Source organism: Aptenodytes patagonicus, chromosome 1, assembly GCF_965638725.1.
Source record: "Aptenodytes patagonicus chromosome 1, bAptPat1.pri.cur, whole genome shotgun sequence".
In the NCBI taxonomy this organism is placed as follows: domain Eukaryota; kingdom Metazoa; phylum Chordata; class Aves; order Sphenisciformes; family Spheniscidae; genus Aptenodytes; species Aptenodytes patagonicus.
Genome location: NC_134949.1, coordinates 88,371,572 through 88,486,564, shown reverse-complemented (window position 1 = coordinate 88,486,564; position 114,993 = coordinate 88,371,572). Strand labels below are relative to the sequence as shown.

Sequence of the window (114,993 nt, the reverse complement as noted above, 5' to 3'; positions counted from 1 at the left end):
CACCCAGCACTTTCTCACTGATGACTTTATCTCATATCCCAACGCATTCAATGCTCCTCTCCATCTCTGTCTCCCTTCCTGGTCCCAACCTTCCTAAGCACATAAGAACAGCCTTCACTATAAAGGACCACTTAAGAAGGTAGCATACCACCTCTTTAGGCCAGTGGCAAATGCTGAGGGAAGGAGTATAAGAACAGTGCAAATGTGGTTCAATTCTCTCCCAGGTTCTAGAAATCCACCAGTTCAAGTCCTCCCAACAAGCCAGAACAGTCCTGGATGGAGCTTTCTTTCATGAGATTGTCAAATCCCATTTTGAACCCATTCATACGTTTGGCCTCAATGACATCCCTTGTCCCTGAACTCCACAGTCTGTGTGGAAAAGACGTTCCATCCTTTTGTTTGTTCAATGCTTCTCCATATCATTTCACTTGCCTCCCAATCCACTTCTTGTATTATGAGAAATGGCAAATTCCTTTTTTGCTTTTTCCAGACCATTCATGATTTTGCAGACCTCTATCATAACATACCTCAGCTGCCTCATCTCCAAACTGAACAGCCTATGTAATCTCTCCCTGTACATAAACCATTCCTGTCCACTGATTATTCTTACTCCTTTACTTTGTGACTCTTCTAGTTCCAGTATATCCTTTTTTCAGTGGGAAAGACCAGAGCTGAGGACAGCATTCCAGATGTGGACATGTCAGGATTTTAGTCTTCCCATGACATCTCCAAGTCTACTGAATTCAACAAGAAGCTGAAAGACAAACAGCTGGTAGCTGAACTGCAACCAGTTGTAATCAGTGTAAGTCCTGTTGTACTATACAAGTACTTCTAAAAAACAAAGAAGGAAGTAAACAAAATTAGTAACCACCAAAAAAAAGAAGAAAAAAGTCTAATCACTGCAAAATAACAAAATTTTTGCCATCACCCAAAACAATCTGGCAGCAGAAAAATAAATTTGAAAAATGTTACTAACACCAAGCTACAGTGCCAAATGTTGCCTTCTGCCTTACAAGATGATGCATAATGATTTTATTTCAAACTCCAAGCAAAATAAATTGGATTCTGGGAAAGTTAAAAAATTAATAACTACAATACTTTCTGAGGGTGGCAAGTGCTACTTAAAAAAGCAAACAATGCATAGCAAGTGTAATGACTAAAAGAGAAGGCAAATGGTGAAAGCAGTAAGTATGACAACTACTGATGGAGGACTATGGAATGATAAACATAAAGTAAAAGGTAGTATACTAATATTAAGACTCTGGAATACTACGTGAGATATCATCTCTGACTACTGTCATTCAGTCATCCTAGATTGGAAAACTGTGAAGTGATGATACTGATTGTTGAACCTTTGTTATAACAAATAAGTTATGTTTAAAGTGCTTCCTGTAGTTTCAGAGTTGAAAATGTGTAATGAGTTGAGTAACCAGATTCTAATTGTACTTATATCAATCTTTCCCCAAATTCCTAGAAATTTGAGGTGAGCATTGAGAGGCAAAAACTTGAATTAATGTCTGATTGAAACTTGGTTATACTAAGAGTAGGGGCCTTTCAACCTGAGGAGTGACTTTAGCTTACAAAAGCATTTTGAGAACTCCTAAGCAAGGGCTAGCCACTTGGAAGAATCATCCTCGGACTAATGAATGTTTTCTGGGTTATTTCTCAGAATAGTTTCAGGAACCTTCAAGGAATAGAGGCATTCTTTTGGGCCACTTTTTATAGCTATTTCTCCTGATTCAGACAGGGCCACTTTCTGTTCACATCTAGCCTCCTTAGCTGTGATGATACCCATGATTGTGGGGCATTACAGGGAACAGGACCAAATTAAAAACATATGTATTTTTAATTTTGATTCTTTAATCAGATCAATTCCCCAATTTCCTGTCCATCTCCACAGTCAACCACACACAACAAAGAGGGGTAAATGACTGTTTGGGGCCAAGGGAGGCAAGTAGGAACTTTTTAACTTTGTGGCTCTCCTTGGAGGATTTTTTTGGAGCCATAGCCTCAGATACCAACAGGGGATATATGTTATTCATCTGTGTATCTTGTTAGGCCCTTCCTTTCTGCTAAAAATCCAGAACTATCAGTGTCATGATAATAGGTCCATTTGTTTTATTTCAATAGTGACCTAGTTGTTGAATCAGCTACCAGGCAGAGGAGTGGATGTGGCCATGGAATCAGTTAGTTAAACTGGCCAGTCACTGACAGATAATGAGGTGAACAAGATTGTACCAAGATTTGTTACAGACAAACAGACCAAGTCACAACTGGTAAGGTGAAAAAATGATTTTCAAATACCCAGCACTAAAGGCCTATGTAATAAATCACTGCCTGTTTGTTTGCAGAGTTACTCATTCTTGTAACTATCTGAAACTAATCTCTGCAATACTGAAGACGGATATTAATTCAAGTGAGTTGATTCCTATTTGCAAAGGAGAGGCAATACTTAGCCAAGTGTGTCTTTGGAGCAAAGAACTTTCCAAGAAGCAAAATACTTCCTGAATTGAGACATTTTGTCATAGAAACTATTAAGACTGATAGAAAAAGAATGACTGACTGTAGAAAAAGAATGTAGTAGGATATATAGCTAAACATGATAACACGTCTTCTTCCCTTGCCCTTCAAACGCGATGTCAATATTGACCAATAACTGAGTATTTAAAAGCCACCCAGAAAATTTTCATTGTCTATAAAAGCCTGAAGACTCACTCTGCCCAAGAAGCATGTTCTAAGGCATGATAAGTGTGGAAAAGTATATGACAAAAAGTAGGTGCAATACAATAGCAACATTTTAAATTACTTTTTATGTTTTTAAAAGGAAACAGAATGTACTTTCTGATGTACATTATAGATATTATATCATCCCATTAGCAGCTGTGACACAGAAAACAAGAGGAGAGTAATTATTTCCTTTATTTAATGACTAGATTTATTCAGTAATGGCTGAACAGTACATGTGACTATTTCACAGGAAAGCAGAGGTGGTTAATGAGAGCTTCATTAAGACTGATGATCAAACAATACTGTAATAAAGGCATAAATTCAGAGCCTGGGATGTTATAAAGACAGGAGAAAGCATTGTGAACGTGTAGTCCGACCTCTTCTGTAACAGAGACTGTTGGATTTGGAATTAATGTCCTGACTATTAAAAAAAACAGTTTTGAATTGAAAAGATTTCCATTGCAGGAGATTGTACCAGAAATTGTGGTAATTGTTCTGACAGCTATTTGTCAGCAATATTACAAAATTTACTTGATTTCAAGTCTGAATTTGCTTAAATTCAAATTCCAATAAATGTCTCTTGCCCTGCTAGGTGTCTCGGTGTAAACGCAGGCAAATGGGTGTCTGTCCATTTCTGAGGAGTTGAGGGCTTACCCATCTCTTTTTGCCTAGCTTGGAACACCAAAAAGGTAAGGTTATCTACTTTTTGCTTTACTACCATAAAACTGTCTTTGGCTTTGAAACTGAAGAGCTCTCTATTACCACTTTCCCCCCCGCCACGTTGATACTTGATGGCTGTGATAAACTCACACCTTCACCTTCCTTTTCATAAACTAAACAAATCTGTCTCTTTCAGATTTTCACTGAGGCATTTTTTCCAAACCTTTAATAATTCTTATGTCCTTTTTCTTGCTTATCTCCAGTTTTAAGGCCATCTGTCTTAAAGTGAGAACACTTGCACTTGATACACCATTCCATCTGTTGCCACAGCAGTGCAAATCAGAGACAGAAGATCTCCAGTTTATAAATTAACACTTTTCTGTGCAACGTTGTTCGGGTGAACCTGATGTTCATCTACATGTTCATTGAGATGTCCAACTGCTTTCATAGCAGTTGAGGACTAAGCCGTAGTGAATACATGCACAAGTGTCAATGTGTGTGGATTTCTCATCATGAATAACCCAACAACAGCTGAAGAGGTTAGATTGTTGTGAATGACTGACTAAGTGCTGAGGTAAGACTGATGGCATTTTGTGTGGATCTAAAAAGGTACTGAGAACTACATTCATCCTGGTTTTAAGATTTTTTTTTTCATCCAAATTTTAAGGTCCCGACTGAAGTGTCTTGGTTAGGAGCAAAAATTGCCCCGTGCTGTCTCTCTACTCCATAGACACAGACACCTGCAGGGGGCTGTTCAGATCTTTTGATGGGGCCTTATGCTTTCACTCACCTTCTGTTGTTATGTGTTATATAGTAAGTATCCTAGAGGATCTGCATTACAGATTACCGCTTGTGCTGCCAGTTCTCCATCTGTCTATTTTTATTAGAGATCAACAGGAGACAGCAACTAATTTGTAGAAAGGCAGATCTCTGTGATTTATATGGAGGAGTGCATTAGCATTCAGCCTTTACTACAGTAAAAACTTTCACTTACAAAGATTGTAGGGGAAAGTAGCTATTAACCTTCATCATCATGAACAATTAACCATGACAGCAGCTGAACTTAAGATTCATCTCTCAGTTAATGTTTGTCCAGACAGATAATACCTGAACTGACCAAAACCAAACACAAAACCCACACCACATCCACTCAGTCTGTCAAAATCTGCTCACGCCTGCAACCGCATGAAATAAAATTGACTCTTTAAATAAATCACATTTTAAAATTATTTTTAGTGTGTGAGCTAATTAAGATCCTTCTGTTTTTAGAAGGCTGTTTATTATTCAAAGTGTAAATTCTCTGGGAATGCTACAATTTTGGGACAGATCGTATGTGCAACTCAAAAGTGGAACAGAAATTACAAGAGAAAGGAGTTGGGAGAAGAACCCAGAAAAGCAAGTTTATGTGCATGTGGCTAGAAATCTGGCTAAAATGCATCTCTTCTGTGACATGCTCTCTTAAAAGAAGTGCAGCAGGAGATCGGGAAGGACAGGAGCTAAGGAGCTGTGGGAAACATGAGGGAAGACCAAGAGGCTTCCCAAGAGTAAATGAGCACTTAAGGTTCAGTTTTGACCTTGAAATTTTTGAATACGTACATATAGGTCCTCCAAAAGCACTTCTAAATATGGGGGGGAGAAACATTCTTAAGCTATCCAGCTGTAACTTCAAAGTCTTCTGATTTCAATGTAGTTCTGTGTTTGTTTTTAATCCTATGGTGTAACTTTTGCTTGGGTTGTCAGTGCTGAAGGGATGTTTGGAAGCCTCCTTTGAGGTCAGATTTGATGGTCCTCCATCCCAACACTTCACTTGCAGTAACTGCAGACTAACACAAAGGGAATAACATTCACAGACCTGCAGACTTAATAATCACTATTGCCTCAGACAGATATGCTGCCTTTGTGCTTCAGTCTGAGGAAAAAAGACAGGGCAGTGTGCACAAGGTTTTCTGTAGCTCTCCTGAACCAAACTTTGGAAACATAGAGAAGAAATAAAGGTGTGAAAATGAAGGAAGACAGCGAGAGGACTAATATCAGAAGAAAATATTAAAAAAAACCCCAAAACAGACTGAGGAAGGAAGATCAGAGAATACAGGAGGAGCCTGACTGGAAAAAGCAGACAGCCAGACACTAGTGAATTTTGCCTTCAGTTCAGTTATTGTGCTAACGCTGGAAAGATTCATCCTTAGTGGCCTGTTTTTTCACCCTAGTTGTCTCCTTTCATTTATGAGCAGAGATACTGTTCACCACACTGATTTTTAATAGTTGTTAACAGGCTCTGGAGCTGAAATGTGGAAACCAAGTCCTACCTCTCAGAATTATTGTTTGAAGCTGGCAGCCTTCTGGTGCAGATGTCACTACATCCATTTTGACTGGCTCACATCTGGGAAGTTTTCTTTGCAATCATAAAATGTGGACATGAAACTGTTATTTTATCCATGGCTAGCTCCTGAAGCACAAGATGACTCTGTCATGAGGGAAAACAGCCAGCTCACTAAGCTGCCCCAAGTAGGCCAAATGTGACCTATTGATCAAACAAATGCAGAGACTGAATAATAAATAAAGGAGCTACAATAGTTATAAATAACATTTTTAACAGAAAATTCGTTGCTGAAAAGTTATAGCAAAATAGGATTTTAAGAAGAGTATGCTTAGCTGTGATTAATAGAGGGACAATGTTCTCTGTGTGCTTCTGCTTTGGTATTCAGCAAATACCTTGGAGCTTTTGTTTTGGTTTTTCATACTCCCCAGGGCAGGATATTCCAGGGTTGCTCAACAAATAACTGCTCAAATTATATTGCTTAGGCTGCTTGTATCTGCCAGAGTAGCCCTGCCCAGCTGCGCAGATCCTTTTAAAAAAGCTAAGGAGGGAGAAGAAACACTTAAGGATAATCAAATAAGAAGTGCCTGTGCAAGTGCCCGTGCCTGAAAAAGGAATACGAGAACAAAGAAGATGAAGAGGGAAAGGAGTAAAGAAAAGGTGAGAATGGACATCACCAGCTATTTCCAGATCTGTACATGAGGAACACAGACCCTCACCAAGAAAGTAGAACATTTCAAAATGAGTTTGGAGGTGGTCCTGGAAAATGTACATGCAGAACAATTCTGCAATGGCAGCAGGGGGGATGGACTGGATGTGAACTTACTGGGTCTCTTCGATCTCCAGTTTCTATGAAAACAGTCACCATTCTTTAGCAATATGATAAATATTTTAAAAATCATAGATACAAACTAAATAAAACATATTAAATAACAAGTTCAGCCAATTTAATCATGACTTTTCAACTTTTTAAACCAAGACAGCAGGGAGGAAGAAGGAACAGGCTTGAGAGTTTTAGTCCTCTTTGTTTAAGGCTAATTCACATAGGACACACCTTCATGAGACTTGTTCAATAACATTTGTGGAGCTGGGCTGGAGTTGTTGTTGGATTGTCCTCAGTCCACAGGGCTGCTGGTTTTATCCAATGCACACTGGGTGCTGTCTCTCTAGCAGCCTTTAATTCAGATTTTGCCTTGTTTATGTTTCACTCCTAGCTGGACCAGTAGATTTCATTTTGGGTAGTGTAATACCAGTCTAGTCCTTTCAGCATTTAGTCACCAAAAGCTGATTCCTTTCTTCATTCCTGCACTGACCAAAACAACATCAATTGCCCTCCAAAAGCAAATCTGCTCCTCTGTAAGGGATCCATGTGTTGCAGATGCACAGACTTCATGGTCCTCCTCAGCAGGGGAAGAAGAATTTTTGGCTTGAAAAACATGAAACTCATTATTTGAGCACGTGGCATATCCATAAAGTCTAGCTGCAGCGAGGGGACCTGTGTTCCATGGGACAGCCACTAGACAGTGATATAGCCACATCTACGCAGCCAAAGTATGTCAGCTTCACACCCCTGTAATAGCCCCAGCCTCACTCGAGCATTTCCTTCACAGCCTAACAGCTCAGAATTTCCCTGAATCCCAGTCAAAACTCAGCTTGTATATATTCCTTCTGAGTACCCATCATTCAGTCTTGGTAGAGAGGAAGGCTTGAATAAAGCCTTTTCTCCTATACAAGCCAAAGATGAGGAACATTCTGGAGTAGAGGGAGCCAGGGATATGCCTTGCCTGTGGTGTTCAGCTTGTCCAATGGAAAGAAGACCTCAGCCTTCTGGGTTGTCAGTCTTCAAACTACTATCTACTACTGGTAGTAGTAGATAGCAGTAGATATTGCTTCTTTTATTAGCAATAAAAGTAGTTTAAGAAGTTGAGGCAGATATAGTCATTCTCCCTGTCACATACTTCCCTGAACTTATGTCACAGAACAAAACAATGGAGAGCCTGGTTTAGACTTTATCAGTATAATTCTCTTCAGCACATCAGGCCTTGGGAACAAGACTCAGCCATTAGTAACCTGGCTCAAATTTGGCCTTCAGCCTCCCAGGCAACTGGGTCAAGCCACTTACATCCACACCCGTTGTATTAAGCATACCTCTGGCAAGCACCAGCTGCATCCTCAGAAAGCTCTGTCAGAATGAACATCAGACTCTCCAGTTATCCCACCTGACTTTGCACCTTGCCATCCAGCCTTTACACCTTCTTCCTGACCCTTTCTTCTTCCCCAGCCACATGCACACCCTGGATAAGGGACACAGATAAGCTGGAAGAGGCTAACTTACAGGAGCAGCAAGCCTGTCCTAGCACCAATCCACCCTCTTGACTAGGGCCAGGTGAATCAGGCAGCTTTCCAAGCCCTTTTGGAGAGCTGCCTGACTGCTGCACTTGAGAGCTGCAAGAGTTCTGCTTGGGAGGTCACCTACATCTTTGTCCAGATGATGGACAGAGTTGTCCCTCTGCAGAGTTTCTGCAGGAAAATGCTTCTGTGGGATTATTTTGTCCTTCACACCTAGAGGGGACCAGCAATGGGTGAACAAAATGCCTGTATGCAAAGAGCAACCTTCAGTGCTCTGCCTTATAAGCTGACACCTGCCCTGTTCACATCAACACATGACCTCACCACTCCCCATGCCTTTGTGAGACTCCATCACCTCATGGCATCTGCACATTCCCTACTCTGGCTGCTCACTAGGAAATTAACTTGGAGTGTATAAAGTCATCCACACAGCCAGTGTAAGATGCCATCCAACAGAGCCATTATTCCCGACCAGGGATCATCAGAGGCATCATCAAAAGAATCAGCAGCCCAACATAACTTGTCCAGCTGTGCCCTAAAGGACAGTCCATGGGACCCTATTTGCCTTAATTCTGCACAGTAAGATGCGTTACATACATAGAACCTCAGTAGGTCCAACAGACTACAGATGCCACTCCAATCAATGGTCTCCTCTAGGAGTCCTTCCTAGCAGTTGCCCACCTCTCTCCCAACCCACTTTTGCCTCTGAGTTGCTAACAAGCCTGGGCATCTGATGATATACAGTTGGAAGCCATACCAGCCCTGCCATCAAACAAAGCCCTTGCAAGAGGAAAGTAGCTGTTTCTGAGGGTCCTTCTGAACTCTCTCCTTGTTCTGTGAGACACACCTCGTTGCTCCCTGAATCTCCCCACTGACACCACAGGTGTCTTTCCATCACAAGGGACCTGCTGCAACTTGACAGACTTGCTTGACAATACAGCCTTTGATCCTTTGAGATCAAACCCTGAAGGCCACAGTGCGGTAGAGGTGACCACACTACCCTGGAAACCACAGAAGTCTCTTGCCACCTCAGCTTTTCTCTTCTTTACCCTTAGGTCTGGTGTTCCAGCTCAGCCCTTCCTGGCTTTTCCTTGTTTAACTGCTTGTGGTATTTCCAGGAAATATTCAAGGGTGGTTTTGACTTGTAGTTTTAAAGGAACAAACAGCTGCATGTTCTCTGTAGTTCTGTGTATTCCTTTTCTTTTTACTCTCACATGTGCCTTTGAAGTAGAAGTGATCCTCAGTATTTGTTGGTTTGCCTCTTTCACAGGCACTACCGTATCACTGAGCTACTAATGCTGTTTAGTATTACAATAAATAGGGAATTAAATAATAAAAATAAAATATTTGGCTTTTACTTGTTGTTTTTATGCTGTATTTTAAGCATATGTTGCATATGGCAAAAGCAGAGAGAAGCTGGGATATAAGGACTAGCTCCCAAAGCAAGTCACTACTGAAGCTGGCTTGGATCCAGAGTCTCTACTAAAAATGGCAGCTTCATCTGCAAAGAGAGTGACAGAGTCAAAACCGCAATCAGCTGTCATTAGCACAGGACTCAAAATGTTAGTGTTCCCCTGGTGTAAGGAACTTACTCTTTCTTTTTCCTCCCACCTAATTCAAAATAAAATGAGGCCATGTGAAAAAAACCGAAGGATAGCATGGGTTTCAAAAGGACAGCATGGGTAATTCTTCCTCTGGAATGCTCTGTGGCCAGCTGTTTAGGCTATTTCCTTGCTAAGTGAGAGATGTGGGTTCAAATCTGCTTAGACACAGGAGGAGCTGAGCCTTCTACATCCTGGCTGAGCTCTCCAAACATTGGGATTTGAGGGTTCCGTAGGTGAGATAGAGGAAGAATGCCTGTCGTGTTGCTCAGGCTTAGATACAAGGGCCGTGAATGGATGTAACTTTACTACCTTGGCTTGTGTAGCTAAGCTCTAGGAAGCCACGAGTTCTCCAGCAAGAGTACAGAAGGCCCCTTTGGGCTTGTCCTGCTGCCTCTCCATTGTCCCATTTTTATCGGTGGAAACAGTTTTTGCTCTGTTGCTACTATCATGGTGAAAGAAGCAATCACAAGGTGATGAAATGACAGATAATGGGGAACTACAATTAATATCAAGAGAAATCAAAAAAATAAAATGTTCTGTTACATTGTTTCCTATTTGATACAACCATGCCTTAAATACTGAGCCACACAAAACCTATGGCATAAATTCCACCTTTGGCTAAGTGGGGGTAGTGCAGCAATGAATACAGCAATATCTGACTTACAGATTTTGTGGAAGAAGTTTGGAAAGGTACCCCAATCTGACATCTGACCTGGATCATTTCCCATTTTAAAGGCTTCGTGTTCTTCCACCTTTTCTGTCTCTGCCCCATACCTATAGCTAGATGATTACTTAAAATAACCAACTTCCTTTTCTCCTCCAGTTTCTGCACAACCAGAGAATAACCTTAAAAAAGTTTAGTTTAATTGCCATGCTATGGCGTAGTCCTGAAAAACCTGACTCCAAGTACTTGGTGTACAAAGAAATCTCTACTGTTTCTTCAAACAAGAGTTTATTTTGATTTGGGATTCGAAACATTAACACTTTTGACTGCTGCAGGGAAGTGTTAGGTTTGCCTGGGTCCCTAAATGAACGTTTAGTTTAACCTTAATGGGGAGTTCTCTGAATTTGTAGACCTTTTATCTAGAAGCATCTCCAATTAAGCATGATTAAGAATAAGGAAGCTATTCATTCACCTTTGCAATTAGTAATTTTTTTTTTTTAATCTGGAAAGTATTTGCAATCATTTCATTATGATTGTGCAATTATACTGTAATAACTATCGTAAGGATGACGATCTATTTCTTAAAAAGTTAGTGTACTGCAGTAGAATCGGGGAAATAAATACAATTATTTATCAAAATTAACTGCATCCTACTACATGAAACACTATTTGAGGACCTAGATGACTTTAAGTCCGTCGGTAATTCTGCTAATACGTGGACTAGTCATTTACTAAAGTTAGGCCTCATGGATCTCCTTCAGAAGTGAAGGTCTCTGTTGTGTCTTTAGGGTGAGAACTACAATACACTTTTAATATATTCTAAGTGTCACTCGCACCAGTACATTGCAACTCTAACGACATTTTTGTTGTTATTATTTGGGAAAATGAAAACTGGACTCTCAGGACAGATCCAGACCACTAGGGTTGGGCTGTAGAATGGCACCAGAATCTGAGTATCGCGCTACGTGCTACTTTTCCTAAAAAAAGCATTTTATGAGGTTAAGAGATTTCAGATGTAAACTGTATAATGATCCCAAAAGAGAGTGTTGCTCTCAACCAACGTTGACAGATCTTCGGACGTGAAAAGCAGTGTAATAATGTAAGTGCTAGCAAATAATGATGAAAGCATTTCATTCTCTGCATTTCAATTCTTACGATCCAAATAAACTGGTGAGTATAGCAAATCTGGAGCTGTACGTATCCGCACAGCCACACAACAGTTTAACTGTACAGAGCGAGCTGAGGATTTTCTCTTCAGGAGATAGGGGTGTCTGGTATCTTTACTGCATGGGGTTCAGGTAGCAGGGAACAGCACAAAACAGGCGGCCAGACTTTTTCGGTGTGAACTGGAAGAAGACCCCGGTCTTGAAAAGAAAACTGAGCGAGCAATGCTTTTTTTCCCCACAGTAGTGTCCTGCTGCAGGGTTAAGAACTCGGGTGCCAACCTGTCGAGTGCCGCTGCACGGGGAACCACAAGAGCCAGAGCCAGGCAGCAGCACTCGCACCGCGGCCGTACCCCCGTGCCGTGCAGGGGAGCTCGCACGTCGGTCAGCGCAGCGTAGCCCGGCTGCAGGAAGGGTCATGAAGAAGCATCCGACTTTCCTGCACCCCCTGGGCGGTATGCGCGATGCCCTGGCCGGGGACGCCGTGCTCGGGAGCAGCGGGCCGCGGGCGGCGCGGGCCGCTCCCTGTGGGCGCAGCGCGGGGCGGCGCGGAGCGGAGCGGCGCGGCGCGGAGCGGGGCGCGCCCGGGCGGGTCCCCGCGGTCGCCGCCGCCGCCCGCCCCGCCTTGCGTGGCCCGTGGGAGCGGGCCCGGGTGCCGGAGGCGGCGGGGAGGGCTGGGACGGGGCCCTGGCCAGGGGTTTCTCTCTCCCCCACCCCCTCCTCCCCTCGCCGCCGGTTCCCGTGAGGCTGCAAGTGCCGCCGCGGCAGCTGGGGGGCCGGCGGGGGATGCTGCCGCCGCCCTGCCCAGTGCCGGAGTAAGGGCAGGAGCTGGTGGCGGCAGGAGCAGCCCCGGCGGCGGGACGAGGTGTGCGGGGCGCGGGCCCGCGGGGCAGGTGGGTGCGCGCCCGGGAGCGGGGCCGGGGCCGGGGCCGGGAGCGGGGCCGGGGCGGGCAATGCTCCCGCCGGGGCCAGCCCGCCCGCGCTGGGGGCTGGGGGCGCACGGGGAAGGGACGGGGCGCAGCCTGCGGGGTTCGCACGGGCGGCGAGGCGGGAGGGGAGAGAGCCCGCAGTGCAGCGCCGGGGTCTGGCTTTGGGGGTGCAGAAACCCAGAGGAGCAGAGCCCCCGGCGAGGCGGGCTGGGGGGGCAAGCCGAAGGCGACGGGGAGCCAGGGGCATTTCAGGCTGAGCCCGGCCGGCCATGCCGGATGCAGACGTAATTCCACGGAGGGACCCCTCCGCCTCCCCTCCCCAAATCTTGGGCAGGGTGGCTTCTGATACATGTAGGATCAGGCAGAAGGAGAAATTTCCGTAGAGCTCTGAGGTGTTTTCTCTGGCTGAAGTTATCTAGAAATAATATTGAGGGTAATTCATAACAAAACTTTAAAGAGCAACAGGTTGTTTTAGTGAAATCACACATGCTGGGAAAAAAATCACCTCAAGAGGTCCTGATAAAAAACGGCTAATAGCAGTATTGTGCAAACCGATTTATAACACAATTAGAAGTTTTGGGAGCTCCTAACACTACTCAAAACAAATTTCACCATATGTCTGAAGAGAGATTCTAAAAACTAATGAATCTGTCCTTAAAATCTGCATTCTGATTTCTGTGGATACAGGATATGATCCTTAGAATTTCTTTGATATGTTTAATTGTTTGAAGTGTTTCCCTTTTTACTGATGTTTTTCCTACTTGAAACGGGTGGTCTATTATGCACAGCCCTCCTGCTCACTGTCAGGCTCTGCCCCCCAAAACCATCTCTGCGTGCCTTGCTGTGCAGTCCTGGTACAAACTACAGTTAACCCTGCTGGACGCCCCAGGTTGGACTCAGAGGAGTAGGCGAGGAAATGGGTCAGTAGCCCTACATCTCCCAGCAATGCCCGGTGCAGTGCTCCTGTTCGGTCATGTGCATGCTGGAGAGTGGCTTTGCAGGCTTTTCCTGATTTCCCCTTTTGAGTAGTGTCTCTATCACAGTCATGACTTTTTTGCCTCCTACTCGAGTTTCACCACCTGGTGTAAATGCAAAGAGGATGTGCTGGGAGGGGCAAGGTCAGGGCAGTATTAGTGAGGCGTTACTAAGGCTATTTCCCAGGCAGTGTAGTGTCCCTGAAAGTGTTTATGCTAATTGTGGAAATTAGAGCCCTTAACTCCTGTTCTTGATTTAGGCTGGGGCTGGGCAACTGTGGACTCTTTTCACTTTCTGTCCTACCCTTCTCGCCTCACCGCACTGCAGGACTAAGCTCTCCTTTCAATGAGAAATGCAAGTTCCAGCCCCAGGGACAGGATCCAGTTCTGTTCCCTGTACGTTCACTGGGGTCTGGTCATCGATCCCAGTGTTGTGAAGTCTGGATCCATACATCTCTTCTAGTTGTGAGAGTGGAAAAAATTAGTAGGGTGATTATTAGGAATATTTTTGCTGAGGTTTACTGAGCGGTGGTGAAGCGATCTGATGGCTGTTCAGATGAAACACTGTTTTAATAACTAGCTTGCATTTAATTAATGTAATTGAAGTTGTTGAAAAGTAGATAGTTTTAAACCAGATTGATTATGGCAGGTTGGTGATGAGAAGGCATACAGAGCATCCCAAAGTCATTTCTTTTATTCTAGGACATGACATGGCTGATGTTTGGGGTCATCTATAAAATTGTTAGGGTGATCCCAATTCTGTGCCCAAGTGTGTGTCAAATCTCACCACAGTATTTGACACCAAACTGTCCTATTTGTAACCTCTCAAAGAGGCTAGTGATGGAGTGGATGGCATGCAGGCAAAATTTTGACATCATTCTCAAAGTAGCAATAGAGCGATATTGACAGAGAAGGTTGTACAGTTGTCCCCTGTGCTAAACTTTATGGCTCAATGAAAGAATTCAGATCCCAGATCTGTCAGTCTGACACACTTTGCGCCATTCTCAGACCTCAATACTTTCTTGATATTTGATAAGCTTGTTAGAATTATCTTCGAAAATATAAGCAAAAATGCCAAGTGAGACAGTAGGAGCTTTTCAGTCAGCTCCCATTCCATCTGCATGTCGGTGGCAAACTGTTGCATCTACTGTTGGTTGCAAACAACCTCTTCTGCATAAGTTGATAGGCTTTCTCAGTCACTTATTAACTGCAAGAGTGAGGAATGCTTTACCTGCACTAATTTGTGCCAACGATTGTAAGAACATTATTGACACTCAAGTAGACTGAGGGGGGCATTGACAGAGTTGTAGCCTTAGTACCGAAATCTTCTCTTCTGATGTATCAGGGCTAATTCTGTATGACCACATTTTTTCTTCAGCTGAGAAAGTTAGGATAGCTGAACTGCTCAGCTCACAAAATATGAGAGATTGTAGTCTCTTCATGTGTATGTGAAATGCTAGTGAATGCAACATGATGTAGTGACAATTGTAAAGACAATCCCAGAACGTGTTCTGGGCTTGGACAGTGATCTTGGGCAAAACATTTCCTTTCAGTTTTCCTGTTTCGAAAGTGGGGAAAAGAACCATGCCTCACAGGGTCTTGTTAGAAAGGTCTTGTTTAGAAACGGGGGTTTCTAAAGCACACTGGAATTTCCAAGCAAAAAGCTCTGTATTGTTGTATGGTTACCATACGGGAACAGGCAAAGCAGAGGAGTTCAGAAGTTTCTGATCCTTTTTCCCACCATTTTTAGGAGGGTTCAACTGTTGTGGTGCATAGGGTCAGATGACTGCTTCTCTGTTCCTCAGTCTTCAGGTGGACCTTATAACTAGATCCCCTGTGCCTGAAACTAACTTTACTGATCTAAATCCATTTTGGAGTTGGAGGGAAAACTTCATGCTACTGAACTCAATAATTTCTATTTATTAATAGTTAATTTGGGGCACTTGGGGCTGGCATATTAACCTGTCTCTGCCTACAGTGCCTGGCACTGGGACAGAGACTACTTACTCCTGAATACTTTGGTGGACAAGATACTGAACACCTGGGTGAGTGTCTGATATGAGTATGGCAGTTAGTAAGTGCCTGGGTTCTGCTTTTTGCCTCTTGAAAAATGTGGTGTATGTGGGCGGGGTGGGGTTAAACAGAGCTGTGACATTGCAGATATAGGTATCTGCAATATTCTCTTGTGCAGAAAGTGAGGGCCATTGTGCTGTGTCCTAAGTCTGGAGGTAGATTTGAACCATTGCTCCTCAGGATTTGCCGGAGTGCAAGTACTCATGGTTAATAGTGGCACTTTGCATGCTAACAACAGTGGCCATTCCAACACATTGCACAGGGCATGGGAATTTGTGATGACACATACAGACGAAAAAGAAGGCAGAGAAAAGAAAAAAGGATGGGGAAGGAAAAAGAGACAGGAGCAAGGGTGGCAATAATGCTAGCAAAGGGAACATTTTCCAGTAAGCAGTTCTGAATGTGATGTAAAAAATAACAACTGAAAGTTTTATTTTACTACACAGAGCCCAAATTCTTCCTTTGATCTCTGTACAAGCTTCCTTTTGGCATCTGTGGGAGATCGGTGGAGAGAGGGGAGTGTGTAGTCTTGAATTTATGATGCAGCCCGTGGACAGTCATGAAATGGAATTCAGACCTCTTCCAAAAATGAACACATAGCCATGAGTCAACCAGAACGGTACACTCATGGTCCTGAAATAAATGGTAAAAATCAGTCTGTTATCTCACAACCAAAACAGTAGGTAAGTTATCTGAATACTCTGTTCATTGCAGCTAAACTGTTGGCATCTATTTCAAAAAATTAGCTCAGTGTCTGTGCTACTGTCTACAGGAATTCCTTAATACACTCGATTTGTCTAACAGTTTACACGACGACACTATTTTTGAGACTTTTACCAGTATTCAGCATCTAAAAACAGTTATTTCAGCTTAATAAGTTAGGAACACATTAAATGACTTCCATTGAGTAACAATAAATTCTCTACAACACTTTCTTAAATTATGCGATCAGTTTAGTAAATTTTGCTAATTGTACTTATTACTTGAAAATAGCAATATGTGATCTTTAAAAGATAGATAACAGATGCACCAACCTCTCTGAGCAAACCAAATCTACAAGAATTCATAGAACTTAGGATGGTTGATTTCAGGATTTTTTTCAGGTGTTTGTCATGAATAATCAACATAGAGGTGTATTCATCTACAGAAAGCTCACTTTAACTTGAAAGAGTTCGACATCTGATGCTTCTGTTTGCCTATTGTGCCGCTGCTGTACTTGGACACTTGATATCTTGAATTCAAACATTGGGAAACCAGGGGCTTTGGGTTCCTTTACATACATCTTATGAGAAACAGAACATTTAGGAGCAACCCAAAGCAAAGTCTAACATTAAAGTGTCACTATAAATCATCTCTGCTGTAAGAAGCTCTGCCTGCTCTCTGCCTTCAGTTAGCAAGTCCTTCCAGCAGCACAACACTGCTCAGAGCTGTCAACACTGCTCAGAGCTGTCTGCTGGGTTTTGCAAGCAGTAGGGCTGCTGACCTGTTAGTGTTACCATTACTTGTCTCCACTTAGGAGGATATCTCATAAACCAGAATAGCGGTCTCCGCTATGCTCTGCAAACAGAAAAGAGAGCTGGTCCCCGCCATAAAGTGCTGAAGTTGTCTCAGGCAGATTAGGTTAAGGAGATGAAAGACGTTTTGTCTTTCCATTTCTTGTCATCATCTCCTCAAGGCAGAGCTTAACAGGTGTAGTCCTCCAAGAAGTACCATATATTTTACCACCTGTATTTTCTGCTGTCTGTTCTCTGTGCTTTCTTTTTACCTTGTAACCTTAATCTTACTGAAAGGGGGACATTCGTTCCCCGTTCCTGTTTTTCCACCCTCTGGCTCACCAGTGGCCTGGCACCATTAATTAAGCATTTGCTTCTGAAGTTTCTTTGAGAACTGCCTGTGCTAAAGGAGCACCATTGAAGACAAGCTGTTGGAGGAGTCTAATATTATGGGGAGATTTCCTCCAGCCCCATTACTCCTGGCACCTCTAGTACCAATTGGAAGCATCGGGAGGGGATGGGGATGGGAGCAGACTGACTGTTTCAGTGAATGTGCAACAGATCTGTGTCTCTTATACTGTCTGTTAGTGTCAAAGTGTTCAGCAAACTCAGGAGCTCTTCAAGAGCATCCACTCATGGCTGTGTTCACATGGTCCATTGCACAAAACTCTCCACAGAGGCGAGGCAGAAAGGGAAGTTGAGGTCTGCTGGTGATGGGATTCATCAGTGAAGTTACAGATTAGGGACTGAGGTAGCGGATGGGTTCTTCATCCAGTCTTCCACTTAAATTCTTCTTTGAGAAGCCTGAGCATCAGCTCTAGATCAACTAGAGCTTGCAGACAGTTTTGCTGGCACCCTTCCCTCTTCCCAGAAAGGTTCAGGTACTTTTGAAATACACAGTGAGTGCCATTTCACGTGCACAGCAGTATGTTGCCTAGCTCACAGCTGCTGTGCCCCAGAAGGGCAAGGATCTTTTGTAGGTCCTATGTCAGGTCTGCCAGACCGGTGCAGTTAACTCTGATATTCTAGGAAGGCGCGGTGTAGGCAGGTTTAAATGTCTAGACTAGTGCCTCAATAGTTGGTGCTTGCGGCAGGGTTTGCCTTCTTATTCCCCTCTCCTTCCACCTTTCACCTCATTGCTGTCTTTGGCACACACAATGCACGTTTCTGCTCAGTTCTTTGGCACCACTTGAAACCCCCTTGTGGGAAGCCATGACTGAATGGGTCCACATGTACCACACTCAGTCTGCTATGGTAGCTGCTTTCAAGATGACCTATTTAGCTGTATCTGTTTTAAAATATTTTGAACATGTCATAATTGGTACTCGTTAGGAACTTTGACTAACCCTGGGCAAGCCAGCTGTCCAAGCCCTGCAAACAGCAATCCAGTTTTCAGATCTCTTTGTTTACATTTTAGAACATGTTTTACATTTAGCCTTTGAGAAGGAATTTAACTAAGCTGTACCCAGTCTACGCCACGCAGTGTTGCAGCTGTTCAGATGTCATGCTTTCTACACAAGTGTTTTGAAAGTATTTTGAATTGTGGAGGTAGTTCCTTCCAGAAGACTTTGTATTGGAAAGACAGCAGTCTGCTCAAAGAACAACTAATCTACGCCACATTTAAGTCCCACAGATATTTTATGTCTTCTGCATAGCCATACATTTTGCAAGACTGTCATATTCTTGCACAAATGATAAAATGTCAAACCCCGCTGATGAGTTTCCTCCGTTCAGTGGCCTTCAGTCTAGGGAAAATGCACAGATTTATAAACCAAGCTGTAATCCTAAATCTTCTGCTGCCTGTATTTATTATTTCAGGGAACCTGCCTACAGTCCTTATCTTACCTTAGGGAGGCAACTGTAATTCTCCTGTTTTATGTATTAGAGATTGAAGGGGCTGAATCCAGTTAGTGAATGACAAACTGGGTATAAAAGTCTGGTTTCTAAACAACAGAAATAGGTTCCACCTGTTGTGCCACAATGTTCTTTAAATACATTACTCCATACGATCCTTGTCTAAAGCAATGTAACGAGGATACAAACATTAATATCAATATCAAGTGGTGTGTGAATGTATATATGACTGTGTAAGCATGAATTCTTGATATGATTTAGACTTCTGTCTTTAACAAACATACCGATAGCAGATTATGCTTCTTTTACTTCCCAGGATAGTCTTAGGTTGAGTAATTGTAGCAGCTAGCTAAGGTACAATTACTGCTGCTTCCGTTTCTCAGGAAGCAGTGTTTGCACAGTTAATGGTCTCTGATGTGTCATGTCCATTTTCATGGGTATTTGCATACCTAAGCCTTTGAAAGCAGCCCTCAATCAGAAAGCTCTGCTTAATCTTAAGGAGAAGCTTCACCCTCCCTCCTTCTCAATTAGGTCAGAGCACATACTTTGAATATGCTGCCTGGGAGCTTTCAGTTGAGAGCTTTGAGCAGCGTCTCTCTATGAAGTGGTGCAGGAGGCACAGTGTCAATGTGCTGGCTTGCAGAGATGAGATCTCAACTCTCCAGGCTTAAGCAGCGGCTGGATGACACTTTCGAGGGTGGAAAAATCTCTGTGCCTAAAGTGGGTGATGAGTATCTCAAGAACCTTCAAGGACCTGAGCTTTAGTTCCTCAGTGTTAATAACTGCAATCCCTTCCTCTTCTGGAGTGTCTGCAAAGTTTACTGTATTTGTTTCACTCTACATTGAAATTTTGGTTCACAGCCATGAGAGCTAGAAGTGTTTAGTTTTAATTGAAAACTGAGGTTCAAATGAAAACACATGGTCCCTGATCACCACAGTCAGAGGTACAGTCCTGCTGAGTTTGTGCTCTGACCACGGATTCATCAGTAACTCTGTGGCTGGAATCTCACACAGGCAGGATCTGTCGCCATATATTGGAAATAGCCAGAATGGAGCAGATTAAGTTTTTGGGAGTTGCTTTGCTGTAGTTATTTTCATTTCTTTCATAGAGTTTATTTCAGTTTTCAGCTGGGGCAATGAAGTATTTTATGAAGGAAAAGCAACAAAAATTGGACACAACGCACTCTTAATGGGAAGGAGTTCACTACAATCAGAAATATCCATACATACTGGTCAGTGTCATAGGTGAACAATATGGAGAGAAGTGCAGTGGTTCTCCTTGTTGTTGGACTTCTTGTGTGCAGTGATAGAGCTGAAGGTGCTCAGGTAGGGGCCTGGTTCTAGCCATTTTTCAGTACTTGTCAAACTGGAATTGCTCTAGCTGAAGTAGGACATGTCTGACGTTGTATCATCAGCACCGGACGAGGTAGCTGGCAGCACAGTGCGATGAGAGATGCTGCAGTGTAAGCACTGAAACCAGCAGTAGTGAGAGGGTCTGGAGCAGATGTGGAGACCTGGCAAGAGGCAGTGGTGGGGTGGGAGTTGAAGTAGGCACAACACTGGCACTGTCCACTCTCTTACAGACCTGCCTAAGTGAAATGTGGGAAGAACATCATCCCTTGCATGGCTGTGGGAGTGAACAGGGTCAACGAGGTGAAACAAGGGACTGCGAGGCTGAGTGCGCCCCATTTGTTATTTGTATGAGGATGACATGCTTTTCCTATATAATGCTTGGTTCCTTTCTCCCCTAATAAGCTATTCCTTGCTTTGTATATCAACATGTTATTTGTAGAAATAGACTTATTGCCTGTTAATGACACTGAGGCATAGCACTTAATTTCCATGATTCTAGGTGGGGACTATTGCTGGCGACAGCTGCATTTGATTATATTTTTTAAGAACCTTTAAGTTGGCGACAGTGCCTGGCAAACGACACTAAAGATCCTAAGACAGAATGTACACAGCCATAGTTTGGGTGTTGACATACTGTCCTCTGAATGACATCCTGCGAGAAGAGACTATCGACAAAGATTATTATTGAGGAACAGATTATTTTGATGCCACTATATTAAAATAATTTAAATAATTTATTCTGAAATTACTTCTTTTTCCTGAAAGTTTTATAGTTTTGCCAAACTATCTTTCCTATAAGCTATGCCATGATACTGTTAGTGTTTGTAATTTTTAAAGTGAATTCTTATTCCGGGAGGTGATTTGTAGTAGTCCCATTTTCTTACTCAATACGTCTATTGCCATATTTATCAAGGTGATAGCTGCAGTTACTAAAGACTAAAACAAATCTTGGGCACTATGGTTTCTATTAACACTGCAAAACCTGCAAAGCTGACACAACGATTTGTATCCTCTCTCTTCGTGTGCATTGTCTAGAGAATTACTGACTTGTAATTGAGAATTGTTGACAGTTGTGCCAACAGACTGGAGGATACAGAAGAGTGTAGGTGACACTGAGGGCGCAGTTTGTTCTGATGAGTTTTTGTTGCTGTTAGCAATTTGCAAACTGGCAGGTAAGTTTGGAGGGATGGCCATTAAAAACAATAACATCTTGTAAATTATAAAGAATATACTTGCACGCAACATGTGGAGTATTAAGATTTTGTTTTTATAGGCACTTTTTGAAACAGCCCTACATTATATGGCCTCGTTTGAAAGCTTTGCTTGTAGTAAATCACAGCACATTGCAATAGCTGTCTCAGAAATAAGAAAGGTTGGCTTGATTGAGCCAGGATTTGAACATACAATTCCAGACAGTACAAACAGTTGACAACAGCTTGGCATCCAGATACTGTCTTTCATCCAAAGATCTAAAAGACCTTTTAAAAATGTCTAATTACAGCATAATGGGTTCCCATTTTGTATCAAGGATTATCAAAGTAGAAAAAATACACAACTATCATTTTCTGGTTCAGATTTCTGTTGTTGGGTACTTAAATTCATATTATACTTCATGTATTGATCTAAATACGGGTTTAGATGGCAACTTGCATTCAAGTTTGAAAATGATCTGATTTCCAGGCCCAAAGATGAAAAGGGGGAATTTTTGATGAGCATATAAAACATTTAAAAGCCTACATTATTTTGTTTCTCAGTGGGATTTGTGCTCTTAAATTTGTTTTTTGCTTTTGATAATTTGTCTCTGACTTCAGCCTGTAGTTGCCAGCTAACATCTCTGTGATGCTTACACTAATGTTATGCAACCTTCTTCAGAAGCAAAGCATCTACAAAAATTATTCAGGGAACATTACAGGAACAATAACTAGGAAGGAAAAAGAAGTCATAATTCTTAGTTAAGCATGTAACACGGCAGTGCTGGTGTGTACCTAACAATGCACATTTCCTCCTAAATGAAGTATTTTAGGTGAGCAAGAGTTCACATCCTGTTGGGGAAAGGGATTATGAGGTGTATACCTCTTAATTAAGGGAACACAGTTTCACTAATACAGCTGGCAGTGGGGTTAGATAACTTACGGCTCTAATCTTTTCCTTTCGATACTGTGGACTGATAGAAATTGAAGATGAACACAGTGACCTATGGGATCTCTCTTGTCTTGCCTATATACTTTGTTCAGTTTAAAATTAAGTGCTCTCCTGTTAATTTTATGTCAATTTTCATCCAAAAAAGTCACGGAGTACAGTTTTTAAATTAAGATGTTTCTAAAATTCAGAGACCTTCCTTAGTACCCGCTAGCTCCCTTAATGTTTCCTGTACCTGGGAAAAATACCTGTGGAAATTAAAGTTCACTTTTTCCCAATGGTCCTCAGTTACCAAAAACCCTGTTAGAACCACAGGCAAGCGGGTGATACGCAGAGCGGTCCCGTAGCTACACGGTGGCATGTGGGGCTGGGGCTGGCCTCCCTGTTTGTTACGGGATTTGGGCAACTGCAAAGATGGCATAAAGCTATTTTTGTTTCACCTTCTCTGGTCTTATGCCAAGAACAGCTTGGAGAATCTGGGCATGACTTGTACAGCAACATTTACTTATGTGTAATTGTTCCTTGCAGCACATAGCCCCTTCTCAGTTAAATGCTTAAGCTATGGGTTGTAACAGATGCCTAGATTCATTGCTTTCTGCTCTCTTTCTTTTTTTATTAATAAAGTAATAAAATCCTTGTCTGCATGGATTGTGTAAATCTTAAAGAAGCAAAAAATAAATCCCTCTTCAACTGCTTATTTAGTTTGTAAAGCCCACTGCAGTCCTGACATCTGTTTAACACAGTACATGTTTACAGTGCGACTTAAATGGTTTAGAGTAATAATTACACATAAGAATACACAGATGTCCTCACTCTAAACAAAATCCATAACTGTATCAAATGGCAAACCTTATCCCAGCTCTTACTCACTATACCTCTATTTTTCCTAAATGCCTGAAGAAACAGAAAGATCTTGTGGTTCCTCTGCTGATTGTTAAATGAACTATCCTACATACACTATCTTCTTGGACCATTTCTTCAGAAATATTCTGCATGCTCCAAGAATCGACATTGATAAATATAAAATTACAATAACAGCTGCCTGACATGATATTACTCTAGGAATACTGCATGACAGTGTAAATAAAGATTGCATGATAATGCAAATCTCAGCTAGCTGAAAAATCAAAAGGTCATTCTCATTCATTCTGTACTGAGATGACAAGTGAAAAAATGGACGAATAGAGCAGTACAAATTTGAGCTCATCTTGTGGAGCTGAGCTGGTTAATTCTTCAGCTCAGTTCTAGTTCACGTGCTGCCATGACTGAAGTTATTTCAGCTCATTTAAACAAAATAGCAAAATAATCATTCATGTTCAGCTGTGATTTGAGGAAAAGCTCCTGCTCCCTGGTTACAGGATGATTTAATCATGCATAAGTAATCAGATAATTACCAATTGAATGTAGGTAAAATGGATATCAGGTTCTGAAATTTTAATTAACTTTACACAGATTTTAATATTTGTTCAGAAATTTGTACCAGGAATGAATTTCCTTTGCGGTTCTTCGCTATTTCATAGTCTTAAATTATTATTAGTTTAGAAATTAGAAAGCACGTACACAACTATTGGATCCTTTTAAGGTCACATGATATCAAGAGAAAGGAACTTTGTCAAATGTTATTTGTCTGAACAACTCTTCTGCACTCACAAATTAGAACAGACTTTGGTTCAAACTTTGTCCCTACCTGCCTTTTGAGCATTTCAGGTATTATGAATGTTGTAGTTACCCGATATTAAAAAAAAAGGGCATTTAAAATATTTGTACATATAATAATCAAATGAACACATTCATCTGAGCTTGTCTCATAATTTAGAGGTTATGCTAATTGGCACTGCAAAACTTAATCCCGTAACAGGGTTTGAATCCTGTTTTCAAAAGTGACTTCAGGTCAGGCTTTTCAAGTCATTGGTGAATTTATGCTCTTGAGTAAGCAAAGCAACACTTAATTTTGGCTGGCTAACTGCCTGTCAGATTCTCAATCCTGAATTACAGATTTCCTACAGAGTATATTAAAGACCTGGCAAAAGATTTGCAGAAAAGATAAATGGGGAGCCACATAGATTACCATGGAGTAAGATGGTAAGAAAAGGGGCTGGGACACTCCTCCTCTCCCCCAAAATTCATGCTGTGTCCTCTTTTAATCTACCTCCTGGCTTCTGGTACTGTGCATTTTTCTCACACTGCCCCTAAATTTCCTATTGTCACACCTTTCCCGCATTGGTAAGTTTGATTCAGTCCTCTTGCTGTGTAGTCTGACCAGTGGCAGAGTATGTTTGAGCTCTGCAGGTGAGAGATGTGTTCTTCAGCCTAAGTTAAAACCCCTGCTTCTGAGACCTGAGCCAGGGGTCTGAGCAGTCTGCCAGCCTGTGCGGGTGTGTTCATGAACAAACCGGCGGGTTCTTGTGGTTCTGTGTGAATAGGGAAGAGGGACACTGGGGATGTTTTGGATGATCCTGCTCTGAAGGAGAAAGGAGGGTAGGATTTGGCAGAGAAAGTGAGATTATTTAAATCAAATCATGGAAGCATATAAAAGTTGTATTGGGAAATGATTTTTTTCAAATATACAGTACAGTCAAAAAGAGGAAGACCCATTTCATAATTGAATGACCGTAACCTAATGTGTAGGTGTCTCACCTGGTATGTAGGATGGCCCAGTTCTAGTCTTTCAGCCAGATCGGGGCCAAGTAGACCTGGTTGGACTCCAGAAGTTGTGTGCAAGTGCCCACTTTACCAGTGGCACTGGTAGTCCTGAATAACCTTTCTGACATTTTTGGCTTAAAACTGGGAAAAGTCTTGTAGTTCTTCTGATGTGAAATGGAAAATATAAATTCTGACAGCATTCACTACATGGGGAAACTTTTTCGACGTAGCTTCATTATAGGGGTGGCTGACGTGTGGCTTTGAAACTGACACCTACATGGTAAAGAAATACTTCTTGGACAGGCGTAAGCCAAATTTCAGCAAGACTTAGGTTGTCAAGAGTCAGATTTTTAGACTTAAATCAATACTTACACATTTGATTAGGAGCCTACTGGGCTTTTCCAGTGTGCCTAATCACCTAGCTCTTACTGGCTTCAGTTCCCAAGTCTGAGGACCCAAGTCCGGAGCATCCATTGAAATGGCAAGTGACTGCGCTGTGTCATAAACTATTAGTATTTCTTTGATTAAACTGTAGTCCAATATGTTCTCTCTCACTGAATCTCCAATTCTTAGTTTCAGTTGACAATTTCTTCATTTCCTACTGTTGCCAATCATTGTAGCTGTCGTTATTCAGCATTGTGTTTTGCTGGAGGTGTATTAGAAATAGGTCTATGTTTTATAGAAGACACTCTGGCTTAGGGAAAGCCATACTAATTACAATGATTGATCCTTTTCAATGTGTGTCAAATACATTAACAGTAAATGGTGCTTAAACAGATGCCCGTCTCAAGGCCTTCTTAAGGTGATGGACCTGTGTAACCATACTGGTTTGGAACCCGTGTCCTTGCAAATGAGACATCAGTTTTTTCCCTAAAAATTGTGTTGTTTTAAAGCTGCAGGTAAAGACTATTTTGGTTATTTTTGTTGGGCTGTCATGATGCAAACTGCATTCAACATTTCTTGATCTGAGAAGACATAGCATAGGTGATAGTTTTACTAGCAAGGCCAAAGCCAGGAACAGCAGATTGACAGACAGACAAAGACACGGTGCTGGTTTTATGAGATTCTAAATACATACATACATTAAATACCTGAATATAAATATATGTTTATAAGCTATAAATTCAGAAATATTAATAACACAAATATATAAATAAGAACAGTGATGGTGTATGATTCATAGTTCATGACAGAAGATATGATGACAAACACATGGTAAGGACAATTGAATTAAAAATGGCTCACCTTTGAAATAGGAAAAAGAAGAGTTGAACTTGGGTTTCTGGATTTCAGCAGAGCATGTCCCATTTTTTGTCTCCTAAGTACAGTTTGAACATTGTCTCTTCCTGATGGTCTTAACATGTGCACAGTAATATGTTTGGGGACACTTACCCAACGCCATCCTTCAGTCAGGATAGACAGAAAACAGTATGAGTTTTTAAAAACACCCTGGATATGTATGTCGATTGGTGGAAAATTTAAGCAGCAGAGAAAATTTACCAGCCCAAGAGCATAGCAGGCTTACAAAAATGATTTTGTAAAAAAGTAATGATGAATAGTCATAACAGGAAGAGTATTCATTGCTAACAATGACACTTACTAGTAGAAATATGAAGTCCTTTTGCCTCAGTGCTTAAACAAGTTATAACTGTTGGAGATGAAGGTGGGACCTGAGGTGGGAGGTTAATTATCCCAGCTCAGTATATCTTGTTCTGAAACGACCAGAGATGATTTCTGCTGGAGAGAGAATCCACGCAATTTATGTAGAGGTGTGGATCCTGTGCACTTAAATTTTGGTGCTCTTACTGAGATGCTGATAATGAAAGTAACATGCTTTTACAATATTCCCCTCTTCCTAATCTCTCACTAAAATAAGTAATAGAAATCTTTTCTGTCTCTCCAGAAAGCCCTTTGCTGGCTTCCTCTAAACTCTGAAGACACTTTCTCTCCCTTGATACTGATGTTCCAGACAGAGCTATTAGTGCTGAACCTCCAGACACAGAAATTGAATTTACAGGCTTGATGTTTTAAGGCTTCAAAGAACTGAAGGGATGGAGAGAGGCTGGCATGAAACAGTATACTTTTCCTGATTTCACTTTTGGGAAATTAAATAAACATTTACAAATAAAATCATGAAAGCATTTTTTTAAATTAGGTGTGTAAGCATTAGCTGTTCATTATATTCTCCCATTTGCAAATTGTAGTGAAGAACCATTTGTCTTCCAAGAGTGTGCTGGCAAGGCTTAATTTAATGTTTGTTAGGAAGTCTTGGATCCTTGGAGAGAAGCTATGAGAGGAGTATGCAGTATCATTACCGTAATTTTATATATAATAATATTCAGTTCTTTTATTTTACTGAGGAACAATGATTCAGTCTCAACATCCTCTATCCTCCACAGAAGAGGTCAAAGCTAATTGTAATCTCTCTATTTACTGGCTAGGGAAGCAGAGATTTCTTTCGCTGCATTCAACATTGCACAAGAAGTAAATGACAGAGCAAGAAATGAAGCTGGCAAGAAATAAGGTGAGCACTCGAAATCTTACTGATGTAGTTGTTTATTGGAGTACCTACTACTACTGTTTTCTTAGCGATGTTTTTGTTGCTAATGGGTTGAGCTCAGAAAGAGGTTACAAATGCTAATGTTAGTTTTGTGCTCTCCTTGATTCCTTGCAGAAGGACCAATAGGGGGTGCTTTGTTTTGTTTGAAATTGTTTCCTTCAGCTTTGCAAATAGTAAGAGAGACGAATATGCTGTCTTCTGAAGGTTTAGGAGCGGTCTGCCTTGACATTTTATAATTTGAAAAGGTGATTGCACTGAGTCTTTAGCAAGGCTCTTTGACAATCAGACATAATCGAGTAAAACAAACAAAAAAAACCCGGGTTGAACAATTTGATTAAAATTTGCTGCTCCCAGTCACTTTCTAAACGTTTGTTGCCTTGACTGTTGGTGGTGGCACTTTTTCACTGCCTGTGTGGTATTTTCATAGAGTCTTCTAGTTTACAGAAATCCGGATTTGCTCAAGTGCATTTCTGTGGTACACCTTAGGTCTGTCTTCAATAGTGGGAAGGGAGATAATATGACCATTTTTTCCATTGATAGGTTAATTTTAAGAGTATTCCCTTTCACTTTGTGTCATATTAGTTCTTTTAGCTGGCTACAGATCTGGTAGACTTGGGCTTAGCAAGGGTGCATTCTGAGTATTGAATCTGTACAGTCAAAAAGAGGAGAAAATAGGACATCACTTTAGTGAGAAGCCTCAGGAGGGTTTGAGAACGAATTTTGAGGTGCAGCATTTGCACTTCCCATTGTAAGTGCCGGTAGCTCTCATAAAAGTGAACTATCAATGAAATGACCTCTTGCTCATCTATATTTATTCTCCTTTTGAGGCTTTGTCTTTGCTCTATTCAGTTTGTAAGTCAAAACAAAGTATCACACCATTGCTAACACTGCAGGTTTAGCCTGCTATCTGAACATCAAGCCAGGCTTGTTCTGCTTCACTACAGTAGCACCCACAGGAAAAGGACTCTGGATCTGGAACTTATCAGGGTTTTTTGTTTATGCTCAAGACAAGTATACATGTGACCTAGACTTCAACTTTTACTGTGCTGACACTATAGGAAACACTTCCCTTGTCAGTAAGTCAATATGTCAACACCAGAAGTAGTTACAACAGTTATAACTGGTGGCAATGTTTTTAGCTGTTTTTCTGGTAATTTTTTTAGATACTCTTAAGAGGACTGCCTAAACAGCTGCAACATGACAGCTCTGCTGAGAAGTGAGTTAATTCCTCAACAACCAAAGTTGAGGAATTTTTTGTTCTGCAAAAATCTGCAGCAGAATTCAGTGTCACGTTGTTCTCATTTTGTGACAGTGACACGTGTGTAGCACACTCTATACACATGTTGGCTTTCAAAAATGAAGCATGAAGCTTGTGTTATGCCCCAAGGAGCTTGCAATAAAACTGTCATGAGACATACAACATCACATATACCATTCCTTTACCCAAATACTATGCATGTCTTTTGCCCCACATTTACTCAGAAGAAACAAGCCTCTTCGAGTCATGCAGTGATTGCATCCCCTGAAGAAATATGTCTTATTTTCTAAAGACCTTGTAAATCTATTAAATCTCTGGGTTTAAGTTTGTTATTTGCATCTCCCTGTGCAAGTCTACAGAGATAAGAAGAGAAAACAGTGAGTTAGCTGCACTTGGGATTCTCGCCAGTCTTTGTGGGATGGAAAATTCCTTCCTAATTCCATATCTGACTTTAAATTTGACCCTCAGCGTGTGAGCAAGATAGACCAACACACGCACTTCAGAAAAAAAAAGATCCTTTGTGTCCTAGCAGGACACTGGTGCAACTTTTCCAGGGTCCCAGTCTAGCTGCTGCCAATCAGTGAAGCTTTGTCTTCCTTCAAGCATCCTAGAGCGTGCGGGTAAATTGGGCATCAGAAAAAAGAACTGTCCTCTCCCTCCTGCAGGCTTTCAACAGAAGCCTTGAAACATGAGATTTGGTTATAGAGTTCATCTCAATGCAGAGCTACCAGAAAGACAAGTATGTTGAGCACAATACAGAAAACCACTGGTCCCCAGGGGAGAGTTGTAGTTTTGTATATTCCAACATTAGTGATCATTTATACATTAAAACTGTCTTCTTCACTGCTAGCTTTTGTGTTCTTCTCAGTTTTTAACAAACACAGTTTCATTTTACTATCTAGAGGACTGATTCAAAAATACTGACTAGGTTCAGAATGAGATTGATCTCCGAGTGATGTCTTTGGAAATGACTCCACTTGTTGATATCATCCCTTTAACAAAACCTTTGAGATCTCTCCATAAACCAGTTTTTAATCTCTCTATTAATTGCGATTTTTAAATTTGTACGGTCATATGCCTTGGAGAAGTCCATGTTGTACTCTACACAGTTGCCTTTATCAAGTCAGCGTCTCATAAAAAGAACAGTGGGTTTTTTTTGACAAGATGGTTCACATTAATTGTATTTTATCCCCGTTGATTTTTAGAAAGAATGCTGACTTAACTCATTTCATTATTGTATCCAAATTGATATTGGGGTATGGTGCCTATAATTTCCTGGGCCTTCCTTCTGTAGTAGTTATTTAATACCTAGATACACTTGCAGTTCTCTGACCCTTTGGAATTTTCCCAGTTTTCCATGAGTTGTTCAGTATCAACACTAGTGGTTCGGAGAACTCCTCATTGAGTTTATGTAAGACTCCAGGCCTGTTGATTTGAAAACATTTAATTTTAGCAGATCTCGTCTCACATCTCCTTTTATTACCTACAGTGAATTTTGTTGTGCTGACGTAATATGGGATGATACATTCTCCAGCTTCATTCCAAGGACAAAACAATGTGCGAAGGACAAAATGTTTATTGGGTATTTCCGCCTTTTTTTGATTGCCATTTACAGTTTTATCACCTGCATCTAGCAATGGGTTCATGGTCAGTTTCAAGCTTTTTCTAATATTTATAAAAATACCTTTTTTGCCTCTTTACCTCTGTTAACTATTAGTACTTCCTTGATTTTATTAACTTCCCTCATAAGTTCCCTGCATATTGTATCTTAGAAATTGTTACTAACTTTTACTTTCCCCTTTCTTCTATGCTGCGAATAGGTGATTTTTAGTATGTTTTATTGCCATCTTTTATCCCAGACAGTTTCTGGTTTAGTATAAATATTTATGTGCTTAGAAGTGCATTTTTGGCCTGTGATTGGATAGGCTTAACACTTTATTTTACATTTCCTGTTTGATTTTACTCTACTAGTCAATTGGACTGACAGTTGTTCTGAACTTTCAAAGTTTTTCCTGTTTAAAGCTCCAAGCCTACATTTTGGAACCAGTCCTCTATTACTGATGGATGCCACATTCTGCTTGCATATTGTAATTGTAACCACATCACCGGTATTGGTATCTACGCAATTGCCAGTTTGAGGCAAGGCACTTAAAACTTCTAGTCCATCAGAAACAAGTCTGTGGCTAGGCTGTTCGAGCTTCCACAGGGAAACTTTTATGTTATCATTAGAGCCTCAGGAAACTTAACCATCCTTTTGTTACTGGCCACTTGACAGGTACAGCACATAATCATCACAAGAGCACATCCCCCATGACACAGTTTATTTCAAGTTAGGAAGGAAATTGTAATAAGAAGCAGGCAGGAAATGTGAGTAAAAAGTCATTAGGAACAATTCCAGTGAGATTCCCAAAGGAAGCATGAGGGGTTGCCTGGAAATCCCTGGGTTTTTTTCCCTCCTTCTGGCTGCTTGTTCTTGCTCCATGCTGTTTGCCACCCCTGCTACTGTGCTAGTGGAAATGTAGGGCTGTGCTGTAAATAAAAGCAACAAAAATCAATCAGATTTTTAAAATGTCACCAATGAAGATGTGTTCTGATTTACAGCAGGGTTCCCTGGAAGTAGTATCAGCCAAATATCTATTCTTGGAAGTTGTAATACTAGGCTGAACAAAGCACAGGATAGTATATTTTGTACCAGTCCCCAAGGCAGAGAGGTAAAATGAATATAGGTTGTCCTTTACACAGTGGCAAGTATAGCTTTCATGCTCACTTTTGTCACTTCAGTGCTGTATGAGCAGTCTTGGGTCCAGCTTAAGAAGGCTCCACTCTGAGATATTATGGGGCTCCCTGGGAGAAAAGTCAGTCAGTTAAATACCTGGGGTCTTGTTGGGTATAATGAAAGCCCCTGTAAAAAGGACTATCAGAAGGGAAGGCTGTCCTTTCCACTATAAAGTACAATTTGGGTTTATCTTTTGGTGAAGGGGAGTCTGGTTCATCCCCTGGTCTTGCAGTCGTGTTGTTGCTGGAGAACAGATCCCTAAATGAAGAGGCTCCTCACCTTTTGAAACTTAAAAATGGTCTGTCTTGCCTTCCTCCAGTTCTTTTTCTGAGATTTCCCGAGGGCAGAGGTAGCATTTCCTTCTTTGGGGGCTTTATAGGCTGCCAGGAAAAATTACAGGAGTAGCTCAAGAGCTGGCAGGATGGTTTTCCTTTGGTAGGGAGCAAAATTCCTCCCAGGAGAGGGGAAAATATGGCTAAGAAATGGTGAACAAACATTTGGTTAATGGCACGAGCTGGCGAAGGGCTCCTGTGCCTGGAATAGTGACCCTCGTCACTCGCTTTTCCTTGTTTCCCCTCCCACGTGGCTAACAAAAGCACCCATTAACTCTGCCCCTACCGAGAACCATGTGGGGATGGAGTGAAGCCCTGTGAACGGGGGGCTGACTCCCGTGGAAAACGTTACTGGAAGTGAAACGCGCATCCACGTCTGGCCCTCCCCTGACACTTGTTCATTTGCCACATTAATCCTGACAGCAGCACAACCAGTCAGCATAATGCCCTCTTATAAACAAAGATACACATGTAAATATCTAGTCAAGGTAGAAAATGTGGCGTTTTTTTTTTTTCTTTTCTATTCTTTTCTTTTCTTTTTCCACTTGCTTAAGTAAGCACAGCAGAGCTGTTTTTTATCACGCTCCTGCTCCTGCATTTTTCCGACCCAATTAGGCCATTACCAGGGCTAAATGAGGCATGGAGCCTCCAAAAGTCACACCGTCGTCCCGGAGATGAAGCGCGTATAGCTGCAGAGTTGGCAGGCAGGCGAGGTGGCTGGGGCTCACTGGAGTGTGACCCCAGGTGTTTTTCTGTTCCAGAAAGATCACCTTCAGAAAGGAGCGGGAGGGAAGTAAATTAAAAAATATTCTTTAAAAAAGCGCTGTGTTAACAAGGGGTTGCCACGTTGTGGTCAAATAACGCGGCTGTGTTTCTTAGGGATGCACGGAGGAAGTGGGAGGCCACAGCCTCTTCTGATTTCTGGACAGCATGGCAAAAAGGGCCGTGAAGACCATGAAAGCCTTCATGTATCTTCCAGTGGTTCTGATATTAGTTTTTTCCTCACTGGTCAAGACCTCCCTGCCTGCTGCAGCCTGCCCCCAGGTCTGTAGTGCTCCTGGGCGATCCCGCTCCGCTGGGGGACAACTGGTACTCCAGCGGCCAGGCTCCCTTTCCAGTTGAGGGCCTTCAAGTCATTCATACCATGCCAGTTTGTGCAATAAAGCAGGGCGCTCTTCAACTCTTTCCATGACACAAACCCCGTATTTGCCTCTATTCCCAAGCTGCTGGGAACTCTTTGTGCTGGATACAGAAATGTTGCAGAGGAAGGGGTCGTCTGTCCTGCCCTGAAGCTCTGGTAGCTCTCACTAATGGTTCTTAAATTATGAACTGGAAAAAATTATGTCTTAAGTGTCTAAAACAAGGGGGGAAAAAAGGCTCCATTTAGAAAGACAAAGAGTACAAAGCCTAGCAACTAGGCTCATCAAAGACAAGCCTGGGATATCCTGCTTTATTTCAGAGAGGAGCTTCGCCAAAAAGGATGATAATTTTCTGTCATACACTGTTTTAAGCACATAAGTTTTTCTGTGCTGAAAGAAAATTAACACGTGCACTTTTATGACTTTTATTTTTGTACAATGAAAAGAATGAAGTCCTTTGCTCTGAATACAGCTTATTTTAGAAGCTGAATAGCTTTCCTTGTCCCTACCTTCACCTGAGTTCTGCTGCCTTTACTCACACTGAGCAATACCTTAGTTACCAGCTAAATCATACGAAACTTCTTGCAGAATACAGTAGTAGAATCAGATGCAATACTGAATTCACCAGCTAAATAAATCTGGAAGTGAGAAAGATACAATTCCTAGCCTTTTTCTGGTTTAAAATAGATCTGTTGAGATAAATGTAGTCAAAAGAAGCCCACACTTGAGCATTATTGGATATCTTCTTCTGGATCTAGCTGCAGCAGTTTGAGGTGTTATTCTTACATTAGCATGCTCTTCACCTGGGCAGTCTCCCCAGCAAGAACCATGCTCCTGATATGCTTCAGTGCCAAATCTAGCCAGTTTGGTTAATCTCAACAGCAGTTTGAGCTAAACTGCCAGAATTTGCAGGAAAAAGCTAAGGTGAAGGCTCAAGATCTATTTTGATGACTCTTTGGAGCTCCTGATGACCTCCAATAGTGGTGCAATAAAAAATCACAGGTGAGATTGGGATATCTTAGGTGGTTGTATCAACTGGGGAGAGTGACAGGGAATTTCCAATAGGGGAATATCACTCAGGGATATATATTTTGTTCACAGGAATTGTGTGTCTCAGTTGTGGAGAGAAATGAGCTTGAAAAAAGTTAAGGTGTTGATTATTTTATTCTAGGGCTGACTTTTACAAAATTAGGGCTGTTTTTCACAAAACTATTTGCTAAGGACATTAACCAACTGCTAACTAGAGGAACTGGAAGTCTTCCTTGTAAGACACTAATGCTATAATTGTCTAGCACAACATTTTTGACACAGGTTATCACTGGACACTGCTAGAGGCAGGCTTTATACCAAATGGGCTGCTGACTTGAATCTGGATGGCAATTTCCATCATCCTCATTCCATCATCCTCATTCCATCCTCCATCCATCATTTCCATCATTCCATCATCCACATTACAGGAGAGAAAACATGTATCTGTAGGGTTCAGAATGAATCCTGTAAAGAATCTAAGTGGGATTATTGAAAAAAAAGTTTATGCTTGCCCTCCCCATCTTTTACAAATAATCATGGAAAGTTTGCTTCATACAAACTTGTAAATTATATGGTGCATCCCTGAAGAGGGCAGGTGGAGCGATAGGGGAGAGCTGCGCTGGGTGCTTGCATGTTGCTGCTTTGATATTGCTACTTGCCAGTACTGGCTGTATGTCATGGGTCTGTGGTATCATCTTACTGACATCTTCAGCAGGGAAGTGCAGCCCCACAGGCCCAGCCAGCATTTCTTAGGTGAGTAATATAAATAATCATAACTGATAAACGAGTCCTTGCATATCACATTGATCTTCCAGTACATTGCATAGGCAGATAAGGGTCACTGTTCCTATTCAGGGGTCAGTGTATAGCATACAGTATTGTATTCCACCCTGTGCTCTGTCCCCCATGAGACATGCTAGCACAAGCCAGCTCTGCAAGGAAGACTCAGCAAAACCTGCTTTCTCTCCCCGCAGGACTAGAGCGGGACATGTGCCTGTCCATGCCAGTTACTCACCTCCCCTCACGCCTGCATTTCTACTCTTGATTTTCTTCTCTGCCTTCCACTGGTCTATGTTTTGTGATTTTATGGGTTCAGCAGAACTTCTGTCCTTGCTAGAGTCCAACATTTCTGATGAGCTTACCGAGACTCCCTTTACATTGAACCTATTTTCCTTTCCTAGGGACTCTACTCACCCCATGCCCAGGAAGAGGTTACACATGGTATACAGGCAAAAGAAATACAAAAATAAGAAAGAGTGTTTTGGTATTAGAATGAAAGGAGGAGAGAGAAGAAAGCTGGAGAAGTAACAATAATTATTCCGTTCAGAAAATCATAAAGAAGAGAAAATAAGCAATGGAAAAACAGGAAAAAAAGACATCCTGGGACAGTAGAGAACTAGAAATGTAAGAGAAAGGGGTAGGAAAAAAGACAACAAAAAATCCGTAAGGGTTTATTAATAAATCATGTTGGACTTAATGTAAAAATAAACCATCCAACACAAATAAAGTGTTTATTTGTTTTTAATAATAGTATAAATGAGAATGGAACAGCCAGCCAGGGGCTACTTTAGTCTCTGATTCAGCAAACTACTAAAGTACATGCTAAGCTTTTAGAATCTACTAAATTTCATTAAAGTCAAGTCTCGCTAAAGTTGAGCACATACTTAAGTGTTTTTTCTGAATTGGATTTATGTTGAAATTGGCTCAGAATTACAGTTGTCCTTATTGTTTGGTTCACTGAGGATTCTGCAGGGAAGAAATGGGATCAAATAAAGTGTTTTGCTTCAGACGCAGAGGTTTTAAAAAAATCAAGTAAAATTAAAGGAAATTACTAAGCAAAATATGTTTTTCCCTTGTAAGCAATTTGACAAAGTTGAATTGGAAAGAATGTTCAACTCTCAAATCTGTATTTTATTTTTTTGCTAGAGAAGAGCCTGAATCAGCCTTGAGTCAGCTGATACTCAGTTTGATATCTGTTGACATGGGTGAAGCATAGTTGCAATACATTTCTGAAATTATTTCTGGCCACTATTACAAGTTGGGAAGCCAAGTCCCAGACAAAGAAAGTGATTGGCATAAGGCTACCCTGCCAGGCAGGAGAAAGAGGCAGGCATCATGTCAAGGGTCCTTCCCCACGCCAGCTCTGGGAGAACATCACTTTCAACAAAACCATACCAAGTTGTTATGAGAAATCTGTTATCCTAGGTTATTTAAAAGCTGCACTTCACAGACAGATTGACTTTTCTAGTGGCTTGCACCTAATACCGATGCATCACAGAAGGTTTTGGAAAGAAGAATTTTGCTGATACAACCCAGATTATTCTTCTCATATTTATTTACATGATCCGAGCTTATTTGCTCCTGCTATTTTGTAAAAGAATGATCAAAAGCTGGTTGATTAACTCAGAGAACTACAGAAAGATAAATATGCTTTTCCTTATTCTGGTGTTCTTATTCTGTTACGTCATGTTCCCTGACCTTTCAGCTTGCCAACCAGCAGATCTTACACTGGCCAATCAGAGTGTGTGTCATCTCTTTTGAATAACACTGCACTAAATTCTGTAATTTTAACTACTTACAAATGACTGACTACTTTGGCATCTCCCCCACCATTCCCCCACTCTTTCCTGCCTCATGATGTAGCACAGAAAGAAAACAGTTTGAAATGGCCTGATCCTAGTGACCAGTCCTTCTAACCTATTATTTTCTAAACAGAAGAAAGAGAGAGAAAAATTAAAGACAAATGTAGGGTATAGAGCATCCAGGAGTTGATAACAAGCACAGTTCCTTCTTATTCTTTCCAAGACAGACTAGAGCAGCACAGTTTCATAAATTATGTTCTTGGACTGGCATTTATTGGTATTCAAGAATTGAGCTGAAGCCTCTTTTCATTTGCTCGTAGAGAAGTGCGTCTTAAAAAAATGCCCTGATGCAAAGAGCATAACACAACCATATTGTTTTATGGGCATGCCTAGCAGGGAAGGAGGACTGTGCTAGGGGGATTGAGCCCTATTGTCAACCCCAGAGATGTTTCTTGTGAGAGAGGAATAAGGTAGACTAGGAGCTGGGAACGATGGAGAAACTTCCCAGTTACCTATGCACGGTTGTTCTGTAGAGCAGTGGTAGACTTTACTTCTGTGGGCTGTGAACACAGCACCCGTTAACACTTCTATATCTTCTAAGGCCAGCCCCAGAAAAGCTATTAATCCTGCAAATTAGGAATTAAGAGCAATTCAGCAGGGTGACACTTGCTGGCAAAGCTTCTGCTTTGGATGTAGGAGGAAAGGCTTGCCTGGGATGCAGGAATGTATACATAATGTGCAGGAATGTAAGGTACTCTGAAAGGTACACAGGTTGAATGCCTGGCTCTTTCACCTGCAAGTAAAAGGTGAAATTAACTAATTTCACCTAAACTAATCAAATTTTGCAAACAACATCCCAGTACCATATGCACCATCCCACAAGGATGTAGTGTCTTCATTCTGCAGAGCACCTCACAGGCTTTCTTTCTCCATCTGTTCAGGAGGGTCTAGTCACTTCCCAAAAATACGGGGTGGGGTAAAAAAGCTGTCACTGGAATGCACACTTGTTAGCATGTTTGGCGGGACTTTCTTTAGAAACAAGGAAAGTTAGGGAAACCAATTTCATAAAAATTGCCTCCTATTTTATTGCAACTCTTAAGGGTCCTAATCTCCCCTGTACCTGAAGACAAAAATCATCGAAACTACCGAGGAGCCTTAGGCTGGTATTATATCTAAGGCATCTTTTCACCCACTTTAAACAACTTAGAAGATGGCAGGCCCTTAACAGGAGGGGTAGTTAGTAAACCATGGCACAGGAAGAGAAGGTCAGAGTGTGGAACGTAGAGAGGCAAAACAGGACAGCTTTAAGATGTAGACCAGATGAATTCCTTGGTACCTATATTCTCTAAATCTGAGATTGCTCGAGGGTCTGATGCAGATCCCAACATAAATTAGGGTAGTCAATAACTGGTTGCTTTATGGCGACTTCCCAAAAGGCTGCAGATGGACTGCTGTGTCTCTGGAACTCCCTAGGACTTGGAAATCCCTCCAAGCCCTGCTATTCTGCCATGACTCCTATGCGGTGCTGTAGCTCCTTAGCATTTCTTAGCAGTTCATTAAGCAATCTGATGAATTTGTTGTATGTTGTTTCTTGTCTAGTCATTTCCCAGTGAGTGCTGGGGGTGCAGCAGAATGCTTTGCTTGGTAGGATGCCTTGATAACCTCACGTATTTCAGTACTCCCTTTTATGTATACACACATGCACCTTTGCTGCACTTGTACTGAAGAAGGCACAGGAGTGGAAAGATGAGAAGTTGCAGAATTGTCTTATTCCCTTCTGGTATTTGTTTCAGAGCTTTGTGATATGTCTTGTAGAAATGAGCTTTAGCTCTTATTGCAGAAAACTCTTACCCTTCAGAGGAATAAAAACAGTCATGCCTGTAAAGCCCCTAGAGCTGCTTCTCAGGCTAGCTTACAGCCACGCCTGTGTAGAAATGGCTCCAAAGACACAGGTCACCTTCCACAGATTTCCACCAAGCACTCACTACTCAGAAACCACTTACAGCTCTGTGTCTGCTGACACATCCCTGTGTCTGCTAATGGTGTTCATTGAGTGCATTCAATGAGTCTCTAAGGTATTTTCTATTACCACTTCTGTTTCTGTTTTTTGCTTCCCACCATCAGCAAACACAGAATTATTTCCACAAAGGGATATCAGTTCCCAGGACTCAAATCACACTGATCAGGGATTTTGAACATGATACTGATGCAAGTTACTTGAAAAGTGTTACGCGAATCTCAGTCAGGTACAGTCCTGATTGATTGAAAGGTGGTTGCTATAAAGCCATGCAATCCCAGCTACATTGCTTGGCATGTGATCTTGTGCACTTTATGAGCAGGTGCTGAAGTGGGAGGGAGATCAGAGGCCTCGTAATCCCACATTAAATCCACACATGGTACATGCTGCCTGTGGGCAGGTTTGGATTTTTACCTGGTTGTGCAAGAGCCAGGAGCAGATGCTCTTTTGACTGCTGTTGCTACCACCAAATTTGTTTGAGATTCCTTGAAACAAAGTGTTCTGGTTAGTCCTGGCTCCTTTTTCCATATCTGCAGTTCCCCAGAGGCCTGGACATCAGCCTCTTAACAGTTTGGGCTTCCTTGTTCTCAAGTTGCTGTGTTGAGCAGAATATCAGCAGTGATACCCTAGACATATTTCTGCCACTCAGGTATTTCGTAGTGCTAAACACAGATCAGGGTGTGACTCCACACTCTTTGGTAGTAGGCTCTTTATTATTTGGACACCCGTACATGATCTTAGGAGTAAAGGAAAACTAATGATATGACTGCTATGTGAAAATAATGTTATAGGTACAAAAAATCTAGAAACTTAAATGGTAACTCACTGACGAACTTAATGTTGGGCATATCAGATGTAGCAGAATTAAAAGTGATACAGTTGCCTCATTTACTATATTTTTTTTTATGTTTAGTTTATCTTGGAGAATAGAGAATGTTACTCTAGGACAAATGCTTAGGTTTTTCATGGCCAACTTAAACATGTTCTTAGGCCTACTTTTCTTTCTGCGGGCTATTCCTCCCAGTGCTAAGAATATGGCTTTCTTCATTTGAACTGGCCAGGTCTTGTTATTTACGAGTTTCAGCAGCTTCTTCAGTACCATGGCTGATTTGTATGCATATTTTTGGCCTCCTCTTAGCTTTTCCAATGCCAAGTGTGACTGTAATGTATCTTTTTTTAACATACATTTTCTGTAGTGTAATAGGATGTTAGCATCCTGATTCCTGCCAGCAAAATTCCATCTATAACAGATAACACCCCCTTAAGCTAATAGAAGGGCATGGAAATACTGTCCTGGAGATCCTCTGCTGATGGTCTTGAAGATTTGATAAAGTCTCATTCTCAGTAAAAGCTCTAGCATTCACGTTTTGTATTTAGTTCAAAATCAAGTGTATGGGTAGTGTTTTTAAAACAGAGTCGTCATTCTAGATGTGAATTTTGCTCTACACTCCTCTTGTCTCTGAACTCTCCAAACTTTTCCGAGGCTGAGATTCCATTTCCCAATCATGCTATTTGTCCAGACAAAAATCTCCCTGTTTTGGAGAGTGTGGTGTGTAAGAATTGTCTCTTTCAGCATTGGCAATAAGTGCTTTATAGTAATTTTCAGTTAACATTTGCCTTCTTTAAAGACAGAACAGTTTAATTCCACAGAGGAAGTTCAATCACAGCTCCTCCGTTTGAGCACACTAGCAGTCTGTTTTTGATTGCATCTTTGATGTGCTTGTTTCTCATTTTGACCAAAGAGGTGCAAGAAGGCTGAGCTAATGCCTGCTCTGATGACATATATGAACAATTCACTTTTTCACATATTGTCATGGTATCTCAGCACTAAAAGTCTTGTCTGGTCTCAGAACTATGAACACTTGTCCTGTGTGCATTGTGCGCTTCACAGAAGTGCCCTCCTTCAGCTGTCTTGAGCAGTGAGATTGTGCACAAAGGTGACCACATATATCCTCTCTGATTTCTGTCCTACCTGAACCTCTTCCTTGTCTGTTGAGGGCAGATGTGTTGCTCATGGCTTCAACCTTACCATGATCTAATTTCAAGGTACAGCAGGATATCTGCTGAGCAGTTTCTGTCACTTTAGCAAATTACAGCTATCTGTTAGAGTGAAACTTAATAAAACCCAGATTTAAAAGTCACAAAAAGCCTAATGAATTATTCTGGCACCTGTACTACACAAGGTATAGCTCTGCAGCCAGTAATTATTTTACCAGATGCACAGCTCCTGACTGAGCTATGCTGGACCTTCTGGAAAGGTATAGAAACTTTAAAACTTCAACAAGCAAAAGCTGAAGAGGGAGTGCTCGAGCATTTTCTGACAAAGCCAATGGCATCCTGGCCTGTATCAGAAATAGTGTGGCCAGCAGGAGTAGGGAAGCGATCGTGCCCCTGTACTCGGTCCTGGTGAGGCCGCACCTCGAATACTGTGTTCAGTTTTGGGCCCCTCACTACAAGAAGGACATTGAGGTGCTGGAGCGTGTCCAGAGAAGGGCAACGAGGCTGGTGAGGGGTCTGGAGAACAAGTCTTATGAGGAGCGGCTGAGGGAACGGGGGTTGTTTAGCCTGGAGAAAAGGAGGCTGAAGGGAGACCTCATCGCTCTCTACAACTACCTGAAAGCAGGTTGTAGCCAGGTGGGTGTCAGTCTCTTCTCCCAAGTAACTAGCGATAGGACGAGAGGAAATGGCCTCAAGTTGCGGCAGGGGAGGTTTAGATTGGATGTAAGGAAAAATTTCTTTACTGAAAGAGTGGTGAAACATTGGAACAGGCTGCCCAGGGAAGTGGTTGAGTCCCCATCCCTGGAGGTATTTAAAAGACGAATAGATGAGGTGCTTAGGGACATGGTTTAGTGGGCATTGTGGTGTTGGGTGGACGGTTGGACTCGATGATCTTAGAGGTCTTTTCCAACCTCAATGATTCTATGATTCTGTGATTCTATGAAAGCAGCATTTCATCAGAAAACAGTGGTTTGTCAAAAGCGAGAAGCTCTGTGGAAGTCTCCTGGTGGGGCAGTGCTTTGCTGAAATGCAGATGGAGTTCCCACAAGCTTTTGCTTCATGCCCGACAGGCCCCAGGGGGTGGATGAGCAGCTTGGCTCCTCCAAACCACCCAACATTGCAGCTCCGGGGCAACCTCACCTGCAGGCTGTGCTGGCCATGGGACATACAGGCTTCCCATACAGGCCTCCCAGAGGTGGGACAACTCTGCTGAATAGGCTGTGTGGGAGTCCAGACTCTTTTGGGGTCTGGGACAGCCCTGTTGTCATGGCCAGCATCAGGAATCTTCCCCAGCTCTCTGCTGTAAAAAGGTCCTGAAAGCCCGGGAGACTCAGCTGAGCTTGAGCAAGCCGGTTCCTTGCTGGTATCCAGGTTGATCACATGAAGTTTAGCAGGTTCTGCCTTCAGGCTGAATGGGAGGGAAAAGCTTTTGGAAGATGAGAATTTCTTGTGAGGTTTCATGGCCTTGTGGATATAAACATGCTCAACTTTGCCTTGTGTTCAGCTGATGATCTACCATAAGTTAACAATGTCATGCTGTTCCAAAAAAGACAAGTGCCATGCTGAGAAGTATAAACAGGGCTGTAGCCTGCAAGACACACGAAGTAATCCTACCACTCTGCTCAGCGCTGGTGAGGGCCCAACAAGGACACTGTGTCCATTTCTGGGCACCGGTCTGCACTAAATGTGGCGACACGCTGGAGAGAGGCCAGAGGAACGAAACAAGAATAATCTGAGCTCAGGAAAGCATCTTTATGAAAGAAGATTAAATTAATTTAGTTTGCTTGGTCTAAAAAACAGAGAAAAAGGGGAAGTGAATTGAAATCCCAAACAAGGCAGTAATAAGGAGGGAGGCACTGGACTGCATGTGACAGGTGGGAGAAGACAGGCTTAAGTTGCAACAAAAAACATTCAAGTTAGATGTGAGAAAACATTTGCCTTGGTAAGAGCAGAGAAGCATTGGAGTAGGCTGCCCTGGGTGTCTGACGGGTCTTCTTCCTCAAAAGGTTTTAGAGAAAATGGGCCGGGAACAGCACTACTATTGCTGAGCCCTTCTTGGGCTAAGGGACAGGCTGCATGACCCCTTGAGATCCTTTCCAACCCAGCTATTATATGAACTTGAGCAGCTGCTGTTTAAAGTTGTGATTAGTTACTGTTTGATTAAGAAGTCATGAGTGTGCCATTCAGCTTCTTTTCACCCAAAGAACAAAGATTTATTGAACATTTCTGGCTTTTCTGCATGATTTAATCTGACAACTAAAACATTCATTCAACTAGCAAAACAGTACCAATTGCTGCAAGCCTTTCAAATACCCATGGCTGTACCCTAGGTACCTTCTGTCCCCCATCAGGTAATGTTTCTGCCATGACAATAGTGTCCCGATGTCTCCTCCTGTTCCTGGAACCACTCTAAGTTCCTCCACTGAAGTTTAGGTAAGATAGCTGCCGCTTTACTTCCACTTCCAAGAGAGTTCAAAATCAAAATGTCTGATAGTTACAAAACAGAGTGGAAAAAAATATTAAAGAATACTTAAAAAAAGGGGAGGGGGATTAAAAATAAGGTTGTGTCAAAAAAAGTGGAAATTACAATACTTATTTTTTATATTTTTCTTGCAAAAGAAATCTTACGGAATTGTTTTTGCTGAATATATGTACAGGGAATAGGTGTTCTGCATTGAAGAGCATATAATCAAAGAATTTATGTGCTAATACTAAATAATGTTTTAAATGTAAAAATATTTGCAAAGGAAAAAAAATAGCAATGGATTCCAAGCTTCCTTCTTAATTCAGTTGCTTGTTAATTTAATCTTTTTAATTTATTAGCTGAAAACTGCAGGACCACAGTAATTTGTTCTATTAGTAGTAGAATTTCCACATACATTTTGCTAAGTTTTATGTCTTCAGGCATGCGTTAGCAGGTAATTCAATCTTTGGCTGCATAACTCTTTCCTTTAATAAGGAAGAGGCTCGTAATCTTAATCCAATTAAAGAAAAGAGAACTGAAGGAAGATTTGCTACAACAAAAGATGATACTAGAGGATATTAGCTTGGGGTACTGGCAGCAAGCTAATAACTGTTCATCAGGAAATCAGTATCTTCAAATATTTTCAACCTCAGGTGTGGAGAGCACTTGAAAGCAGCTGGGAGACCTGTCTCTCCTATTAAATGAGTTTGAGATACTGGGTTTCCCAGCTATAGTTGGTATTTAAGTATGGAGAGTTGTAAATTTTGACACTGAGATTTACAAGGACCTGGGCATACACTTAGTTTTGCTTTTTCTGGATACCATGTTGTGCCAGTGCATCTTTGGACATTCATCCATCAGTTTGCTGCCTCAGGGATGTATTTTATATATACACAGCCCATCTTGTTCACAGGCGGCACCTGTGATATTATTTCAATTCTGTGTCCTGTCCCTGAGAATAGCTAGTTCCAAATTATTCAGGGGGATACCAAGTATTATCCTATACCATGAATGAATAACTTTGTTTTCATTGTCTAATCCCTTGTCATGCTGTTGAATGACACCTTGGAGTAGAGTGCTGTAAATGCTGTTTTAAAATGAATCCTGTTTTACCAGTTTACATCTTTCAACTTTGCCTACTATGAGAAAAGAGAAATAAGAATGTGAATTTACTTTTTCTACATTTAATACTTCAGCCACGCACTGTCTGGTGGCAAAGAGTGGTTCCTAAATATTCAGTAGCATCAGCTCAAACCCCTCCGTAGCATCCCAGCAAACTAAATTACATTGTCTATCTGTTCATGATGAAAACGGTTTCCTTTCTCATAAGCAAAGAACCCCGAAGATAAAAGAAAGCCTTATTAAAGGAAAAGCAGAAAAACAGAGTAATAAATCAGCAGGCTGTGGTCTTGAGCTCACCCTCTTCCCACAGCAGATGGGGAAGTCACTGATCCCGTTCCACCTTGGCTAAGTCCTACGCACAGCTCCCTGCCCAGGCCCAGGGGACCCCATTGCTGGCTGCCTCCACCTCTGCCCCTGAAGGAGCATGCAGGCCCCCAGGTCTCTTTGCCAGCGGGGAGGGAGGCAGGGGAGGGGATGTACTAGGCTAAATAGCAGTAGTCAGACTATCCCATCTCTTTGCAGCCGCGCTTCAGAAAGTACTGCTCCCTGCTTCAAACATCTTGCCTCATAAGTACTGGGTCTGCAAGGCCCCACCTGTGCTGGCCCTCACCTCGGTACACTGTATCAGCTTTTTTTCCTTCTTTTTTTTTTTTTGACTACTGAAGAAATGAAAATTCAGACCCCTCTTCCTCTTGTTTCCCTTTCCTGGGACTCTTCCCTGTTCTCCTGGAAGGCTACATTGCTGGTTGGGGTGACTCCTCAGCCCAGGAGTGACCCCCAGCCTGCTCTTGGTCTGGGCACAGCATGTTTTGTCCATGCCCTACCAGATGTGATTAGCAGCATTTTATTCATACTATCCTCAGACCTGGCGGTATCTGAACAAGAATGCTCCGCCCTAGCATGACTGCTGTGCCAGTGATGCCAGCTCCCCTGGACCCCCTCGCTCTCTAGCGGATGCGGGGAGGGGGCTCCCCACAGAAAGTGGCCACTCGCCAAAGCTCCAGGTTGCTCTTCTTTCCCTTTGCCCACAAGTGTCAGCCATGACCTCTTGCCTCTCACATCAGGCTCCATGTACTGTTTATCATTTCAGATCTTTTCTTCTCTTCCCATTCCTTCGTATCCTTTCTTAAATTAAACAGTGCCAACCTTTCTAACTGTGAAATCTCTCCTGGACACAACTTTTTTGCTGGCTTTCTGAGCTGCTTTCATATGTGCTATATTCTACACTGGGACAGGGATATCTGAGCCAACACTATCTGCAAGCATATTTAAATTGACTTTAATAATACTGCTGCATTACTTCCCTGTAATCTCAGGGATTTTAATCTCAGTTTGCAACCCAGGAGAGCATTTTACTTACTTTTTGGCTGCTGTAGAACAAGGGTCCCTATTGAATTGTCCAGAAGAGGACCCAATTTTGGCCTGTTGTTACTGATTTTCTTGTGACTGCTCATTCTGGAACATGCACAGAAGCTAATGAAAATGAGTATAAATACATTTTGTTCAACTCATAGCATAGTGGCTTCTAAGAACAGCAGCTCCCAGCATAGCTTTTCATGCCTGTGCCAGACAGAAATGGTGGTTAAGCGGGAGATGCATCTACCCAGATAGATAAATGAAGCAGGCAAGGAGGCAAGTGCGATCAGCTGCACTAAAGGCACCCTGCTCCACTGGGATGTGTCACTCACACTGGGACCGGCTGGACCAGAGTTCATGTGGTGGACCTCACTTGTCAGCCTCAGTCTCTCATAGACCATTTGCAGGCTCCAGAGCAATTCATGAGGGCCCTGCCTACTCTTGGACGTGGTTGAAGAGCAGACTGCAAAACAGGTGAAGTGGTTCAGGTGGGGAGCAGACCACTCTTTTTCTCAGGGACCCTATGCTATCAGCTCACCCAGCATTGGGAGGGTGCCCTTGAAAAGCTGGTGGCAAGGAACAGACTGACAATAGTAGAACAGTTTGACTACGTGTCTCTTTGCTGCCTGATCTGAGCAGTGCTTGGGAAAAAGGGCAGGCAGAGCAGCAGCAAGGATGCTCTGGCCACGGTTCTCCACGTAGGTGGAAACTTTCCTAAGTGCTCCTCTCACTTGGGCAGGGAGTGGGCTGTGAGCAGATGTAGAGAGCATGTATGCTATACGTGACCTCCCCATCTGCAATAAACTCGATGTGCCCCTGAAGCACGGAGCTTGCTGCACATTCACTTGGCTGTATGCACAGGAAGGCTAGCTATGTGTCAAGGCAGCGGGTCATGGTGTAAAGCCCTCTTTTGCAGCAGGCAGACCACGTGTCTTTCTTCCTGCCACAAGACCAGACACCCATTCTGTAGATGATTGTAGGTATTTCCATGGGGCATCAGATAGCAGGAGGGCTTTGTGAACCAGGATGGAATGGAAAGAGTCTGCAGCTGACTGCAATGATTGTTTGCCTTTCAGTAGTTCATCCCATAGGACCTGGCAGACTTAGCCTCAGCCAGGAAGAGAGAGAGAACATCAGCCTAGAAAATGTCTGATATGCTTTTTTGTATCTTTTTTGAATCCATAAGTGGTGGGAGGAAGGTGACCTTTCCCTACCTGAAACATGGCAAAGCGTTTCCTTCCTTTTTCTGTTCGGCACCAAAGAAGCAACAGCCACCATCCATCTGCCAGGGGAAATGCGAACCCAAAAGCTCAGGGACAGTTTTCCACACACTCACTTGTTGCACTGCTCTGTCACCTACTAGTCCTGGCTCTGGTTAAAGTTCTGTCATCCTGCTGTCAAAGGGCCACATGCCAATACCAGAGGCTTCTTAGTGAAAGGTACCAATCAGATGTTAAGACAACACACCCACAAGCGATAGACAATATTGCATCCTGGCTAGAGCAATGTGACATAACTCCAATTGCTTGCTAGAGGAATGTCCCAAAGTGTTTTCTGACTGCCAGTGTCAGCAGCTCAGCAGCAGCTGGACATTTCGTGTCCATGTTTCAGATTTTGAGGATAGTGTTGAAATCCCCACTCAGCAGCAGGGATCTAGCAGTCAAGTTTGTCAAAATCAGAGTTTCTGACTGGATCGGGCCACTTGGACACTGCGAACATGAAATACCTATTTTTTCATATGAAAACCAGTATGTTCCTACAGAATCTTTCAGTGTGACTCCACATTTCCTGGTACAAAATTGTTTGCCTAGACGTATTTTGATCTCTAGCCAAAGATTTGATTGCCCTTGCCAATAAAAATGTGTTTGTTCAAGCCAGGACCAAAGAATAGTTTAGAGTGGACCCACCACAGAGAAGTGCAGCATATGCCCAGCTGTCTAAGTGTGTTGGCCGCAGAGGCATGAGCATGATGTGAGCTTTGTCTCTCTTCTCCCATTGAGTGCTGCATCTGGACCTTCATTTTAACAAAAATGTGTGAAATATTCCAAATGCTTGGTGGTCATACAGCATGCATAATCCTTAGGGCTGGCTACTAGAAGAACCCCTATGATCACAGTGTTTCCCTGCAGTGGCTCCTTTTTTGACCTAGGTAGAGGTCAAATCTGTCTAGGTACATTTAGTGCATAAGTCGTCATCCTCATAAAAAGGTTCTCAGCACCTGAAAACTCTTGATGACTTACTTCAGAAATTAACTGTCCTCAGGATTAGCAATGTACGTCTAGCTTCTATTCTGAATTTGACTAACTTCAGATTTTTACTACTAGCTTCTAGACCTATTCCAAATAGGCTGAAGAGCCGTTTGTTCTGATTTTTTTGTGCTGCCTCCTCCCCCATAGCCATAGCCATTTTCATATGCCATAATTAAGTTAGTTCTTCATTTGGCAGGCCTGTAGACGTGCTGCAGGGAAAATGTATTGAGTACAGAGAAGCTGCAATATTTCTCATCCCCCGGATGCAGGCTTCAAAGCTCAACAGTTAAGCTTGCAATGACATGATCACCGAACCTTTCAAGCCTTCGTGATTCATTATGGAGAAGTATCTTGATTTCAAATGCTTCCCTGGAAGCCATCCTCACTTTGAATGTGAAAGAAGTCTTTCTTGTGATCTTGTTTCATTTTTAGCAAGGATAAGTTCAAACCAGAGAGTTAAGAACAATCAGTGGAAAGGAGGGGATGGACTGACACCAAAAGATTATCCTAGTTCTTTTCTTAAGAGGAAGGTTTCATTCTTACGGCATCCCCACTTGCCCATCCAAGTCTCTCACAGTGTGCTCTGTTCATGGAGGTCTGATCACACGTTTTACAGGGTCTTCTGTGAGCAGAGTCATGTAGAACCATAGGAGGATGGTGGGAAGACACCCACCTCACATGTGTGATAGAGAATTAGGCATCCAAGAGAATCCATGACACTTGTTTGAGGAGGTGTGGCTGGCATCACTGGGGTGTCTGACTTACTCTGTCAAAGTTGGTATGTGTCCTGCGCAGGTTGTTGAGTGGGAGTGGCCGTGGGGGCATACTAAGAAGTTGATGGGACAGTGCAGAACCGCCGTGGTAGCGTGGGGTCCTGGTGTGTAGCTGGGATCACTTTTCATGTCTTTCTTTTGCAGTTCTCAGAGATGGGCTCTCCATAATGCTTTGGTTGTGAAGAAGGAAGGACTGCTGAGTTGTTTTGCAATGGAGAAGACAGAGGGAGAAACACCAGCACTGTGGCTCCCACCCTGTTGCTTATCTCCCTGCAGACATGTGTCCCAAATCCTCTCTGTACTGTATTAAGGAAAGGAAAAGCTTAGACATTACGTCTGCTTTCTTACATCACCTTTACCAATTTTGCATCCTATAACGCCCTGGTGAAAAGAGGAACAATGACTTTATATAGCTGCTGCTTGATTCTTTTGCTATTTACCTGGAACACAGCTGCCTATGGGCCAAACCAAAGGGCACAGAAGAAGGGAGACATTATTCTTGGAGGATTGTTCCCCATTCATTTTGGAGTGGCTGCTAAAGACCAGGATCTAAAATCAAGACCAGAATCAGTGGAGTGTATAAGGTAAGCCACAAAAAGAAAAAATAAAAAGTTTTGGTGGGGGAGTCTTGCCCTTTCTTGGCTACAGGTGACATGCTGTACACAGTGTAAATACAGTCTGTAATCTGATGCTTGTAGAGGCAATGGGAAGGTATGGTGTAAAGAATAGAATAAAACAGACGTGTAAAGACAGGAAGTACATATGTTGAACAGTAACATAAATAATATTTGGACAGTGAAAGAGGGCAATCCTTGTATTACCCAAAGCTGCCAAAACATGAATCTGTCTGGCCATTCACAGTGGACATTCGAATAGTATCTGAAAATTAGCTTTCCTAGCAGAAGGATGGAAAATAACCCATAGTGCCCTTACGTTCATTTGATTACAGTTATGCATAGCAAAATAACTTAGAAATAAAATTTTGGGTTTTTTTTCCAGTTCTGCCTCTCATCTTCTAAGACTTTACAAACTGTTTAGTTGCCTAAACAAGTGAATAGGTGAAAGTGAGATAGGTCACTGCTTTTGAAAAATCCCACTGAACACACAGATGTCTCTTTAGGACGTTTACAAAGTCCCAGACTTGAACTCCTTTCCCAGGCTTTCCTCACCCAAAGTCCTTTTCTTCTGTGTAAACAGTGCGTATGGGTTTTGTCTTAAGTCTTTGGCAGTTAACCCTGGAGGGAGAAATGCACATGAAAACAAAGTATCTTGTTATTAAAGTGTGGCCATTTTTATGATGAAACATGAGGAATTTTTAACCTTACAACCCTGCACATAATACATGTAAAGTGTGACAGAAACTGATTGCAACTAAAATGCCATATAAACAAAATATAAGAAATTGATGTGGAATTTTGTCATGACCATGCATGGGAAAACACTTCAGTGTTACAGGACCTCTTCTGTAATCATATGAGAAAAAATGTATATCTGGAATTATTTGGACCTCTCATCCTAGACTAGGGATCTAGTACAGTTTTGTTGCAGATGGTAATGAAGAATGGCTGACAGCATTCCTGCTATGCTTACAGATTCCAGGTGCGGTTTCCTGCTGAGACACTGAGCAGGACACGTCCATCTAGGTTATGAGATCATCCCCAGATGGTCTCATAGCGAGCACACAGAAAGGAGTGTAACTAAGCAGGGTTTCTTTTGGCTGCTTCTGTGCATGCACAAGAAAGTCATGAACTAAATGTATGTGAAATGTCCACTTCATGGAGCAAGAAGCTCTGCCAGATTTTCAGCATTTTTTTCTCTCCCAGATGCGGCATTTCAAAAGTGGAATGCTGAAAAGCAATGGATGGTTTCAGCTCTGTGGTCTTCTTCACCTGCTCCAGGTAGCAGGCAGGACAGAGCAGATATTTGCAAACTAAGCATAGCTTTCATTTCTGTCGGCGCTGGGTCAGCCTCAGTGACTCCCTTGACATGGTCACATTATTAGAACAGATCACAAGGAGAATGTTCCCCCACGACTACTACAAGTGTGTGGTTGCCAAAAGATTTGTTAATGAGGTAGCACTGCCAACAATGGGCAAATCCTGAAAAGCCAGACCAGACGTTTCAAGGACACAATGGGAGATCCTTCTGGGTGGCATTTGATCTGCTAAAAGGCATCCTCCACCTGAAATTTGCCTGGGTAAAATCCGTGTTCCTCTTACCCCTGCACCAAGAAGTTGCAGGTGCAAAAGAGAAGAGTTGACTAAAGAGGCATTTGTGCCACTTTGCCACACTCCTTCAAGGAGTTTTTGTGAGTTGATAGCATAATGCAAATGGAGAGAGAATACTTAATGAAAGGCAGAGATCTAGCTGCAGAGGTAGTATCAACTACAGTAGGAACAAGGGAATGATTGGACCAGAGACGAGTGGAAGCTCGTTGCACATGTCTTCACCAGAAAATGTCCATTTCCAGGAAAGGTTTAATTCAAAAGAGATTGGGTTGGGAAGACTTTTTGAGACTGGACATCAGATTTTCTTGATGAAGATAATTAATCCATGGAACAGTTTATGCGCTATGGTGTTTTCCTTGTTACTGGTACGTGTTAAATTGAGAGCAGATATTTTTCCTGAAATGATTTTTCTATTTTAAGCAGAATTTAAGTCAGAAAATTCCTCTGACTGGACTTGTACAGAGTTCTCACAACACAACCATAGCAGTCCTTTTTGGTTTTGGACTCTGTGATTAGGTAGTAGCTTGGGGCAGGGTTGTGCATGCTGACTCTAAGAGCCCAATACATTCTTCAAGCCATGAGCTAGAGTCTTTCATGTCACATTTGAGTTTCCTCAGTTCTGGGCAGATGGCTAGTCTGGAATGAGCGAACTCATTTTCTGGGGAGAAGGGAAGAAAAAAAAGATAGGCTCTAGTTTCTTTCCAAAGTAAAACCGCCCCAATCTTGTAGTGTCAAAAACTTTTATAAGGTGGGAAATCCACTAGAAGACCATAAGCATGGCTGTACTTGGTCAAACCAAAGCTGCTAAATCTATTCCATACCTTTGACTGCCCTTGTTGCCTTTCACTGAGCCTTCTCCAGTGCTGCTGTATCTTTTCAAAGCTGAGGCCAATCAGTTTTATACCCTTTTTAGATGGCTGTGTACAGCTTTTAATCTCTTTATTAGGTAGCAAAATGTGTCTCATATCACATAAGAAAATTAGACCCAGGTCACTCTAGGAGTATGCGGGCATCCTCTCTCTTTCCTCATACTCCTCCATTAGGCAGCAACAGCAACAAGTCATCAGACCATACAAAAAGCTCCTTGCTTTGAGACAAGAAAAGACCTAAGGGTCCCACTGAAACCCTGTGCGTGGTTTGCCCCTGTCTCTTCTGGAGTTCAGTATCAAACAATTTAAGATAATGTGGCTTTCCTTTCTTTTGAGGACTGTTCAACCTGATCTGTGCTGTTTGGACATCTTCCCACACATTTAGCTATGTTCAGTGCCATACCTATGCTCCCAAACAGGCCTTCTCAAAATGGGTAGGACAGTTTTCTCTCCACTTTTTCAGTTTTCATGCTCTTCATACTCTTGTGGCACGACACCTTTCTCCCCAGCTCAGCATACATACTAGGCTGAACCTACCGTGCATACCTTGTATGTAAAGGTATGTAAAACAATTGTATTGTTAATAAAAGGTATTGTAAACAATCAATACCTTGATTGTTTGTAAAACTATATACATGACTCAGCAGCGAAAGGAAAAGGGAACAGTAACGATCTGTTCTCCGTTCTTTTGGTGCTGATTCTACTGAAAATTCATCTTCATGCTTTAAGCACTGAGTTGTAGAGTCCAAAGTGAAAACTTACTCATGATTTTGCCACACCAAATGTCAGAGAGGAGTACGGAAAGTGAGAGCAATTTTGTTTCCCGTGTTTCAGAAATACTTACATGGCTTATTGTTTAAGCACTCAAGTGTCCCGCATTTGGTATCAACACAGCTTCTGTCTTTGTATGCCTCAGGTGCTGTTGCAGCAACTTTCCTTACAACATTTGCTGATGCATATCTGATGTGTGCAGTGGAGGCAGAGGCTGGGCGCAGCACAAGCAACCCCTGACCCCCATTCCCTTTCAGCACCCACAGAGGCCTATTCATAACCTGATTTCTCCGTCCTTTCTTGATTTCAGGTAGATTCGCAGTAGTGACGGTGATGGTATCGTTAGTATTATTGCTAGCATTATTGCACAGATGGGTGGCACCCATGGATTCCTCTTACTGTAATGAACTGTTTGCAGTGAGGACATACCTTTACTGAGCTGAGATACAATGTTGCCAATATAGTGTCACTGGGTCATAATTTTTAATGCATATTCCCTATATTCTGATCAGCAGTCTACCCAGGGTCCCACACTGTGACACATAGCTTTCAGGCTGTGAAAATGTGATGAGACATCGTCCCCATGTCAGTGCAGGACTGCACAAAGCGTGGTTCTGGGACACTTCAGCTCATCAAGTCTGTGTGTCTGTCTGAGAGAACAGGGAATTTTAATTCTGCCCCTTGTGGATGTATTTGCTAATCCCACTGCAGAACTGAATGCATAACACGATATTTAGAACTTCCTCCCTGAGACCAAATTATTTTCTTTTCCTCTTCCTTTTCCACCCATCCTCTGAATTTTAATTTTTTAGTTTTTTAAATTTTCTTTGGTCTGCATAATTCCCCTTACCCATAGCCCTAACTTCTGAGGGTAGTAAGCAACTCGTTATACCTACTGACTACAGGAATCCAACAAACGACTGAAGGTCTCCCCTTTGCATAGCTTAGTAATAGCAGTGGTAGTAGCAGCAATAACATGTAATTAATGTACTGGAAATCTAGAGAGGACAGAGAAATTAGTATGTGCATACAACCACTAGAGAAAGAGGAGTACTGGCGTGAGCCGAGAGGCGTATGCAGGCTTTGCCACCATTCTTCAGTAAAAGTACCTGTCGGATACGGGAGGGTAAATGAAAGCTGTATTTACAGCTTTCACATTACTTCCTCCTTCTTTTCCTTCATATTCTATTGCTTTTAGTTTAGTGCCTTGCAAGTTTTGATAAATGAAGGTCATGAATTCACATGAGGCTGTGAATTATTCCTTTATGGAGACCAACAGGGATCAGGACTAATTTCCCTGCTGGATCCAGACAGTATGAGCTGTTCAAACCAAACCAGACAAACAAACAAGCAAACAAACGGGATGGAGCTATGGGGAGCTAAAACTATGCAGTGAGCTTATGTCCCTTAATTTACATACCCTGACTTACGTTGACTGAGACATTTAAGCCATCCTGAGCACCCCTTGACAGACACATTTATACCAACTAGAAAGAAACCTGCAGGAATCGGTGAGATCTTGCGAGTTTACTATCTAGCAAACTGGGCGGCTGCAAACATAATCTGTCCCCTGCAGGTGTGACAATTAAAATGAGGATTTGTGGAGGAATTGTTTCTTATTTCTCCTTCCCTGTTTGTGCTCCTGCCTGGGAACAGAAAGATCAGTGGGTTGCATACTCTGACAGGTGGGAGAACAGGCATCAGAGGAGAAACATTTAAAGAACTGAGTGTAAATAAAAATTCCTATCTACACCTTTGGGCACTGAATTATTTACGTTAAACTCTCATTTAGAGCTTAACGACCGCTTTTCATAGCACCACATCTCAGAAATGTTAAAATACAAGACTATGCCAGTGTACCTGTAAAGTAATATGGCAGAAAATAAGTTTTGGAGGCTGCTTATTTTCCACCAAGAAAATATCAGTGGCTATTTAAAGCTTCTGGAAATCTAATGAAAAGTTTGCTTCTGTTAGCAAATCCTTTGCAGTTTCTTCATGGAAATTACCGGTCAAATTTCTGCATGGTTGACAGAACATTACAGTGACTAGTTATATTAGTCACAGCAGCAGCATAGCACAGGACGTCAGCTGGATCGGTGTAACCTGCTGCCAGGTTCAAAGGCAGCTTTTACCCATCACTCGTGTACACAACCTATCTGCAGCCCCTTGCTGGGGTCTTACAGTACAATGGGAGAGAATTTATCCACACTATTTCCATTCACCGGGATTGAAGGAATCATGAAATCTTGCTTCATTTAGACCAGTTTAGTGGCACTGCCTTCATCTGACTATATCTGTGTTTCAGTACTGATACAACACAGTATCAGGTAACAAAATGAGACCTTGTCTGAAGCTCTATCAGGTATTAGAGAAGACAGAACAAGGTGTGTTTGTCTCCATCCCATCTGATCCTCTTCTCCTGATCTGCTGATGCTGCTATCAGCAGAGGTGCAACTGAAGAGAACTGCAGGTCTCCTGCCCAGGCTAGTTTGAGGTAAATTATCAGAGCATCTCAAAGACATTTTGGAGCCTAGCTCCCAGAAAACACCCCCTGCCCTCCTTTCCCCTCTGAAATAAAACCAATCCAAACTCAAGTACCTGAAGTACAGGCCTTATGCTGTAAATAAACATTCATCGGGAACATATGTCAGAAAGGAAAACAAAAGCAATTGTGCATCGTGGGCCTTAGTTCGCATCTACTGAATGAAATGGCAAACGTGTTCTCTGAAGTCAAGGGGAAGACAGTCCAGTTCTCACTGCTTTTGAAGATACCACCTTGCTGCATTAAAAAAATTAAGCAAAATTGCTGTCAAGCAGGCAAAATAATTCCGTGTATACTCCACCTGCATAATTTAATGTGAGCAGGCTTAAATTTACTTTTGCACATACTCGAATGTGTGAAGCTTTTCACAGTGGTATAGTGGTACCTTTGAACTTCCCAGCTTCTCAGCAGTCTTCCCTTTAAATATAGAAAATGCTTTCAGATTTTCCTCTTTTACATGAGAAGCCTGAATATAGTTCCTTGCTTCAAATCCTATTTTCATTTTAATTAAAAATATTTGTAAACACATTTAGCTTTTTAAAAAGAACTGTCACAAAACCCCTCCTTGCTGTCATTCCTCCCAGCGAGCATTACTGATCATGTGAGGCAGTGTTGTGTGCCCGGCGCATCTTTTTTCTGTATACAACACTCACTTCCTATTTCACTCTGAGACTTGTTCTTTTATTTCCCATTGCATCTCGTTCCTTAATGGTTTGGAACTAGAGCAAAAAATATTCTAAATGACCAAATTACTTCTAACTGTAATACACACTCACATGTTCTAAAGGGTGTCCATTTTCTTAAGGGTGATCTTAAAATAGCTAGCTGTCCCTTTGGTCATAAATTATAACTAAGGATTTTTATTGGCCTCAAAAGTTTTGACTTGAAGAGATTTGCACGGAAACCATACTGTCTGGTCTTTGAGGTACAACCTCAGAGGAGAACCTCATTTTAAAGTTGGCCAAAGATGTCTGGCGCAGGTGAAATGAAGTTGAATAAATGAAGTTTTTAAGCCTTAGATGTGATATCTTTAGAACTTCTGATCCCAGATAAATCAGATAGAACTCCTAGAATGGAAGTAATGTGGCTATGTTCATTCAACTTTAAAGAAGTCAGACATAGCTAACATCAACTTTGGAAGCAATTCATTTAATCCAGCAATTAAAAAATGTTCAGGTCGTGTATCTCAGAGGTTGGAAGTTTGTGATTTCATGAAGCTTATCTTTAGAAATCTTCACCTTGGTAATGGAAACATCTCAAAGCATTTCAAAATGGCACTCATGTGAAACCTAAAATTTACCATTTCATATAGAATCTGTTCTTGGGAAGACTGTTTCCCCAGGCTCTTCCAGTTCTGGGGCCCATCAGTTTTCCCAGTGGATCTCAAGCATAACAGCTTTGACACTTTCCTGTTTCCAGCCGCAACTCAACACAAAACTGCAAACTAAGTGCTATCCTAACCTATAGTGCGTTACAAGGAAGGGCAGGTTTCAGTTCATGCAAGATTCTGCCATTCCAGCTGAATTACCCTAAAACATGGCAGCTTCACAGCACATAACCAGTTGCTTTTGCAGCTTTACGAGAGAAAACACAGTAGGTAAAACTTGAGAATAACACATATCAAAGTGACTTTCTTCCTGCTGCTTTCCACGAAGAAGCTTCTCTCTTCTTTGGATAAGTAGTCACTCACCTTGCATCAGCTTCTTTCACTGCCAGCCCATGCAATGCTCTAAACGGGGACTCCCAGGTCCTGCAGCACACTCTTGCCACCACTCCCCAGCTCTGGGTTAGCTCCATGCACAGTTAAGAGATAGCCAGAAGACTCATCTGCTCCATTTTAGAGAACAGAGGAGGCTTCAAAAAACAGAGTTTCAACTTCACAGGCCAGCTCTGATGGCATCTTCTGAGCTCATGTCTAAAGCAAATGTATGAGAGCACTATAATAAAGAGAAAAATTATTTCTTTAATGAAAACACTGTAGTATCTAATTAACAAGTAAGGAAGCTAAGATTAACACTTATAGCATGTCTCTGTTCTCTGGTATAAACAGGTTGACTGTGCCCTCTCTCACAGTGTGAAGTGTGTGATGTGAGGCCAAATTTCCCTGGGCAGAGCTACCAGGCACCTTTGCATCCAGGGGCATGCCAGTGCTGTGTCTCAGCTCACTCTGCCTGCCTAAAGCCACAAGGAGCTGACACACTGAGTATCCCTGAGCCCAAGTCCCTGACAGCATCGCGCTCTGCACAGGCTTTGCAGACACTGCCATCTGCATTCAGAAACATGTCAGAGGAGCCTGGAGGGAAACCTGGTAGGTGTAGCTTTGTGTCAGAGCATTTGCTGAGGAATCACGAGGTCCACGTTTAGGGTACTGAGCAGAAGGGACAGGCCAGAGCCAACTCCCCAGGCATGCTCTCTTTCAACTTTCCCAGACTTTAGAGGACTTAGAAAAGTTCACCTCATCCTCACGACCTCTGAAGTGAGCTCCCAAACTGAAGAGCTGAAAACCAGAACAAAATCTTGTAGCATATGCACGCCTCTTCTGTAACCACTGAACACAAAAGCAAAACTTTCCAAATTTAATAGGATGCAAGAAATCATAAGTTGCTTTTGCCTTGTGTATCTTGAATTCTTCGCTCTGTCTTTGTCTCAGTCCTGGTTTCCTCTCCTCTGTTTCCCTCCTTCTCACTCTATTTTATTTTTATTGTTGCTCCCCCAGGTATAATTTCCGAGGCTTCCGCTGGCTCCAGGCTATGATCTTTGCCATAGAAGAAATAAACAGTAGCCCAACTCTCCTTCCCAACATGACCCTAGGATACAGGATATTTGACACTTGCAATACAGTCTCTAAAGCCCTTGAGGCCACACTGAGTTTTGTGGCCCAGAATAAGATAGACTCCTTGAACCTGGACGAATTCTGCAACTGCTCAGAACATATCCCTTCCACCATTGCAGTCGTGGGGGCAACCGGCTCTGGCATCTCTACCGCCGTGGCCAATCTGCTGGGACTCTTTTATATACCTCAGGTATGCTTTCACTTCTCTTGTTTAGGTACAGCTGGGGGTATTGCTGTTTGGAGGGGATCTTTAAGTACATTATAGAACCAGGACAGGGAACTGCACTGCTGCCTTATGCGCTCCATCTCTGTTTCAAACAAAGGAAGGTTTAGAAATGCAATGGCCCTAGCTGTACGAATACATCCGTGGAGGGCTGATGGGCAGCACAACGATGAGAAGCACTGGCTTTTAAAGTGGGATAACAGTTCACATGAAAGAAAGCAGTCTGATTCCCTCCAAAGGTCAGTCATTGGCAGTTGCCAGCCTTGACAGGCTAGTTGTGATGTTACTTCACCATGGTCACTGTCTAGTCGTGCCCAACTCCCACAGACCCCACTTAAGGCAGAGCTCAGTCATTGCCAGCTACTCTTAGGTCTCTCAGCATCTCTGATCATTGAAGTAGGTGATCTGTAAAGTTGTTGCTTCTGCTGATCAGGTGCTGCAAAGGTTTCTTCTGGGCTGACCTGCCTTTCTTTTGCCCTAGGGCCTCCAAAACAGGGTTTGTGAGAGCATGTGGATATGCCCCGCCTTGTCCTGGGGTCATCTGTGTGGTGGTGTAGTTGTGCCAGCTCCTGTGTCGCAGCATCCTTCTTGCTGTCTGCTGACTCTACTGGGGCCAGTGCCGGCATCCATGGTCCCATCCTTTTGTTTAAAAAAGTTGGTGCTCTGCCAAGACCCTAAGCAAAGTAGGAGGCTGGCATATTATAGCTTAATGTTGTTGCTCTTGATTTTAGATTTTGACACTGAAGACAACTTTGGAAAAAGTGCTTGGCCTTATCCATTTATGTGTTGCCTTGTATAGCCTAACATTTCCAATTCCTCTTGGAAGATGCCAGAGCTCACAGGAGTCCTTGTAACAAGATTGTGTCACACTGCACTCTCAGTCTGTCCTGAGAGGATATATCTTTATTTCAGCCAGGGCTCCAGTTCCCATCTGCACCACAAATGAAGAAGGAAGGATTCTTGTCTGCCTGATGCACAGTAATATATCTTGTCTATTTAATGTTACCAGCCTGAATCTCTCACAGGAGTCTGAAAAAATAGACATTCAGTCTCTGAGCAGGGCAAGAATGGTTTAAGCTAAGAGCGATATATGCTACCTAGGTATTGCCCAGAGTAGCATTGGAAGGTGGTGTGTAGTAAACACCATGATGGCATTTTAAGGCATACTGTTAATTTACACATCGCATTACCAGGTGAACAAGGGCAGCTGAGAAATGTTGGACTGAACATAAGAGGTGTTTGCAGTTCTCAGACTTTCCCTTTGAACAGGGAATGGCTGTTTGTGCTACGAGGCAGTAGTCTTATCTAGAGGTTGCTGAAACAGGTAGATGTCAGGAGGTTCAGTTCTGGAACGAAATCTCAGCCAGGTGGTTGAAGTATGACAACTGAAAGCAGGCTTTTAAACTGGGAGTTGTTGGGCAGCATTAGAATACGCATTATCGCTGTCATTTATAGCAAGGCCATTAGCAAATCCATGCTTAATAGACCCTGCATTTCAGTACAGGTTGGAGGTATATTTTACAATTAGTGTAAGGCTCATTACTCATTCCGATGACATAGAAACTGAAAATGTTATGACTCCAGTTCTGTTTCTTGGTATCTCACCTCAGTGTACCCTTACGGCACATGCGGGAGTGGGGTACCTTGCCTGTACCCCCTGGTACTAGGTTTTAGGAGGTGAGAGTAGCACTGGGCAGGAGCCTGTCCAGGGGGGAGTATAGCTCTGTGAAAGAAGGATTTGCTCCTGTGGCCCTTGAAACTGCACCAGGAGACCTCTTTTTCTTTCTTCTTGCAGAAACATTAAATGCCAGAGTTTAAGGAGGAGTTAAGGTTTTCTGTAAATTTCCACTTTGTACAAAATGAGCTGTCTATAGAAGATTTTTTCAAAGTGAGAGTCAGTCCTAAAGAGTTCAGATACCAATCTCAAAATGCAAAGATAAGTGAGTTTTAAAAGTTCTCCAGACCTTTAAACTACTCTCTTCTGGGTTTTATGGTTTTCCTCCTACTTGTAGAAAATCCAAATTGTATCTTAAAAGCATATGGCACTTGTTCTGATTAGGAAAAAAAATATTTCTTGATAGCTTTAGAAAAGGAAATAAAATCCCATTTTAACTGTAAAACACGGTGGCTCATGGAGCGTGGAATGCCTACTGGCTTCTTTGCTGATTCTGGCCAGCAATCAGGAAATACTACTAAGGTAGTATTGACCAGCATTACCTTAATACTCCGCAGGGTCAAGGCGACTGATATACATCACATTCTTCTTACTTCAACTGGCAGGGATTGTATATAACACACATATGGTGCCTGAAGGAGCCTGTTTAAGGATGGGGACAGAGGTGAGAGGCAAGGACAGACAGACAGTGCACTTCAGAGTAGGTCCTGGATGGCAATACCAGCCTGCTGTCTCATATCTGGTTCAGGACAGAGGAAGCCTGCATTTTGTCTGAATTATGTGCATTGCCCTCATTTATGTAAAAGATTCATTCTTCTTGTTTCTGGATTTGGCAGGAAGTGCAGCGAGGTGCGTGTAGGCCACCCGTGGCTCACCTCTTTGCCATTCCTCCAAGCTAGCGTCAGTGTCTCTCTCCCTCAGATCCTTGACCTTACAGGTAGACACGAGCTTGCTCCAGTCTCTTGGGTCCGAGCAGCTGCTCCTGTATGTGTGCCTCTGTAAGACAGTCACAGCTACAAGAACATACAGAATCTCAGAGTGGATCATGTGCAACCACAGGCTAAGAGTACATGGCTGCCAGTGTGGTCCTCAGCTCTCTCTTCATCCCATCCGAGGTTACACAGGTTGACAGTGATGCTAGATAAACGTAGGCAATTTAATCCCAGGCAGTTCACTTCGTGGTGTGTTTTGCTTGTTCACTGTGCTCTTACAGGTCAGCTATGCCTCATCCAGTCGTCTCTTGAGCAATAAGAACCAGTTCAAGTCCTTCCTCCGCACAATCCCCAATGACGAGCATCAGGCCACGGCGATGGCAGACATCATCGAGTACTTTCGCTGGAACTGGGTGGGAACAATTGCAGCCGATGATGACTATGGCCGGCCAGGGATTGAAAAGTTTCGGGAGGAGGCAGAGGAGAGAGACATCTGCATTGATTTTAGCGAGCTCATCTCCCAGTACTCAGACGAAGAGGAGATCCAGCAGGTGGTGGAGGTCATCCAGAACTCCACAGCAAGGGTGATCGTTGTTTTCTCCAGTGGCCCGGACTTGGAGCCCCTCATCAAAGAGATTGTCAGGCGAAACATCACCGGCAAGATCTGGCTGGCGAGCGAAGCCTGGGCCAGCTCTTCCCTGATAGCCATGCCAGAGTTCTTCCGCGTCATCGGCAGCACCATTGGGTTTGCACTGAAGGCAGGACAGATCCCAGGCTTTCGTGAGTTCCTGCAGAAGGTGCATCCCAAGAAGTCTACCAACAACGGCTTTGCCAAGGAGTTTTGGGAGGAGACGTTTAACTGCTATCTCCCCGATGGGTCCAAAAATTCTCCAGCTTCAACTTCCTTCCATAAGGGCCATGAAGAGGGACTGGGAGCTGGAAATGGAACGGCTGCCTTCCGACCTCCATGCACAGGGGATGAGAACATCACCAGTGTGGAGACACCGTACATGGACTACACGCACTTGCGGATATCCTATAATGTGTATTTGGCAGTATATTCTATTGCCCATGCCTTGCAGGATATATATACCTGTACCCCTGGGAAAGGACTCTTCACTAATGGATCCTGTGCGGACATTAAGAAGGTTGAGGCATGGCAGGTAAGTCCTTCATTTGTGTGCCTGTGCAATATACTTGCAGAAAAAAGACAAGCTGTCCCAGGGCTTTTAGGGTGCCTTTCATAATCCTGGGTCTCAAACACAGCATAAGGCTCCTGGGACGTAGCATATCACTGCGTGCAAGTTAGGTGCACACTCCCACCCCACAGGGAATGTAAGGTAAGTCGTGTTAGGTTGGCCTGCAGTGAAAGGGGCTTAAACTATGTTAAATTTTCTTGCATTTGCTATGGGCCAAAAGTGCACACACAGACAATTACCACAGCCTGGCTGACGCAAGGTAACTTGATCGTATATTGAGCCCTTATATAAACAAGAGGGCCTGGAGAGAGCACATGAACAAGGAAAACAGTTTTTAGAGCTCATTTTCTTTGGCAAGCTCTACGTCTTTTGCAATCCCACAGCAATTTTCCATACAGGCCGTATTTTTTTTCCACGGTTTTAAGCTTATATAGGATCAAACTAAAGCAGGTTGAGTAATGAAGGAAAATAACATGTGGATGTTGGGCAAATGATAGATAGCTGCTTTGGTTTGGCAGTGAAATTTGTGAACTGATAAAATGATACTAATGACTTAGTCATTTACCCATTCATTCGATGCGTTCTGCCCACCAGCGTATGGGTGGTATTCTGGCATTTTGTCTTCTGATCCTTTATGAATACTCTGTACCTTACCATATGTTTGTTTGTGCTATCCGATGTGATATTCAGTATGTGTTTTGAATATCTACTGCATTCTTAAATAAGAGAATTAGCTTGTAAGACTATCAAATGAAGATATGCCAAATATGTAGCAAATTCTGTTTGCCCCGTCCTGGTCAACACAGTAAACTTGGGCCCACACATGCCTGAAATCAGAACAACATGGATGAATATAAGGAGGATCACATCCCCGTTTGCATGTGTAATTTCCTCTATGCAGAATAATCTAGCCAAAATAAAGGCTATCCATGTAACAAACTTTGCAGATGTTGGGTCAGTGTTCACATGTGGGAACTGCAGTTTGGTTCCTGTCTAGTCTCAGTCAACTCAAAGACATCAGTCAGATCAAAGTAAAAGGCTTTGTCTTGGCGTTTGTGGGAAACCTGCATTGCCCTAGGTACCTGATTTGGGTTTACCAAAACCAGTTTACTCAGAGTTGATGAGTGCAGGGTTTGAGCCTGGTTTAGGGGAATCCTGCGATTGCTGTCTCTCTCTGAGGTTTCTGTCTTTCAAAGCTATTCTGCTTTTCAGGAGCATACTGGCAGAAGTGGGCAAGTCACAGACAGATTTAGCTTTCACTGTGTCTCTAAAAATGATCCAGAATAAACATATTTTTAATTCGTTCCCTTATGCTTTGTCAACTTGGAAAGTAAAGCAGGATATTCATACCATAGCTAAGTAAAATAATCTGGTGTTTGTTGAGGATTCCACAATCGGGAAGAATGTCCTCTCATTTCTGTGTTGCTTGTCTGGTGCTGAAGGATGGCTGTATCAAAATGTAAAGCATCCTGCTGATCTAGGCTTTTGGGTATGCATACTTGCCTTAAAGGAGGGAATCAGCATCAAGAAAGAGTATGTGGGGGACAACAGGACTGGGTGGGAATATCAGGTGCTGCAAAGGAACAGGCTATATTTGGAATGACCACCATTATATGGTGTTGGTTGTCAAGCATATTTGATATTTGTGCATTTTTTCACTTCATTGCAAAATCAAACACATTAATAGCAGGTAAATGCCAAATCTGTGTGCACACCTACTTCATATCAGGCATTGCGGCTCATTACCCTCAGGAAGCTTTCCTCAGCCCCAGGGGTAATGAGTTCACCTCACAAATGTGCATCCTCCAGCATCTCCAGAGAGCGGTTTTCTGACAACCAGACAGAAGAAAACCTTTCTGCTAACATCAATCTCATTTGCAGCAGTACTTCTGCTGGTCGTCAGTGCCTGCTCCCTCTTCTCACAATCAGTTCAAAGGTTTCTTGATAGGAAGCGACCTGAGAAAGCAAGGACGGTGTTAGGAAACCTCCATGCCTGAGACTGGAGGCAGCGGCCACTAATAGTGTCTGCAATCACTGATCAGGTGGTGTGTGGGACAGATAAGGTGAACCCAGTGAACTTGTAGCTCCATTAGCCTGAGCTCCTGTCCAGAGCAGCCCTTGCCAGCGGGGTCGGTGGCTGGAGAGGATAAATGGTGTGTTCCACAATTTAATTATGTACCACTTAATTTTGTTGCCTTTCAATGGTGTTATCCCATTAACATGTATTATTTATTCGTTGTGTGCTAATTGTTAATTTTATGTACTCAGAATAGAAACCTTTTTGGAGGAACTGGTTTATATAATTTGTGGAGGGTGCTTGTATGGGTCTGTATATAAAAATAACATTTTTACCTCAGTGATCAGTTCATTTGAACTGGACAGTAGGAGGCCTAGCACAGAATTACTGTGAGTTGGTTAACTTGGGTGCAATTCTCCTATTAAGAATTTACCGTCTACTGTTTAAGAAAGCTCTAAGTATGTTTCAGCACGGGGAGCACAGGATTTTTCTGTGTCTCCCAAGCGGAAATATCAAATACTAACAACTTTCTTCTCTACTTATTTATGGCTACTTGTTTAAGAAGCTGCTTGCTAATTTTCTCCACCTGAGTCGGCGGTCTGTGACAGACCCTGTCCATAAACCCCGTCTTGCTTCCTTTTGTTTTACCAGTGCCTCTGGCAGTGGGCACCTTCACTAGAGATGGGACTGGTCAGCCCGAGCTTGCAGGCTGCTGCAGCACATGCGGAGATGCGGGTGCAGGCAGAGCTGGTGAGCAGGCAGGGCAGCTTCCAGGCAGGAGCTGTGCCACTCACTCCACGTGTGGAGCTGCCTGCGGGGTTCAGAGTCCTCTATCTGAAAATGGGAAGACTTGCACTTCTGTACTCTACAGAAAATTACAGACTTTAATAGGATGTCTGTCCTGCCCTTATTCTGAGCAATGTATATGCCTGCAGCTGTCATATTTTAAGAACCTACCCTGCTGCAAGGCAGAAGATAATCCAGGTGCACACCTTCGCAAGATGCCTGCAAAGAGCAGATAGTATTCTCTGCACGTGCCATTGTTGTGTCCTGCACAATATTGATCAAGATCAGATTAATTACTTCTTTTTGCAGTGTTTTGTTCAGGTAACAAAAAGGTGCAGGGCAATCCAGAACAAAACGTATAAGCAATTTCTGTCACATTTGGAAAAGGCAAAATTTTACACAAAGCACTAAGGATTGAAGTGCATGACTGCAAATAGTACAACAGAAAGAATCCTCTTAAAGGACTCCATCACCTCTGATTATTAGATGCCCATTCTCTTTTGCTGGCGTGCTGTGATTTTTTTTAGGAGACACTATGGAGTAGGGCTAATTCTGTGTGTTGCTCTGGTTCATGGACTGGCCTCCCCCAAATACAGGCTCTCCTGTAAGCTATAGAATAGCAGTGGGAAGGTATGGCAAGAGGTGGGACATGGGCTCAGGACTCCTGTACTGATGCTGCCTCTTTGTCAGAATTCCCCGCATCTTTGCCTGTTTCTCCATAGCAGTTCAAACAGCCTGCTTTTGAAGCCCTTTTTTCTTAATACCTTCCTTGATAAGATTTCCCAAGTCCCTCAGGTTCCTTTGTTTCCTTGGTCTCTGCTCACGTGGCTATTCCCATGGTCACTTCTAACAGCAAGTCCATCTGTTCTTTTTTCAGTTCCCCTCTGAGCAAAGATTTATAACCCTTTGGGGCATTTACAGGAGCCTCTCTGGTGTCTCTCTCATTTCAAATACTGGGTGGTCCTGCAAAAAATAAGAGGAAAACCAGTAAGGGATCCTAATCTGTCCTTCAGAGCAAATATTTATTACTTCATATTCTTTCTGTGTGAGAAGAGGAAAACCTGTCTTTTCTGCAGACATAGTTCACTCCGTGTTTCTGCCCATTCATTTGGCTTCTTGATGATTGCCAACAAGCAGCTGATGGGCCTCTCTTTCTGTCTCACGGTAAAAGCATTGCAATTAAATGGGGAAGATAGGCTCCCATGGATTTGAGAAGGCAAAGGCGTGCAGTCACAGGGTCATGGAGCAGAGCATCCTTAGGTGGACTCCCAGACAGTTTTCAGGTTGTGGTTACACTGGAGGCTGTGAACCTTGGCAGGTTCATGAGTGAAAAATGAGATAGCTCTTCGAAGCATCAAGGCAAAGCATGCTGCACAGGCTGAAAAATGTGCTGTCCTAAAGATTAGCAGGTTAAAGACATGCTCATGTAAATTATTCTATGCCTAGAAATCTGATTGATCTCAGACTTCATGAAAAGCTGTCATATGCTGTTCCACAAAATAAAAGCAAATACGAATTGGCTTCACCTAGCAACACCTGAAGTCTTGTATTACACCTGTGCACCTCCCAGCCAACAGTTCCTTCCTCTGTGCTGGTGATATGCATTACGAAGAGGTAAAAATGGATTGGTGCCTTCTCCAATTTTACCTTTAGGTATGTCTGGCTGGCTGGAAATTGATTCTGCAAGGCTTTAAGGAAGTGAATGATGCCTTAGATGACATACGTCTCTCCAGACCTTTGAGCCTAAGGGCTTAGCTAATCAATTTTATAGTCTGAACTATATAGGCCTGTCTGAACAATTAAAATGGTGTATGGAAAACAGCTGCTTTGTGGTATAGAGAATGAAACAGCATCAGAACAGGTATTAACTGAGGCTGGTGTGAAAATTAGTCATTCAGGAAGAACCGCAATGAAGACAGAGGAAGGTGCTGAATATCAGGCAACTGCAAAACCTCACCTAGTCTGCATTACAAATGCACTGGAGATATATTTGTTATGAACAGAAAGCAAGCATTTCACCAGTGTGCCTTTGTTGTGGGAGACCGAATTGAGAGGCAGACTGTTTGAGCCACACACAGAAATGTGTGGATTAACAGAGCACACACAGCTATTTCCCCACAAGGGCAATAACAGATGATTGCTTATTCATCAGTTTGGAGAAAACAACTTGCCGTCAGCTGAGAACATAACTTGTGAGCTCTTCAACTAAGCAGACAATAAATGGAGGAGTATTCAGATGTCTATGCAACTAAAAGGAGAAAGACTTAACTGGAACTTACTAAAGGGGGGGTCAGGCCTGTAACGTCACCAGTAGAAATGCACAGGGAAACCATTGCCCCGTCAGGGTTGCTAGAAGAAGGGGAAAGAACTGCATGCCTCTATGTCGTGAAGTAAGGAGTTGTGGTTATTCATTACTTGGTAGAGAATGGCTGAGATTCTTCTGATGACAAAAAATGCAGTATTCCTGCCCACCCCCACAACGTGTTGAATTTTTCATAAAAGTCGCTTATAGTGTAGGCACTTATACGCTGCATTACAACAAAAACTGTATTTGAAAAGAAACATTTTCTAATATTTATGAAACTCATTTTTACCTTTGTCACTTGGGGAAAAGAAGTCAGTTTTTCAGCCTATATTGGACCTGGGAATTTTAGGGAAGGCTCCTTGAGATGCCCATATAAAGTCTCTGTAGTGACTTCAGATAATAATTACCCCTCGAATTTCCAAGACATCAGTATCTTTTACTAAGACACAACATGTTTTTCTTACACAAAAGGATGTAAAGTTTCTTCTAGGACTGACCTTTCCTGTTGCTACTCACAAATGGAGCTGGTGACAAAGGGCACCTTGAGAGCCCCCTAAAGGCACTCAGAAAGTCAGGTGAGGAAACAAGTGGATTTATCAAAAATTCAGTTTCATGTTATAATCATTCCTCTGACTTGGCTGATTTCCATTTATCCCAAGGTAGGGTTGAAGCTAACTTCAAAGGCATGATAATCATAGTATGGTTTTGTTATTTCTTTTCTTTCTGGGTGGTCAGCCATCTTCACAGATGCTTTACTAACCAGCCACATAGTTTTATCCCAAAAGTGAACTTTCATGCACTATGAAGGACTGGTGTTGCTCCACACAGTGGGTGAAGTTTGGACGAAGGAGAACAGATTACCTTTTATGGTATATAAAGGAGCCTTTTGCCGTATAGAATTAAAAAAGTGATCTCCCCACTGGAGCAGAAGCAATACTTTGCTCAGAAAGGACTTTTACCTGTGTCTCTAGGAGTAAGTACATGAAGGTTACTTAGGAACTGTAGAAATCAAAGCCTTGACAAGAGTTTTCTTTGTTGGCTGAAACTTATATTGATAAAGGAAATGGAAAAAACAGTTTTAAGCTAGCAGCCAAGTGGAACATGTGCCAAAACGCAGTTACAGTGAATCCACTGGGATTGTAGTTGACCATTGATGGGACCTGTGACTGTGCTTGCAACAGATGCCGATTCTAAATGTCCAAAATGGTTGCGTGAGTTCAGTCAACTCACTGTGAATACCGGAAACTTTAGGACTATTTTTTTTTTCTTTTTTTAAATGGGCAGTAGTTCTTGAATATATTACAAAAAAACATAGAACTCAGGTTTGACAAATTACCATTGTTTTGTTAAAAGAAATGACACCAAGTATGCAGTATCAGTTGGTTGTCATTCTAACACAGAGAGGCGACTTATCCAAGCATTGAAGTAATTCATCCTATAGTTCCAAATAAGAAAGAATTTACAGTCGAAAGCCATTACTTCCTCCTGGCCTACAGACAGGCACAGTTCTTCAAATCAATATCAGCAGTGTTCTGTGCAGAATGCAGTTTCAGACCTTATTGGGACTTTGAAGAGACTGATCCGTAAAGGGCTGTTAAGAGAAAGTGACAGCGAATGGGTGCAGAGGGAGACATACACAGACTCGTTCTGTGCACAGCTGGGTAGAGACGGCATTAAACACCTCCTGGAAAAGACATTTCAATCAGATTTGGATTATGCAGGACACTGTATGTGAATTATGCTACTTGAAAACACTGAGCTTATAGGATAACCATTGGCTCCATTATTAGCTTTACTAATTGGACAATTAATTATATATTATTTAGTATTAAACTTAGACTTAAATTAATAAAAAGAGCCCTATCTTAAGCTTTTAGATACTTCACCATAACAGTTATTGTGCAGTAAGATGACATCCCAAGAGCATTAAAGCATCATTTACTCAGTCAGGACTTCTGCCCATGGATCCTTCACCGTCAGTACACACAGCACCCAGGGCCATTGTACCCAGTGGATTTCTTCATATTATATTTGTTACAAGTGAAAAACAAAGCAATTATGGCATCAAGTCTAGACTGGGTGGCCATGATGGTTCTTTCATATCGTGGCTGTAGGTAAAGACAGCAGCATAGAGAGTACAGTACAAAATACCATCTAACAGCACTGACAACTAGCTCTCACTGTATCTGTACCATTGCCTTTGTCAGTCCAGAGACCATTTCTCTCCACAAAACCTTAATAGGAACCTAAAAAATGTTTAAATGGAGACACTTTCCAAAGGATCATGCATTTTGAAATCCTTTGTGTAATAAACTGTGTAAATTTATGCCACGTTCAGGAAGGTAATCTTCATCCAGCTAAGGGATGCTTCATATTGAATGTAAAGCCTAGGTATTTCACTTCTGAAGGGCTGTGTTTGCCAGTCAAACTTGTGTTTAGCAAGATTTATTTTCCCCAAAGACATGCTGACTAGCAGACCTTTTTTTTATTAGTATGATCCATGGCAGGTCACATCTCTTGTCACAGATCTTGTCTTATTTCTAGCTGGGATTTAACTGACCTTTACTTTCATTGGTCCTTACTTGGCCTTGCTCTATTAGATTTAAAAGTCCAGATGAAGTACTCATCATTTTTCCTAATACGGTATTTATGCACATTGATCAAATTATTCCTCAATCTTACCTTGATAATTTAAGCACAGTGGTTTATAGCCATCAGATATGTTTCCTGTAGCTTGCCCATTTACTCATCCTTCTTTTTGGCATATATTCAGTATTGCTCTAACAGCCAGACAGTGAAAAAAAATCCCACATTTACATACACTTATTACTTCCTCATTTATACGTGCACAAGTTACATTAACGTTCCTTGCCACAGCATGCAATGGAAAGGTCTCATTAAGTTGCCAGTATTACTTTGCAGGATGTGGTACTCTTACTGTGCCTGTGGCTGGAGTTTGTTATGCCTTGATACATAAGTCTGAATTTCACTGTATTAAACACACATGTGAGAGCACTATCTGGGGGAGTGCTTGGTCTTAATTATTATTACCATTACGTCAATCCATGCATTTTCTGCAAATTTTCCCAGCAGCACTGTTGTATTTGCTGCCAGAGTATTGATGAACATACTGGGTAACAGTGAGTTGTTTACTGAGGCTGGAGGAATTCCCCATGAACTGATGATCTGTCTCTGTTGATACATGTTTTTGCAAATCTGTTGGGCAATTCTTGATCCATGAATGGATGCTTTACATTAAATGTAAAGCCTAGATATTTCAATTCTAAAGGGGTGTGTTTGTCAACCAAACTTGGATTTAACAACATCTGTATTCCTCAAAGCCTTATTGACTGGCAGCAATTATGTTTCTGTCCTGTAATTTTGTATTAATTGATCCTCGACCCAAAACTCTTGTTTCCCTATTGTTTTTCCGGGGATTGATGTCAGGCTAACCAGCCTTTTGTTACAGAGGACATCCCTCTGCCTTTTATAATACTGTCTTTGCTTGGCAGCTGTTGCAGCCCGTCAGAGGCTGACTCTGGAGCAGCCCACTGGGCAAAAATACAAGCCTCTGTAAGAGGGGTTAGCTCTGATTCATGCCCTGCCCCGACTGACACGTGGGGAAACTTCAGGCATGCTGTTGGGAGTGCATTACACACGCATGTGTACCAGAAAGGTGGATTGGGATTGCTGTGGAATAATATTAGATAGCATATTGACTTTGTCATTCAAAGCCAGTGGCATTTTTATGCGTATATCATAAACCTACCATATTAGCGCTCTTTTTATTGCTCATAGAGTGCTGTGATGAACTGTCTGGTTCCGCCAGCCTTTTAGATCCAATTTAAATTGCTCGGGCTGTTCACTAATCTCTTTTTAAGGACCTTCTACCTCCATTAATGTCACATTATGGCTCCAAAACAAGTGCCCTTGGGATAAGGATGTCCAGGGTTTTTTTCTGATAGCAAGGGCAACAACATATCATTCATTTAGCTTTCCTGCTCCTCCTTAGCTGTCTCTTTAGCTCTCCATCCTCTTTAGCCGTCTCTTACAGACTTATGTCATGAGGATCTGGCATACATGACACCTTTCAATTTTAATATGTTCAAGAAATTTCTTAATATGTTGCCTGGTGGTTTTTTCCTCTTTGTTCTCCAGGTTTTTTTATTTTCTACTTTCTGTTAATATCATACTTGTGTTTCTCAGCCTTGTTTGAATGGTCTGTGTTAGATTAGTGCTTTTAGAGCACACCATAATAAATATTGCTGTTTGAGCTTTATTTGTATGATGAGGATAGCAACATATCATTACCTCTTAATTAATGAGCTTTTATTTTAATGAACACAGACAAAATTTCTGAACTGATAATGGGTTTATCATGCATGTGGATCAGATACTGTCATTCAGTCCTTTCCTCTAGCTTATCGGGGATTTTCTCCATTCTGTTGGGTACAGAGGCCTCCGACATCACTGGCCTATGCTTGTGCATCACTGGGGCAGAGACTAGTCAGAAGCCTGCTTGATTTTGTATTGCACTATATTCCACGTCTAGGGATTCTCCACAGACATTACTTTTCATTTCGCTACCATGATTTTTGTCCTGATTACTAGGAACTGCATTAATGCTTACAGTATTTGCAAGGAGGGGAGAGATGCTGTCACTCCAGCCATTTTTCTCCAGAAGAAATCTACTGCAGTCAGTAGATCAGATTAAGTCTGTTTGGGACGGCACTGAACTGGGACCGAGGCCACTCCAGATGCCTTAACTCCTGAAGTTACTTGTAGGAAGGATTCTTTTGGACTCTAGGGAACTAATAGTACAATATCATGCTTTGGGCCATACAAATATATTGGGATACCATCATACAGCTGGATCTTAATTTAAAACAGAAAAAGGAGAAAATGTTAGAGGAAAAAACTCTTGTGTCATCTCTCTTCTCCCCTGGAGTTAGTCAAACTCACTAATTGCAGTTAATTGAAACAACACTATCCAAACAAGCATTTTGACAGACTCAAAATTAAGTGTTTCCCCTTTTTCCCATTAAAAAAGTAATTACAATTAAAAATGGAACTGTGACTTGAAGGTCACATTTTTAAGTTTGACTTTAAAAAGCTTATTTGCACTGAATTTAGTTGACTGGATTTCACATGATGTTTTCCTATGTAAAACTTTGGTTTCAGAAAATCCTATAGTTGAGATGTATGCAGAGGATGTTCCCACTCTGTTTATTTCCTCGTGTATCATGTGGATCCAGTCAAGGCCAAGCACACGAAAACTTTCTTGCTATGTTTTCCGGTCATGTCACACTTAGCAAAATCATTATCCTTTATCATAGCATGCTTAAGCGACATGCTGTTAGCTGTCAGCTTTGCATTAAGCAGTAGGAGCTCAGGACTTGCGTTCTATAGACAAGTCCACTTAGAACAGCAGGTGTGCACATGGCCAGCATGAGTTTTGGAGGACCTTCAGGAAACAAAATATCCTGGTCCCATCCTTACTGTGTCCTGTGACCTCCTAAATGATAGTTAAATCAGTCTGGAAAACCAGCCATGCGATGCCAAAATACTGTTAAGATCATTTCTTGATTCCTTTGGGAACCTCTGTGACTCAACAGACAGGTCTTTCTGAAGCATTTTAGACCCAGTTTTGTTATGGCATTCAGACATCTGCAAACACCAGTAAATACCTAATGGGATTTTCTGAAGTATCTCAGTTAGACGTGACTTGTGCAGCCTCTGTTGTGAAATCCACTAGTCTTGTGGTTTTGAGTTCTTTCTGGACATCCTTGTAAACATAGTACTGTCGTAGATCTGACCCTAAATCAGATTAGTCCTGTTTTATATCAAGTCCCATTTTGAAATGCATGCCTTTGACATTTTTGGTTTAAGTGACTTGCTCCTACTGGTGTAGCAGCTATTGATTTATTACTTCTGTCACCTTTCACCGTCAAGAAAGCATCAAAGCTGTTGCGGTTTTGAATCAGCAAAGCAGCGTCCCTTGGTTGCTGGCTAGAAAACCACGTAAGCTAACCTATCAAGCCCAGTTACAGGCAGTCCAACCAGTCCTTGTCGTAGGAAACTCTAGGCTTCATTGGTTTCCAAGCAGACTGAGCGCTTACAGCACAGCATGAGACAAAGGAAGCACCAAGCACCTTCCACTGAGCAGCAAGTGAGGTGCTTCCAACACAGTCCATCCGAGTTCCTCCCTCTCCCAATTTCTGCAAGTTTCTATTGGAGGGCCTGCTTCTCTCTCACAAAGAAAAAACAAAATGTATGCGTGGGTGCCCACGTCAGCACCATTGCCGCCCCTCCTCGAGCAGAGGGCACTGGTCAATGGAAGAGGGGGAGAGATCCATCTCTCAGCTGCCTAGGGGTCTCATATCCATGATGGAAGCAGAATCGAACCAAAGCAATTATCAGTTAAAATATGCCAATCAGCACATCTTGTCATGGCAGCTTGATGTCCTGTACTTCTCCAGAGACCTGAATATAGTCAGTTGGCTTTGCAGGGGTCTCTGCTTCTGTGAGAATATGTTGCCTCTTTCCCACAAATCACTACATGTGTCATAAACAGTTAAATAATCCTGCATTTTCATTTCTCTTCAAATGAAAGTCAGACTGGCTGTCTGAGAGCTATCATCACCATCTCTGGACCTCTCTGATCTTCCTTTAATTTTATTCTTCTTTTCTGATCAAGTGACTAGAACTAACTGCATTTTCCAGGGGAAATTGTACTATCGATGTCCAAGTTGGCACCATATTTTCAGTGTCATTTTGTTTCTTACTTTCATATTCTAACATTTTGTTTGCTCTTTAAACTGCATAATGCACAGAGTGTTTTACTGAGCTGCCTACAATAATGAACGGGTCTTTGTCTTGAGTGGTCAGTTAATTTAGTTTCCAATAAAGATTATGAATAGCTTAAATTATTACTTCTAACATATGGCACATTGTATTTGTCATACACATTTAGCCTTCAGTCGTGCTCTCCATTGACCTACCTAGCTTTACGACGATGTCATTCAGTTCTTATCAAAGCATAACAACTTTGAATGTTCTTGAGTTATTCTCAGCCTTTGTACAGCTATTCTTCAGTCTTGAACTGAACTCTTTCTTTCACCCTGTTTTTCAAGTCACTGGCAGATCTAGCATTTCACCAGGGCTGGGACGTCCACCCCATCTTGCCAGAATTCCTTTGCAGTATTGTCAGTGAATCTCTGGCTGACTATCAATGTTCTCTCTTCAACTCTTTGAGACCAGCCCTTCTTCCAGAGTTTATCTCCCTTTCTTCATCTGCACTGTTACCAACCTGACAGTTTCAGTCCTTTAGCATGAAGTGCTCAGTAGCCCAACTACAGACCAGGCAATTCCTTGCTCATGGGGCTGGACACATGTAACAGAAAGACATCCCATTTTTTTGTGAGGTGTTTACAGTGAGAATTCCAGCTCTGTTCCTGGGTCCCTGTCAACTTCTCCACCTGGGTTACCCTTATAGTGATAAACAGTATTAACAGTCACTTCTTCAGAGCAGAAAACCAATAGAAACCAGGCCCCTTAGGTGGAATGTCACAGGTGGTGCACGGTAATGAATCGCATCCTCCACTGGCTGAAGAAATCTGTTATCTTCTGAATGGCCTTCGGAAAAAGGCGAGATTAACGGTGTTGGCATATCCTGGCATCTTGGTTTTAAAAAAAACATCAGCACTACATGTTGTCCCCGTCAGTGCACAATGAGCAGCAGGGGAGGAGGAGAGATTATAGTGGGGGAAGGAGAGTTCAGCTTCTGCCAGCAAGAAGCAGCTTCTGCTTTGAGCAGAAGAGCTGGGTGCCATTCATCTTCCCCTGCCTCAGGCTTCTGGAAACAGGTATTACTGACTCAAGGGGCTAAGGCCAGCGCCTTCCTGCCTGCTAGGTCCTTTGTGTCAGAACTGGTCGATACTGTGATGACAGCACTGCCTTTGGGAGAGCCTAAGAGTTGGCCCTATGTAAAAAACAGAACAAGGTAATCCAAAGTAGAGAATGCAGGAGGAATTAAACATTGATATAGACAGTAAAAACTAGAGCTTTGCTAGCATGTAAATAAAGATTGACACATAGATAGATGGAAATGAAAGGAAGAAAGAAAAAAAACAACTATTGCTTCAGGGAACGTTTCTCTTAAAGTATTTTACAAGTGGCTCTTTCAGAACTGGCATTGGCATATTTCCTCCTGATACTTGACCACTGGCAGAAATCAAATCCTGTATGGATATATGACCACTGGGCTAATGTGATAGCTGAGTTCTCAAGTCCTTACACCTATTACAGCATTATGAAAGTATCTTCTCCAGGTGCTTGATTAGGAATCCAAAACAAGAGGGGCTAATAGGCCCTCAGCAATTCGGAATGAAAGTGAGGACTTGCCATCTTCAGTACAGTCGCCAGCTTTTCGTGTTCACATTGAGCCATGAAGTGGGATTGTTCGCTGCTCTCAGGATGGGCACCCTACCAAAGCAAAGAGAAAAACATTTGGTACCCATTGGTCCAGAACTGTTTTACAGGCCTGGATATAGCTAGGTAGCCAGAAATTAAAACTCAGTGTGGGAAAATGTATGTTAACTGTCAAGACAGGATTCCTTGCAACTGCATGTTAGGAGCGGGAATTGTTTGTCTTTTATGGGAACAGACACCTATAATGTGCCCAGGTTCTCTTCACTTGCAGGACCATTTGACCTAGTGAGGAAACATGTTAGAAAGACACTGCAGAAGGAAGCCAAGGATATTAAACCCTTGCTAGTATACGAAGACTAGTTAAGGACATGTCACAGTTGAGACAGAGTAAACAACAACCCATAGTAGATCTGGATACTGACATTTATTTAAGAATTAACAAGACTGGAGCTTTTAACTTGCTTAGTATCTTGCTCGCTTTCCCCAATTTTGTTTAGCCCAGCTGCTATCAAAATGTACAACCAGTACATACTGCTTGCAGCTTGCAAGTAGCAGGCTTGTGCTCCAGAGTACAAAAGTTCAGTTTTGGACATTCATGCACACACACAATTATCTGTGGCCTGACAGCTTTTACAATGTAAGTGGGTTTTTTTGCCTACCACCGGCCCTAATACTAGTGACAGAAAGGAAGTGTCTACTGCAGATCAAGAAAAGGTGAAGAAAGGCTAAGGAAGTTGGCAAGGCAAAACAAAGGTATTAAGTGGTGTTTATTAAAAGCGAGACAGCATCCTTCAAATAGCTGAATTATGTCCAGTGAGTAAAATTGAAAGGATCGTAAACTCTGTGAGGTTAAATGTAAAAATAAAATAAAGCAGGCCAAAACCCAGAATGAGGAACAGGCTGTAAATGGGGAAAAAGCTCATAAATCCTTTTTTAAACACTTCAGCAGTAGGAATGTCTGTTGAGCCATAGATTATCACTGCAAAAGACAAGGTAAGGCCATGGCAGAAGAAAAGTGTGCTCTTTATGGACAAACTTGAGAAGGTTCCTGAGTTTGTTTATTTAGGGGGGACTTGCAGATTATCTGTCTGATACTGTAGTGACTACAGAAAAAGCTATGGGACACAAGAGCAAAATGAACCTTAATACTTTGGTGCAAGTGAATGATGTTCACCCAAGAGCTCTGCCAGAGCTCACAGATGAAGTAGCTGAAGTGCTGGCTACGGTGACAACCCCTTGCTTAAAACAGTCTTGGGCCCTGAGGCCTAGAAAGTTGACAGATGTGATATCAATTTTTTAAAAGGGTTCTGGAGGAGATCCAAGGAACTAGCAAAGCCTGACCGAGCCCATTATTAGAAACTGTAATTAAAAAAAAAAAAAAAGAAGAAGGAAAAATAGAATATACTGAGGAGGAGTCACCATGACTTTTGTAAAGAGAAGCCCTACCTCACAAATCTCTGAAGTTCTTTGAAGGCATCAGGATGTATGTAGATAAGGGACATCCTTTTCATAGGCTATGCTCAGGCTTCTAAAAGGCTTTTGAAAGTCTGTCACCAAATTCAGCCCTTGCATGGCTAAACAGTTGGTTGAAAGATAGTCAGCAGAGGATATAAATAAATGGTCGGTTCTGACTAATCACAAATGAGATCTTCAAGCTCAAACAGGTCCTTGGGTGGCTCTGTCTGAGTAGCAGTCAAAGAAGCAAATGCACTGTTAGGAATAGTCACACTGGAAGAGGGACAGAGAGGAAAACAGAGTGCCCTGGGGCCGCTTTATTAACCCTTGGTGTATCTCACTTCAATATCATGTGCCGGTCTCAGAATGGATGAAACAGACTGGGAAAGTTTGGAGAAGGGTCAATGGAACAGCTTCTGTACAAGAAGCAGCAAAGTTGGATAGGGCTCATCAGCCTGGGAGAGAGGTGGCTGAAGAGAGATCTGACAAAGGTTTGCAAAATCCTGAGAGGCATGGAAAAGGTGACTAGCAAATGACAGTTCTTTGCCTCTTCCAACATAAGCACAAAGGTCATCAGAAGAGATTAGTAGCTGCTCTTTTCTGACAGGCTGGAAGAGGTGCTTTTCTCATGAAATGTAGATCTCCTTGCTGTAGGAGGCTGTGGATTTGAAAAGTCTGCACAGGTGCAGAACACAAATATGCAACATCATGGAAGAAAAATCCACTGCGGGTTATCAAGTGCAAGGACCTTTGGCCCAGGAAGTCACTGAGCTGCAAAATGTGTGAGAGTATTCTGGGGAAGTATCACGTCCTCTTCTACTCTTGTGTAGGCATTTGCTCTTGGCCACAGTCAGAAACAGGTCCTGGAGAGATGGGCTGCTGGTCTGACCTAATACAACTGTATTTATGTTACGGTTTTATGATCCTTCCATAAGAGTGGAAACCACATGACCCAGAATATCTAGCTGGGATAAAGCGTGGGATGCTACGTGGCTGGGAATGGCCTTACCAGGAATAATGGGAGGGTGAACTAGAGGGCAGCTTGCAAGTCCTTTCTGATAATAGGTGTTTTAATTAAAAGGCATTGCAATTCAACGTGGAGCCTGTGACAGAGGGAGAAAAAAGAAGGAAAAAGTACGGAAAGAAATATCTGAAGACAGCAGCTTGCACAATGCTCTCCCTGCAGGCCTCCACCAGCTGCTGATGGTGTATTCAAGCCACGAGGTCAACACTTCTTTTGTAAACTCTTGGTTCCAGGATATGATACAGGCGCCCCTGACATATGCTCTTGCCCTCACTGAAGCAGGGTCTTTTAAGTCTTTGTGGATTGAGTCCTGGGTATTTATGTTTCTATCTTTAGTTACAAAACACAGTGACACATTTTTAACTGTAAAGCCTTTAGCTAATCATTGATAGACTATAAAGGAGTGCTGTAGTTATTCAGAGTCTACAACTTCCTCTTTTAAAGTTTAGTGCTTATATATTTCTTGGCTGTTTAAACCGTATTTTCATCCTGTAGAGAGCAGAATTTGTGTGATATACAGAGATCATCCTGGGATTTTCTTACCGTCTAAAACAGGAGCATGTCCTAGCAGTCGTCCAATTACCATTTCACAAGCTGCCCCCCAGAAATTTAGACTTGAAGGCAAACTTTGGTATTTGCTGGAAAGAGAAAACGGGTTTTATTACTCCTGTTGTTCCTGTTGTCCCTCCATTTGGGATTTTAAATAGGGCGTGTGTCTTTCCTGCATGAACTGATACACCTGAGCTCTCCTGCTCCCCAGCTATGGCTGCATAGCTGAAGCTGCTGTTCTGTGCCTGGGGAAGGACAACATTAAGTGCAGATCAGTGGTTTTATATGAATATTTACCCGCGAGATAGAGATATCAGCTCATACATGAAATGCTTTATAACCTGAATCCTCAGGTGTAGTGTGTGTGTGACCAAGGGAAACATGCTGCTAAGCTAATCCTACAAAAACCCACCAGTAGCCCAGGGTATGTATTACTTTCTAAGAAGCCTAATGTCAGGAGGTAAGGCAAAGGAATAGACTAATTGAGATGAATGTTATGAAATTAAACAAAAACAATTGCATCCAGGGAATCCAGAAGTTTCTCCACTGTTGATCTCACTGACCATAAGACCCGCCAGCCTCCTGCTGCTGCAGCTGGCCAGGAGAGGCAGGACTTGAACTGAAGAATCTCCAATACAGCTCTTGCAAGATTGTCTCCTAATGTGTGTAGTAACTGTAATCAAAAGAAGTGCAAGGTCTGCACCTCCTGCCTATACAGATAAAAGTCAACCCAGCAGTGATAGCCAGTCAGGATATCCTAGTATCGTTCAGCAGAGTGCTGCAGTGCTGCACGAGAGCGCGATACTGAGTTGGAGTGAGGAGAAACATGGCATTCAGCTCAACATAACGACTCAAATCTGATCTGGACGTCAAAGCTACAGGTGTCACCCTGTGGTAGGTGCTAGAGCCTGCAGAGGAATGTGGGTTCCCTGCTTGGGACCTACACTGCTGACAGACAAAGCTCCTGCTAACACGTCCAAGATTGCAGCCCCACTGCAGACGAGGCCAAAGTGAGTTGACGCAGTACAGACATCACTGTGGATCTGCAGGCCCTGTGTCACCCGTTCTGACCTCAGAGCTGCCTCTGCTCTGTTCTCACTGTTCCCTGATGGAGCTGGGCAAGTAGCATCTTCCTGGGTGCCCCTCAGGGACGAGGGGGAGGAGAGGGGAGCAGTCTCCTCTTTTCTTCCCTACAGGAGGCAATGCCCTGGCTCCCTACAGCAAAGTGCCAGAGCAGAGTACCTTCTTTTGCCATGTCCATCAGAGGGTGAGGTCTTCCAGGGACAGGTCCTGGCTCTTCAGTGAGATCATTTCAGCTGCACACCTTATGGGGGACCTGGTCTACAGAGAAGGGAGAAAGACAGAAAAAAATCCTGCCTCCGTCACCCATTATTCAAAGACTGAATACTGTGGCAATATTTTTATGTACTTCCATCAACATCACACAAAGCTGAAAAGGTATGGCCAGCCACGTCCTGCGTAGTACTGTTATGATTTTTCCAGACTCTCTCAGGCTGGCATTGATATAGGCAGTGAGAGGAGGGTATCTCTGTAGCTCTGGGGATTTTTAGCTTGAGATAGGAGGATCCCAAAGGGAAAGAGAAAAATGAGACAATTTAGCAAAACTGACAGGAATTAATGAAGTGATTGTGTTCCCCTGTCCCTGTGTTTCCAGGTGACAAGGCTTCATCAAAACAATGTTGTCTGTTCTATGTCTATGGGGTAAGGAGGGCTCTGCCTGCCCAAATTGATTTCATTTTGTTTTTTCTTGCATTTTGCCATCCAAGATTGCATGTTTGGGCACTCGCAGGTGAGAGAGAGAGGACTGGGCTTACAAGCTGTCACAGGCACTAGAACCACAGCAGCAACTACGCCGCAGTGGTTTAGGGGCAGCTGACAGCCAGGTGCCCTCAGAGTCACCTCAGCTTTCCGTAGATGAGCTCTACAGAGAAACTAACTAAGAACATCGATTAAATGAGGGGAAAAAAAAAAACTGATAAGTGCATAAACCAGCAACTAATTTTTGAAGAAAAATACAATGTGGATGAATTGTATCACAGTTGCCAGTATGGTCTTTCTCTTTCATGCTGCAGTTTCTTTGGTCTACCTGTCAGGCTATCTAGATTGTGAATTTTGCAACTGCAGTTGTCCCTGGGATTAACTGCTCTTGTCCGCAGCATATGACAGTTTAAGGCATGAGGTGAAAATTACAGGAGTCAACACGTGGGGACAGGCAGAATGTGATTACTTGAAACTATGCAACCAGGAGACAGGAGCCAAAAAAAAGTGGTATGAATTCTCCAGGCCTGCCATGTGGCGAACGAGCTTGTTTTGTTGTTTTTTACTGAAGTGCATCGGGCTTGGGGTTTTTCAATCAAAAGTCAAGTTTGAATTGTTTCTCAAGCATTCCTGTTTCTGAGTGATTGATCTTTCAGATATGAGCGATGCCAACTGAGAGCATTTATGCAGAGTGGTTGCAAGAGCAGGGTGAAAGGGATGCATGGGTGACTGAAACATTTCAGTGGCTGCTGCCACTTCTCTGCCCCTGAAGGAGAGCTGTGAGCTTGCAGAGGTGGCTGGAAGGGACTGAAGAGGAATGCTAAAAGGCTGATGGGGTAGCAGCTGGTAAGCAAAGCATTACGGGTGGGTGCCATCCACCTTGAGGGCCATGATACCTTGTGCTGTCTACGACGTTTGTACAGGCTTTGTGTGTGTGCGTGTAGTGTCTATGAGAGAAAGCCTGCTACTACTGTGATTAAGTGATTTTTAAGAGATTAAGAACTGTAGTAAAGTGATTATTTCCAGTTTTGTCCCCATAGCAGATGCGTGCTCCGTTAGGGTTGTGACACGCAGACATTCACGGTGTGTGTGTCTCTCTCTCTCTAGGTTCTCAAGCATCTGCGTCACTTAAATTTCACCAATAACATGGGGGAGCAAGTGGATTTTGATGAGTTTGGGGACCTGGTAGGGAATTACTCAATAATCAATTGGCATCTCTCTCCGGAGGATGGCTCAGTCGTCTTTGAGGAGGTTGGGCACTACAACGTTTATGCCAAGAAAGGGGAGAGGCTCTTTATCAATGAAAACAAGATCCTGTGGAGTGGATTCTCTAAGGAGGTAAGTGATTAAATCCTCACAGCAACGTTTCCCAAGTTTCCGCAAGCTGAAATTTGAACTAACCCTGTGCACTCCTGTATTATGGCTCCATGTGTCATTAAAAGACCCATTCATCTTACTGTATACATGGTCTCTGCCATAGTCTTTTACACCCTTGTTACACACTTCTGGAAATAAAGGGCAGCTGCTTCTCCCCTCCTATACATTTGATGAGCCTGGGTATTAATGGTTTAAATAATGCCTTTTTTCCTGGCCCAAGTAGATAGCTTGGAATTTTGCAATGCTGTTTCCACAAGGCTGAGAAATTCATTACCCAAGTCTGGTTGTTGACTAAGTCAAGTTTTCCTGAGCTCCGTAGTTTCACTGCTGAAAACAGCCATCTCTTCCACTCCCAGTATCTCTGTATCAAGAAGTGTCTTTTCCTGCTCCGAGTTAAATTCGCAGCTGTTTCTGCTGGCTTTACCCTCCAAGTCCCAGAGCCTTCCATGCACCCTTGCCTTGCAAACCAAACAGAACAAGCCCTGTCGATCTTCCCAGGTTAACTTGGACATGGTGCTCAAATAGTGGGAGATGCCAGTACCTGCTGCCGGTTTTTTAATCCACCAGAAGGTGCTTGTGCAGTCTACGCGGCTACGTGATGTAGCCATTGACTTTAGTCAGGCCTAAGTCCTTCTCCACTTTCTTGCATATGTTAGATCTTTTCAGCATAACTGTATCGTCACTAGCAGCCAGGGCCATGTCTCCCCCGTGTGATGGGAACGTGCTGCAGGGATCTCTGGAAAAGAGCCAGGTGAGCTGCCGTCATAGCCGGCAGCAGCCCACTCCAGCCTAGACAGAAACCCTGGCTCCCAGAGGGGATACTGAGCGGGCATCTGGCTTGTTGCCTGGGTGGTGGCAGAGGGAGCGTTAGCTTAGAAATGTCGCTGCCAGGCCCTGCTGCAATGTTTAGACATGTTAAATCAGCACCTGATTAATGAACAAGGCAATTCACTTCCAGGTGATTATTCACGTTGGCTGACAGATCAGGTAACTGCTTCTGCAGTAGCTACACTTGCCTAATGCACTTACACCATCAGTTAAGCCTTACCTTTACTCCAGATATCCCAGCTTCACTTATGGTTTAAATGCAGAGCTCTCTGAAGGAGGCATGGGTCAGACAGAGCACGCTGCAGCAGAAATACTGAGCTCAGGCTTTTCTAAGCCCAGCTGGAAACTCTGAGCCCAAACTACAAGTGGAATTAAAAAACGCTGATATTCTAACCCCTTCTTCTGATCATTGCAAATGCCACTGACACCTCTTCCAACAGGAAGGAATTATTTTTTTTAACTTAAACTGAATAATTATGTTCTTTCGGTCTAAATTCCTCCAACAGTACAATATTTATCTTCATTCTCTGTCCTGAACTGTTAAAAATGTGACTGGATGTTGCAGAGTGTCATGCTAGGGCATGTAAATTGTGTGCCAGTGGGGGGGGGAGTTGTAATCTCTGTGTCTGTTGCAGCTTTTTTTCCAGTTTATAGAGTTTGAATTTCTTCCAGATAAAAGGCTCTGCTCAAAGAGAGTAGCCAGTACTTCACTCATTGAAGCCTTCTATGCCTCCGTCATCCTCAAAAAAGATTAAATGTAGTTAATTTTAACACAGAAACTTCAGCACTGGCCAGACTTGCAAAAGAACAAGTGAAAGCGTAGGTAAGATAGATAGATTTGTTTTGGCAGAACTTGATGAAATTCCCCACAGAATACTTAAGAAGGCAGCCAAAGCAATCTCAAAAGTACTAGCAATTCATCTTTGAGAAATGTAGAGGATGGGTGATGTCTCAAAGGATTAGAGGAGGGCAATCGTGATACCTGTTTTTAAAAGCAGATATAGGAGAGCCAAGGGAATTACACACAATTGAGCTAAGCTTCAGTAACCTAAAAGACTTGATAAAAAAAAATTATTGAACAGTTTATAAACACTTAGAGGATAATAAACTGATAAGAAAAAGCCAGCGTGGATTTGTCAAGATGAAATCATGCCAAACCAATTTAATTTTCCTGCTTGGAAGCTCAATCAGTTCAGTAGATAATAGGGAAGCAGTGCATGACTTCAGTCCGGCCTTCGATTCAGACCTGTTCAAAATCATCAGTGACAGCCCAGGGAAAGACAGTCCAGACTGATGAAGTCCTCTTGGTGGATGCACAGCCTGCTGAAAGACTGTCCAAGGAATAGGTATTCACAGCACACTGTATTAATAGCAATAGGTATTAACAGCAAAGAATGCTTCAAGTGGGGAGCTGCAGGGATTTGCCCTGGATATGTGTCTGTCCAATTAATTATGCAATCCTGATTAACAGCTTAGAAACAGGGTTCCCAAACTGTGCTGCAGCTATACTTCAGAGTGGTAGGCAACGGCGACTGCTCTCAGCTGCAGGCAAATACCGGAGTTACAAAATGGGCATCTCCGCATAGGAGCTGCCACTACCAAGGGCTTGCTTACCCTGTGGCTGAGGTCGATGCCTGCACACAGGCAATTTCCAAACCACACCCTGGACTCACTGCGTAAGTGCATCCACACAGGAGCTTCCTGGACATCAGCAGGTTAGCAGCACTTGGGCTTGTCTCCTGGTTTCGGCAGGGATAGAGTTAATTTCCTTCCTAGTAGCTGGTACAGTGCTGTGTTTTGGATTTAGGATGAGAATGAAGTTGATAATGCACCGATGTTTTAGTTGTTGCTCGGTAATGCTTACACTGGCCAAGGACTTTTTGGTTTCCCATGCTCTACTGACTGAGAAGGCTGCAGGTGCACAAGAAGCTGGGAGGGGGCACAGCCAAACTGGCCAAAGGAACATTCCATACCATGTGACGTCATGCTCAGTACATAAACTGGGGAAAGCTGGCCGGGGGGGCCGCTGCTCGGGGACTGGCTGGGCATCGGTCGGCAGGTGGTGAGCAATTGTACTGTGCATCACTTGCTTTGTGTATTATTATTATTATTACATTATTATCATTTTATTTCAATTATTAAATTGTTTTTATCTCAACCCACGAGTTTTTTCTCACTCGTGCTTTTCCAATTCTCTCCCCCATCCCACTGCGGGGGGGGGAGGAGTGAGCGAATGGCTGCGTGGTGCTCAGTTGCCGACTGAGGTTAAACCACGACAGCTTGGCAACAGGATAAGTGAGGAAGTTAAAGGGTCAGACAGGGTTTAGATCCTACAGTGAGGGACGGGGAAGAAGGGGATGGAGGTTCATTCCTTTCCACATAGCAGCAAACCTCCAAAAAGGTGAATGGAGGCTTCCAACCAGAGCAGCCCCTGGGTATGTACAGACCATGGCACTTTGCTGGCAGTGGAAAGTGTGGGTTTAACTCCCCTGAGCCAAGAAAGCCGTGTTCTGTGTCAGCTCTCTTTCCTTAATTTAGTTGGGAAAAGGTGAGCTCAACCTCAGGTTGTGCTTCTGTGTAAAAAAGGCCCAGACTTCCACTTACTGTGCTGAAATCCCTGTTGTCAGTGTGCATGAAGCATGTGGTGAGCATGCCCGTGCGACCACTCGCTGCCGGGATATGACCATGCCCAGGTGGGCTCATGCACAGCATAAATGCACAGCCAGCAGGTGACACAGCTCGTCATTTGCAGCAGCAGAAGTCTGGAAGCCTGAGTAACCTTTCTGATGGAAGTTCAGGAACATCAGCAGTGAGCGGTGGGCTTTACAGGTCTTTTCCGTGGATTTAGACATGGAAGACCTAAGGTGTACTTCATGTGGAGGTGTCCTTTTTTGGACCTGCATTTAGCTGCTAATTTGCATCTTTAGATGCTCAGTGTTCTAAAAACAGGGCCTTCCTCTCTTTCATATGAACACTCTTCTTGTTTAGTTAATTTACCTTTTATGTTTCTGGTTTGGAGAGAGGGCCTTCAGGAGAACAGGAGGAAGCGGGCTTCAAGGAACTGTTATAATTCCCGTAAATCATTAGCAGTCAATAGGCAATATATGGGATTGAGGATCAGCAGTCAGAGCCCATCATCTCCAAGGCTGACTCAAATTCCTGCCAGCAGAGATTGACTGTCTTTTCTTCTAACCATCTAATGACTGTTTTTCTGGTGCATGTATCATGGGTCACATACAAGTTCGCAGTGCCCACAACACAGTAGAGATTACAGAGATCTGCCGATCCTCCCTACCATCCCTTGATGTGATCCTTTAAACAAATATCACTGCAGTGGATTGGGGAAGGACTATTGTCTCTGAGGCTTTCCATCCAGCATGCTAAAATCAAGGAATAACACCCTTGGAGTAAGCCCAAGGTCCTACTGTAGGAAGGCTGTACGTGGGGCACTGCCACCATTAACCCTCCTTGGGCTCTTTTCTTGCAGGTGCCTTTCTCTAACTGCAGCAGGGACTGCCTCCCGGGCACCAGGAAGGGCATTATTGAGGGAGAGCCCACCTGCTGCTTCGAGTGCGTGGACTGCCCCGATGGGGAGTACAGCGATGAAACAGGTAATACCCACAGAGCTGCTTTGGGGTTTGCAGAGGACCATGCGAGCCCTCTGGGCATCACCTGCAGTTGTGCTGAAGCCGCTTCCCTGCAGTGCTGAGCTGGAGGCTGCTCTGCCATGAGGCTTCACAGAAAGCCTGGAGGGACTTCTGAAAAGCTTGCAGGAGTTGAGTCCTGTGGTCCTCAGGTCCTGTCTTCTGCTAAGCCTGCTTGTGCCTTCTGCTCTGAGTTAGGAAAATTAAGGCAGAGAACTTGAAAAAGGACTTGCCTGTAGGAAGCCTCACAGGCAGCCATAAGCAAACTCCCTTGCACTGTAGCAATAGCTTTTGTTCCTCCAAAAGCCTGGAGGAAGGAGACACTCCCTACCCTAATCCTAAATTCTGTAGTTGTCTGTCTGCTTTTCCTCATGTTGTCATGGTTCTATTTCATGCTTTAAAAAGAAGTCCATTCCATCCCTGACTTCACAAGCAGAGAGGAATATTTCCCTTTATGGGGTCACCAACCACAGCTTCTGTTGAGCATTGGCACTGCAAGACACCAGAATCTCTGGGTCGTATCAAACACCCATGGACATCTTTTGTGTTGGTTTCAGTGGGAACTTGGATCAAGCTGCTCAGGTGCTGCAGTGGAGGGAAAAGGTAACCTCAGTTTTAGAGTTGGTTGAAAAATTCTGAATTTCCAACACCATTAGTGCTCCCTCAATGCTGGGCAACCCCAGGGTAATGAAGGCAAGTAAATCCTTTCAGAACAGCGGTCCGCTCCACACTGTAGAGCGCTCAGGATCTCCTCGCACCCTCTCTGGCAGCACTGGTCCCAGCGCACGCTGCAGACCTTGCCTGAGATGAAAACTTCAGTAAGCTGCTTGCAAGACTGAACAAGTGTACTCCTTTGGGAGACTCTAATTTGCATCCTATCAGACAGGAGTGATGACTTTTTCAGCGTGAACATATAGTACTACAGGATGCTTGGGAGCAGCATTTTCGAATTAAATAGAAGCAATTCTGGTCATGTGAGTCTTTTGGTGTTTTTCACAGGATTTTGGGAGCTGGCACTGGTGTGCTGGTGAAATTTGTGGGGCTGAGGGGACGACTGCCTTCTGACTCGACAGTTTCCTGCTGCAATTTCAGCTGACAGTAATGCTCTTTATTTCCTGTGCTTGCCAGTTTTGTGGGTGTAGAGAGCGGTTTTACAACCAGTCTCATCCAGCTGAGACAGCGATGCTACCGAAGGAGACAATCTGTCGTGTCCTCTCCCAGCTGCCTGCTCCCACCCTTTGGGAGCAGTGCTGGTACTCATGCAACCATAGACCGAGTTGGATCGGGTCTCTGGTCCTTCTAAAACAAACTCTTGGCAGGTTGAGTTTCCAGCTAGAATGAGAAGCTGCATGACGTATAGTGGTAACACAAAGGACGGGGCAGGAATGAGCAGCCGTCGGGGAGGAGGAAGATCTGGTTTACTCCCTTCAGTGGCAGCATAGTCTCTAAGTCAGCTCAACAGTGAAAGCACTTCTTTAGGATGCCCCTGTCTGTGGTAGAGGTGGTTGAATTCCCTGCTATGTGAAGTTAGCTCTGCCTTGCCTGCAGTTTGCAATAGGCTTCCAGGTAAAAGGCAGAAGCTGAATGGATGTAAATGAAATGACATGTGGCGATGGGAGCTTCTGACTGAGCTTTTGCATCTAGTGCAAGTTTTTCACATGAACAGCTTAGGTGAGGCAACCAGTCATTAGGAAAGCAGTATCATATCAGGTCATGGACGGTCCCTCCAACCACCACTCTGGAATGAGAGAGCTTGAAATCCTCTGCCCTCGTTAGCTGGGCATTCCTGGCTTTCTCATTGGCATCAAGCTCTGCTCTGGGAGCTATGCTCTGAGTCTCTGTCCGTGCTCAGGTGCAAAGCTCAGAGGCAGGTTGCTGCTAAAGGGTTTTCTGAGCGTTTGTTCCCAGAACTCACTGCAGCCCATTGCTATCCCACTGGGATCCCGAAGACTGAGGTAGGTTATGACTTCCAGCTCACTGCTCTCAACCCCTTTCCGCTGCCATCAAGGGAGTCATGACCCTTCCCGCTGGAGCACAAGACCCATTTGGGTCAAAGAAGAAGAGCAGAAGCAGCAGGTCTTTAACTTTTGATCCTGGCAGCCATTGGAGACACATGTTGCTATCCCAGTAGGTACAACTAGTTTCATGTAGAGAAAAGAGATGGAGGCATCAATTTTCCCTTTGCAAGTATCAGTGGGACGCTTTGCTGGGTGTGGGGAGAGTGATACTGTTAAGACACATCTTCCCCTGATGTTCAGCATGAAATGAGGGTGTGCTGGGAGTCAAGGGCATTGCCTGCCTTCAGGGAAGAGCAATTTAAACATTTCTAAGACTCACCTCCGTGGAATATGAAATAGGCTCTCAAAGCACTTAAGGAGGCAAGCACGTTTTTAATTTTCTCTGTAATAGAGACAGGCAGGATGTTTCAAATGATGATAAAAGTGAGAGGTATGAAGACAGACAGAAGTAGATGATAAAAATGAAGGAACAAGAAAGAGAGAGGGACAGAGCCTGTGTAACAGCCAATAGCAATCAAAGTTTGCAGTGTTTTGCCAAGAAATGGATTCCAAAAACACGAGTGCAGGGGCAGGACTTTTTTTAAGCTAGAACTAAGCATGCTTTGTGTTTTGCTATATAGCCCATGGGAGGCTGGTTGTTTCAGTGTTAAACACTCTTAGACACCAACATATGATTCTGGGAATCCGCAGGCACCTGAAGGGAACAACTCATGTATCTAAGGTGAAGGCTGGTGCGTAGCTGCCATATATGTCATCCCACATTTCAGCCTCTCATTCTGACAAACCTTCCCTCTCCTTGTCACTTCTGTTTCAGATGCAAGTGCCTGTGACAAGTGCCCTGAGGATTACTGGTCCAATGAGAACCACACATCCTGCATCCCCAAGCAGATAGAGTTTCTGTCCTGGACAGAGCCCTTTGGGATTGCTCTGACTCTCTTTGCTGTGCTGGGAATTTTCCTGACTTCTTTTGTCCTGGGAGTCTTCACCAAATTTCGCAACACGCCCATCGTCAAGGCCACAAACCGGGAGCTGTCCTACCTCCTCCTTTTCTCCTTGCTCTGCTGCTTCTCCAGCTCATTGTTCTTCATTGGCGAGCCCCAGAACTGGACTTGCCGTCTGCGGCAACCAGCTTTCGGCATCAGCTTTGTCCTCTGCATCTCCTGCATCCTGGTGAAAACCAACCGTGTCCTGCTCGTCTTTGAGGCAAAGATCCCCACGAGCCTCCACCGAAAGTGGTGGGGCCTCAACCTCCAGTTCCTCCTGGTCTTCTTGTGCACGTTCGTGCAGATTGTCATCTGTGTGATTTGGCTCTACACGGCCCCGCCATCCAGTTACCGAAACCATGAACTGGAGGATGAGATTATCTTCATCACCTGCCACGAAGGCTCCCTGATGGCCCTCGGCTTCCTCATTGGCTATACCTGCCTCCTGGCGGCCATCTGCTTCTTCTTTGCCTTCAAGTCTCGAAAGCTACCTGAGAACTTTAATGAGGCCAAGTTCATCACCTTCAGCATGCTGATCTTCTTCATCGTCTGGATCTCCTTTATCCCTGCTTATGCCAGCACATACGGCAAGTTTGTCTCTGCCGTGGAGGTGATTGCGATACTGGCTGCCAGCTTTGGGCTCCTGGCCTGCATCTTCTTCAACAAAGTCTACATCATCCTCTTCAAGCCCTCCCGCAACACAATCGAGGAGGTGCGCTGCAGCACAGCTGCCCACGCTTTCAAGGTGGCCGCCAGGGCCACGCTGAGACGGAGCAATGTGTCGCGCAAGCGCTCCAACAGCCTGGGGGGCTCCACCGGCTCCACCCCTTCCTCCTCCATCAGCAGCAAGAGCAACCATGAAGACCCTTTTCCTCTACCGGCCTCTGCCGAGCGGCAGCGCCAGCAGCAACGTGGGTGCAAGCAAAAAGTCAGCTTCGGGAGTGGCACGGTCACCCTGTCGCTGAGCTTCGAGGAGCCACAGAAGAACGCCATGGCCAACAGGAACGCCAAGCGCAGGAACTCCCTGGAGGCCCAGAACAGCGACGACAGCCTGATGCGGCACCGGGCCCTGCTTCCCCTGCAGAACAGTGAGCCCCTCAGCGCTGAGCCTGGCTTCCAGGCAGCTTCCAGCTCGGAGAGCAGCTCGCAGGAGTCAGTGATGGGAGACACCAAAGAAGAGGTACCAAGCCCTGAGGTGGAACCTTCCCTGCCATCGGCTAACTCCCGAAATTTTATAGGCGCTGGAGGTGGCTCTGTCACAGAGAACACAGTACATTCCTAACGAAAGAAGATCGTGAAAAGCACACCAGCCCCCAAGAGGAACTTGCTCACCTCTTGCTTCTGAACGGGAAAGACAACAAAGACACACTCCTGTGACACAGCCCCACCACACCTTACTGTTAGCGCCGGCAGGGTAACACACGTGCCTCCAGAGGAAGGACTGTGTCTGGGGAGCCTTGGACTGACTTTGCGTTCGCTTTATCGAAACCAGGACATCTCGGAAGGACAAGTGAAGATCGCCTCTGGTGGGGCTTAAGCAGAAGTCTGCATGCTGCCTTGCCTCCGTAAGCTTTTCCTGCCAGACTGCAACTCAGCTGACTATGGGAGGCACTAGGCAATTCCACTATACTCTGCTTTTACGTTTATGTATAATATTCCTCTTTCCCACTATGTATAATATTCCCTCTTTATGCAGTATATGTGATCTGTAACCATGTGCATCAGGACTCTCAGCTCTACAAAAGCAAGGTACACGGTTTCACTTGGGGAAAGCACGGTCGTGGGGAAAATAAAAAAGCCCCCAACATCCTGCATGCTGTGTACAGCCAAGGGTGTGAACATGTAAAGTATTTAATGAGACAGAGCGCCCTGCTATTTATATTTAGTAATGTCCCAATATCTCCTTTCTGCCCAGCAGGAAGTACTGGACAATGCTCTTCACAGACTCCATTGCACTAGCCAAGCTACTAGGTTCCTACTGGTTTCCTCCAGCTGAGGTAGCTTTACCTCCAGCCCGCCTGCTTTGGTGGAGGGGGAGAACAGCTTGTAAATCCCCCCGGAGAACGTTGCGAGAGCACAATGATGAGATGTATCCGTGATCGATTATGTCGCTAGTAGTTGTATGCTTAACAAAGTGTTGCTGCTGTAATATTCCACATGGCATACATGGCTAACCCTTTCACACCATAGTCAGTGTTGTGCTTTGCCATATTAATCTGCCTCACACCTACACAGAGCATTGCGCTGGTCGTGACGATACTGGCGGGCCTGAAATGAAGCAAATGAAACAAGGTGAAATGGAGGAGTTAGGGATGGAGAAATAGCCCCCAAATGTGGTAATATGATTGCAGGAGCAGGTGAATATCTGAAGTGTGTGTGCTGGTAGATGACTGGATGAGGAAGACATACAGGCCTGGTCTCTGAGACACGCACACAGACAAATGGGTAAACTGGCTATGTTTTGGCTCCTATAGGCCACCTACTAGGTTATTTCCCTCCTGGCCCATCTTGAAGAGAGGGCATCTAGCACAAGAAGGGCGCAGTATACCTGAAGAAAAACAGTAAGGACTTCAGCAAAGAGCATAGCAGAACTTCATTACTCTTGACACTTGTCACACTCCCCCAAAAGCAGACGTATATGCCCCTGGTTTTGCAAGGTATGCCTGGTTCTTCATCCATCCATGCTGGAAAGGTTGGAAGTAAGAGAGTCATTAGAAGAGATATTTGTTGCGGCCTGGTAAGAGGAGAAGCACCCCTCAGCAGCCTGGCAGGAGGGGGTAGGGTTACATTGCAGAATTTATTTCCCTCTTCCCAGATCCTGTGTGCAAGACCAAGCGTCTGATGTGAAGATGTCGATACCCTCCCTCATCAGACAAGAAGGTAGTCTAGACCACTGTGGGAAAGGTAGATGGGCCTGCAGCTGAGTGTGAGCAGAGACAAAAGGACTGTGTGAATGTGTTGGGGAAAATACCACAATTCTCTTGTTACTGTTTTTGCCTGGTTGTTCTTTTGCCAGGGCAGGCAAATAAAACTTACAGGTGACATTACTGCATAAAAACTTCGTTTTGTCACCTCCACTTGTTGCTGACAAGGAAGAGGAATTTTGGCTTAGAAGAGCACAGTGGAAGCCCAGAACCCCAAGGAACATGCCATTAAGACAAGTTATTTTAACCCTTTTGTTGATCTGTTACATTCATCTCAGAGTGGGCTCAAATTTTAATTACACCATGTAAGAACAAGTCCAACTTTAACTGTAAGGTTTCCAAATTACAATATTTGATTAAAGCTATGTGAGACAACATGTGGTTGTCACTGTGGGAGAACATCAGGTTTGAGACCATCTAAGGCACCTGAAGGTGCACAAGTCCATGGGACCCGAGGAGATCCATCCACGGGTCCTGCAGGAACTGGTGGATGAAGTTGCTAAGCCACTATCCATCGTATTTGAGAAGTCGTGGCAGTCCAGTGAAGTTCCCACTGACTGGAAAATGGGAAAGATAACCCCCAATTTTAAAAAGGGAAAAAAGGAAGACCCAGGGAACTACAGGCCAGGCAGTCTCACCTCTGTGCCTGGGAAGATCATGGAACAGATCCTCCTGGAAGCTATCCTAAGGCGCATGGAGGACAGGGAGGTGATTCGAGACAGCCAGCACGGCTTCACCAAGGGCAAGTCCTGCCTGACTAACCTAGTGGCCTTCTATGATGGAGTGATTACATCAGTGGACACGGGAAGAGCTACAGATGTCATCTATCTGGACCTCTGTAAGGCCTTTGACACGGTCCCCCACAACATCCTCCTCTCTAAACTGGAGAGGTATGGATTTGATGGGTGGACCGTCCGGCGGGTGAGGAATTGGTTAGATGGTCACATCCAGAGGGTAGTGGTCAACGGCTCAATGTCCAGATGGAGATTGGTGACGAGTGGCGTCCCACAGGGGTCCATATTGGGACTGGTACGGTTTAATATCTTCATCAATGACATAGTGGGATCGAGTGCACCCTCAGCAAGTTTGCAGATGACACCAAGCTGAGTGGTGCGGTCGACACGCCAGAGGGACGGGATGCCATCCAGAGGGACCTGGACAAGCTTGAGAAGTGGGCCCGTGTGAACCTCATGAGGTTTAACGAGGCCAAGTGCAAGGTCCTGCACCTGGGTCCGGGCAACCCCCGGTATCAATACAGGCTGGGGGATGAAGGGATTGAGAGCAGCCCTGCCGAGAAGGACTTGGGGGTACTGGTGGATGAAAAGCTGGACATGAGCCAGCAATGTGCACTCGCAGCCCAGAAGGCCAATTGTATCCTGGGCTGCATCAAAAGCAGCATGGCCAGCAGGTCGAGGGAGGTGATTCTGCCCCTCTGCTCTGCTCTGGTGAGACCCCACCTGGAGTACTGCATCCAGCTCTGGAGCCCTCAGCATAAGAAAGACACGGACCTGTTGGAGTGGGTCCAGAGGAGGGTCACAAAAATGATCAGGAGGATGGAACACCTCTCCTGTGAAGAAAGGCTGAGAGAGTTGGGGTTGTTCAGCCTGCAGAAGAGAAGGCTTCGGGGAGACCTTATTGCAGCCTATCAGTACTTAAAGGGGGCTTACAAGAACAATGGGGACAAACTTTTTAGCAGGGCCTGTTGCGACAGGACAAGGGGGAATGGCTTTAAACTAAAGGGGGGTAGATTCAGACTAGATATAAGGAAGAAATTTTTTACGCTGAGGGTGGTGAAACAGTGGAACAGGTTGCCCAGAGAGGTGGTGGATGCCCCATCCCTGGAAACATTCAAGGTCAGGTTGGACAGGGCTCTGATCTAGTTGAAGATGTCCCTGCCCACGGCAGGGGGTTTGGACTAGATGACCTTTAGAGGTCCCTTCCAACCCAAACTATTCTATGATTCTATGATTCTATGGCACAGCTGGTTAAAAGGAAAAAAAAAAAAAGAGTTTGAAAACACAAATCCTTGTGGCCACAATTTTGGAAACCACATTCTAGCCCTGGACCCAGTGGGAGTTGCTCACTGCTTCTGAAAAAACAGGTCCCTTCCTCAGGCTGCTGACTGTGGTGTCTAGGCTTAATTTAGGGTACAGAATTGAGACCTGTGGCCTCCTGAGTCTAAATGCACGAACGGAAATGGGCACTAGATGGCGGAAAGGGCTAAAAAAAGTGCTTCGGTTATGGCTCACACTTCCAAAAATTTCAGTAGCCAAACAGTTTTAGTCCTAGTGAATCATTCCTACAGGCCAAAACCAGTACAGTAGCCCCTGAACTGAAGCTGACAGCACTGAAAGCATAGAAGTGGTTAATGAATGAAATGATAGTGACACAGGATACAAACCGAAGACTGGGCAGGAACACACACGACCTGAGAAACAGAAAGTCACCGCTGGCTGTCTTGTTTGGAGAACAATATTCACTGGCTATGCATACCATAGATAATGTTGAAATTTGGGTGTTTTTCATTCTTCGGGTGGTTTTCATTCTTTAGGTGTTTTTCGTTCTTTACATCTACTTAAAAGGAATTTGTACCCTGGCACACGATGAGGCTCCAACAGCTGCCATAACTTTATAGCAACAGACCAACCGTGCTCAACTTGCCGGGGAACCCCCATCCACCCTCATGGCACACGTACCCAGAGCTCTAAGCCTCAAGCTCCACACGCTGTGTGAGAGCCGCTGCTGCAGCCTATTCTAGTGACACACACACGCTAGATGGAAGGGAAGTTCAGTAAAAAAGGACCCCCTTCGTGAAGGTGATTTGCAAGCAAACCTTTTTTCCCATGCACGGAGGAGGGTGTATGTTCTCATCCTGCCAAGTCCAGGAGAAGAGGAAGTTTGCTCAGACACCTGTCCAAAAGCCTGTCTGTGTGTCACACGAGACGCTGCCGATGAAGACAAATTGGGTAACATCCTTCTGTTGAAAGCTCAAGCCTGAGAACCTCCACTGGCACGTCCCACCAGAAGTTGCCCATGTGAATGGCTGCCCCATCCCAGCCCCCCATGGCTCAAAAACCTACTGGAAAGCATGTGCCAATGCAGTGTTTCCTGAACCATGCGGTAGAGAAGCAACAGCAGTGGGGACAGAAGCAAAGAGTGTATCAACTCTTGTGGTGGGATTTCCATAGGCAAACTCGGCTGATGGGCAGGGAACTACCCCAGTGAAGAGCCCGATCCTTCCCCCCCAGTCTGCTCACAAACCCAGCAGAGCTCTGCCTGCCCAAAGCCCCAGCAGAGCATTTATTTGCTCTCCACAGAGGAGAGAGATGATACCAGGAGAAAGAAATCCTTCTTCCCCATTCTGTTTCATGCTTCTCACCACGTCCTCCCTACCGGTGCAGGAGGTCCATTCAGTATGCAATACCCGCTGCTGTTAAATTTAGGGTTATATTTACCAAATTTACCAAGGGATGCTGGGAGGTGGGGGGAGGAAGGTAGGTTTTTGTTGTTGTTTTTCCAAGGAATCTGGATGTTTAAGTTGGGGGGAAATTTAGCTAAAGACCTGAACATTCAGACTTAAGTCTCACCAGGGGGTTTCTCAAAGGCTGCATAATTCACCACAGCCTTCGGTTTGCTGGCTGAGGAACAGCAAAATCAGCCCGGGAGAGAGAACGATGAACACGGTGAACGAGGGAGTCCCGGAGATGGAAACGTTCCACGCTGCTAAAGCAAACATGTCACGTAAGTGACGGCTGCTGGAAAACGTGACACACTGGAAAAGAAAAAAGCTGCAGCTCAGGACAGCCCTGTCCTCACGCAGGCCTCTCACAGAGCTGTCACCCGCCAAGGACCGGCTGCAGACCTTCTGTGGATCATTCTGCAGGCAGCTTTTATTGCGACTCTTGCTTTTAGCTTTTTAATCGGCTAGCAGACCACGGGACGGGAAGCTTGCTGCCAAGCCGGGAGAGAGCTGGTCCCACCGTGCTGTACTAAAATTTCCCCGGCCTAGGCGCGTCCCTGGGGCGATCGCTGCCTCCGCGGCGCTGACGGGGGCCGGGCGCTCCCGCCTGCCGCCTCACAGCTCGGAAGACCTGAAGGCAGGTTCGAGTCTCCGCGTTGGACCCAGGCCCGGGCCCAGCGCCGCCCCCGCCCGGCCCCGGTCCCGCCCCGCCGGCGGGCCCGGCCCCGCCTGAGCGGGAGGACCGGAGCGGCGCGGCGGGGAGCGGAGCGGCTGCCATCATGTTGTGCGGGGGCACCTCGGCGGCCCGGCCCGCCACCGACGAGACGCAGCAGATCGTGGACGAGGTGAGGGGGCCGCGCTGCGCCGGGGCGAGCCCCGGGAGGGACCCCAGGGCCCGGGAAGGGCCTGGCGGCGGGTCTCCCGGGGCTTCTCCCGCCGGGCCTGGCGGCGGTCTGAGCCTGCCGGCTTGGGCTGGCAGCCGCCGGCTCTCCCTGCGGGCCTGCCCGCCGGGGGGCGGGGGGCGCCTGCAGGCGGCAGGTTTGGCCGCACGGCTCGGGCCCCGTCCCGGTGCAGGGGACGGCTGGGGGCCCAGGTGTTTGGCCACTGCTCCACACAGCTGAAGGCGGAGACGCCTTTCCTCCCCCCTCAGTTCGAAAGCGGGAAGACTGGCAACCTGCGGGAATGCAGTGAGCAGTGACTGGCTCTCTGGAGCCCTCCCTGTGCCTGCTTGGCCTTGCGTCGTTTTATTGACTCCAGGCAGAGCAAGTTCAGGATTTTAAGAGGACATTTTAGAGGGATTTAGAGAGGAGCCGTAGACAGCGTTGAGTGCTCAGGGACGGCCACAGTGTTTCCAGCTCCGTTCCTGGCCGTGCAGGTGATGTGTTACCTACCAGCGTCAGCGCAGAGCCGCCGGGCAGCCAGTGTACGTCCCAGCTCTAAAACGTCCATTTTCTTGAGCTTGCGGAAGGAGCTCAGGAGGTTCTTACTAAGTCTAAATCTTGTAGCCACTTTTTTTTTTTTTGTTGGAGGAGTAAGAAAACTTCTCTGCTGCTTCTGCTACTCCCCAAAGCAGAATTCAACTCTAACCACTGCCAGCTCCAAATCCTGATACTGTTTACAGTAACTTAAATTACTGCCCATGTTAACGGAGCAGATGCTTTTTGCTCTAAAAATGCCACTGTACAACTAAGTTCTTCTTTCAAAGCATGCAGTCTTGTTTCAGTTATGGGAACTCAAGTTCCTTCTGCTTTTTGGTTTTATCAGCTAGGGTGTGTCAAGCCAGTGAAGAAAGATGAAGGACAAGCTCCAGCTTCTTAAACTCTTTGTCATTGTCTGGATTTGTTCCCCAGGCTGCAGCAGTTTCTAAACACGTACAGAGCACCCAAAGGCACAACAGTCATTGGCATTAAAGTTTAGCTTGTAGAATCTGATGATTTTGCATTTTTTTAAAAAAAAAAAAAAGAGATGTGCATCTCCTAAGCACTAACCAGAGTTTGCAGTAATGAGTACATTACTGAGAATTGCTGAGGGTCACAATTATTGTTTTGACCTGAAAAGGCCTATGTGTCGTGTTAAAGATAATGTGAGTATGCAGTTAACGTTGCACATGGACTGAAAACTAGATTTGTTTAAAATTCTGAATTTCCATTCTGTGGCAGGCTGCAGTGGTTTGGTAGTCCAAATATAAGATGAAGAGTAAAAACAAAACCCATTCAGATTCAGATGTGAATGGAATTAACCAAAAATCTGGCATTTTCATTTAAATCACCTAAGTATTTCAAAGTTTGTCCAGCTTGTTTTGACTGCCAGCTTAAATTACTTTATTTAATGAAATATACATGGGAAAACCCAAAACTGAAATTTGCCCATGCAGTCATATCCGTATCTGGATACAGACTGTGAAGGAAACACTAGTTTTCTTAAATCAGGGTGGACTTCCAAAATTATTTTGTTTGCTTAAAATCAGATCTTTGTGGAGATTTGTTAGAGCCTGCCAGTTTGCTTGCCAGAAATACATTTCCTGTTCCTGCTTTTCCAGTTCCTGCCTCCATTGTATCGTTTCGTAAGAATCACGGTGATGGCCAAACATCGGTCAGATTCGTGGGCCTGGCAAGTACTGCTGCTTGCCAGGAGTGGGTACAGTGTGAGACAGAGCAGGACAGCCTCCCTCCGACAGCGTCTCTGGCTTAGCAGTCCCATAGGAACTGCCTCTCCGTGGCAAGGATTTCCACCCAGGCCCGTTCAGCCCTTGGCTTCTCACTGGCAGCTGTGGCTAGTCAGGGTGATTTTGAACCATCTGCTTTTTAGTAACTGCTCTGGGAGTAAGCAAACAGGCCATGCAGAACAGTGAAGAGCCTTCAGGGCGTGGTAATTTTCAGCCCTGTGATTGAATCACAGATTGTTTGGGTGGGAAGGGACTGTACCTCCTGCCGAGCACAGGATCAGCAGCCCCAGGCTGCTCGGGGCTTTGTCCAGTCAGGTCTTGAAAACCTCTGAGTATGGAAACTGCACAATTTCTCTGGGCAGCCTGCTGTACTGCCGGAGTGTCCTCAGGGGAAAAGTTTTTCCTTATACCTAGTCTGAACCTCCAAATTCAATTTATGACCACTGGGTCTCATTCTTCTGCCCCTCGGTAAAGAGTCTGGCTTCTTGTAAGTACTGGAAAGCTTTCCTCAAAGCCTTCTCTTCTCCATGCTGAGCAAGCTCATTTTCTTCCTCTCCTCACAGCATGAGTGCTCCAGCCATCTGACCTCATCGTGGCCCTCCACTGAGCTCGCTATAGTTTATTGACATCTTTCTTGTACTGGGGCCCCAGAACTGGACACGGTATTCCAAATGTGCTCTAACAAGTGCCAAGTAAGGGGCAATAATCGCTTGCCTCTCTCTTCTGGCTAGGCTCCTGCTGATGTAGCCCAGTATGCCGTTACCTTCATTACCACCAGGGCACAGTGCTGGCTCTTGTTTAGTGCACTGTCCACCAGGACCCCAGATCTAGACGGTCATCATGAACTAGCAGGGTGGGCTGACACCAGCTCTTTCAGAGAGTATTTCTCTCTGGGCTCTCCCTCTCCATACTGAATCAGGATGCCCATTTGTCACATGCTGTGGTGAGTCACTGCCACAATAACACCCTGACAGGCTTGCAGCCGCATGCGACTCTGAGCTGTCTGCAGTCATGGAGCTAGGTGTTCAGCTTTCTGCTAGAAATACAAAATGTGCTGAGCCGGGGTGATCTTGAGACCTAAGAAGCCAACCTGGCACAGGTTTGCTAAAGGAGCACAGGATAGGATAGGGTCAGTTGAGGTACTTACGTCCACCCTCTCCCCTGCTTCTTAAAATTTGTAATGGTGGCTCTAGTGATGGAAACTGAAACCACTTGCTCTGTCCTCTGACTCAGGGGAAGGGGAGGAGGGAGGACTGAATCACTGCGCTTTGTGGGGCTGTGCCCTTTCTTGCATCCTAGAATGCAAAGTTGTTGGGTGCACTTCGATTTCCTTATGGCAAAAAACATACGTAGAAAAGCATCCAAACATCATTATCTTACTTTTGACATATTGTTCATAGCCTGGAAGAAGTGTAGAGTTGTTACCTCTGAGAGAAGATGTGCAGTATGGTCACAGCTCCCAGGGACAGGATGGTCACCAATGAGCTGTCTTGGAAAGGCACCAGAGTTTGGTCCTGCACCTTCTCAGTGCTGGAGAGCTGGGAGAACATACCCTGTTGCAGGAATTGTTTCTGTTCCTACTTCACCTAGAGCACCTGAGCAGTGGCAAACTGGCACTTGTTTTCCCCTAAGGAAGCAGGTGGGATTCAGGCAGGAGAGCAAATGTATTTATTCCCCTTGAATTTAGGAAGACGGGGAAGTACACCATATAGCTGGAAAGAGAAAATCTACTCACTGCTGGTATTGTTGCAGTGGGAGTGGAGGGAGGGTTACTACATAATGAGCTGAGCCGGGGCGATTTTGAGACCTAAGACCCAAGCTTGCACAGTCCCTAGGATTGCTAAAGGAGCACGGGACAGGATAGGGTAAGGCCAGCAGGAGGTAAGGCCTGGGTAGAACTGCGCTTGCAGCAAGGACTCCAAGACTAATTCATACAGGCCCTTGTAAACAAAGCCTGAAATCTGCCTTCCTGACCAAGAATTTTAACGTATAACCATGATGTTCTAGAGAGCCAAGTATGGGAAAGAAGAGCTGCAACGCATCCCTCCTGGATATTGGGCAAGTTATTCTGACTTCTTGAGCACTGGTTTTACACTCCAGAAACTGGGATGCTAACTTAAAAGGCTTTATGGTTCAATTATTTTTTGGAAAATGTTTGCAGTTTGAAAAAATTATAGATTCCAGCAGACATGCTAGAAGGACTGTCAAATAAGTGTTGTAAAACCTCAGGCTTGGGTAGTCTGCTTTCAAAGCTTGATTTTTGGATGTCTGTCTGTTCTGTGATGCTGGGTCTGTAATAACTCGTTCTGAATTTGAAAAGGGAGCTAATGCTGAAGACAGCCCTTTTTCTTGTTGTAAGAATGATGTACATTAAAAACTTCTCTTTAAAAAGACCTATAGTCTTGTGCATGTAGATACTGAACTACTTCACATTTGTTGTTAGATATACAGGATAGAAAGGGAAGCTGAGACATCAATAGAGGAAATCATTTGTCAAAATAAATCTTCTGGAATACCCACACAGTTCTCTGTTGGAGGCTCCAGACTTGGTGTCAGTCTGTGACAACTGCATCACACCGCTGTCTTGGCTTTGCTGCCTGTCTAGATTTCTGGTCTTGCTTTAACACAAAACTTAACGTTACTCGTTTTAATCTTTTAATAACTTGGAAAAGCAGGAACTCTGTGTCTGGGGATTCAGCAGCAGTGACCTGGAGGGTACTGAGGCACACTGACAGTGTGGGCCTTAAGTCCTAAATACTTGAATCTTGCATCAGTCTTAAATAACCTATTGTTTCCTTAAGGTGAAGCCTCAGCTAGAAGAAAAAGAAGGGAAAACGTTTGATGTCTTCACTGCAGTGGAGTTTAAAACTCAGGTGGTTGCTGGAACGAACTTCTTCATCAAGGTAGAGGACACTGGGCAATGGGATTTTTAATTTTTTTTTTTAAATTAACGTGTATAATATTCGGAATGGTGTTTTTTTCTTTACTTACCTACAGAGGGATGCTTATGATTTGGACTTAATAAGAAAAAAATCTGTGCATTTAAAAAAAAGAAAAATCCACCCCCCCACCTCCCAGCCCATCTCCCTGCCTGTATTAAATGGAGATAAGAGTACTTCTCTGTTTTCATAATGACTTTTACTTTTTAGTTATTTTGTGAAACTTGGTTTTGGGGATAATTGCACATCTGTGATGTTGAGCACTAACATTGCATTAAATGAGGTCCAGATGTGTAAAGATACAGCGAAGTATCAAGCCTGCTCTGACTTGGCCACACGCAAAACCAAGCAACTGTGATCAAAGCGTTGAAGTGCTGCTTGTGCCAGATAAGATTAGAGCATTTTGCATGTATTTAATATATTAATCACTTTACGCAACTCTGATTCCCTACCTATATACCCCCTATCTCAGGCACAGGGAGGATTAACAAGCATGGAAGGATTAGGTGGTATTTCCACAAAGTCGTGACTCCCGGCCTGGTTTAAAACAAGACCGCTGTTGTTTAAAACAACCACCACTGAGGCGATGGTTGTTCTTACTGCCTCTCTGCTCCTCCATCCTCAAAACAGACAAATCTACACCATCCCTCCTGCCGAAGGCTGCTGGTACTCCATGGAACTCACTGGTTTTCATGCTTTGCAGGTCCATGTTGGCAATGATGAGTTCATGCACCTGCGGGTGTTCAGAAGCCTTCCTCACGACAATAAGCCGCTGAGTCTCCACAGTTACCAGAGCAGCAAGACTAAGCATGACGAACTGGCTTTTTTCTAGCAAGCTTATCTTGTCCGTTTTCCTAATGGTTTCTTATGTGCATTTTCTGTAGGCTGCAAAATGTTGATTCCTGTGCCAACAAAGGAGAAAAGAAAGTGTCTTTTTTTAAACTTAATGCTGGAAAAAATCAATTGCTTTTATGCCATTCCCTTCCTGTGCAATATCTAAATTTTAGAGTCACACGGCTCTCCTTTCACCTCCACTAACGCAAACCCAAGTAGCTGCACTGACTTCAGTGCAACTTAACCGGAATACTGTGGCTGAGTCCTGTTTATGGACTTCCTTGGTCTGGAAATTGAAAGGGGAGTGACGCTCATGTATTTACAGCAAGGAGCAAGAGGAAAACCTGAATCTTTTCTGTGCTGTTTTGCAACTGTGAATATATCTGTAGATTTAAATTGTACTATGTATTTTATTGGCAAAGACCTGAAAAGAGATTTGAGCTGAAGTGATTTTGAAAGCAAGAGAAAGAGGATTGTAGTCTTTTGAAACAAACATTCCCTTGGTAATCATGTTTATCCTCTTGCAGCAGTAGGATATAATGTCCAGTAGAGGGTGTATGAGTTTAAAAAAAAACAACAACTTGCTTATTTTCTCAGTCCTAAGGAAAAGTCCTGGAAAGGAACTTAAGCTGGACAAGCATTTCTGCATTAATAACAATAAATATTTCTCTTGAATTGAGATGGCATATTGGACTGGTGTTTCACTGCTCTCTTTACTGGTGTTCAATGTTGGTTATGTTGCTCAGAGTTTTTTTCCATGAGTGTTTTTCATATTCCAGATAACCTTATCTTTGTTCTAGGTTTTGATTAGAAATACTTTATTTTAATCTGGTGAGGGACAAGAAAGGCTTCTGCAGGTGTATCAGCAGCAAAAGGAACACTGAGGAAAATGTGGGCCCTCTGTGCTTAGTGGAGCAGGGGACCTGCTGACAGAGGACACAGAAATAGCTGAGGCACTCAGTGCTGCCTTTGTCTCTGCCTTTACTGGTAGGACTTGCCTTCAGGAATTCGAGGTCCCTAAGACGAGTGGGAAAGTCTGGAGAAAGGAAGATTTCCCCCAGCAGAGCTGGATGAGGTTAGGGGAACACTTAGACAAACTGGATTTAGACAATGTCATGGCACTTGAGGGGATGCACCCATGGATGCTTAGGGAGCTGGCCAGTGCACACTCGGTACCCTTTGGAAGGTCATGGGCATCGGGGGAGGTTCCCGAGGGCTGGAAGAAAGAAAATGTCACTCCTGTGTTCAAGGGCAAGAAGGAGAGTCTGGAGCACTACAGGCTCATCAGCCTCACCTCAGTCCCTGGTAAGGCGATGGAGCAAATAATCCTGGAAGCCATTTCCAAACACATTAAGGACAAGAAGGTGAGTGAAAGTAGTCAGCATGGATTTACAAAGGGGAAATCATCCTTAATCAATATGACTGATAGCCTGCTATGGTAAGATAAATATCTTGGCAGAGGAGAGAAGAGCTGTGGATGTTATTTACCTTGACTTTAGTAAGGCTTTTGACTGTCTTCCCTAACATCCTCATAGACAAACTGATTAAGTATGTGCTAGATAAGCGGACTGCAAACTAGCTGAACTGCTGTGCTCAAAAAGTTCAGCAGCACATAGTCCAGCTAGAGGTCAGTCCCTAGTGGTGTACCCTAGGGGTCAATACTGGGACCAATACTGTGTAACATCTTCATTAATGACCTGGATGATGGGACTGAGCACACCCTCAGCGGGTTTGCAGATGACACAGGACTGAGGGGAGTGGCTGATACACCGGATGGCCGTGCCGTCACTCAGAGGGATGTCAACAGGCTGGAGAGATGAGCAGACGGGCATCTCACAACTGTGAACAAAGGGAGACGCACAGTCCTGCACCTGGGAAGGAGTAACCTGTACAGGCTGGGCCTGCCTGGCTGGAAAGCAGCTCTGCAGAAAAGGACCTGGGAGTTGTCCCGTTGGACACCTTGCAGCCAAGGTGGACAGGGATACCCATGGGCTGCATTAGGAAGAGCACTGCCAGCAGACTGAGAGGCTGTTCTCCACACCCCCATCCCCTGCCCCATTTAGCACTGATGAGACCACAGCTGTTCTGGGCTCCCCAGTACAAGGCAGATGCGGATGTACCAGAGCGTGTCCAGCAAAGGGCCACCAAGACAATTAAGTGATTGGAGCATCTGACTTCAAAGGAGAGGCTGAGAAAGCTGGGGTTGTTCAGCCCTGGGAGGACAAAGTGAAGGGGGAGGCAGTAAAGAGCCAGGCTCCTCTCAGTAGTGCTCAGGGCAGTAAAAGGGCAAGAGGCAATAGCCACAAATTGAAATATGTAAATTCCATGTAAATACGGGGGGGGGACACACGGACACAACAAAAAAAACAACCCCTTTTATTCCCTTTAACAATTGCAAGGGTGATCAAACAGAGGAGGCACCATCAATGGAGAGCACCAAAATTCTGACTGCAGATGGTCCTTTGCCACCTGTTTTAGTTGACCTTGCTTTGAGCAGAGGGGTTGGACACTATGATCTCCAGCATACCCTTCCAACTACAACCAGGATGTTTTGTTGTTGTTTTTTTTTTAATTTGTGTCTTTAAGTATTACTATTTATACCTGCTCAGAAAATTTTGTAGCCAAGCTTGGAAATTTTGATGTTTGGCCTTGTGTAATTAATTCGGGAGTTGGACAGGGGTTGCTGCACTCTAAACTGAGGGGAAGCAGCCCACTTCTAGCTGACGCTGCTGCATGGCCTTGGCCACTGATGGAGGAAACAACAAGCAGCTTTGAGAGGAGAGGGCGTGGTGAACTTAGATGTGTGTTACTGGGCTTTTTGTTGCAGGTGTGCTCTGTGTGGGTGTGTAACCAGCATTGCTTAGAAGGAGCACGTTCTGTCTCTTGATTAGTGGGGGGGCTTACATGCTTCTGCTCGTATCAGCCCAGAGAGTCCTCCCCCTGGCCACACACACTCACTCTCTCTCTCCCCCTCTCTTTCTCCATCTCCCCCCCACCCCAATGGAATAAAGGGAGGGAGTAAGTCTGGCTTACTATAGCACTTCCTGTTTTGCTAAAAGTGGTTTTGGAGACACAGGGTCTTTTTTGGTGCTGGTAACTCCCCACTCTGAAGTGTTTTCATGGTTCAAAAAGCTGAGCATTTTTCCCCAAACGCTACTCTTGTGAGAGGATGTTAGTTAGTGTTGATAATGCCAGACTTGCTGCATCTTAAAAGATTTGTAACGTTAGACTGCAGGATTGCACTCTTGTGGAAACTATATTAAGATGCACAAGGGAAAGACCACTCCCAAAGTCACAGGAGGCCACAGGCTGTCTTCACACTTTGAGGAATTAAAGCATCTGATCCAGGATACTGGCATGCAGAGAAATGGGCAGCTGCCACATTTTTCTAGGCACTATATGCCTGTGACAATTACATACCCATCCTTCACTACACCACCAAAACATGAACACAAGCAAGGCATGGCCCGAAACCCATTTACGCATTTAATGATGTCTTGCACCTGAGCCCCAGCTCCCTGGCAGGTAATGCAAAGGCCCCTACCTGAGCAGCTGCTAACAGGAAAGCTTTTTTGTTGTGGATTGGGCTTGCCCTCTACTTTGTCAGCTCAGAGCTCAGCTGAAGACTGCTCTCATTGCACGTGGCTGATGCTACCAAAAAAAAAAGAAAAGGGAATGAGCTCCACAGGTCTCCAGTAAAGCACACTCTCTAAGTCAGGACAGTCGCTCCTTGCTCCAGCGGCTGAGTGCTGGGATTCAGCTGTCTCAGCTGTGGCAGGGGGCCTGTCCTCCTGCTCCTTCAAGGAGCTCATTCCTGCCCCCCACCCTGCTCCCATACAGTGAAGCTGCACTTAGAGGACAGTTTGGCTTCTCAATTCCCCCGTGCCAGAAATTACCGATCTATCTATCTCCCTCCCACACTGAGGAGTGGCCAATAGCTTGTATTTAACGCACTTAAAGCAAACCCAAGAAGCCACATGCTGAAGTACATAGCCTGTTAAGCCTGAAGTATACTCAGGAGGCCCAACTTGTGTCTTCAGAGGATGCTTAACAGTGTTTTGGAAAGAGGAGCTGAAATGGGTGTGCTCTTGTCTTACAGCTATAGTACCTCAGGTGGCAGAAACAGCCTTGAATAGTATTTCAGAGCCTACTCGAGCTTTAGCTAGGCAGCAGACCAAGACATGACACGCAGTAGATTAGATGATTAACAAATAGCTTTCAAAACTTATTTTAATGCATTTATTGACACAGGCAGAATCCACATGCGACTTGCAGAAGTGAGGCACCATTCCTTGTCATCTCTCAGAAGTAGGTCAGAGGATCATCTCTGGTTTTGCCAGTCTGAAAACTGACAAGGCTGGGACCTTGGTTCTCATGAGGAAGGCTCTGAAACACCCTTAAGTGGACATAGTCGGTATCGGAAACTTGGACCTAGAAACCAAAACAGCAGGAAAGTGAGGATCATTGGTTCAAAGCAGGTTCAAACAAAAGGATGCTCTTTACAGACTTGGAAGAATATCTTTGCTCAGGAGCTTAATTTTAGGTGTATCTCCATTTTTACTTCAACAGCTCTTAACCCAAGTCTGGATAGTAACTGGTGGCAGAAACTGTCTACACCTGAAAAGAACTGTAATATAAGCCTTCAGACTCAGGAAAATGAGTAGGACTGCTTGGGTGTGGAAGCACCAGAAGGCACAACGGGAGAAAGGTTTTGATGGCATCCTATTTAGGTCATCAAGATCCCAGCACATCAGCTTACAGCTTCTTGGGACACTCAGGAGAAGACAAGAGACGGTGAGTAAATCTTAATGACTCAGGGGTGGGGCAAGATGCAGAGACAGTGTCAGCTCCTAGAAGGTACAGAAAGATCCATCCAAAACCAGCACATGGTCCTAAGAAGCAATGACAACCTGAAAGCCAGGATCCCTTGTCTTCAGGCTTACTGCAAACACATCAGTGCCTGAACAGACAACTTGACACATCTTGGTGCTTGTGGGAGCGTGACTGGCCGAAATAATTTTTAAAATAAACTCACCTTCTCCTCCAGAAAGTCCCCACATAAAGACTTGCTATGAAGTTGTACATAATTTCATACATGCAGAGCCAAGCACAACAGGTGCTACTACTATATACCTCACACAGTGAGAGTGTAACGGAAAGTTTAATGCCTTTAAGGCTCTGCATGAGCCTTAGTTCAAGCTAGGTTTCTGCATGCTTTTTGGTGGCTGCAACGTGGCACTATGTTTGTCTTGGTCTGGATTACATCTCAGCTATAAGTCTGTTGGTAAAATATTAGTGATGTGGAAAATTCAGAAGTATAAAAGAATGAATCTTGCGACAGAGCTCATTCCAGTTAATGCTAAAATGAGTAAGTGTTTCCTGTCACTTGTAAGATTAGGTAAGAAGAGACAAATCATCTGTTTTCAGTGTTATAAATGGATTTCTTCCAAGTTCAGTAACACGTCAATCTTCATTTCTGAGTAGTTTGGTCATGAGGCTTAGCATGGACAGCAGACAAGTATTTGACATTGCCTAGGACAGCAAGCAGTAAGATGGCACTAAGGGAAGAAATGCAACTAGGTGTGACTTCTAGCTTTACTGCAGCCTTCCTGTAAATTGTTACTCATCATTACTCAGTACCTTGTCCACAAAGTGAAAGCACATCTCACAGGAGCAAGGGAAGGATAAACATCATTCGTGTAAGCGAGACTCAGACTAGCCATATGACAATAGGTAGTCTGTCAGTACAATCCCCTGGTGCCCACAGAGCAGAAATAACCGTTAAGAGTTATTTTAAGGAAGGACACCTGGGAAAGAAGGCGGCTTGGCAGTGTCTGTCCTTCCTAGGATCAACTAAATACGAAAAGCGTGGAGCAAATGCTCATAATGTGTCTCTGCAGAATTACTATCCCCCAAACCCCACCTGCCAATTTCTTTAGTAAAAAGATTCCGACCCTTGTCAAGGGAGCATATCCTACCGGGCATACGTCTGCACACATATGGGGTTAAGATACAGCAGCCACATGCAATGTTTGCTCTACTTCCAGAAAGCCAGCCTGCCGCTACGCAATGCTTTCCAGCCTTCACTTGCAAAATATGCTCAGCAATTGCTTATGTGTTACTTCACAGAAAGCTGCTCAAATCCATGGGTAAGGTTTTCTAGTAGAGGATGAATGGTGCTATCAGAGGGCTCCAAATTAAGCATTACCCGTTTTTCCTCCGCAACAGAAAGGGGGTTCTGAAAATAAAGAAAGAACTAGCAGGCAGGCTGTACCTCTGCAGCTCATGACATAGAACCAAAACATCAACACACATGCTTGCATGCAAAACTAGTCAGCAGAGTATGAGATGCTTGCATTAAGTTTTTTTAGAATTAAATTAAATTTACTCTAACTCTCCATCAGATCCTCAGGCTGACTTCAAATTCATCATAATAAACACAACTGGAGGACACAGAGGCAATAGGAAAGCTACTTTGCCTTGAAAGAAAACAGGAGAGCAGAGTTACGACTAGCTCAAATAATTTGAGCTGATAAGGCAATCTATAGTCTCTGAGTGAGATGATCCTAAGAAAGTTATCATTCACATCTGAAGAAGCACAGTGCATGTTTTATAAGTTTTTATATTCCTGTTCTACAGCAGTGCCAAACAGAGGAATTTTATAAGCACCTGGAGATAGTCCCTAACTCTATTAGTCACATCAGATGGTTTTCTACTACATTTTCTTCTCTTTCTTGCTATAAGCCACTATGCAAGTCACCTATATTGTTGAACTACAAAGCACTCCTTCCTATAATATATACAAACCTTAATGAAGTAGTTTATCCCAGCAACCACCTGAGTCTTATATACTATGGCTTTAAAGATGCCGTATGTCCTGTTTTCCCTGCTTTCAAATTGTGGCTTCACCTGTAAAAAGAAAGGGAAGAATAGTTGGCAGATTCATATTTAAGCTTTTCTTTCACATCTACCACTCCAATTTTCATCCTTTCAAACACACACCCTTAATGAAATAAACCCAGAACCCCCAAAATAATTCAATTTACACCAAGACCTCCAGCCCTCTTTCTTAGCATTGCCTCCAGCATTCTTTAAAATCTTGTTAGACTTAGACCGCCTAGTTGATTTCCCCCCACCCCGAAAGCTGTCCAGCTAAACTGTCTCCTGCTCAGTGTAGGGAAACTGCTACCTGCTGCCCTTTTAGTTCTTTGTCAAAGTAGCTATGTACCAAGCCATGCTCCCTAGCAGGGTACACCCCATGTCAACCACACTGTTACACAGTGGTGCAAGTCAGCCCCCCTCGCCTCGAACACCTCTGCCCATGCCAGTCAGCCTGGGAGGCTGCAGACCCCTGTTGTGTTTCACAGCCTCAGAGCTGCACTTGATCTGTTTAATGTTTTTAAGGACTTAAAACAAACAGGGTTATTTCAGAGTATCAAGACAACCACCTGATCGAGTAGTTCCTGAAAGTTATCCTAGTGCTGGTGGAAGCCCTGCAGCTAAAGCTGTAATTTAAACTATATACGCCCTTCAACATCTAGAACCACGCAACATACAAACAACTGTAATAGTTACAGTGGTCCAGGACTAAACTATGTACTTCCATCTCCAAAACTGGAAGTATGACCTTTAAATTGTGAGCCAGAAATCAACCCCAGACCTGCATAAACATCATCGGTCCTCCACTATGTAGTAGCTGCAGGTAATGTCATTCCAGAAGAAACAACGCTCTGTGCTGACAGCATTCACACTCACAGCTCAGGTAGATGTGTTTATGCACCGTACCCAGTTTAAGCCCTGTGGATCTTAAAATAGCGCACAGTTCAGATATCTACAGACTTTTCACATACGTATTTAAAAAAAAAAAAGAAAAGGTATAACAGTTTTTCCTGAAACACACAAAGTGTAGGGCAAGTTTTAAGTTCAGCAGCAATTACAGTGGTACTGTCCTCTTGGAGATGAAATATTTGTATAATTACTAGGCTGAAAGGGCAGGGGAGGAGCGGGGGACACAGCTGTGAGCAGCAGTGGAAGTCTGCCCAGATGTCTGAGGCATCATGATTTATGTACCAGTGTAACAGTGTTTTACTGTAGTCATTTGCATCTGATGACATGAATTCCCTACAGAAAGGCAACTGCAGCGAATGTAACCCAAAAACTTATTTCTGTCATCTAGAAAGCATAAACAATCTTTTGTAGGCCGGGTCACAGCCTCTCCTCTGCACACGATGCCCATGCCGATGGCCTGACGCAGGGCAGAGGCATTCCGGAAGTCGGGCAGAGGAGCGCAGCACCACTCGGCAGCCTGCTCAGACAGCCCCGGGAGGGGCCAGGAGCATGTCAGCGCTTCTCACCACCCGCCTCTTTCGCAGAAATGCACAGAATTAACTGGCTTTCTCAGCACATCCCCCTACAGCTGGCTACCACTCCCATGGCATTCCTTCCTAGCAGGCAGGTCCCAGAAAGCACCCTAGTAACATCCAGATCAACCATTTCCAGACAGTCAGAAATTATCCAGTGCCTTCAATTTGTCATATTCAGGCTCCCCATAATCTCTTACTCTGCTCTTCTTCTGAGCAGCTTTCAGGGGGCTTCTATTCCTGGGAACCGACTGCTATACTTTCAACTTGGGAGCTGCTAACTCTAGCAAACCAGGGAAACTTCAATTTCCAACCCTCTTCCAGCTGGATGGGTTTGAGGGCTCCTAGGATGCTCCTAAGTGGCAACTTTTGGTACATATTATACCTCTCTCAGAACAAAACAAAACAAAGCCAGTTCTCTCCAGTTTTATGATCTCTCCCAACCTCTGACCACTACGCCCCCCACTTGTTATTTAGGGACAGAGCCTTCAGTAAAATCAGGCAGGCAGACAGCTCCTTACTCCTCAGATAGAAAAGTGTAACATTCCTAAGCGCTTATCTAACAGTTCCTTAAACCAAAAACATTCCTCAGTTTTAGGCAACAGCTGTAAAACAAGGAGACTGATGCAGCTCGCTAAGGATGACTACAGGCAAGGCACAGGTGTAAGTAAATAATTATGTAATCCCAAGAGCAGATAGACCTTGGCCATCCCAAGGTCTGCAGATGCTCTTCACAGCTTCATGAAAATCATATGAATTGCTCTGCCTCTTAGCAGAGCATAAAATCCCACAGAATTGCATCATGAAAGGGTGACACTGTTATCTGGCTGGAAGCAGAGCAGGATTGCCCCAACATAAGGTTTGTCTCCACAAGAGTATTTTCCTTAGAGGACTATATCAAAGCCTCTGCAGTGGAGCGTAAGCTTTTTCAAAGGAAAAGGACCAGGGAGAGTTCTCTCTCCTGCGCTCAGCACAAGGCAAAAATTTCACCTTGCAGAAAATAAAGAGCAAAAATTTGTTTTCATTTTCCTGAAGTTACTGAGAACAGAAGAACACCAACATTAAGATCAGTCCTCTTCTGGAATCAAACAGAAAATCTGTACATCCACATTTCAGATTCCATATTTGCCCTGTACTTCGTGAGCATTAGCACAGCCTGGAACAAGCGTTCACACATTTTTAAGCGCATGTTTGCTCGCTGACAGTTAAGCACCACAGTTTCATCTCTGATACACGCTGCAATAGGGTAGGATCTTCTGATCACCCATAACACAGCCCAGCATTAAAAACACAGCTTGGTATCTGGCAAGCCACACTGGCCTAGCCGTGTTCAAAGGAGGCCCTTAAGGTATTTACAGACTCATTAGCCAAATTTCACAGCCCCCAGGAGATAGGGGGCTTGAGACATTGCCCTCCCTGTCTTACACACGAGGAAACAAGAACTGCAAATACACAAAGGTGCCACAAGTCCTTGCCTAGGGTCTCCCCTCTAAAGGTAAAAGGGAATTTCTGATCTCCACAAGTGCTGCTCCTTCAACTACTTGTGCCAGCATAGGAGGAACAGTGATACTGCTCCTGAGTGACCCACAAACAATTTTAGATAATCCTTTTCCCTTTCGGTTCTGCAGTAAATTATCTCCCCTCTGACTAACCTGTTATCACATACTCCAGCCCTTCCCCATGTACACATGCCCAACTCTGGCAACCCCAGCTGTGACTGACCAATAAAGCCCTACAATGGAAGAAGGCTCAGAGGAGCTGGGCAAGGGCGATGTGCCTACGAAACTCAGAAAATAATGCAGGGCATGACTGACCACAGCTTTTGCAAAGAAGCTGACTTTATCTCAACACAAAGGGGACCAGAGGGTGTTTGTTTTAGATAAACAGTTACGTCAGTTGAGTGGATCAACTGGTGGTGTAACTCCCTGCATTCATTAAAAGAATGCGAACGCTTCCCTGAGTTAGCCAGACCAGCAAGGGGGAGTGAATACGTGGCTCTGCCCAACACAGAGTATAAAAACTAAACCACGAACAAAAGAATTTCAAAGAGAGCAGCAGGCTTGAGCTGGCTTCAACCCACGTACTCCCTCCTGGCGACTGAGAACGCCCAGCGTCAGGACAGTGAGCATATTATAGAGACCAGTAATGGAAATCCTATTGGTATATGGTGATTGAGCTGTGTATTGCAATTGCTGTGTTTTGCTAAAAGTAACTTACATCTGTATTGTGTTACCAGTATATTTGTATCACTCTGCTAAATCAGAAACCTCATGTAACATAAATATCTTCAAATAAGTAAATCTGATATTAAACATTATACCCTCCACATGTGGAATATCTAAAAGAACCTGGTCAGGGTACTGGACTCTTGACACCAGCCTACACAGCCTATATACAGATCTCTCCTGGTGGCTCTGCCCCTCCGCATGCACAGCCCAGCTCACCTTCGTCTGATTTCATCATTGCCTGGTCTTAGCCTGCAAGCTCGCAGGAGATGTGGAATGGTGCCGGTGCAAACTCTGTCCTCTGTGGCACAGCAAAGGAGGGAGCTCGGAGCCCTGCACACACAGGATTGTGCAGCAGTATTGGCCAACATGTTCAGCCCACTACTTCCTATTTTTGTTTCCTCAAGGAGGGCATAAGTTATGCTTTGTGCAGTTGCCAAAGGGGGAAGAGCTCATCTCTCAGAGCTGGGAGGGTGAAGAGGATTGGTTGGGTGGGTGGGAACATGAGATGGGAGACACAAAAGGAGCTTTCCCATGCCATGTTGTTCCCCTCCCGCTCCTCAGGATGCACTTTATACTCTCTTAAGAGTTGCTGTACTGCAGGGCGTTAGAGGATCTGCAGCTGTATTGTTCACACAGCTGCTTCCAGGACAGGACTGCTGCCTGCAATCAACCACCATGGCAACTGGACTCACCCTGCCTGCCTTGTGCCAAGCTCACATTGCCCCACTGGCTCACCAGCAGCCCCTGCATCACAGCTGTGACTTTAGAAAACACTAGATGCCAGCAGAGAACATGCCTTTATCCATAGCCTTGTCCTGTATATAACTTTTTTTAGTGCATACTACCACATGGTTTGTCCTAGCCATGTCCTTCAGTAAGGAATTAATTCTACCAGGTACAATCTTCTCCCTTCAAATACACCACCTTTAATTTCAAAAAAGCAACCTCAGTGCTGGCATAGTACAGCTAGTCTTTGAATTATATGCAAACACTACCTGAAGGTAGCCAGTACTATACCTGGCTATAGACAAGGATGAGACAGAGAAGTGGTTTGTCTCGGTCTTGCCGGTACACTGCCTATGCAGAATGCTGAGAAAATACTTACTGGCAATCAAGGGGATTCCCATTTTCAGCACTAGCTTCTTCAGTTCAAACACTGGTTCAGTATCACCACCTGGCCTCCCAGCCTTTGCCCAAGCTTCAAGACTCAGCCCTTTGCACAGAGACTGCATCTTTAGATAGGTTGCAACTCACCTCGTTAACAATATGCTGGACTTCTGGAGTAGCAGACTTGGTCTCAGATAAGCCCCCAGGCATCATAGTGGCAGGTAACTTCTCTGAAACGATGAGTGGTTCTGAAGAGGGAAGTTCAGCGCAGTCTGAGCAGAGTCACCAGGCTTCTCATATATATACATATACACATACACGTGTCATAGAATCATATGACTTGCAACATATGGAGCCTACCATTACTGAACTGGAGAAGACAAATGGGGAAAACAGGGGAAAAACGGGGAAAAAAAGAAGTGTAAAGCACTGATGATAATAATAGTAAATGTAAAAAGCACTTTAAAATCTTAAGTGTATATAGTCTCCACATCAATAAAAAAAGCAAACAACAGCCTCCAGACACCCACATCTTAAGACAGTTGGTTTGGGCTGAAACTAGAACCTGTTGCCTCTCCACCCATGTGCAGATGACTAGCCTGTGCACTTAGGAAATGGATCAAAGTCACACCCAATATTTCCCAACACCATTCAAGATCAGAAGAAAGCATGCAGTAATTTCCTTGGTGCAGGTCCCGTTCAACTTGAAATTGTATTGTCTCAATATCCTTCCAAGTGGGAAACAGAAGCAAACTGCATTTTACTTTCAGTGACTTTACTTCCCTCTGCCTGACCAGAAAGGTGCCAATGTAAACACCAAAACCAGAAGGGGGAAAAAATTAAATCCTAGGTTTGGGTAAGTACTGCAAATAACTTATTTCTGCTTCTTTCCTATCAAACGTATAGGTGCATTCAGGCAAGCATAACAACAACTGAATATGCGGTACCATTTACATTTTTATTGAAACTCTAGTGCCAATTTCCTGGAAGACAAAGTATGATCCCTCTCACTACAGTAGTTGTGTGTGCACAATAGCTGCTCTAATTTCAAGATACTTGTATTTCACACACTGCTGAAATATGTAACGTGCAGAATATACAGTCAGAAGTATTCATTCTGCAGTTACAGCCACAGACACATGACATAGTCATATTCATGACTATGTATGAATGTACAAAGGTCAAAACACATGGAACCTACTGAGAAAGGCAACTGTTAGCAGCCCTACCTGGTAAGGGAGAGCTAACACTTCAAGATCAGAGAAAAACTACTTCCCTTCGGTATTCCTGCCATCCCCCTCTCCAGCAAATGGGAAGAACGTTGTTCCAGAGCGAGGACCAGAGAAGTAGCAACAGACCAGACAATTTTTAGTCCCTAGGGGTGAGTACATGGGAGGGTGAAATGAGAATAT

At 43.8% G+C, this 114,993-nt stretch overlaps 3 protein-coding genes across 5 annotated transcripts; 2 read left to right on the top strand and 1 right to left on the bottom strand.

Moving 5' to 3' along the window:
* Window positions 1–11,888: 11,888 nt before the first annotated feature.
* Window positions 11,889–91,331, top strand: CASR (calcium sensing receptor). Of its 3 annotated transcripts, none has more exons than XM_076347475.1 (8): window positions 11,889–11,939; window positions 27,384–27,466; window positions 48,742–49,181; window positions 57,724–58,030; window positions 60,952–61,833; window positions 81,322–81,552; window positions 85,907–86,030; window positions 88,896–91,331. In XM_076347475.1, the coding sequence occupies exons 3-8, from the start codon at window positions 48,997–48,999 to the stop codon at window positions 90,344–90,346; spliced, it is 3,180 nt and encodes a 1,059-aa protein (XP_076203590.1). In that variant the 5' UTR covers window positions 11,889–11,939; window positions 27,384–27,466; window positions 48,742–48,996; the 3' UTR covers window positions 90,347–91,331. The 3 variants fall into 3 exon arrangements, with proteins under 3 accessions (XP_076203590.1, XP_076203579.1, XP_076203598.1); XM_076347464.1 differs by lacking the exon at window positions 11,889–11,939 and adding an exon at window positions 12,273–12,377; XM_076347483.1 differs by lacking the exons at window positions 11,889–11,939; window positions 27,384–27,466 and adding an exon at window positions 30,301–30,342.
* A 4,833-nt stretch (window positions 91,332–96,164) lies between these two features.
* Window positions 96,165–102,565, top strand: LOC143164878 (cystatin-B-like). The gene is made up of 3 exons (XM_076347913.1): window positions 96,165–96,293; window positions 100,915–101,016; window positions 101,756–102,565. Exons 1-3 carry the CDS (start codon window positions 96,228–96,230, stop codon window positions 101,882–101,884), a joined length of 297 nt encoding a protein of 98 aa, XP_076204028.1. The 5' UTR covers window positions 96,165–96,227; the 3' UTR covers window positions 101,885–102,565.
* Window positions 102,566–106,098: 3,533 nt separating this feature from the next.
* LOC143164882 (cystatin-A-like) lies at window positions 106,099–113,920 on the bottom strand. Its single transcript, XM_076347927.1, has 3 exons — window positions 113,729–113,920; window positions 108,694–108,795; window positions 106,099–106,317 (listed from the first exon to the last, which is right to left on the bottom strand). The coding sequence occupies exons 1-3, from the start codon at window positions 113,792–113,794 to the stop codon at window positions 106,189–106,191; spliced, it is 297 nt and encodes a 98-aa protein (XP_076204042.1). The 5' UTR covers window positions 113,795–113,920; the 3' UTR covers window positions 106,099–106,188.
* Between the last annotated feature and the right edge of the window lie 1,073 nt (window positions 113,921–114,993).

Excerpts from the sequence above, each read along its gene's own strand:
- LOC143164878 (XM_076347913.1), top strand. The coding sequence starts at position 96,228 with ATGTTGTGCGGGGGCACCTCGGCGGCCCGGCCCGCCACCGACGAGACG. Across the intron at positions 96,294-100,914 it reads CGCAGCAGATCGTGGACGAG|GTGAAGCCTCAGCTAGAAGA; the intron begins GTGAGGGGGCCG and ends TGTTTCCTTAAG. Across the intron at positions 101,017-101,755 it reads GAACGAACTTCTTCATCAAG|GTCCATGTTGGCAATGATGA; the intron begins GTAGAGGACACT and ends CATGCTTTGCAG.
- LOC143164882 (XM_076347927.1), bottom strand. The coding sequence starts at position 113,794 with ATGATGCCTGGGGGCTTATCTGAGACCAAGTCTGCTACTCCAGAAGTC. Across the intron at positions 108,796-113,728 it reads TCCAGCATATTGTTAACGAG|GTGAAGCCACAATTTGAAAG; the intron begins GTGAGTTGCAAC and ends TTCTTTTTACAG. Across the intron at positions 106,318-108,693 it reads GGATAAACTACTTCATTAAG|GTCCAAGTTTCCGATACCGA; the intron begins GTTTGTATATAT and ends TTTGGTTTCTAG.
- CASR (XM_076347475.1), top strand. The coding sequence starts at position 48,997 with ATGACTTTATATAGCTGCTGCTTGATTCTTTTGCTATTTACCTGGAAC. Across the intron at positions 49,182-57,723 it reads GAATCAGTGGAGTGTATAAG|GTATAATTTCCGAGGCTTCC; the intron begins GTAAGCCACAAA and ends TTGCTCCCCCAG. Across the intron at positions 61,834-81,321 it reads AGAAGGTTGAGGCATGGCAG|GTTCTCAAGCATCTGCGTCA; the intron begins GTAAGTCCTTCA and ends CTCTCTCTCTAG.